This window comes from Talpa occidentalis, unplaced genomic scaffold (genome assembly GCF_014898055.3).
Source record: "Talpa occidentalis isolate TD23 unplaced genomic scaffold, MPIMG_talOcc4v2.1 talOcc4.11, whole genome shotgun sequence".
Taxonomy (NCBI): domain Eukaryota; kingdom Metazoa; phylum Chordata; class Mammalia; order Eulipotyphla; family Talpidae; genus Talpa; species Talpa occidentalis.
Window position 1 is genome coordinate 3,101,436 of NW_023601104.1, and position 120,600 is coordinate 3,222,035.

General features: G+C 55.3%; 2 protein-coding genes across 5 annotated transcripts; one reads left to right on the forward strand and one right to left on the reverse strand.

Moving 5' to 3' along the window:
• The first annotated feature begins 12,145 nt into the window (after positions 1–12,145).
• LOC119238427 (cholesterol side-chain cleavage enzyme, mitochondrial) lies at positions 12,146–23,898 on the forward strand. The gene is made up of 9 exons (XM_037502120.2): positions 12,146–12,609; positions 15,431–15,586; positions 16,906–17,105; positions 18,090–18,293; positions 19,007–19,164; positions 22,027–22,193; positions 22,443–22,521; positions 22,933–23,130; positions 23,528–23,898. The coding sequence occupies exons 1-9, from the start codon at positions 12,338–12,340 to the stop codon at positions 23,657–23,659; spliced, it is 1,566 nt and encodes a 521-aa protein (XP_037358017.1). The 5' UTR covers positions 12,146–12,337; the 3' UTR covers positions 23,660–23,898.
• Positions 23,899–25,295: 1,397 nt separating this feature from the next.
• CCDC33 (coiled-coil domain containing 33) lies at positions 25,296–115,484 on the reverse strand. Of its 4 annotated transcripts, none has more exons than XM_054700197.1 (21): positions 115,066–115,484; positions 112,921–113,076; positions 109,667–109,833; positions 96,808–96,941; positions 93,053–93,162; positions 91,413–91,529; positions 85,564–85,655; positions 84,257–84,377; positions 77,541–77,670; positions 76,833–76,966; positions 75,965–76,036; positions 62,967–63,146; positions 30,532–30,697; positions 30,212–30,300; positions 29,866–29,994; positions 29,668–29,758; positions 28,493–28,659; positions 27,981–28,067; positions 27,115–27,201; positions 26,754–26,867; positions 25,296–25,518 (listed from the first exon to the last, which is right to left on the reverse strand). In XM_054700197.1, the coding sequence occupies exons 1-21, from the start codon at positions 115,084–115,086 to the stop codon at positions 25,411–25,413; spliced, it is 2,472 nt and encodes an 823-aa protein (XP_054556172.1). In that variant the 5' UTR covers positions 115,087–115,484; the 3' UTR covers positions 25,296–25,410. The 4 variants fall into 4 exon arrangements, with proteins under 4 accessions (XP_054556172.1, XP_054556171.1, XP_037358015.1 ...); XM_054700196.1 differs by having other exon boundaries at positions 29,866–29,997; XM_037502118.2 differs by lacking the exon at positions 112,921–113,076 and having other exon boundaries at positions 29,866–29,997.
• Positions 115,485–120,600: the final 5,116 nt, after the last annotated feature.

Below are 120,600 nucleotides of genomic sequence, written 5' to 3' on the forward strand. Positions count from 1 at the left end.
AGAGGTGTGGGGGGTAAGAGGATTCACCAGAGACAGAGTGGGGAGCAGAACAGACGGATCCACTGAAATACACTGCTGAGGGGAGCAACGGACGAGGCAGGAGAGGTCTGCTGTGCCATGTGGGTAGCTCCCTGGCAGGCTGGTAAGGGATCAGACTCATGCTGCAGTGCTGATGGTAGCTTGACAGTGCTGTCTTTAACCCCTACATCACCAGTGAGGCCCCCTCCATGCCCTTTAGATATTATCCCCAGCTCCTCTATCCCCTTGGTCCTAAGGAACCGCCACTCTACTCCCTGATCCTTATGTGTGTATTTTAAATATACCCTTGACAGCAGATTGAAAAAAAAAATGGAGACAAGTCGTACACAAGGTATAGTATGGATTTTTGTCATGAAATGTTTTGTGTGGTGTGTATGGACTTTCTGACACATACACTTTTATCCAGGGGGCTGTGCTTTTGTTGAAATGGTTCAACAACTCTAACTGTGATTGATCTTTGTTGTGTAGAAGGGTGGGGGGGGGCGGGGCGCTGACTTTGGCTGGGATGTCCTGGGGATGTGGTATGGTGGGAGGGTTTGTGGAGGCAGATTAGGAAGGAAAGCAGCAGAAAGCCAGTGGGTGAACTGGGAGGAGGTGACATCCTGGGTTGGGTGGTGACTCGGTTGGCTAAGTTCTTGGAGTAGATTCAGAGTGGCCTGACCACTAGACCTCAGCTCAAGGGATCCAGGGCTCCTTCTGGGTCAGCCATGCTAAGTCCTGGCCCCAGATCAGGACCAGTTGATGGATGATGGGGGCTGGAGCTCAAGGTGAAATTCTTTGGTTTTTTCAAGTTCCTCCAAGACCTGGAGATGAAGAAGACCTTCTCTCATCACCTTCTCTTCCTCCTCTGACCTTCCTCTCTGTCACCAGCCAACAGCCCCCTCTGTGGAAGTCCACTGTGCCTTCTGGGCTGGCTGGGGGAGGGGCCAGGCTTGCCTCTCTGAATGATCACTCTTGACTTGGGTCCCTGTGAATCTTTGGGGAGTATTGGGGGTTCAAGACCTTTTCTCCTGCTTGGCTCTAATTACCTCCTCTGGACCTCTGTCTTCCTATCTGTATAGTGGGAGATCAAAGAACTGACTCCAAAGGACCTTCCCAGATCTTTTAACCTGTGTAACCTAGTTCAGCAATATGGTCATCGAGCTACAGTTCGTTTCCCCTCTTCCTCATCCCAAGCCCTGCTCATTGTTGCTGGACATGGTATGACCCAGAAAGAACTTTCTCTGGAGACAATCTCCTTCCTATCTCCTTCCTCCCCACTGGCCCTGCCACTCCCCCAGCACTCTCTTCTGCCTGGGCTTGGGGCCTGCCTCACCTGTTTCTTCCAGGCCTTACCTTTTACCTGGCCTCTCCTTTTCCATCTGTTGCTCTCTACTTGCATAATCTGCCTCATTTTGCTCCAAGGAAGGAAAATGACAGGCACCCTGACTCAACCTGCCTTCCCCCACCCAGGTACTGTCCAGGTTCTTTCCCCCATTGTCACCCTCCTCCAAGGAAGGTCCACATCCATGGTCATAGAGGATAAAGCCTATGTGGTGGATTCCAAGGACATTACTCTCCAACTCCCAGTGACTCTGTGGGTAACTCACTCAATTGGAAGGTGTGGCTTTGGAGTCAAGCCCGTAGGGAAGACTGACAGAAAAAGCCCCAGTGTCAGTGGCTATAGGACTTTCCACTTAAGCTGACCAATTTCTCTAGGGAAGCATCTCCCCAGCTTTGAGAATGGGGCCCCTCACTTGCCTTTCTGTGACTCCATGTCTCTGGGCCCAGAACCTTCTTGATTCAGTGACTTTAGGGAGCAAACCTCACTGCACAGATCCCAGTGCTCTGTGCACACAGCTATGGTCAGGAGAGGCAGCACTAAAGCCATGAGTGACCCTTGGAAGGATGCCAACCTCCAAGGCAAGAGATGAAGCAGGATGTACAGACTGTTGTATGTTCTCCCCCACAAGTTGCTGGGAAAGGACAAAGGAGAAGCCCTTATGGGAGGCAGAAAAGAACAGCAGGGAGCCAAGAGGACCAAATTTCAAGAGGAGAGCAGATGAGGGGGTCACAGAAAGGCAAGTGAGGGCCCCCCTCACGTCTTCCAACGGATCAACATTTTGGGCTGTGATTTTTTAATTTGGAGTCCAGACAGGACTCCAGATGCACTGCCCCAAACTAGTAGACAGTTGAGGACACTCCTACCATGAAAGGCAGGCACCAAAACAAATAGAAAAAAGGAACTCAGGTGAAAGAGGGACAATACAGAGAGCAAAAGAAAACTGGGGAAAAAAAAAAGAGAAAAAACCCAAGCTAAAAAAACCCCTGTGATTAACATTTAGATAGTTTTGAGAAGCTATTGTGTCCACATGCAGACGCCAGAAAGGGCCTGAGGAAACCAGAAAACAGGCAGTAGAATAAAATACTGCAACAGAGAAAAGTAGGAAGTAGAAACGGAACCTCTCATGAGGTGCAGCACAAAGATGATGACATCAAAAAAACAAATGATGGGGAAAAGAAAGAGACAAATAAAAGCTACATCCAGGAGTTTCATCTTTGAAGAATAGGAGCTCAAGAGAGAGAAAAGACAAAATGGCAGGGGGTGGGGGAGAAATGATAAAGTACATTACGTAAAAAAAAGCACAGAAATTTGAGGATGTGTGTTTCCAGATTAAAAGTGATCACTAAGTACCCAGTCCAAGGATGGACACTGCAAAATGGCATGAGAGTGAAAGTACCAATAAAGAAGAGAAGGTCTTAAGAGTCACCAGAGAGGAATATAAAGGGCAGGTGCAGGGCTCCCAGGTCAGGATGGTCTAGAATTTCTCCAGAGAAATTCCAGAAAGTAAAGGACAGTGGGCTGTGGTTTCAAAACTTATTTTAAATCATTGAAAATTCTTTCCAATCTAGAATTCTATATCCAGCTAAACTTGATCAAACATGAGCACAGAATAAAGACATTGTCCAGTAAGCAAACTCCCAAAATTTTACCTTTTATTTACTCTCTATAAGGAATATATGGAAAACAGGAAAGAACTGGGGCTCAGGAAACAGAAATGAGAAAAAGGAAATTCCCAAGATGTCAATAAAGGAAGGTCTCATGAGTCAAGAGGGTGGAGCACAGAATTGCTCTTCTTTCTTGTAAGCTTAGTAGCACTGTGATGGTCAGTTTTACAGGTTAACTTAGCCAGGCTACAGTTCTCAGTGGTTCAGTCAAACACAAGTCTAGGTGTTGTGAAGGCAGGCTGTAGATGTGATTGAAGTCCATAATCAATTGACTTTAAGTAAAGGAGGTTTTCTAGGCAATTCATGTGGGTCTGATTCCCTCCATTGAAAGGCCTTGTAAGAGCAGAACTGAGATTTTTCTGAAAGAGAAGTAATTCCGTCTGTTGACAGCAACTTCAGTGTAAGCCTGACAAGTACATCCTGTCCTTCCTGATGGTCTGTCCTGTGGATTTCAGACTTGCCCAGCCAGCCCTGCCATCACATAAGCTGACTCCTTTCAACAAATCTCTCAATCCGTATCTCCTCTGGTTTTGCTTCTCTTCTTGAACTTGGACTGATACAAGTGTTACTTGAATTTTTAAACCACCTCATGGATTATTTGGATGAAACTACACATTGATGTATGATTAAGTAAATTCCAACCACTCAGAAAAAGAAAGAAAACAGAATTAATTAGGAAAAGGGTGGAAGGGGACACATAAAAATATTTCTCTCAAGGTGGTGAGATTGCAAGTGTCATTCCCCATAACATTCCTCCCCTCAGCTTCATCAAATGCCATTTTGTTATGAGACTTTCTCTCTTTGGGTCCCAGAATATCCCCTTGGTGAGGTAAAATTAAAAGTAGGATGGTGCAAAATGATTCAACTTATCTGTGTAATGTCGGTGTAAATGATGTTTGATATGCAGGAGTCTGATGGACTTTTAGCAATGAACTTGTAAGAGCAGCCCTGTGGATTCTAGTTTGATGGTGCAGTAGGCCATCCCTGGTTCCACTGTGCCTCAGGAGAGAAGGCCAACCCAGTGCAGGGGAGATTTGGATGTGCTGTTTTGATTTTGAAAATGCACCAATCAAGTGTGAACTCAGGCTGGTGCCAGTGCAGTTTTGGAAATAGCACCAGTTTTGAAAATGCACCAGTCAGTTTTGAAATATGTAGACCTTGAAAGTCATAAAAGGCAGGGTATATGGCCTCACTATGCACCTGTATGTGTAGGGTTTGGAAGAAGCCCTCCTGTCTGACTGCCCTACAAAGACCCACATCACAAGGCAAGTCTGGGGATACCTAGGTAGCCACTGACTGATTGTGTGACCATGGTCTGTGGTGGTCTGGGAATAACTCAGAAATGATATCAAGTAACTGCGTAGGAATGATATCAAGTACCCTCTATATGTGGTCAACATGTCCCCTGCAGTTCCCCATAAAAACTGATCACCCTTTGTCTCCCCGGGACCCTGTTCTTTATGCTCTTGCCACATAATCAAACATACTTGCTTGTTACTGCTAATAAAAAGCTCACTGAGCAGCAGAGTCTTAACTTGCAAACTTGTTCCACGACTCATCTCTTAGTGTGTCCCCAGGAACATTTTGGTGTGTCTCTGATTCAGCGAGGGTAGCAGATGGTTTGGGACACAGTCACCTGAGACTGACTCATCAAGACACTCTCTCTTAGGAAGACCTTTGGTTCCAGCCTTGTTTTGATCCTACTCCCTCCTCACCCCCCACCCCCTGTAGTGTGTCTCTGGTTTATAGTTGCTTGTTGATTTTGATTTTTTTCTTTATTATAATTAGTCTTTTTCCTGGTCCCTTATTTGGGTTTTCTAAATTTCTGCTATAGGTGAAACCATCCAATATTATTCTTTTTCTTTCTGGCTTATTTTGCTGAGCATGATCCCTTCCAGCTCCATCTATGTTGCTGCAAACTGCATGAGTTTATCTTTTTTGAATGCTGAGTAATATTCCATGGTGTATATGGACCACATCTTCTTGATCCAGTCATCTATTTTTGGGCATTTGGGTTGTTGCCATAGCTTACCTATTGTAAATAGTGCTGCCATAAACATAGGGGTGCAGGTGCCCTTTGAATTAATGATTCTGTGTCCTTTGGGTAAATACCTAGGGGTGGAATTGCTGGATCATGTGGAAGTTCCGTCTTTAGCAGATTGAGCAATCTCCACACAGCTCTCCATAATGGTTGGACCATTTTGCACTCCCACCAGCAGTGCAGGAGAGTTCCTTTTTCTCCACATTTCTCCACATCCTGGCCAACATTTGTTGTTGCTAGTTTTTTTTAATATGTGCTATTCTCACTGGTGTGAGATGGTATCTCATTGTAATTTTGATTTGCATTTCCCTGATGACAAGTGATGTTGTACATTCTTTCATATGCCTGTTGGCCATTTGCATTTCTGCCGGGGACCAGCCTCCAGCAAAATGTCGTGTCAGGGGTTCCTGAAAGGATGAGAAGGATGAGACGGCCTCCGAGAAAACGAATGAACTGAAACTTAGGGGCTGAGGGGAAGGGAATGAGGAGACACCGACACTTGGTGAGGTGTTAGTATCTTCTTCTGAGAGGCTCAGCAGATTCTTTATTTATACTTTTTTTGCAAGCATTGAGATGACATTATCAAGTGCATAGAAACAAAGCAGAAACAATTAGTGCATCTCTTTTTCTATGGGCTTTTGGCCACTATGTGCTCTCAGCAAGAAGGCAACCTTCAAGGTTAATAAAAAAACTAAGCCTTACACTAGAACTCATTGTTTCAGCTAAACAATAACCTAGGACAGTTGATAGCCGCCAGTACATCCCTATCAGCTAAAGCCTAAGCAAAAAAAGACTTTTCTTATTCTCAATGGTCTACACAGCAGGGGCCGGCTGCTACTCAGCTATCAGAACTTCCTCTACCTAGAAACTCCTTAACTCAGATAGCTTCATTTAAAAACTTTCCCAAGAAACTTCAAGGGAAGGCAAAAGAAGGACTTACAATAATAGTTGTATTGTGATGCTTGTCAGGCATGTTCAATAACTTGTCTCCCATTGTCAAGTGGGCCAAATTGTTTAATAATTAGTTTTTAAGAGATAATTTTCCGTGCTGTTTATTTGCAGTATACTGATGCATATAATGTAGTGCCTAATGTACTTTTTGGGATATTTTTCTCCTTTTATGACCAAGAACAAAAAGTGAAGGGATGTTATATCTTCAGCCCCACGGTGTGAGGCACAAGGAATCTTCGGCCCCACGGTGTGAGGTCCTTTGAGCTTCGCTGCTTGCCAGTATTTTATCTGGCTGGGGCCACAAGGCCTCCTGCAGCACATTTCCTCTTTGGAGAAGTTTCTTTTTAGCTCTTCTGCCCATTTTTTGACTGGGTTATTTACTTTGTTTTTGTTGAGTCTCATCACTCTTTTTAGATTTTTGTGATCAGTCCTTTATCATTAGTGTTGTGTGCAAAAATGTTCTCCCAGTCGGTGGGGTTTCTCTTTGTTTCAAACCTCTACCATTTCTGTGCTGTCATGGAGGTTGGCTGAGGCTGGCACTGAGACAGAGAAAGAAGGATCTCCTAGTGATGTGGGAGATTCTCTGGCTACAGAAATTCCAGACTAAGCCTTGGTGCTGATGGGGCCTGGGAGTGCCGAGGGACCCAGGAGGTTCTTAACGTCTATGCAGGAAAGAATTCATGCAGGAGTCAGTACAGGTGAGTTAGAAAAGCTTTATTGTAGGTGAAAGTATGCACTCAAGAGTGAGTGTGGGCAGATTCAAAGGAGAACCGCTCCTTGGATCTTCAGGCTGCTGACAGAAATACTTGCTTAGTTCGAGGGGGCTGGGGCTCACAAATGGGATTCTGAAAGCGTTCCAACCAGTTTTACTTAACAAGAGAACTGGGCCTTAACATTTCGTTGGTGAGGTAGGACAAGAAGTTTTATAGCTAGCGGCACCCAGTGTGAGATAAGAGTCAATTTAGATAGAGGGTGTGTGGGTCTATTTGCTTTGAAATGTACACAAATGTTTTCTCAGAATTACTGGATGGGAAAAAGAGAGAATCTGCAACCTTTGTGTTAAATTCCTGTTCTATCTCATCCCCCTCTCAGGTTTCAATCCCTTCCATAATCTTATGGCATTATAGAATGTGGGAAGATAAGTCTTCTGTTGCTACTTCCTCCTGGAGGGTGTTGTTAGCTGGATTGGGGTCAGAATGGGGGGATTGCAATTGTATGGGGAATATAAAAATAAAATTTATTAATTAAAAAAAAAAGTCATATTATAGGAATAAGTTATATTACAGGTACAAGCTGCATTCCCCTTATCAGCATCGTGTTGATAGGGAGTTGTGGTAGTCTAGAGCAAACAAATTTGACAGTGAGATTGCGAATACACGATGCAGAAATAAGACATAAAAGAATATAATCATTTTTACCCCAGTCAGGGATGATAGCCTTGATGGCTTTCCTGAGAACCATGTTGGTGGATCTGGGATACTCTGTTAAGGTCAATTTGCAGGGCTATTATCCTACAGTTTGTCAATATGGCAATAATTATTCTTTCTGGCCAAGAGGTAGGTAATTCAGCGCCACACATTGCAATACTTGGATCGGACTTAGTTTTTTAACTTCAGTTGAACGGCACTGATTATTTTACATATAACATTGATAGTCTTCTTAACAGCAAGTACGTCTTTTTTCATTTTTTATTTTTTTTAAAGATTTATTTATTTATGCATACAAGAATTGGGATACAGGCCAGAGGTGCAGGTGGTGAGAGGATTCACCAGAGAGAGAGTGGGAAACAGAACAGGCAGATTGACCGAAGTACACTGCTGAGGGGAGCAGCGGGCGAGTCAGGAGAGGTCTGCTGCGCCATGTGGGTAGCTCCCTGGCAGGCCCGGGATCAAACTCGTGCTGCAGAGTCTGCGGACAGCTTCATAGTTCGAGTCTTAACCCATTGTGCACCAGGGAGGCCCAGAAATTTTTTCTTAAACTGAGTCTGGAAGTGGATTTTTAAGACTAGGAAAACACAAGGAAATAGAAACAGACCAGAAAAGCAGCTCAAGGTGAACAAAAACCAAACCCTCAGCCATACAATATAAAACAAAAGTCTTGAGAGACAAGCAGGAAAGATGGAAAGTTACATCTTTAGGATGAGAGACCAATATCAAGACAAAAACCCTTCAAAGTCAAAATTACAACACCAATGACCTTAACCTACAAATCTTTTCCTATCCATTTAAAATTTATGAATGATATAATTTCTTACCATTTTGTCTTTACTAGACTTCTGCAAGGAGGGAGGGAGTTCGGGAGTCTGAGATGGCAAAAACCTTCACCTTACACATCAGTATGTCCGGAAGTACTAGAACTCTTCATCCTGCAGCCGTCTTGGGGTGCCAGGCTGTTCACCCATGCTGCTTCAGTCATCATCCCAAATAGCTTAGCTAAGGTGGGGCTTGGGGGAAGGGGAATGGAAGCTGGTTCTCGGGGAGACTGTTTTATGAGTTTCAAGGAGAGATATTGATGGGGGCTTGGGAAGGCAGCATAGCTAGTATAGGAATTTGCACATACACACAGAGGCTATGTGCAAACACCGGGTGATTAATAATCTGTTTTCTTTGAACTGAAACTTTCCTTTTGAACTGGGAGTCTTGCCCCAGTGAAGCCTAAGAAGTGTCGGACATTGATGCCATCAGGAGAACAAAGATATTTCCCAGAACCTGGGTCAAGTTGACCAAGGAGTTGACAACAAACTCTGGGGACATGATGAAGATGAGGACACCAACCGTGATGGGCTGCTGTGGTGGCAGATTTGCTTATGATGAACTGCCTTTGTTTAGCTCACTAGAAAAAGGTCAGCTTGAGATGAGATGTTAGAACCGGTTTTTGGGGTAAAATACCCCCATTCTCTCAGATTGCTGGCTTTCTGACATTAAAGTGTGTGATATAGATTCAACTACTGCCTCTGTTCAATTGGTTTCCGGCAGCGGCAGTGATACCGGAATTGTCAGGCCTAGTCTCCCAGCCAGGAACGGATCCCAGGCTGCAGGGCAGCGCTGAGCCCCAGCCGCTAGACCCCCACGGGTTGGTGTCTCACGAAGCCGCAGCAGGAACTTCGCAGACGCTCAGGCAAGCAAGCGAGAAGAGGCAGGTTTGTCTAGAGAAAGAAAAAGTTTATTGAGGAGAAAAAGAACAGAAATAAAGTGGGACTCGCAGGCCAGGGAACCAGGCCTGGGAGGGGCAAGGAAGCCAAAGTGGAGTCATGTCTCAGGGAATATAGACCTTCTTTCCCTGATTATTCTAAAACTTCACCAGTCTCTTTGTGATTGGTCAGTTCTCGGCTGTCTCACTTAATTTGCTACTGAGTGGGGGATCTTCACATTCCTTATCTAACAGCTTTCTCTTTCCCCATTTGTTACAGCTTTATCTTTATGGCCTAGTCTTCCGGGAGAGCATCTCCACACTTTATCTTTATCACCTGAAGAAAACCAGGACCATCCTGGATATTGTCCGTGGTGCTGGAATGTTTGTTTTTCCCATTTTGTTAACAATGGTCCTGGGATGTTTGTTTTTCCCAGTGGAATTGGTTTCATTTCCTTGCTTGTCCTTATCTCTGAAGCCTCCCTAAATTCTTCAGAGGTCCCCTCCTGCACTGTCCCTAAAACTGCCTAATAACCCTAGCTTGCCCTGTGTCTCAGCAGGAAGCCCAACCCTGGCATTTTCCAGTTACAGTATGACAGAGAAAACGTGTTGTCCTGCAAATTGGAACACAAGAATAAAAATAAGCCATGTAAAGTTTTAGGAGAGGACAGATGTGAAGGAGAGGGAAGAGAGAAAAACAGCCCCCACAGCTGGAAGGTGGCAGAGACATACCAATGGTCTCAACACTGTAACGTAAGTACAGGCAGCTGCTTGCTGAGAACCAAGGCAGCCCCACACCAGCCCGCTGCAGTGCTGCGTCTAACTTTCTGAGGTAGGAAAATCTCTTGCCCTGTGCCCACGTCTTGGCAACACGGGAAAGGATCAGGGTTTTAGGCTCAAAATTGCCCAACCGGTGTCACTTTGAACTGCGATTGAACTTTGAACTGCAATTGACCTTCAGGGAGAGGATTTACCAGTGAGCTAGATGTAGTTGAGCATATCGTGTTTTCCGTTTTTCAATTCATAACTGTTGCCAGGAGCTCACAAAAGAGTATTAGTCCTTTTTACTTAGCCCTTCACCTTGAACTGCTTCCATATTTTCAGTATATAATCCAAAGGAGAGTCGCTGAAATAGAACAGGAATTTAGCACAATGGCTGCTAAATGTTTTGCCCCATCCAGTATTTCTGAAAATCAACCGCGCACATTTCAGAACAAAGTGACTCAAGTTCTACTAGTTTGAATCGAACTCTATTAGTTTATCTCACACATGGGAGCCACTAGTTGTAAAACTTCTATCTAACAGGAATTTAGGGTCTGGTGGTTTTTTAAACCAATTGGCCAAATGTTATTGCCCAACCTGAAAATTCCTGCCCCTATTGTTAGGCAAAAGTTGTGAAACTTTTGGTTCCATCTGTGAGCCTCTGCCCCCTCAAACAAAACAAATAGCAATTCCAGCATCCTGAAGGCCCAAGGCAGGCTTCTCAGAATCTGCCCACGTACTTGCACCTACAGTAAAGCTTCATTTCTCACTCACCTATACTGACTCCTGCAGGAATTGTTTTCTGCATAGAAGAAACTTGGGGTCCCTTGGCACCCCTGGGCCTCATCATCACGAAGGACTGACTGGGTCTCACCCATGGTAGGCAGAGGTCTGGTGGATCAGACACTTCATTCTGTGCAAGAGAGAGAGTTAGAATGCTGGGCATTCTAATGTGGGCAGCAGGAGGAGGACCTGCTTCCTTGCCTCTGGTTACCAAACCCGAGATGGGCGATTCCGATCTCTTTTGGCTTTGGTCCTGAGCTGCCTGGAATTCCTGGGGGCCTGGGCCAGACTGCAGCAGAGGGGAGCTTCAAAAGTCTCTCTGAAGAAGAAACTTTTCTCTTTTCATCCATTTATGGATAAAGACGTGAACTTGACTGTTTCATAACTTCGGAGAGCAGTTTTCAAAGAAAGCAGGTGAAAAAATCACCTTTCCTCCTAATTCTAATTTTTAGGCTGTTTTTCTGAAAACCAAATATGGAAACTTCAGGACTCACTCTGGGTCAGCAGATGAGCAGGGAAGGCAGAAGGAGCAGTGTCTCAAGACAGGCCGAGAGAGACACCCTGGTGGGGTGTCTCCCTGTTAAAATGCACCAAGGCTGTTCCTTGGTTCGAGGTGAGAGACCAATGTGACAACTCCGTCCTGAGGACAGCGTGTGGTTGGGAGTGGGCGTTGAGCACAAGGGAGGAGAGAGAGATTTTCTTGGCGGTAAAAGGGCAAAAGCAGGAAAGAAGGAGGAGGCCAGGTGAATGCCTCCCTTTCACAAGCTCTGCTGCTCCCACATCCCTTCAGGTTCACCCTCAGGTGAAACCCACTGGCCACTGGGACCTGCAGGCCTGGGACAATATCACCACCTGATAAATGGGGAGCTGTGAAGGGCAGACAAGGGAGAGATGATGTTCTGAGCCTCTGGGTAGATGAAGAGGAAAGGCAGAAAAGGAAGAGAGCAAGGGAACGACTCACTGCGGAGAATTCCTCTGGGCTGGCTCACCACCATGCTGAGGCCCCGGGGGCGGGGAGGGACCCAGGAGAGTCTTGACATCTGCTCAGGAAAGAGTTCCTGCAGAAGCCAGCGCAGGTGCATTAGAAATCTTCTTTCGTAGTTGAAAGTACACGCTCACGAGTGAGCGCGGGCGGACGCCAAGGGGAGCTGCTTCCTTGGCCATTAAGGCTGCTGATAGAAATATTTGCGTAGTTCGAGGGGAGGGGCGGGGGCTCACAAATGGGGTCCTGAATGCGTTCCAACCAGTTTTACTTAACAAGACCACTGGGCCTTCGCATTCTGTTGGTGAACTAAGACAAGAAGTTTTATAGCTAGTGGCACCCAGTGTGAGATAAGGGTCTAAACTGACTGGGTGTGTTGATTTGCTTTGAAACGTGTCCAACTGTTTTCTTGGAATTCTGCGATGGGGGCGGGTGGTGGGGGGCGGGCAGGAGTGAGGGACTACTAGCCGCCTTTGTGCTAAATTCCTTTCTATCTCAGTACCCCAAGTCCGGGAGGGGCTGTGAGTGAGCTTCAGCCAGCAGGAGGAGGGAGCTGACTCCTTAGTCAGCTTCTCCCTTAGCCTTGAGCCGGTGGTTATAAGCCGGGACCTGGGGGCCCAGGGCCAGAGTTGCTCGGCTGGCCTTTCTGCCGTGGGGGCAGCATGCTGGCCAGGGGGCTTCCTCTGCGCCCAGTCCTGGTCAAAGGCTGCCAGCCCCTCCTGGGCACCCCTTGGGAGGGCCCTGGCCATCCCAGGGTGCCCCCTGGAGAGGGAGCTGGCCTCGCCACTCACCCCAGCCCTCGCCCCTTCAGTGAGATCCCCTCTCCCGGGGACAACGGCTGGCTAAACCTGTATCATTTCTGGAGGGAGAATGGCCTTCACAAAATGCACTACCACCAAGAGCAGAATTTCCAGAAGTATGGCCCCATATATAGGTAAGTCTGACAGAGGGCAGGGGTAGGGAGGCAGCGAGGCCGGGGAGCCCTCCTGCACCTTCCCTCCCCAAACGGTCCGGTTGCCTGGATCCAGCTCTTGCCCACCTTCTGATTTTATTCCTTCCATGCCTGAGAGGGTGGCAGAAGGGGGGATAAGGTTTTCTAGACGATGCGTACGGTTCCCCGCTCTTGCGCTTCTACTCAAGGGTCCTCTACCTTTTGATACTCTCTGGGGGTCATCCGCAGGGCGCCTTGGGAGGTAAGTTTATCAGTCCCAATGTCACAGGCGATTGAAGGCCAGAGAGGCTAGAATTCTGCAACCGGTCACCCAGCAAAACCCTGTCCTGCTGGGTACTGACGTGTGGCTGCCCGCACGGCTCTGGAGAAGCCGGTTGTGTCCCTCACACTGAGTGTCTTCCCCAAGCGTCTGTCTGGGCCTTCGCCTGAGTGCCCCCACCCCCACCCTGGCTTGTTCTGCTTTAGCAGTTTCTGAGACAGGCAACCTTCAAGCCACAGCGGGTTCTTTGCCTCGGTGAGCGCTTCACGGCGGGGTGCAAGGTGGTGGAGGTGGTGATTGGGGCGAGGAGGCGACACCAGGAGGGACAGGGACTCTCACTTGAAGTGGAAAAGGGTCAAGATGGAGAAAGGGCATGGCTGTGACGCCTCGCTGGCTTGCTGGGCGGGTGGGCGGGAGCGGCTTGTTTGTGTAGGGTACAGCTGCTCACCCCCCACCCCACCCCCTTCCTCTGAGATCTCAGCTGAGGGTGGCCCCGGGCTGAGTACCGGGCTTGGAAGAAGGTTGTTCCTGTGTCTCTCTTCTCTCTCTTAGGCCTGCAGTGCCTCTGTCCCCAGCCTCCCTTTGTGGACTTCTCTCCTTATCCTCTGCCTTCCCCAGTTCCTACCCCCTCAGGGAGGAAGTCCTTATTTTATTAAGCCCCTCTGAGTCCCTTTCATCTGAGCCGCCAGCATGTCCTTCAGGTGGGTGTTACCGTTTCCCTCTTCCGTGGGGAAACTGAGGCCCAGGAGAAGTGTTTCGTGAAGGTCACACAGCTCATCAGAGTCCAGCCAGGGCTGGAACCCAATTGTCTGGCCTGTGTCAGTTCTGTGTGTTTCCATTCTATTCAGTTTACAGCCTGGGAATGATAAACTTCTGCATAAACATGAGGAATTTAAACTACAACTTTCACAGGTTGTTTTCTTTATAGAACAATTTAGACAATAAAGACAATCGCAAATGAAAACTTGGAATAGGGGCCTCTGTGGTGGCCAGGGATTAAGTCTCATTGCTATCACCATGATTACGGTCCCCAGCCAGGGAGCTACCCACATGGCACGGCAGACCTCTCCTGTCTCGCCCGCTGCTCCCCTCAGCAGTGTATTCCAGTACATCTGCCTGTTCTGCTCCCCGCTCTGTCTCTGGTGAATCCTCTCACAGCACCCCCCCCCCACCTCTGGCCTACACCCTAGTTCTTCTACACAAAAATAAAGAAAGAAAAATCTTTAAAAAAGAAAAGAAAAGAAAAGAAAACTTGGAGTCAAATACTATCCCCATTTCAAGATTATGTGTGCACCATCGAGAATGTGGATGCATGGTATGGAAAGTTTGGTATCGCCCACAGCAATGTACGGAGGGTTTCTGGCCGCGTTTTTCTGTCTCCTACAGCTTAAAAGGCAGCCTAGCCGTGCACAGCAGCCACACTCTCTGGCCAGATCATGAAGGTGGACATTTAGTCCACTCTGGGCTTTTTCACGATCAGAAATGAGGGTGCTGGGAGGAATGTGCTCATCCATCAGGCCTTGTTCTGCTGTGTCAGATCATTGCCTTGGGCCGGGTTCCCAGAAGTGGAATTGATAATAATAATGGCAGTTCAAGGATTTGACTGAGCTGGATGGTGGCATGAGGACATGTGGTAGCTGGAAAAACACCAGGGTTTTTTGGGAAGCCATGGACGAAGGTCAAATGTCGAGGAGACTTGGGAAGATACGCTCAGGCCCCATGGGGCAGTGGTTAAAGTGCTGATCCCTTTTCTTTCTCTCTGGAGAGGGCAGAAGGGAAGGGAGAAAAGCAGGAGAGGGAGACAGGGGGGTGAGGGAGGGAGGGAAGGGCGAGAGAGAGAATCTGAAGGAGAGTTACCTCGGCTTGTACCTGTGTGGTTTTGGGACACGTTGCCTTCAAGTGTTTTGCATTCACTTTCTTAGGCAAAAGGCAGATGCAAGTGAGAAACGGAGTTTTCTGCTGTTTTGTGACAGCCCCGTTTTAAGAGACTGTCCACAAAGCTCCTTGGGCGGTGTCTCTGTACTTAGGTCCTGGAGTCACACGTTGGTTATGTTTTAATGGAGACATTGCTTTGTCAGAGGGCTCCAGCTGGAGCCTGGCAGGGATCGAGTGGCAGGTGTCTGACCCGCTAGCAAGGGACCTGCAGTCACTCCGGTTTGGTCGTTTGGTGGTGACATGGAGGGGCGACATTTCTGAGCTCTGTGGTGGCTGACAGGTGTGGCTGAGGAGGGAGCACGGGACAGGGGAATCTGTGGTCCTGGGGACGAGCCGTGACTGGCAGTGGCAGAAAGCTGCACTTGCTGACGCCTGACGGGGTCGTCTGCAGACACAGCCCTGAGAGACAAGGAGGCACTGGTGGGATCGCCACTGACCAGAAGAAGCAGAGGCTGGGGGCCTTGCGGGATCGCATAGCCAGGAGGCTGGGGACATGTTCTGCGGCCAGGCTGTCCTTGGCTCTTAATCACCGGCCATGGTCCTGATCGCCCAGGGTCTGCGGGATCCCCTTAAAATCCTGACATCGCAGCCCCACTCTCCGCCCTCCAGGGAGAAGCTCGGCAGCGTGGAGTCCGTTTACATCATCGACCCTAAAGACGTGGCCCTTCTCTTTAAGTTCGAAGGTCCCAACCCTGAGCGCTATCGAGTCCCGCCCTGGGTGTCCTATCACCAGCACTTCCAGAGGCCCATCGGAGTCCTGCTGAAGTGAGTCCTGGGTGGCTCTGGGGCCTGACGGAGGGGCTGGCCGCTGTGGTGAGGGCAGAGGGCCTCTTGCCCTGCTCTTTCTAGCTGGTGCTCAGGCACCCCCTGAATATTCCTGCCCCTCTGGAATATGCCGATGGCCAACGGCTTGGCCATCTTTCAGGGCTACGGACAGGCGGGAGTCCCCTACTGTCTAAAGGGGCGGAGAGAAACCAGACAAATCACTGGGTTTAAGTGGAGTTTCTACCAAGCTGCTCATCAGAACTGCGAACGTGACCACCTCAGGCGTTGGTGCCAAACAAATGGGTCTCCCGTTCCTCGTTAGCAGGAGTGACAAACCCAGCCGGGCTGGGGAAAAGGCCAGTCCTTATCGCCTGAAGCTCAGTTTTCACAGACCTCCTAGGGATGCTCCCACCACGTCCCCCCCAGTAGCCCCGAGGCACAGGTACAGGCATCACCAAAGCACTCAAATGCCTAACTTGGGAGCGGGGAGGGAGGAGCATGGCCCACGGTGCTGCAGCTGAGGCTCAGAAACATAAAACTGAGCAAACAAGGAAAATCCCTGAGCATGCCAGCTTTTGAAAGAAGTTAAGACCAAGTAAACAGTTTTTCTTAGTATGTTCCAGAAATGCATGCAGATCAGTCAAGCTAGCTACACAGCAAACAAGCAAGTCCCAGGCTCCCCTCAGAGGGGCCGGGCAGAGGTGGGAGGGCCAGGGGGGCGTGTGTAAGTAAGTTTATAATAACCAGACCGACCCCCACCACGACAAAGAGGGCTCTGCATGACAGATCTAGTTCTGAGAATAAGCTATAAAGCTGAGGTTTAACTCAGTTCCGGGCACCTGAGATCCCCCAACAACAGCAGTGGGACATGGCGGGGGTGTGGTGAGGAGAGGCTGGTCCGGGCAGGAGCCAGAACAGTGATGTAGAGAGGCCCTTCAATAGCAGAAGGTGAGCATCCGCCAGGCGACAGGGAGGTGGGAAGGCAGCCTGGGGTGGAGGTGGACGGCGGTGGGGGGGTGGGGGGTGGGGACGTGTCCTAAAGTCCTAAGAGTTTCTGCTGTCTAGTGGCAGCAGCGGGTGCATGAGGAGGGGGTGAGGTTTGTTCTCCCCGCTCTTTCTCCTTGTCTCATCCTAAGGCCAGGCAGAAGCTGCGAGGAGGTGAGGGGCAGAGGGCCTTGGGGGGACTGGAGGGCTGGGATGGACATGAGTGCCGGACTCTGGGCCTGTGCCTTGGCCTCCTGGGCGAGCCACGCCAGCCCTTCTGTGTTTGCCAGGTTGGGTCTGTGACCATGAGGGCCCGAGGGCCCTTGTTTTCTCAGGAATTCCACGGCCTGGAAGAGAGACCGGCTGACCCTGAACCAGGAGGTGATGGCTCCGGAGTCGATAAAGAACTTCATCCCCCTGCTGGACCCGGTGTCTCAGGACTTCGTCAGCCTCCTGCACAGGCGCGTGGAGCAGCAGGACATGGGAAAGTTCTCAGGGGACATCAGCAATGACCTGTTTCGCTTCGCCTTTGAGTGTAAGGGGATGGCACCATGCTGGCCGTGGTCCCGGGGGTGGGAGAGCCCAGAATCCGCCTTGAGACCCAGCACAGACCCCAAAGGGGCACAGGGCTGGCCTTCTGGGAGGAGCTGCTGAGCACATCCTCCACCACCCGCAATCCAGGGCAGGAGCAGGAGGCTTGAGTGACTAATCTGGATGGGGTGTTTGAAGAGGTAGGTAGGTGTGAGCCAGACGGTGTAAGGAGGTCAGGTATTATCGGGGGAGAGCATACCTCAGGCAAAGGCCCTACGGTGGATGGGGATCCTGTGGCCACTGCAGGAGATTTGGGATGTGCAGAGTTTGGTATGAAATCCGCATTCATACCCAGGATGACCCAGTAGGCAAGAAAACTTGGGGTTGCTGTGACTTCTTTGCTCCAGGCAGAGTGTATCCTGGATGGCCAGTCACCTGGGGATTTATGTTCCTCATGTCCTATCTGACTAGTTTCACGTGTGGCCTAACGACTGTTTGGTCAACAGCAGACCGTGTATGACAGTGGTCAAAACAGACTACGCCATCTGGCCGAGATGTGTGGTAGGCATTACCTCCTGCATTTGGGTAGTTACATTTTGGTGTTTACACAGTGGAATTGCACAGCAGGTCATTCTGATGACCTTCTCAGAATGTATCCTGGTCCTTTAGCAATGCAGGACTGTTGAACATCAACTCAGACAATTATAGATAAGAAATCTCTCTTCCCAAGAGGGACACCGAGGGGCTCTTTGGGTTGCTGGCGGAAGGGTGGGCCTCTCCAAGCTCTGCCGAGGACTGCTTCCCACCTATGAGAGCCCTTTCCAAAGGACCTGAGCGGTTGCCCGAAAGGTGATTTCTGAAGCTCTGCCATTTCAGCTCCTCAGGCTTCCGTTTCCTTACTCTGTTGGTGGGGGTGGGGAACCCCTGGGGCGGGGGGCACTCTGGTGGCTGGTTTGGAAGGGGCTCCTCAGCCTGTCTCCTCCTGCAGCCATCACCAACGTCGTATTTGGGGAGCGCCTGGGGATGCTAGAGGAAAGAGTGGACCCCGAGTCTGAGCGCTTCATTGATGCTGTCTACCAGATGTTCCACACCAGCGTGCCCATGCTCCACCTCCCCCCAAACCTGTTCCGTCTGCTCAGGACCAAGACCTGGAAGGACCATGTGGCTGCCTGGGATGTAATTTTTAATAAGGGTGAGGATGCCCCTGGCTGGACCTTGGGCGGCCAAATCTGGGCCAAGGGAGTCCTGGCGATCCAGCGGGTGGGAAACCCAGGCCTGGGGGAGGGAGGAGGAGAGATTGAGACAGGGAACGCACTAGCTGGGAGCACAGGTGTCAGTCTGCCTCCTAGTTAGGGCTCGGGATGCTGGCTTGCCATGTGGGAAACCTCCCCGCAGGTGGGCAGGGATGGGCATCAGGAACTCCCTGGAACCCCTGAGAGGTGGGGTGAGGCCTGGATTTTGGGATGATTAGATTTTCTGGAGAAAGAGGATCAAAGATGTCCATCACAATCTTCCAAGGAGCCCGTGATCCCTACAGGGTTAAAGATCAGTTTCAGACAGGGCAGATAGGAATGGGTGAGGACAGGTGATGCCAATTGGGGTGGAGGATGTCACCAGGCCTGGAGTCAAAACCCACCCCTGCCCCTGACACCCTCACACCTTGGATGAGTCGCCGCCCTCCAAGGGCTGCCGTTTCCTCATTCGCAACGTGGAGACATCGCTTACCCCATAGCGTTGTGGTCAAGAACTCAAGAGGGGGCTTAGCAGAGAGCGTGTGCTCAAAGGGTCCCCTAAAAAGCACAGGTTCCAGAACCTCCCAGACCCTGGCACCAGCTCTCACGGGAGATGCTTCTTCCCTCCAACTTCTGAGGGCCTCGCCCTTTTCTCTCTCCCCCGGCCCCACAGCCGAGATGTACACCCAGAACTTCTCCTGGGACTTGAGACAGAAAAGAGAATTCGACGGTTACCCGGGCGTCCTCTACCGCCTGCTGGAGAGTAATAAGATGCTTTTAGAGGACGTCAAGGCCAATATCACGGAGATGCTGGCCGGGGGCGTGGACACGGTGAGAATGCCAGAGGGCACAGCCTGTCCTTCCTTCGCCTCCTGTGTCCTTCCCCACCAGCCTCCTTGTCTGAGCCCTGCTTCTCCAGGGATTCCACTTCCGAATTGCTCTGCCATGGAGTTCCTGCCTGTGCCAAGGGAGTGACAGGCAGGTGGTGGGCTCAGGGTCCTCGCGAGTCTGTCGGGAAACCCGGCGGGCTCAGGCGGAAGACACGGCTCACTCGGATTCAGGGAAAGACCTGGCAAAGCTGGAAGCCTGTGGAATTTGCCCCGGCCTCAGCCCGCCAGGGTCTTTTTGTTGTCTTCCCTGCTCCGGCTTCCAGAACTCAGTCAGGCAGTTTCCCCTGGTGCCAGAGGGCATCTTCTGAGATGTTTCCCTCAGGTACTGCCTATGGGGACATGATAGCCTAGAAACTTCTCTTGAATGTCAAAACTCATCTGTCCTGTGTCTAATATCTTCAACACTGTGATGCTAACGTGATAGTGAGGGCTAATCATTTACTGTTTATAGTTAGGTGTGATCCAGACACTGAGAGACCAGGAAGATGAATATAATAGACCTCACATGGCCCAACAGCTCGGAGAAGAAATGGGTATCAGCCAGCTAGGTCTTCCATAGGAAAGGACCCAGGCTGGGTGGCTGAAACAGCAGAAAGTTAATTTCTGGAGCCAGGAGTCCAAGGTCAAGGTGTCGGCAGGAGGGTTTCTCCTGAGCCTGCCTTGGCTCCTCTTCTCTCTTGTGTCTGTCCTCACCTCTTCTTCTAAGCCCACTTCTTCTAATCCAGTCTTGTTGGACCAGGGCCCACCCACATGGCCTCGGTTCACACTAATCATCTGCAAACACAGTGGCGCTGTGGGGGCCTGGGGTTTAGGGTTTCCGTGCTTGGGTTTAGAGGGCACGCTGCCCTGCCAGTGACAGGAGGGCAGAACGTGCACAGCGGCTCCCCACTCCACGATGTGGGGCTGGACAACCCGCACGGCCCAGGTACTCACGGCACCCAAGGGAGGGCAGACACTAGCGTGGCCTTGCAGGACCCAGCGAGTGCTCCGAGGAGGAGTTCGAATGGATAACCCGTGTCTTGAAAGCTGTCGCCGGGAGGAGAGGGGGCAGAGAGCGTTTCAGGACTAGGGAATGTCAAGCTCTTGACAAATCCCCCTGGACAAATAATCCTCTTTCCTAGGTATCACATTTACACTGTGCTCCCGTGGCGGCATCTCAGTCCCTGAGACAGGCTGCGGATGACACATTTACGCAGATTTTAAGCACCGTTCATTTGTCAGTTATGTGGACGAGATCTCCAAAAAAATGCTCCCCTGCACCCAGGAAGCTATTATTATTAGGTAACATCTATTCAGCACGGAATTTATGGCAGGCAGTGTCCTGAACTTTTCAAGTGTGTTAACTTGTTTAGTATTCACAGACAACACTGGACGCAGAGAGGTCAAGGAATTTACTCAAGGTCACATAGCTAGTAACTTAGTTAACTCTCTTATTAAACAAGTGTCTCCTGTGTCAGGCCTTGGAGGTAGCCAGACAAATGCAGGCTGAACCTTGAAAGAGTACATACTTGCTCCCTAGGCTGGGGAGGGAAATGTAGGACAAGGAAATAGCATGAGGACACTTTCCGGGATTTGTGTGTAGCTCAGTGGGACTAAAGCATTAGGTGCATGCTGGAGAGAGGTAGGGGTGGGGTTGGGAGCAGCAGACAGCTGAAAGGATTCACCAGAGACAGAGTGGGGAGCAGAACAGGCGGATCTACTGAAATCCACTGCTGAGGGGAGCAGCAGGCGAGACAGGAGAGGTCTGCTGCGCCATGTGGGTCAGCTCCCTGGCCAGGGATCGAACTCAGGCTGCAGTCACTGGCGATAGCTTGATAGTGCTTGAGACTTATCCCCTGCGCCACCAGCGACGCTCCTAATGGATGGCATTTTTTTCACGATTGCTCCTCTTGGGAGGAAGAAGGAGTGTCCAAGCCTCTTGGAGAGACCATAGGCAGTACCTGATTCTTGGCAAGATAATGTGCCACGAACCATGTCCTGGGGTGGTTGCCCAGGTTGGGGTCCCAATACTGTGGAATCTAGCACTGGGCCCCTCAGGAGGGTCACTCACGCCCCAGTGAATGCACACAACCTCTGGTGAATCACGGCGCAGTGGACCCTTGAATGGGGGGCCCTGGGGTGCTGAGAGTCGGCGTGTCACATTTGAAATCTCTGAAACTTCGTTACTGTCATCCCTCGATATCTTTGGGAGATTGGCTTAGGGAGCCTCTAAGGATACCCACATCCTCCGATGCTCCTGTCCCTCAAATCAAGCCCTGACCTGGCTCTCTAAATGCAGAACCCTGGGATCTGGAGGGTCAACTTACTCATTGACAACAGGTGCACAGAAGTGGACGCTTGCAGCTCGAACCCGTGCTGTTCACGCATGCGAATGACGCCGCTGGCTTCTGTTTCAGTGCCGTGAGCCTGACTTTCTGCTGTGCGGCACGAGGCAGATGAGAACTTCGAGGGAGAGGGAGGGTGGTTTATCAGGCGTTCCAAAGGGAGCAGCAGTCATTCAGAAGTCTAGACAATACAGAAGGATTTGGCTTCTGTCAGCATGTGGGGTCCTCTGGCTGTGAGGGGATCCTTCACTGGCTTGGGGGATGGGGTACCCTGGTAACGTGAGGGACAAGTCCAGAGATGGGCTGAGAAAGACATCTGGACATCTGTCTTTGGAATTGTGCTTTGCTTTTGTGGCTGGTGCCTCTGGGTTCCCGGATGAGGGTGGGAAGAGGTTCTTGGAATTGAAAATTTTACGTGGGTCTAGGCGCCTCAGGAGTGACAGTCCCCTGATCTTCCGCACCTCCACACTCCCTGCCAGACGTCCATGACACTGCAGTGGCACATGTACGAGATGGCGCGCAGCCCGCAGCTGCAGGAGACGCTGCGGGAGGAGGTCCTGGCCGCCCGGAGTCAGGCCCAGGGAGACCTGAACAAGATGGTGCAGCTGGTCCCGCTTCTCAAAGCCAGCATCAAGGAGACACTGAGGCAAGCCCGCGCAGCCTGCTCCACGTCACCACAGCCCATGGGCAGTGCAGGGGGACCAGGAGGGGCTAGCAGGGGAGATGGACAGAAGGTGGTGAGAAGCAAGGGAGTTGGCTAGGAATGGGGAGGAGAAAAAGAGTCGGGGTCCTGCCTGCAAATTCCTCAGGTTGCTGTGGCTGGGTCCAGGGGTGCGGTGGGGGCAGGGAGGGACTTTGTCCAGGCCTTGAGGCTGTGAACGCTTTGTTCTGGCAGACTCCACCCCATCTCTGTGACCCTGCAGCGATATGTGGAAAACGACTTTGTCCTTCGAGGTTACTTGATCCCTGCCAAGGTAGGTGTGGCGGGAGTGGTGGGCGCAGGTGGGCAGAGCGCAAAGTGCATGGGGGACCTTTGTCCTGCTGTTCTTTCTGCTGAGGCCCTTGGCAGCTTATGTGCCAATTTGAGTGAAAGGCAGAGGTGGCGGGCACATGGGCCCAGGGTTAGGAGGAAGTCCCCGCGGTTGCTTGGGAGGGGGGTGTGGGCTTGTGGGAGCGACAAGATGGTCCCTCGGGCCATCCCCAGCCTAAGTTCTCCAGTCATGCCCTCCCGATCAGCCATGCTCAGGCGGGGATGGGGCCTCGCCCAAGGTTGCACGGTGGCAACGGCCTGTGTGGGTTGGCCGGACAGGCAGGGGAGCAGGATGCCGGGCTGCACTTAGGACGGTGAGGAGGTGAGGTCAGGCCTTGCTTCACGTCGCCCCCAGACGCTGGTACAGGTGGCCAGCTACGCCATGGGCCGAGACCCCACCTACTTCTTCAAACCGCACAAATTTGATCCCACCCGATGGCTGGGCCAAAACAAGGACCTCATTCACTTCCGGAACCTGGGCTTCGGCTGGGGCGTGCGGCAGTGTGTGGGCCGGCGCATCGCCGAGCTGGAGATGACTCTCTTTCTCATCCACGTGAGTCGGGCCCGGGCCTTCTGGACAACCCTGGTCCCGCATAGGCACCACCCTCCTACCCCCAACTCTGCCAGAGCCAAACATCAAACACTATGGGCTCCCCAATTCTCTGCTGCCTCCTCTTTGGGGCTCATCCACTCATCACCCATGGGTGCGCGCTGGCCGTCTGTCCAGTGCCGGCACTACGGGAGGCGGGCGGGTGGGATGAGACCAAACCAAAGCCTGAACCAAGGCGGTGAGGCGGGGCGGTGTGTCTGTGGGCTCTGCAGAGTTAAATGGGGAGCTGCTGGGAGACTCCTTGAGCTCCTGGCTCTCCTGAGCAGACGCTGCCTAGAGGTGGGGAGCGGCGGGGGGGCGTCCCCTGCCCCGCCATAAGCCCGCCACCCCTCTTGCTCAGCTTCTGGAGAACTTCAGAGTTGAACTCCAGCATCTCGTGGACGTGCACACCACCTTCAACCTCATCCTGATGCCTGACAAGCCCATCTTCTTCACCTTCCGGCCCCTCCACCGGGGCCCTCCCGGCGGGTGATCCCAGGGGGTGCCCCTCCCACCACCCAGGGGGGCTGTGGGGTGGGGCCCGCAGGGCATCTGTGTCTTCACCTGGTCCCCGGCCCCTGCTCCTTTCTGGCACCTCCAACCCGATGGAATCGGCGCTCGGTGGTCACTGTCCCGGCTCAGCTCAGCACCCCTCTCTCCCCTCCTTTCCCGGGCTTCTCCGGCATGTGAGGACAATAAACTGACGAAACTCATGAAGGGCTTTTATTCCATCTGACCCCGAGTTATCATCACCCAGTGGTGATGCTCCCCAGCCGGGTCAGCAGGGGGACTACGGTGTGAATGGGGGGCCTGAGCGGCTGAACTTGAGTCCTTTTCTGTGGGACCCACCCACCTGCAGCAGCTCAGGAACCAGCAGGGTCAAGCTTCCCTACCCTCGGCCCCGGGGGTGGAGGGGCAGACAGAGGGAGCCGAGGGCCATTACTGCCATGTTGGGGCCCTGAAGCCCAGTGGAGGGACACGGCCCGGCGAGCTATACTGAGGAGAGTGTGACCAGGAGCGGTGGGCGATCTGAGCTCCGGCTGGCCCCCCTGAGCAGGAATGAGGCTCTCGTAGGGCTCTGCTAGTTGCACCCTGGGTGGGAGCCCCCTGTGGGGTCACGGAGTCTTCTGGTCAAGGTCCAGCATGGCAAAGGCAGAGGCCAGTGTGTGAGGGCTGGTGTGAGGAGACTGGGCATGGAAAGCCAGGGTGCCTCTTCTGCTCCAGCTCACCCATCTCTGGGCTTCCCTAGGCCTCTACTTCCTGCCCCAGGAGGGATGGGGTCACTTGCTAAGCCCGGGCACCCGGCAGGGAGACTTGGACCGCCTGTCACTGGTCCTGACGTTGGTCCCTGAACCCTCTGTAACTCCTGACCTGGCCAAGGGCCTGATGCCATCCTCAGCTGCGCAAGCCCAAGTCCCACAGGCTGACTGGGGGGCGCGCCCTGCTCAGGACAGCCGCGGAGCAGCGTGGTCTGTCTACCATGGCCGACACAGTCTGAGCCCATTCTCGGAGCCTTTCTGCTTCTCCCCATCACACAGTCCTCTTCTTCGTCTTTCTCCTCCCTGCTTCCTTTCTCTTCCCTCGGCCTGCATCATCTTTGACTCAGAGATATTGGAGCTGGAAAGGACCTTACTGTCAAAAAGGTCAAGCTTTGCATGGGGTAGAAGGGTAGCGAGCTCAGAGTGGCTGCTTGGGTCACCCAAGGTCACCCAGCATGCTTGTGGCTAGAACCTGGGTCTCCTGACCCTCAGTAGAGGTTTCCTTTCCCTGCCTCTGTCTGCTTTCCTGTCCCCAGCTACGTCTGGACAGAGCATTATCAGCTCAGGCTAGTCCCGGTTAATGGGGTGTTTCATACTCACACGAAGCTATGCGGCAGGCAGGCTTGTTCAGTCTCTCCCTTCCCAAGAATTTCAGCTATAATGGATGTTTGGGAGCAGCCTCTGTCCCATCTCCAAACAGACTGCCTCTGGTGGTCTCACTTCTTCCTGAGGTCTGAAGGGGCTTATCTCCCTGGCTCCTGCTTTGGCGGCCTCTTCTCCCCGCTACCTCCAGGGCCCACCAGGGCCTTTGGCTTTCCAAAGATAGTACCTCCTGGGTCAGACAGAGGCTATGGGGCCTGGGAGGAGGCTGCTAGACTTCCCAGGCTGCTCTGCTCCAGGAAAGAGATGAATGCATTTATTAAAATCATTTTTAGGGGGTGGGGATAAGACTCCCCAGCACAGAAAGGGGAGTTTGCTTGAGTGCTCATGTCTCCTGGGGGTTCGAGGGCTTGTCGAGCTTAGCCTCTGAGTTTGACGTCAAGGGGTCCAGCTTCGAGGGTCCTGTCTGGTCCTCAGGATGGGTTGAGGGGTTCTGTGGGGTACAAAAGCAAGGTGAAGTGAGCATGTCCTGCCCTCAGGGGGTGACCTGTTCAAATGCACCTTGCCTAGGAAGCCAGGCTTCAATGGGCCATGATTTCTCAAAGACGTCCAAACCATTTACCCACAGCAGGTCCACCCCGTGTCCCTGAGTCCCCAGGGACCAGCAGGCAAGTTTGCGACCAGAGTCCCGCATTCCCTGCCCGCACCTTCAGGCCACTCCAGGAACCTGTAACATCTGACTAGGGCTACAGCTGGCTCAAGAGCAGGAGCCATGGTGGTCTGCTCTGGGGGGCTTGGTGGCCCCCAGGCTAAGCTTGAGGGGCAGTTGTGAGCAGGTCTATTCTTGGGAAGCAGGTTTCTCCCGGGGCCACAAGCTCCAGTCCCTGGTGACCTGCAGCCATGTAGTCGCCCAGGAAGAGGGTGCTCATGGGAGAAACTTAGGCACTGTGGAATTGGGTGGGGGTCACAGCAAACGCCCATGAGCAAATCCAGTCCTAAAGGACAGGCAGCGTAGGGCGGCTGAGAAATGCCCATGTGGGTAACCTTCATCTACAGCCATGTCCTTGATTCTCAGCACCCCCCTGGGGGGAAGGAGGCAGCTTTGGGAGGGGCGTCTCACCCCTTAGACAAACGGCAGATTGAGAGGACAAAGGCCTCTGGTGGGAACAGGGCAGAAGCGGGAGCCCAGGTCTTTGACATACATTAGGGGAGCGGTTTCCTAGGTTTTCCTCAAGGCCGGGCGACAGGGACGGGGGCGGGTGTGTGTGGCTGCCAGCCCACCACCCGAGCCTCAAGAAGTCCTCTAGATCCGTGTGTGCTTGAGAAAAATGCCCAAAAATAGATGACTGCATCAAGAAGATGTGGTCCATATACACCATGGAATATTACTCAGCATTCAAAAAAGGTAAACACATGCGATTTGCAGCAACATGGATGGAGCTGGAAGGGATCATGCTCAGCGAAAGAAGCCAGAAAGAAAAAGACAAATACCAGATGGTCTCACTCATAGCAGGAATCTAGAAAACCTAAATAAGGGACCAGGAAAAAGAATAACTATAAGAAAGTAAAAATCAAAATCAACAAACAACTATGAACCAGAGACACTCTATGGGGGTTGGGGGGCAGGGAGGGGAGGGATTGGGGTCAAAATAAGGGGGGTGCAATTGTAATGGGAATATAAAAATAAAATTTATTAAAAAAAAAAAATCCTCTAGAGGGCTCACTCACAGGCAGGGCTGTGACACCGGCATTTCCGGGACGCTCCAAGCCATATTCTTGCTCCTGCAGCCGGGTGGCCAGCTCCTGCTTCTCTCGTCCCCAGCGTCGAGCTGAGTCCTCTAGCTGCAGACACAAGAGGGACAGATGGCAACCATGGGAAGTGGGTTCATCCCTGAGGGACAGGGTGACCAGAGCCTGAGCCTGCTCTCAGGGCAGAAAGCAAAACCCGGGGCATTGTGGGCTTGCCACTTTCCTAGGGAGTTCAAGGGTATGGGGGGGAGGTGGGGGTTGGGGGGTGGAGGGGCCGTGGGCCTAGTCATGGCCAGAGGAGTAGTCTGCTTGGCCTCCCCAACCCCCGGGTCTCGCTCACCTGGCTTTCCAGGGAGAGGATTCGGCTCTGGGCTTGTTCCAGTTTGGCCAAGAGGTTAAACTTGTCTGAAGAAGTAGCAAGGAGATCCTATGGGCAAAGCGGAAACTCACACCTGGCCCAGCCAGGAGGCCCAGGAGCGCAGGACACCAGGGAGTAAGTGCCAGGTCTGGGCTGCGAGCTCAGGTCCCCACGCTGAGCTCAGACCAAGGCTGAACTCTGTCTCAAGCCCCTACCTGGCATATACTTTTTGCACGGTCTCTATGAAGTTTTTACACATGTATTTTTTTTTCCTTCTGGCTTATTTCTTTTCTTTTTTTTTTTTTTTTAAAGATTTATTTATTTATTTATACAAGCACTGGGTACAGTCAGAAGTGCAGGAGGGTGAAAGAATTCACCAGAGCCAGAGCGGGGAACAGAACAGGGAGACTGACGAAATACACTGCTGAGGGGAGCAGCGGGCGTGGCAGGAGAGGTCTGTCGCACCATGTGGGCCTCGCCAGGCAGCCAGGGATTGAACTGGCGCTGCAGAGGCTGCAGGCAGCTTCACAGCCCAGTGCTCAACTGTTGTGCCACCAGGGAGGCCCTACACATGAATTTTTTAATGTAAAATGCTAGGGAACATCCTTTAGCGCAGAGCGGAATCATGACCTGGGAGTCTTTTTGTAAAGCGAAGAATGTATGAAGCAAGGGTTCCCTGGCCTGTTCTTACATCCTGTGAGTCCTGGATGAAGGGGAAAGCCGCCCTGTGGCCCCTGGTTCATTCTCTTCTGTAATTCCATGTCTCCCTTTGGGTGAGCACAAGCAGAGGCACCTGTAGCAGCCTCAGAAGTGAAGAGACCAGGACATTCCTGGGCCCGGGCACCCACCTGTGCGGGCGGGCTCTGTGTTGGGCCATCTGTCTCTCGCAGCCTCTCTGCCACATCTCCTCCTGCGCCCAACTCCCCGGGGTCCACCTGGGATGGGGAGAAGGGCTCTCCAAGGCTGCACCAGTCCCAGGAAGTGCACTGGAGGGAGTTCTGAGAGGCTCACGTAGAGTCCAAGTGTGCGCCAGCCAGGTGGCAAAGGGTTGGGGGTCAGCCAGGTGGCAAAGGGTTGGGGGGTCAAGGATCAGGGGCCAATTAGGGCTTGCTTTTTCCCAGGGTGCTAGATGAGGATTAAGGTGAAACTGTCAGACAGGTGTGCTCCCCAGGAGGAAAAGTGCCAGGCCCGAGAGCTGGCGCTCCAGGAAACTCCAAGTCCCCTGGAGACTGGGAGGCCCAGCTCCCAGTCTTGACCTTTCATTTGAATTGTGCTTTGAGTGGCTGCTAGGCACCCAGTGACTCCCCACCCCTGGTCTCTCCAGGATGACCCAGGTTAAGCCTGGGCAGGCAGCTCTTACCGGCAGGGCCTGCTGTTGTAGAATGATGGGGGCCCCCAGCTGCCGGCTCTTATCCAGCTCTGCCCGAAGCCTGGTGTTTTCTGCTAGCAGCGCGGAGTAGAGGTCAGCAGGCAGATTCTCTCCTGTAGTCCCCGGGGGAAGGCCAGAGGCGGCAGGTGTGGGGAAGGCTGTAAATGCGGTCACAGGGGTTCATGCGATAGGATTTCCTGTCTCCTGGGCCCGGGTCCGATCTTCCTTAACATTTTGCTCCATTCTGCCCCTCCTCTGCTCTCAAGCCTTCAAAGGCTCCCCAGGGCCAGTGGGATCAGGCCCACATCCCGCAGCCCATCATTCTAGCTTCTTTAGGGTCTGATGCCAATGCTGGCCCCAAGCACTGTCCCGCAGCCCTTCATCCTGGGTGAGCTCAGGTCTGCACCTCTCTCTTTCCTGCCTCCTCTGTTGCCCGCATTGCCATCCTGGGACCTCTGCCCGGTCTCCTTCCTAGGTTGTCTTCTCTCATCCCACTCCTGGATGGCCTTGGGCTCTTGAAAGGCAGGTCTAGCTTTCATTGTTTTCCAAAGTTCTTCACGACCACCCTGCCTGGCACCAACACATCTCCACAGTGAGGGCTGAGCCCAGGGTTGGGCACACAGATGCCCTGGTGAGGCTGCACCCATAGGCTCAGGGACACCCTCTGTTTGAGCTGGTCCAACACGATGTGATCTGCTTCTTTCCTATCAGCAAAGACCCTCTGACTGGCAGTTCTAGGTGGCTCTGGTTAACACCATTGGGGAAAACAAACCATTGATTTGACTGAGATATTTTTTGTTTTGCAGATTTGGAGAGATGAGGAACTAATTCCAAGCACCCTAGAGTTAAGAAATCAGGAACTGCTGCTCCAGGCAGCCCCCCTCTGCTCTCTCCAGGCTGCAGGCCTCTCTCCAAAGGGTCCAAGCTTCTTTCTAGCCTGAGTCACACAACACACCGTGTCCTTCCTGCTGTGTTCTGAGGGGCTCTCTGGCAGAAGGGAGCCCAGGGGCCCTCTGTAAGATCTGGGTGCCTGAACAAGTAGGGGACCAGTGCCCTTCTGCCCTCTTCCATGGTTCTCTTGCAACTGGGAGGCCCCTGGGCAGGCAGGGCCTCCAGGGAGGGACACGAGCTGGGGAGTAGGCCACCCACAAGGTGTGCAGACTCACCCACGCCGGGCTTTCCCTGCGGCCTATTCAGCAGCGGCTCATTCCTCTCCCGCAGCTTGTCCTCCAGCACCCGCTCCATCTTCTCGATCACCTGGAGGTTGGCGCGTAGAGGTTGTGCTGGCCTGGGGCGCCTTCCCTTCCCATCTGTGCCTGGGCCCTGTGATCTGGCCCCTGGCAGGCAGCTCCCCTGGTACCTGCCTTCTCCTGGTGCCGCACAGTCTCCTCCAGCGCCTTCATCTTCTGCAGCTTGTCCTGGTACCGCATCAGCAGAGCGTTCTGTGGCTGCTGAGCCTGGTACAGAAGGAGTAACTCCTTCTCGCGATCATTCTTCTGAAGGCAGGGGAAGGAGAAGAAGGGGTTGGGTGGGAAGAAAGGGTGTCTGGGCCTTACTCTTGGCCCCGAGAGTCCACCCCAAACCCCTCTGCTGAGCCCTTCACTGCGCTAACCCTTCTCCCTCTGCTCCTGGATACATCTCCTCCCACACTCCCACCCTCGCTCCCCAGCCCCAAGCTCTGCACCCTCTGGCCCTCAAGCCCCCGCTCACTCGAATCAGCTCGTTCTGCAAATATTGCACCTTGTCCCTCAGTTTCTTCATGTCCAGCTTGCTAATTAGCATTTTCTGATTCATGGACACTGGAGGAAGAAGAGGTCTAGCTCAGGAAGGAGGCCTCTCCCAGCACAGTTGGGGGCTGGGGGCAGGCGTCTCCCTGGGGAGGGGTATAGGATGAGATGCTCTGTCTCCTATTCCAGAGATGACCCGGCCAGCTCTGGCCAGACCACATCCAGCAGGTGTTGAGGGCGGCTCCCCATCTAGAGCTGGGGCTCGGGTGGGCTCGGGGGTCCTCTGTGGCCGTGCTCCCTCACCCAGGTTTTGGACCTCGTCAATGTCGTCCTGCTCCTCCTCCAACCTGTCCTGGTCCAGGCGCCTCCGCAGCACACGGTTCTCCGCTTCCAGGGTGCCGACCTGTCTCCGCAGCGACAGGAGGTCCTCTGCCATCTTCTGCATGGCTCGCCGGTAGTTGTTCAGCTCCTGTGGATCCCAGAGCTCAGAGCTGAGCCCCCAGACCCACTGGAGCCTCCTATCCACATCTGCGCCCACATTTGGAAGTCGCCAGCTAACAAGCTGTGCCCCCGAGTCTCAGCCACTCCACGGAGGGGTGCTGATGACTCTGTCTTCACCCCTCCTTGCTCCCCGAGAGCAGCGGTGCTAATGGTCTGCCCCAGGGGCCACGTCTCGTCTGCTGATGCCAACCTGGAGGACCCGGGCTCAGACACCAGCTGGGGAAGCCCACGAGCGACAGAAACGCAAAGGACCCAGGGTCAGGTTTTTAGGACCTGGACAAATCAGAGGTGCTTCTCTGCCTTCTGCCTTCTCCCGATTTCCCTCTTCCTCATGTTACTGAAAACCTAGAAAGGAGCCTCTCGGAAATCCCAATGAACTCCCAGGCTCCAGACTCCAGGAACCAGGAAGGGATGCGGGGTAGGCCCAGGACCCCCAGACAAGGACTTGGGGTCAAGGTTGTGACCCAGGTACCAGATCCAGGGTGCAAGGTGGGGTCAGGATGCCCGGCTGTGATGTTCGGTCAGGAAGAACGAAAACCTCCCGCCTGGTGTTTGTGGAGCAGCTTACGTGTTCCAGTCAGTGGCCTCCCTCCGTTACCCCTCCAACCAGCCCCATTTTACCAACTAGGAAACCAAGACCACAGCTGCAGCAAGATGAGGTGGGGCAGAGCCAGGGTCTGCCATCGGGGCCCCCGGCCCTAGGTCTGCGCTCGCATGCGGCACGGTCCTGCCCCGGTCGCGGCACAGAGCGCGCTCAAAGCAGGTAACGAAAATGAAGCTCAGTGTGAGCTCAACGTGGGGAAGAAATTTATAAATGCCCATATATAAGCATAGAAAACATAATAGACTATATTTACTAGAGAATAGAAATCCTCTGCTATTATGTGTGACAGGTTCAGTGAAGAGAATTTCTTAAATCTAAACAGAGGGATCCAGAAGGGAAGGCAGACAGGACCGTGGAGGGGGTGGGAGGGGAGGCTAAGCCGGGGTTTGCTGAACCCGTTGCCTGCAGCCTTCCTGAGGCTGTGTGGGCTTTGCACATGGGCTGGGGTGGGGGCTCCTGGGCCCGGTCAGGTTCCCAAGGCGCCAGAGGCAGAGCTCCGCTCCCGGCTCCCAGCTGGGCCCCGTGCTGACTGGGCTGTGGCCTGGCTCCCAGCCGCTGCCTCCAACCTGCCGCGTGGTGGGCGGCGGCTTCCTGGGGAGGACTTCCGAGACAGCAGGGGCTCAGCGCTCACCACTTGTCGCCTGCCACGGTCTAGTCTTCTGGCTGGAAGCCCTCTAACTGGCGCCAGTGCTGGGCCATCTCTTCAGCACCTGCCCTAGTCCCGTTCCAGTCTTGGCTCCTCTAGATGTGCCCATCTGGTGCCCCGAGAAACAGCACCGCTCGCGGGGAGACGCCCAGATACCGCAGATACGCACAGGGTTGGTGGTCAGATCAGAAACCCAGTCTGGTCACTATGAGCTCAGACAGGCCCGCTCACCTTGCTGAGCCTCAGATTCCTCATTTGGGATGAGCTGGGTTTGCTGCCAGGCTCTCAGTGTGGGGGCCACAGCGGGCACAGGCCCTACCCAGAGCAGGTATGATTTGGAGATGAAAGTCCTCATCTCCCCCCTCTTCTTTCTTGCTGCCCTCACCCTGAGGACCCTTGCCCCACCCCCACCCTCTGCTGTGCTGTGCATCTTTGATTTACAACATCCCCATGACTGACAGGGGTTTGGGAGGCCCAGGAGACTGTCAAGAGGGAGCACAAGAGGAAATTTGACCTCCTTTTCTTCCCCAGCCTAGTTCCATCTCTTATTGTGTCTGTTCTGGACAACCGCAGCAGGACCCAAATGGGCTTCGTTGCTTCTAGGTTAGCTCCCACACACACACGTCCAAGAAAGCATGGTCCAGGGTGCTTGCTGCAGCGAAGTTTGTGCTCCCACACTAGGGGCACACCCAGTCTCCGGGCTACAGGCAGAACTGCAGAGAATGACCTAGAGTTAATTGTTCTGACACGGAGCGATGACCACGCTCCACTGTTAAATTAAAAAATCATGTGGCAAATACATATGGTCCCATGCAATACTAGTGAGTGTGTACATGTGAGTGTGTACATGTGCGTGTGCGTGCATTTAAGTATGTAGTAACAGTGGCTACTGCTGAGTTGGAAAGGGAAAGGAATATTTGCTTCATTTCTAATTTTTGTATTTTTAACAAGAATGTATTCATGTTTTCATCCTCTAACTAAAAATAATTTGAACGTAAAGACATTAAGGGCCGTGGCATGTTCAATGATTGAAACATGTAAGCAATATTTAAATCTGAGTACATTGAGGGCCATATTATGTTCATGGATTGAAAAATACAATTTTTAAAGAGTCGGTCTTCCTTGGGGCTCCGTGGTGGCTCAGGAGTTAAAGTCTCAGCAGTATCAAGTTATCTCCAGCCACTGCAGCACAAGTTCCATCTGTAGCCAGGGAGCGACCCACATGGCGCGGCAGACCTCTCCTGTCTCGCCCGCTGCTCCCCTCAGCAGTGTATTTCGGTCCATCTGCCTGTTCTGTTCCCCACTCTGTCTCTGGTGAATCCGCTCACCCCTACCCCCCACCCCGGCCACGGCCCCACACCTCTGGCTTACACCCCAGCTCTAGTATGCATAAATAAATAAAATCTTAAAAAAAAGTCAGTCTTCCTTAAATGGATTTATAGATTTAATCAAAACCCACTACTTTGTGTGTCCTGTAAAAATGGATAAACGGTTCCTAGCATGTATGAGAAATAAAAAGGACAAGTTTAGTTATGATTTGTAATGATCACATGATAATGTGATTTGTAGCAAGAAATACATACGTCCCCATTTGTGTTGAGGGTGGTGGGGGTGCCTCCTGTCACTAGGCTTTGGGAAAGCGCCCGGGAAGGGAAGGGAGGGCTGGTCGCCCTGGGACCTTCCTGTGAGTAGAGGGTTTGGAAGTTTCAGCCCCACCCCCTCACTCTCAGGAACTGGCACTTAATTAATTCTTGAAGCTAATTAATCAAGGCTTTGTAATGGTGCTTCCATAAAAAAGCAAAAAAAAAAAAGGAGGAGGAGGGGGTTGGAGAGGTTGAGGTCGGTGGACGCGTGGAGGTGCTGGGAGAATGGCCCGTGTCCAGAGGGCAGGGAGACCTGTGCCGCCCTCCCCACGCTTGCTCCACGCCTCTCGGCCAGCTGGCCGTTCCCGAATGAAATCCCTGGACAATAAGCCAGTGACCTAGGGAGGAAAACGCTTCTGAGGCCTGTGAGCTGCCCCGGCCAACGGATGGAACCCACAGGGGGGGTTGGGCTCGTGGGGCTGTCTGACTTAGAGCCAGTAGGTCAGAAGCGCAGGCGCCAACCTGCACTCGAGCTTGGCATGCTGACTTGGAGGGGTTCAAGGGCACTTCCCGTTTATAGCCTGTCAATCAGAGGCTGCGGTGGTGGTGAAGGCAGCTCGGTGACCCCGAGTCCTTGACCTGTGGTGTCTGATTTGATCTCCGGGCAGGCAGGTCAGACTCAGCTGCGTTCTCAGGTTCTGCCCTATGCTTGCTGGTGTGGGGGGCCCACTCCCGCACATGTTAGGAATTTGGGCTCTTGAACAGCCATTTTATGGTCAAAATATGTTTGAAGGGGAACTGGGTGGGAGGACTTGCTCTGTCAGCTGCCAAAACTGATGAGGAAGCTGCAGTTACTAAGACAGGGTGATATCGGTGCAAAGATTATGAAGTCAGGCAAAGACGCGGACAGAGAACCCTGCCACAGAGCTACACATGCTGGCATTTACGACAGAGGTGGCATTAGAGGGCAGAGGGAAATAAATGGTGATCCATCAACCTCATGCATAGGCCCCATATAAACGGAAATTTGACTCCTATCACAGTGTGATTTATAACATTCCAGATGCATAATTCCAAGCATAAAAGGTAAAACAGGGCCTCCCTGGTGGCGCAAGGGGTTAAGCACCGCATTACGAAGCAATCTGCAGCCTCTGCAGCATGAATTTTATCCCTAGCTAGCCAGGGAGCAACCCACATGGCGCAGCAGACCTCTCCTGCCTCGCCCGCTGCTCCCCTCAGCAGTGTATTTCAGTCAGTCTGCCTGTTCTGTTCCCCACTCTGTCTCTGGTGAATCCTCTCACCCCCCCACATCTCTGGCCTGTACCTCAGATCTTGTATGCATAACTAAATAAATCTTAAAAAAAAATAAAATAAAAGGTAAAACAATAAAGGCACTAGCCGAGAAGCATAAGACCACCTTTATGAATTTGGGCAAGGGAAGGGTTTTAAAAATAGGACAAAAAAAAGCACAAACCAAAATGGAAAGTGTTGATAAATTGGGTACATTTAAATCAATAACTTTATTCATGAACAGGCATCAGGAAGGGGAAGGATGGGTAGAGTGGGAACAGATATTCATAACGCACACAGCAGACAATGGCCATATCGGATATAAAAATCACTCCTACAAATCAGTAGGTAAGAGCAAGGCCTCCTGCTGGAATAATGGACAGGCGATCTTCACCAGCACTTGATAAAGTAAGCCAATAGGCCTATGAATTGTGCTCTGCCTCACTAGTCATTTCAAACCACAATGAATCAACTGTATACCCAAAAGAATCAAAACCCAAAAAAACCCCAAACAATCCTGACCATATCGAATGTTGGTGAAAGAAGCAGGACACATGTATTCACTCAGAGGGAACAGGAAGCACCACCATCACTTTGGGAAACTTCTTGGTGGATACCATCAGAGCTGAACTCACGGATAACCTATGATCTAGCAGCTGTGCTCCTGACTTGATACCCTACCAAAACACAACAGTGAACACATCCAGAAGCGGGTGTGAGAGCATTCCTGGCAGCATTATTTACAATAATCTTAAGCAGGAAATAGTACAAATGCCCTCCACAGTCAAATGTTGGAACAATCACACAGCAGAATACTATACAGCAATAAAAAATATATGAATGGCGGCCACATGAAACCACATGGAACAATCACTAAACATAATAGTGAGCAAAGGATAGAGTGAGCAAAGGAAGCAGACACAAAAGGTCTAGTCTACAGTCTCACATAGATTTCCTTGAAAACTAGGCAAGCTTAAGTAATAGAGGTAGGAGTCGGGGTATTAGATCCATTTGGAGGGTTGGGGAGCGCCTGGGGTCACAAGAGAGATGATGGGGTGCAGGCAATGCTTTGGACCTGTGGGGGTTACGTGTGTGTGTTTACTTTGAGATAATTCATCCAGTGAATAAGTATGTTTTGAGCATTTGTTTGAATTGCTCAGGTACACTCCCAGCCTCCAGCAGTTAGCGGTTCTTCTGGCCCTGAATTTTGGGTGCTCCCAGGGACTGGCTCCTGGGCCCCCATAGTGGCCTCTTCATCCTATTGGGCCTCCTGCAGGGTTATCCTCCAGGGCTGAGCAGATTCTGCTCAGTCTCCCCAGCAGAGCCCTTTAAGAAGGAGCAGACAGTCACATTGAGGGCCTACACTCAAGCCTGACCACAGCCTCTGCTTGCAAATGTGGGGATGGCATTTGAACCAGACTCCCTAAATCTGTGCCTTTGGGCCTACCATACCAAGGAAGGCAGAAGGTTTAATCCAGAGGGGAGAAGGGGAGGTCCTGGCTTGCCTTTGAGCTGGCTCTAACTCCAGACTTGAGGGATGTGGCCAGACTTGGGGGATGTGGCCAGTGTGGGGACCAATATCCACCTGATATCCAAAGGCCCCCTTCTGTCTTTGGTCTCCAAGGCCAAGTTTGCTTTGGGGTAGAGATGGAAGAAAGTTCCACTGCTTGTTCCACAGGGAGCCAGAAGTGTTCTGGCCACCCTGAGTCTGGAGAGGAGGGTGTGTCGCCTCATCTCACTGTCCCCAACCGCACCTTACCCGGATCTCGGAGAAAACCTCGGGTTTGAACGAACCGGTTACATTCCATTGCTGGGTCACCTCCAGGGGGCCTTTCCCAAGCAGGGAGAAGGATCCAGGGCAAGGATGGGTCCTTCTGGATGCTGGAGTCAGGAGCACTCTGATCTGAGTGGGGGTGGAGGGCCAGGGCCTTTGCAGTCATGGCTCAGAGTGAGCTCCTGGCATCAGCTCAGATGCCAAGTCTGAGACCGGCTACTCATGACCCCTTACCAGCCACCCTCAGGCACACGGGTCCAGCCCTTCTCTCCTTCCCTTGTTCTTCTACTTGTGCTCAGCGATCTGAGTGAACCCCCATCCCAGCACCTAAGCTTTGTCTTTTTATAGTGCGTCCAGTGATTTTCACATGGGGTTGGAGGCGTGTGAGTGTGTGTGCGTGCATGAGGGAGTCCTGAGGGAAAGGGTGACAGGTCACTTGGCCTACCCTGGTCTGATCACTCCTCTGCTCACTCAGGAGCTCCTGCTTTCTCGGCTCCTATTGCTCCTCAGCTCAGTGGTCCTCAGGGTGAGCAAAGTTCGGTTTATAACACGACCCCGTACCCCTCCAAAGAGAGCAGGGCTCCTGAGTAAGGCCTGCTGGGAGGGCAGGGGAGCCCTCCCCACCCCCGTGGGCAATAAGACCCTAGTTGTTGTGCAGGCCCCCTGCAGAACCCTCTGTTGTGCAGGCCCCCTGGAGAAGCCTTGGCTTACCCCTCCCTACCCCCAAGCCCCAGTCGCTCCCAGCCAGCAACTTCAGGACCTAGAACCTAGAGAAGTTTCCTCCCCTCAGCTTCTCCTCCCCCACACTGAGCACAGGCCTTGGGGAGGCTATAACCCTGGCTGTGGGGACTCAGGCTATAACCCTGAGTGGGGACTCAGGGCCACACTCTGCGTCACAGACCAGCCAGAGGTCACAACAGACAGTGGCCTCAGATTCCTGCTTTGGTCTCCGCCTGCCCTGCTTCCCTGGTTCCCGGCCCCTCCGGGAGTGGGCAGGTCAGCCCTTCCTCTTTCCTCTTGGGACCTGCACATCCTCTAGGGATCCCGACCCCACCTATGCCTGACCCTTGGTGCCCACTGAGCCCCTCTCATCCCCTGGCACCCCTGCCGGGACCCCAGGTATCAGTCTGCACAGGGAGAAGGGTCAGGTGGCCAGGGGACTGAGTGGCTCCCCTGCTGCTGAGCGCTCGTGGCCTTTGCTGCACCGGCACCTCCCCTCTGGCTCTGGAAGGGGGGAGCTGAGGCCCGGAGCCTCGGTGTCCTTGTCTGTGGGAAGGTCAGGAACCATATTCAAGGGCTGGCCGTGGGTTGAGGAGCGTGAACAGGACCAGCCTGCGGCCTGTGCACAAGGAGACCCAGCTGCCATCAAGGACACCTTTGAGTGCTTAAAAAATCATTCTTACAGTAACCGAGGGCGACGCGCACAGCGGGGAGATCATCTGATTACTACATCTGATTACTACAGAAACCATGGCCCAGTGCCCTCCTCACCTTCCTTACCACGAACCCAGGGAGGGGGCAGTGGTTATCTTTTCTCAAGCCCCAAAGAAGGCACTGCTTCCCCCTCCTCCCCATGGGGAGTCCCTGTGGTGAGAGCTGAGCACCTCATCCAAGAGGGCCGGACAACACCCCTGCGGCCACTGGCAGCCCTGTCAATCAGAAGGGCCTTAGACTTTTATGTACAGATGGGGAAACTGGGGCTAGAAGGCAGCCGTGTGCTCGAGTGTGAAGAGGCTCGGTTAGAGAGCCTAGGCTGGAAGCAGCGCAGCAAACATCCATCAATTAACACTCTTTGAATGCCACATCTGTGCCACACATCTGTGCCACACATCTGTGCCACACGGAAGCCATGGAACTTGGAGGAGCCCAGTGTCCCCGCCTGCAGGGTGTCCTATTTATACTGAGGTGTTGGCCGAATGTGCCGGTGACAGAGGGGAGCACAGAGGAGATTCTCAACCTGGCCTGGGGGTCCCGGAAGGCATCCTGAGGAGGGGGTAACATGAGCTGCCTCTGGAGGATGAGCAGCTGTGGCTCTGGGGGGGAGAGCAGGTTCTCTGGGCAAAGGCGTGATGGGAAGAAAGCAGGGTGAGGGGAGGGGAGAGGAGTGGTTTGGCCCGAGAGCAGTGGGGTACATGCAAGTGCTAGGAGCTTGGCCTTTGTCCTGCTGGGGAGCATGTGACAAGACCACACACGCGCACACCACCGGCTGGTCAGCACCTAGGAGAGATGGGGGTGCAGGTTAAGAGCAGAGTCAGGTGACAGGATGGACCCTGAGCTGGGTGGGAGCAGTGGGCAGGGAGGGGAAGGTGGTACAGGCAGAGGAGGGGGAGGAGAAGGAGGGACAGGTGCAAAGGAGGAAGGAGGAGGACCTGGCTTGGGGAGGGGAGGGTGTATAGTACCCAGGGCCCTGTGCCCTCCAGGAGGAGGTGGTGCTCAAGCTCGCTGGCAAGAGGGGCTGGAAGGACAGCCCACGGAGGTGTAATGAGAGCCTCTGCAGGGAGATTTCCTTGAGTCAGGGAAGTGTAGAGTGAGGAAGAGGGGTAAGGGCAAAGGAAGGGAGTGGTGGTGGGCGGGAATCCCTCAAATCAGGGCGTCCACCACAGAGGCAGGAGCGAAGGGGTGGGAGCAGGCTTGAAAGCCAGGGCCACAGTTCAGAATGTGGCCAGTTCAGAATGTGGGGTGGGGGGGCCTAGATAATCTCTCTATTGTGGCATATCTGATAATGACCCACTGCCTTTCTAGGTAGAGCACCCAACACCTGAGCGCAAAAGGAAACCCCCCTTCTTAAGAATATTAAGGAGCAGGTGAGGGAGGGAGGGCTTACTGGACAGAGCTAAGGGACAGGACGTACCCACGCCGAGGAATAGTACACGGCAATGAAAAAGAGGCCACGGCACCAAACAACCAGGCAGGAGCGCCTCACACACGAAGCTGAGCGGAAGAACCAGACTCAAAACAGTGTGCGTGGTGTGGTGCCCTGGGGACTCCAAAGCAGGACCTACCCGGCCATAAGGCTTTGTATGAGCATGACAGCGAAGGCGCAGGAGTCAAGCCTGGGGAGGCGGGAGGGGCACCAGGGGCTTCTGGGGGTCGGCGATGTTCTGTTTCTTGACCGGGGTGGTGGTTTTACGGACATTTGTTTTATAATCATTGGGTGGTGGTTTGCTTTTTTATGTTCAATGGAATTGTGTCCATGTGGCTTACATTTCGCAATTTACAAGGCCTTTGAGAAAAGGAGAGAAGGCTTAATGGCTTGCGAGTCTGCAGAGGGACCTCTGGCCATGGCGATAAGGTGACCCCTGGTTACCTTGGGCAGTGTTCTGAACTCCAGGGTGCAGGGGGGGCGGTTAGGGGAACAGCGGGGTGGAGAAGGGGTAGAGGGTTAGTTGGTGACACAGGGTGGAGGAGAAGTGTGGGGGTGGGGACAGGCCTTTCTGGAGAACTAGGAGACAGACTGTGTGTCCAGGGGCAGTGCGGGCTGGAGCAGGGGGAGGGCAGGGAGGGTTTGGCTGTCTTAAGGGGAGGCAGGAAGCCCTAGGCCGGGGGCAGGGGAGGCAGGTGTTCAGATCAGAGGCGGTGTGGGTGGCCAGGCTCTGTGGCGGGTAAAGTGGTTGCAAAGGGTGGGCAGCAGCCAGGCTGAGTCAGGGTCTGGGGCGTGCTGGCTTTCCTGGTTAGCCGTCAGCTCCCGGGTCCAAGGACGGTCGCTGGCAGATCTGCCATGGGCTTCGCCTTCACAGCCGCCAGAGGGCAGCCGCCTCCCACGGATGCTCGGCTTCAGCCTGGCGTGGGAATGAAGCCAGCCTGTGGGGGACCCCAGCACGTGGAGGGGGTAGGCGCTATGACTCTCCAGCCTCAGGCCCTGGAGTGACCCCGTGGGAAGTGACACCTGCCTGCAGCAGACACCCGAGGCTGATGCTGGTGCAGAAGGAACAGTGAGAAGCTGAGAAAGTGATCCAGCCTCCTCCCCTCCCAACGCTTACAGCCCCCACCCCTGCCGAGACGTAAATCTTTGAAAATCAGATCAGATTGTCCACTTAGGAAGACACTCGATGGACACTAAGCCCAGGTGGCGCACAGGGGTCCCTGGTGCTTAAGGGCACTGGCCGCCCTTTGTGGGAAGCTCCCCACCGGCCAGGCCCTGAATAAACGTCTCTAACTGCAGAGGGGAGGCTGCAAGGGAGGCTTCTCACACCCCTGTTCCGAGGAAGCTGCCCCAGAGAGGGAAGGGTGGGTGATTGTTCCAGATCCTGCCTCTGGCAGGGGTGGCACTTGTAGAGGGAGTGTGCTTGGGGGCCCAGGAACCAGCCTGGGGGGACAGAACAGTCCCCTCTGAGAGGACCAGGTCAAGTGCTTCCCTGCCCTTGACCTTACTCTTTCACCAGGGATTGGGACTATTTCTCCTGGGCCAGGTCTCTACTGGGGGGGTAGAGGTGTGCACCCCCCACCCCCAAGCGGTGAATCCCATTTAAGCATGCTAGGTGCTCCCAGGGTGTAGAGTGGCTGTTTATGTGGATAAGAGACAGATTCCCATCCACTGGACCCGGCCAGACCTGTCTGCTGTGGACCCTGCACAGGACAAAGAAGGGCCAATTCTACTCCCTCATGGCACCCCTGTACCTCTGAAAAATCAGCTATTGTAGTGTATCTATCCTCCTCACCCCCAACCCCTGCCAAAGATTCCCCCTGCCCAGAGAGGCAGCCCGTCCCTCTGCTCTAGGCTAACTGGTCTGATCCAAGTAGCCTCTTCCTCCAGGAAGTCCTCCTAGTTCTCTACCTCTTTATTTTGGGCTTTGCGTTACCTCAGAACAGTCTTCCTCCCTGAAGGATGAAAGACACTGCAGGTCCTATGCTGCTCCTCTCCTTTTGAGGTGGGGTTTAACTCCCTCTCCTCACAATGGGGAGACAGACACCATCCGGGGACTTCTGAGGCACGCTGGTCAGAAGCCTGGCGGCTTCTGCCCTTCCTCCTGGAATACTGGCTGTCCCCCCCAGGGAAGAATCCTTGTGCTTTGAAGGGGCCATGCTGTTGGGAAGCCCAATCAACAGTGTGGGTGAGAGAGTGTCCCCCAGCCCCAGCTCTGCAGTCCTCTTAGCTGACAAGTCCTCCCTGCTGTGTTGGTGGAGCGAATGACCCACAAAACAGAGAGGAAATAATCAAAGAAGAAACGACTGCCTTAAGTCATCACGTTTTGAGATGGTTGTGCTGCAGTCAGAGATCACTGGAACATTCTGCCTGGCTCCTGGAGCCCTTCAGAGGCTCCCACGAGCCCTCACGATGGATTTCCAGCTCTGGATTTCAAGGCTGTCTGAACCAGCACAGCTAGATCTTCTTTCAAAATGTTGCCCTGGCGGCTCTGCCCCTGGGCCAGACTTCCTGGGCCCCTCTCTGTCTTTTAAGCCTCATTAGCTCTGCCAAGGAGCCGGCCCTGCAGGCCCACTGCGGCCTGACATCCCTCCACCAAGGGCCACACACAGACCACACTTGTCCCCTTGCTCCTGGGAGATCCTAACAGGCACCGTGGACTCTGCCCTCTTCTCAGCAGCCTCTGGTCACCCTCCTGGGGTGGAGAAGTAGGGCAAACACACCCCCCAGGACTGGGAGCCGGGACCTGCCTCTGCCAGACCTGCTGTCACGTATGGGGCAGAGCGACTCAGGATGTCTGAGAGGCCGCTCCTGGCTAATGGAAGCTGTCCAATTCTTTAAACAGGAATTAACCACATTGCTTTCAAATAAAATAGAAGCCCTCACACCTTGCACAAACTGGTGCTGACCTTCCTTGGAGATCCTGAGATCAGGGAGCTCTGAGCACAGGCCTAGTTCTGGGGGGCAGGGGCTAGCTCAGGGAGCAGTGGGAGAGGGGATTTGCTGAAAGAGAACAAAGGGTACTTTTCCAGGGCGCAGGGTACACCATGGCTAAGTCGTCCCTTAGCCCCAGGTACACCGGGCCTAGGCCTCTGGATCCCTCCCTCTGCCCCTGACCACTGCCCACTGAGCCAAGCTCCCTCCCATCCTGTTGGAGGTCAGCGTGACGACAGAACTGTGGCCAAGAGAACAGCCTCTTCCCTTCCTTCAATCTCTCCTGAGCCCCATCACCAGCAGAGGGCCTGTGTGTCCCACTGCTGTGGGATGTGAGGCCCAGGGCTGGTGCCTACTGGAGGTCAGGCAGCAAGGGTGTGGCCTAGGGGGAGAGGATGCACAGCAAGCCCAGGGCTATCTCCCTGACCTTGGCTTTGGAGGTGGGAGCCTGGCCCCGGTGGACCCCTTCTTCACCTGCTACCACTCTTGAGGGAGGCCCAGCCCAGGAGGTCTGCTGCTGCACTGAGGACAGACCCAAGTCACAGGAGGTTCTAGAGCCAAGGCTCTGCTTCTCACCCGCCATCCCTGCTCCCAGTCCCCTTGAATGTAGCTGAGCCTCTCAACTTCAAGCAAAACTGTGCAAATTGCTTTTTAAAGCAGGTTCCCTGAAGGGGAGGCAGTGGCTTCTTTGTTCAGACCAAGGTTACAGCAAAGAAACAAAAGGAGTGAATTTTCCCTTTCTTTTCCTTCCTGCTGCCTGGGAGATGGTGTCTAGAAAGCTTTTGTGCTTAGCACTGTGAAGTGAGGCCTTGGTCAGCCGACCCCAGCTCCTGCCTAATTGGCCTCAGCAGGAGCCAGGCCGTAATTGAACTGGTTGACAATGGAGGTGGGGGTGGGACTGGCTTGGGGGAGGGGCTTCCTGAAAGATGCTGTATCTTTGTTACCAGCTCTCTCAGAATGCCGCCTGCCTTGAAGGCACCACTCTGGGTCCTCCTCCTCCAGGAAGACCCTCTGGGTTAGTCATCCATCACTCCTCCTTATGTTTGTGGCTTAGAGTCCTGCCTTTTCCAAAATCAGCTTGGGGCTGGTCCTTGTCCTCAGCCCAGGGAAGTAAAGGGTCAGGCATGGGGTGGGGGCGGGGGGGGGGTGCGGGAATGGAGAGCTGATGAGGAGACTCCTCATAGCCCCTGATTACATAAAGAATCCCTTCTCCACTGGTCACCTCCTGCCAGAATCCCCCCTGGTTATTAGTGCTTTTCTGCCTCCCCCCTACATGAGATGGGGGGAGCCTGGCTGGAGTAGAATCCTTGGGTTCTAATCCAGCCTCTGCCCACATCTGTCATGGGACCTTCAGCAAGGTCTTCACCCACTCCGTGCAGCCTCAGCTGCCAGCTGGGGTGCTGATCCATGCTGGGGATGAATGTTGGGGTTTTGCCACAATGGGAGAACAAATGCTTTGGCAAATGGTATCCAACAAGGATGGTGTTGTCACTAATCCAGCCAGTGCAGGCCCTCTTGGCCTGGGGCTAATGCACCTACTTTGGGTGACCCTCTGCCTCCACCTCCTCCCTGCTCCCCCAGCCCTGTGTGAGCTCTGCATACCAGTAAGACCTTCCCCGTGACTGCCCCAGGCTGGCCCAGGTCCAGCCTAGTTCTAGGTTGGAGGGCTGGACCTCTACAAGGCCAGAGCCAGGGCCAGGACTGGCAGGAGACAATGGTCACTTTGAAAGGATTTTCCCAGAAGTCCTCTCCTCCTTCTATGGGTTCCTGGGTGAGGGTCAGGAGACTGGGGCTGGGCCTGGGGGCCTTTCAGGGGGCCCTGTGACCCTAGGTATCTAGGGGCCAATGCCCGCTGGCCTGATCTTCTGGTCCTCCCCCAACCTGCCTCCTACTCACACAGCCTCTGGAAACACCTCTGCTGGTTGCCAGGCAACACACCCCAACACACCTGCTTGGTAGGTGACCCAACCCACCCTCCCAGAACCGGCGCGGGTGTGGGGGCAGACTTACAGAGCGGCTGTCATGGAGGCCTGAGATAGCCTTGGGGGCTGCAGGAGGTAGGGGACCTGGCTCCCCCATCTTTCCTGACAGCAGTTCCTTTTCCCCAGGATGGTCCCCAGGGACTGTTGCTACAACAAGTGCCTGCCTAGTGACAGCCCAGCCTGGACCTGGAAGCAGGCAGGCCCTCAAGGCTGCCTCCCCTTTGTTTTGGTGGGAGGCATCTGGGTGGGGCAGCTGAAACCAGGGTAGGCGTACTCCAGCTGCTAGGAGATGGCAGGCCTTGCAGGGCCTGGAGCCCAGGAAAAGGGGGAAGGCCTTGAATGAGTTTGACCTCTCTCCTCCCCAGCTCCATCTCAGCACCCTCCTCTAGCTACAACTCCGTCTCCCCTTAGTCACCCTGCTCCCCTTCCATTTTCTCTCCCTTTCGTGACCCTGCACCCTCAGTTTCCTGCCTCCCCACTCCCTCTGCTCCCTCTGCTCCCCCCACCCCCCACCCCAGCAGCCTAGACTAGACTCACTTCTCTGGAAGCAGCAAGCCTGCCCCTGGGGCCTTCCCATCTCTGCTTTCCTGATGGTCTGGACAAATTCCTTTCCCTTTAGTTCAGCGGAGACAGGGGTGGATGTTTTTAAAAGGAACTCACTGAGAAGCAAAGGGAAAACAAATCCAAACAAGGCGGCCCACCTCCTAGAAACGGCCTTGAACACTAAGGCAGAGCCCTCTGCACTAGTTGCCCTTGGCTTGGGAGGTAGAGACCCCACCTCGGCAAGGGGGGTCTGCCTGGAGTTCTCCAGCTGAGTTGGGCTCATCCTGGCTGTCCCAGGCCAGCTTGGTCCCAAAGCCTTTCCTGAAAGCCCCACCCCCAGCCTGCCCCCCAGATGTCTGCGCTGACACAACCAGGCCTGCATGAATATTCCTTCACCTGTTTAATGAGCAGACAACAGGTGTTGGGGGTCTCTGGGGCCTCGCCGATGGCACAATCCTAATATTCAAGTGGACAGTCCAAGACAGACAGCTCTACCTGTTTCAAAAGCCCCTCCCTTGTCCAAGGCACCCCTTCTGGCTGCCGGGTGCTAGCTCAGGACTGGGCAGGGGTGCGGGCTCTGGCGTCTCAGTGTTGCTGGGAGGCCCTTTTCTTCCTGTTTTGCAGGCCTCATTTTTCACTCCAGTGACTGCGACCCTGGACAGTTGGCTTTTCTAGGGGTCTCCTCCTTTATGTAAGAGGGCTGGAGGGACAGGGCAGGGGAGCTGGACGGCACAAGCCCTCACTGCTCTGTGGCTGGGATCTGAGCTGGCAGGGGTGGTGCAGACAGTGGCTTCAAGTCTTCTCAGTGCCGGGTTCGAGCCTGTGTGAGCGAGGATGGGCAGACCCCAGTTTCCTCCTCTGTAAGACGGGGTGCGTGTCTGTGACCGTCTCTTAGAGCTGTTAGGGGCTTAGCTCTGAGCAGAGTGCCTGGCACCCGAGTGCCTCTAGAAATGTCACTCCCTCCTCTGTGACTCTTGGGGCCCCCAAGTGTCTAATACTCTCTCAGGGAGACGAAAGTGAGGCTCGTGATGGAGCTGGCAGCCTCTCTGGATGGCACCTGTCAGCCCGAGGTGGGCCTGGCTTTCCTGATCTCTCCCCTCAGCCTCCCAGTGTGGGAAATGGGCTGCTGCCTTCCTGGCGTGCCCTCCTGTCACGAGACACCAGGCCTGGAGCCTGGGACCAAGGGAAGGCTAGAGAGACGCCCCCTCCCCGCCCAGACTTGCGCTGCTCCCCCCTGAGAGGGGCCCAGTGCTCCTCGCCCACCAGGCTGCCCATCGATTGGATCTGCTCCCGTCCTCGGGCGTGCCATGAATTTTTCATCAAAGGCCTGTAGACTTTGGGAAACGCACAATTAGAAGCCCCATCAATAATGCACCATGTGGAGGCATTGGCTATGCTCAGCCAGGCCCAGACGTGGCTGCTGTCTAGCCCGGGGAGGCCGGAGCGGCACCGAGCAGACCTTCAGGGGTCCGTCTCTGGACACAGAGCAAGGGGGGAGGAGGAGGGAGGGGGAGTGAGAGCCAGACGGACACTGCTGAGCCTGCCCTGCAGCGCCAGGGGGACTCTTCTGCTCGCAGGTATTTCCTCTATAAGTGGGCGCCACGCGGCCCCCACCCCTTCAAGCATCGTGAGCCGGTGGCTACATGGGGATGCGGTCTTTGTGGCGCTGGGGGTTGTCCTTTTCCTGCTGGGTCCCAGAAGGCTGGCTCTCGTCTGGGGTGCGGAGGAAGCGAGGGGAGCAGGGAGACAGTTGGTGGCACTGGGGGGCTTTACTGACCCAGCTGGGTGACCCTGTGCATCACGGGTGACTCCCTTTCTACCTGTGCTCCCCACGCCACCTGCTTCCTGCAGCCTCAGGGCCTTCGGGAGGCAGACCAGCGGGTCGTCCTGCTCTGTGCCTTTGTCACGTGTTCCTCCACCCACAGTCGCGGGTGCCTCGGGGACCCCAAGTGTCTAATACTCTTTCAGGGAAACGAAAGTGAGGCTCGCGATGGAGCGGGCAGCCCGTCTGCAGACCCAGCTTCAGAGTCCCCTGCTGACAAAAGCCTTTCCCTCGCTCCTTGGCTGGAAGGGAGGTGGCTACCTTTCCTGAGTCCCGAGCCAGAGCAGACAGGCAGTAGCCAGAGCTCACCCCGGTCAGCCATCATTCAAGCCCTTTATGTAGCTCCAACTCCAGCCCCAGCCACCCCACCCAGCCTACCACCCAGGAGGAGGCGAGGCAGGAAGGGGTCAGGGAGCTTGTCCAGGCAGGGAGCTGCTTCAGAGCCTGCACCCCTTACCACCTGCCTGGGCTGCAGGGTGAGCCCTCCTGACCTCAACTGGCTTCAGGGCCCCAGGCAGGCCTCCTGCTCTCCAACGTCTCCCGTACTAGGGCCCACATCTGCCCCCCCAGGCCCGGGACTCTCCTGCCGCAGCTCAGCAGAACTCAGCGGCGCTCAGGGTGAGGAGAACGAGCCCGTGATACCCACAGAGGCTCTGCTGCCCCTCGAGGCTGTGTGTGTGGATCCTACACTCTGAGGCCATCCTTGCTGGGATGGTCACTCCCTGCAGTGGAGCCACGACAGAAGCCACGACGCGATACAGGACGAGCAGGAGCAGGAGATGGGCTGAGGTGGTATGTGCTGATCTCTGGCGCTGCGCTGCACTCCTGGCTGCAGGCCTCTGCTCTGGTCTGGGAGGGGCACCTGGGCCCTGGGGATTCTGTAGCCCCGCACATGGCACCTCCTGGCTGTGCCAAGTTCCCTGTGGCCTGACACGTGCCAAGGGAGACTGGGCCCCGTTTCTAAAACCCTCTCTTGGCAGGAATGCCACCAGTGGGCCAGGAACACATATGGGGCCGTGAATCACACCTCCCTTCCCTCCCACCACCCAGTCAGATCTCAACACCCAGCGGGGCCGAGGCAGGACACAGCTCAGAACTGTCTGCAGGCGAGATCTCACTGTGATGCCAACCACAGGCATGTGGGACTGGTGGGCGGCTGAGGGCTGAGTGTAGGGCCCCCCAGCTTTGTACTTCATTTGCCCTAACAGTTCTCTGGCTGCCTCTGAGGCCTCCATAACTCCATTAATGGGGAGCCGGGTGGCAGGAAGAACATCACCTTCCATTTACAGGGGACAGTCAATACTGCCTCTCCCTCCACCTCGGTTAAGGACACTGGGGCCTGGGTTCCATCCAGTTTGACACACACTCTCCAGCACCCCAGTTGACCAAGGCCTGTCCTGGCACCAGAGGCGCAGATGTGGCCAAGACTTGGTCTCAGCCCCCGAGCAGCTTATGTTCTAGGGATGAGGCAGAAGGCGCCGTGTGATCAATACGATACGCCTATGTGGTAAGCCTATTGGGGACACCCTCACCCAGCCATCTCCCTACCATGGCATAAAAATATATAGGGGTGTAAGATGGAGGCCATCTCAGAGCTGGAATGAGTTTTAAAGGATGAATAGGAGTTTGTCAGATGATAGCAGTGTGCTGGAGGGCATTCCTGGCAGAGGGAGCAGCAGGAGCAAAGGTGTGGTGTGAACAGCAGCCTGGCACACTGCAGGGGCTTGGGAATTAAGGAGTGGAGAGAATAGCTGGCACGGGCACAGTGGCTGTCACGGGCGCTGGTGTGGCTGCAGAGCCCAGTCCTGGGGCCTTGAATGTCAGGCTAAGGCTCAACTCCCGAGCCTACTAGAGTCAGGTGAGATATATATATAGAATCAGGAGCTATATGCTGGCACCACGCATGGCTAAATTTCCAGAACCTTCCCAATACAAGGCCTGGCTGTTCTGCCAACATGCCCCGGATGCTGTGTAGGACACCAGAGTCCAGAGAGGGCAAGAGGTGGCCAGTCCCAACCAGCACCTTTGTGGTTGAGCCAGCTCAGCATCCAGAGCCCTCCAGGGTCAGTAAGGAGAGCGTCCTTGGGAAGTCGGCTGGGGGCAGAGGCAGTCTATTACAGGCAGCAGGGAGCAGCCATCTTGAGGAGAGAATGACCTTGAGAGAAGTGTTGGCTGCCAAGAAGCTTGGGATGCGGAGATGGCCACAGGCAGGCGTTCCTTCTAGGGTATCTAGGTGGCCACCTGCCCCTACAACCTGGAGCCAGTAGCCCATGTCACTGGCCCTGGGGCCATCCGAGTCTAGGTGGCTGTACTGCCCATGACCAGTGCTGCTCACCGGAAACAGCGTGGCGGTGACTTCTCAGTCCCTCCCTACCTGGTGATGCAAGCAAGTCACTGCTCTTGGTGGAGGCCCAGCCTCTCAGTGCCGGGATGGGCAGCCTCCAGGCGAGAGTCTAGCTTGAGGCTTGGGGCTTCCACTGGAGGCCTGGCTCACCAGGGTGAAGGGGGGTGGGGTGGGAAGAGAGATGACGGAAGAGAAAGACTTGGCCTGGCCTTCAAGATGCCTAGACTGAGGGAGGAGGCAGAACTCTCCCCTGAGGAGCCCCAGTCTAAGGGGGCGCCGTGTCCACAAGCAGGCGCACACCAAGGAGGGGGCAGGACCCACACACTCCCGATAAGGACACATGAAAAGCACAGATGGTGCCAACAAGTGCAAATTAATTGAGCGAAGCCTGTGTACATAGGCGCTGCGAACAGGCCAGGCGGCTGACAGGCCTGGGAGGGGCTGGGGAACAGGGCAGGGAGCGGGGAAGCTATAATGAGCACTTATCGATGTCTTGCTGGGTCTGCAGCAGGGACCATGGTTATCGACAAAGCCTGTCTATAAATCTCCCGGTCATGTCTCCAGAAACCTTAATTAGGAGGCCTCATTACCCCTCACACCTCTAGGCACAGGGGACCAGCCTGAACTGGGGTGGCTGCCGACCCTGGGGCTGAGCGGCTGCAGCAAGATGAGTCTGGTGGGGGAGCAGGGGGATACCCCTCAGGGCCCCAGACCTCAGGAACAGCCTCCACCATGGGCCAGGCTGGAGCCGGGAGCTCAAGTTCCACATCCTGCTTTGGAAGTTACTCTCGCTGCTGAGCCTCAGTTCTGCATCTAGACTACGGGCACGGCGGTGAGGGCTAAGTGGGCAGTCTGTCCAGAGTCGAGCACAGTGGCTGGCACGGGTGCGTGTGTATCTCACGCCCCTCCCCTCCCCACGGGCACTCTGCCCAAAGCTGCTGAGAGAGAGAAAAGCCGTCACTACTGGCCGGGAGCTGGCCGTGCCCACAGCTGCCCTGGCTCTCCCTTCGAACGGAACTTCACAGCACCAGGCAAGGCCGCTCTCTGAGGGCTGTGGAGCAAGACACAGACCAGAGCATCCCATTGTTAGGGGGAAAAGGATGTCCCAAAGCTAATTCCATACAGGCTTTGTGGACTCCACCCCCACCCCAGGCCAAAGACACTGGGAACTCCAAATCCCATCACCACCACAGGGAAGGTGGCTGGGACCTGAGGGTGGGGTTAAGCGGCCAGGTTGGTATAAAGACAGACACGTGGGCTTTGGGGGATCCCCATTTTGGCTCTCGGCCAGCTCGCAGCGTCCGGTCAGCTCTGAGAGTGCCTTTGGGTTTCCAGGTCGGCGGATCGGGTAGGACGCATTAAAGACTTTATTTCCCTATTTTCTCCCTGAGTTGTACATTTTCCTTATTTCCTTTTCCCTTGTAAATAAACCTTTTATGAACCTTTTGTGTGTGTCTGTAGTAGAGTATTCATAAGTCCCTTTAAAGGGCGCGGGTGAGGACCCACAGCCAGGAACCCGTTTAATATCGGGGTTGCTCTATAACACCATCATCATGTCGCCACCCAGAGAAATACGTCAACATTGTCCACGCCACAAGATGACCAGCTGGCCGCCGTCAGCCAGGCGGGGTGACTGGCTTCCTTGCCACTTTCTACAGTTTGAGCCTCCTTCCTCCTGCCTCTGGAGCCAATGACTAAACTACTTACTTAGAATTCTCCCCCTCCTCGGGGCACCCACCCAGAATGAAGCCCTGAGTCCTGGCACCTTCCTTCCCCAAATCACCTGCCAGGAGCTGGAGTCCTTCATGTGCCTCCCACGCGCTCTGAGGACTGCTCCCTTTGCCCTTGGGGTGGCCCCTTTGCTGCAACTAGCTCTTAAACCCAAGCACAGCGTGTTCATGGCCCTTGGCAGAGGGAGTGAGACTCCACTGTCAGAGCACTGCCTCTCCCCCTCTCCCCTGAGGGAGCTCTCTGAGGTCCTCATCCCCCTATCTCAGGGGAAGGTATGCCCCTGCCACCTGCTCAGTGCCCCTCCCCAGGCCAGGAGAGAAAACCCCTGGGGCAGGAGTGTGTGTGTGGATGTGGGTGGTGGGGGGTGGAGGGATAGGTCCCAGGGGTACCGGCTAGGTCTCTGGTCGGGGAGGGAGGAAGACCCAGGCCTCCTAGGGGGTCGAAGTGTAACAGGGTGGTCCCCAGGAAAGGGGGAAGTTCCAGGTTCCCTGCCCCACCCAAGGGAGGGTGGAGCTGAGCAGGAAGAGGAGAAGCTGGAAAAGAGACTGAGAAAGGAAGAAAGCAAGATGGAGCCAGGAGACCTGGAGGAGGCGCATGGAGCCTAGAAACATGTGAAAAAACTGCGCTTGTCTTTTGGTCGTGGACTGGGTGACACAAATGTGGGTGAGACCCGTGGGGAGGTGACAATGGCAGCTTTTATCTGGATGTTGATTTTGCTCTTTTCCTTCCGGGCTTGTCCGGTTGTTTGTGACCCTTTTCTGTGGGTCCCCACTGGAAGATGTTTTAGACTTGTGGCAGGCTTTGGGACCTTGCTCTGGGCCGACCCCATATGGATGGACTTTTACCCACGAGGGGACGGGTAACTTTGGGTGCTTCATTTAAAAACTAGACTCTTTGCCTCACCTGTATTGTTTCCTAGTTTTTATTAAAGATCCTTCCCATTAAAGTCTCCTATGTTTTGTGTTGATGCGGCGGATGGCAGAACCCATGTAGAATAGGCAGGTTTGCAGGGTTTGGGCTGCCCCTCTCCCTGTCCTATAACAGAAGGAGGCCTAGACAATGGGTGGAGAGGGGAGCAGGGCCTCAGGGCAGGAGAGTTAGGGGGTGGGGTGTCCCTTCTCTCTTCCCAGGGCTCCACCTTAGCCCTTGCAAAGACAGGGATGGGGTGGGCAGCAGAGCAGGAGGGACCTCTTCTCCTAAGGCCCTGGTACAGGAGATGGAAGCAGCAGACCACAGTGGCTTTCTTGGGAGGCTGGCACCACTGGGCAATACCTGAGGGCACTTCTGGGCCAGACCCAGGCCTATGGGTCCCCATGCCTGGAGCTGGGCCACCTGTCTGCCTCTCCGGCCCAGTGGGGACGCTTGTCCTAAGTAGCAAGACCTCTCCTGGCTGGTTCCCCCTCTTGCCTTCTGCCCAGGTCCAGGTTTCCTCCCCAGCTGTGGCTTGCTGGAAACTGCCCCATATTTTCTCCCTCGCTTGGTAGCTTCACAAAGTGCTTCTGCATTCGGGCTACTGGGCACGGGTGCCAGGAATCCGTGTGTCAAGCTTTGCCTTCAGAACCTGCGCCTCAAGGTAGTGGGTCCCTTCAGAGCCCTCTGGTGTGTCGCTCCAGTGCCCTTTTGGCCCCTTCTAGTCGTGACTGGCCCTCCTGCGTGCCAGGGAAGCCTGCTGGGGGAGGGGGACCAAGTGGGCAGGAGGGGCCGTCTGTACGGTCAGCTCCCGACTCTAAGCCAACTTCCTGAGGGGGCCCCCATAGGATAGGCAGGAGGCGGGACTTCATCGTGGCCTCCCTTTGGAAGTCAGGCTCCCGGGGGCTCCCCACCCCCCAGGGGAGGAAGGAAGATGTCTCCTGTCTCCCAGAGGGTTCAGGGGAGCGGGGCTCCAGCTGCCAGGCCCCTGCCCTTTTTGGCCCTTCCAAATCCCAGAGCCCCAGTTCAGCTCCTCCGGAGGGGACACCACACGAGGTGGATTTGCATATCTGAAGTAAAAAAAAAAACCAACAATCCAGCCGCAGCAGCTTAGCGCCATCAGGGCTGCTGAGCCCCCTTTTGTCTGTTTGAGTAAGAGCTGGCTAAAGGCTGAAGGATAATTAGTCCCCCGAGGCCACGCTGTCCCCCTCCTCGATGATTTAAAGGTACAGCCCACCCACTCACCCCGTGGCTCCTGCCCACCCTCCCCTCTGGTCTGCGGCCCTCCCCAGCCGCAGCCCCTCCCACCCAGGCCTGGGTGCTGGCGGCTCTGGGCGCGGATGTGCCGCTGGCAGGAGCCATGAATGGGGCATTTTATCTGATTAAACTGGGAGTGAACTGGCCCTTCTCTATTATCTTTGGACCTGATTGGATATTTCACACCAAATGCAGTGTGTGTGGGGGGGGGGGGTGGGGGCTCTGCATGGACTGGGGTTTTCTAGTCCACGTCAGGAAGAAATTGGATTGTACTAAAAAGCATTTAATCTGCGCTCAGGAGTACACCCTAAGAGAGTCTCTGGGCTGCCAGTGGGGGCTGGGGACAGTTCTGCTCTTAGCCTCTGACGAGGAGGGTTCCTCCCCTGAGCCCTGGGCATTATCGGCTCCAGTCCCCCTAGGACTACAACCCTCCCCCCAAGCTGAGGAGTTGGGGAGGCGCAGGGCAGGTGCCCACCCAGAGCATGAGCATCCTTCCAGACCACAGCCTGGGCACCTGGGCACCGGGATTCCCTCTTGCTTCCAGGCCCTGTGTCCCTGAAGGCGACAGTGCACCCTTTTGCACTCAAAAGAGCTCATGAGGCTGACACTGAGCCAGGTGGGAAGGAAAAGGGGCAGGTGGTTGAGGGCCGGGTTTGGTGGCCACACAGAATCCTCTGAGGTTGCTCCTAAGGTCTGTTTGTCAAGGCAGAAGAGGAGAGCATACTGACTCTTGTTCACTATGGCTGGATCCCTAACTTTTTCTGGTTTGGAATTTAAACTTGGTGTGTAGATCCGTGTAAAGGTTCTGGTGGGGTTGGGAAGAAACCTGCAGCCACAGGGCTGTTTCGGTGTTCACCAGGAAACTGAGGCAGCCCTCCACGCACATGAGTCAAGCCCCCGGGGCTCTGGACTTCTGAGTCAGGAGGCTTGGCCAAGGCCAGGCCCTGGGCCCTAGACCCCAGCCCGGGTAGGAACAGAGCTTTCTCTCCTCGTCTTGCGCTGAGGCCCTGGAGGGCTACTGCGCTGCCAGCAGTTTCCCCAGCTGTAAAATGGGAAGGTCACGGGGAGTCCTTCATCAGGACCATGCAAGGATGAAATGAGAGTATGATTAAAGTCCTGGGAGCTGCGTGAGAGTGCAGTAAATGTCGATGGAGACAATTAGCATTATTAAAAGCAGGGGAAGCAGGCAGTGTGCAGAAGGGTGAGCCCTGTTTTCCAGGTTAACAAATCTCTCCCAGTCCCGCCCTGGCTCTGCAGTCCCCGCCCACCCTCACCAGTCGATGATCCAAGCCCTCAGCAATTTATGGCCTCATCATCTTGGCTTTATTTACCGAGAGCTGCACTCCCACCGCACCCACCGCCATTTAATCAGGCACGGGATGGACCTTGCCCTGGTCATCTCCACGAGGAGCCGGGGTGCTGGGGGAGTGTGCTGTCCTGCCTCTGCCTGCCTGTTTGGCCAGGATGAAAGAGATTCTCCTCAGGAGCAGAGGGTACTGACACCCCGGAAGGAAGGGGGTCAGCAGAGTAACTGCTCAAGTCAGCAGCCAAGTCAGAACCGGAGCCCCGGTCTCCTGACACCCCTCTCATCCAACTATCTCAGTTGCCCATTTTCTCTCCTTCTAGGGGGGCCTCTGTCCAGTGGATCTCTCCTGCATGTCTCTTCTGAGCCTGATCTTTGGAGGTTCTTGGGGAGAGGCTCTGATTTGGGTGATCAGCGCTGTGCCATCCAGTTCCTCAATTCTCTCCTCCACACACCCTATGACATTCTCACTCTTATTTTACAGATTAAGAAACTGAGGTCCAAGAGGGAAGGGACTAGCCTGGGGACCCCACAGTGCCTCTGGGTGAGACCCAGCTCAGGGGCCCACCGGGGAGAGATGGACACGCATGCACACACGTAATCTCCACCTGCCAGATTCCAGTAACCTTTGCTTTCCTCCACCAGCAAATCAAAGCTCTACGGCAGTTTCCATATTACCCGCCGCTGACAGGTGCCTCCGTGGTCCTCTGCGTGGGGCCAGCTCCACTCCCCTCTCTGCTCCCACACTCTGAGTGGACTGCCCAGTTCCTGATGAACTGGGGCTTCCTGAAGAAGGACATTTGTGGGGAGCCATCTTTGTATCCCTGGCATGTAGCTTGGGTTGGGGCGCAGGGTCTGGGGGTGCGAGGGGAGGGCCTGGACAAGGCGTGTAGTTTGCCCCTTTTCTCCCCAGTTTCCAAGGACCACAGGAACAGTGACTAGTAATCAGCCTCCTGCACTAAATATGCAGGCAGCCCTTTACAGCTTCCTGTGCACTCCTGCCTACCCTCTCGTGAATTCCTTTCTTTTTTTTAGATTTATTTATTTAAGCATACAAGAGGTGGGGTACAAGCCTGAGGTGGGGGGAGGGGTGAGAGGATTCACCAAAGACAGAGTGGGGAGCAGAAAAGGCGGATTGACTGAAATACACTGCTGAGGGGAGCAGCGGACGAGACAGGAGAGGTCTGCTGCGCCATGTGGGTTGCTCCAGGCTGGCGGGGGATCGAACTCGTGTTGCAGAAGCTTTGGATTGTTTTATAGTGCTGTGCTCAACCCCCTATGCCACCAGGGAGGCCCCCCTCTCATTAATTCTCTCAAAAGCCTCAAGTTGGGTTGGGGGGAGTATTCCCTCCACTTAACAGGTGACGAGACAAGCCGAGAGAGGTGGAGTAATTTATCTGAGGTCACACAGCTCTTGAGTGGTGATGACAGGACTCAAATCTGCTAGAGCTGCACACAAGAGCAGAGAGGTCTTCAGGGGGCAATGACAGGGCTTGGTACCTACTGAAGCTCCAAAAACTGCCTAAATGAATAAACGGCCTAAGGGCTGGTCCCAGTTCATTAAGTCAACAGGGAAGAGAGGCAGCTGGGGGTGATGGTGTGGGGGACACTTGACACAGCCCTCCTTTTGCTCCAGCGCCTCTTCTGTGTTCCTCCAGCACTGTTCATACTTAAAGCAGAGCTCCTTCCCCCATCAGCCCCTGGGGTGCTGCCCCCTTCTCACCAGCTTCCCCAGGCTGTTTCACTGCCCTTGGCCTCTGCAGACTTCTCCCTGGTTGGGCTGGGGGGCTTTCTCCATGGAAGTGTGTCCCCCACTCCGTCCACTCCCTGATGTCTGTGGGGCTCAGAACAAGAGCGTAAGTGGAGGCTCCCAGCTTGTGTCTACGTCCCCTGCCCTAAAAGCCACGCCCTGCACTAGGGTGCACCCCCTTGGGAGGATGGGTTTTGGGAAGAGACCCGCTCAGTTCTCAGAAGCGAGCACAGGTCCATCGGGGCAGGGGGTTCTTCAGTCTGGGTCCCCAGAGAGTGATCTTGAGCGGTGGGGCTTGGGCTCCTGTGCATTTATCTGGTCCTGTGCTCTGGGGGAGGGCGGGGGGGGGGGGGCGGAGGGGGGGGGGAGGCAAGGCTGGAAGAGGAGGCTCAGAAAGGGCCCTGGAAATCATCAAAGGAGGCACCCACTCCCATCCTGTCTAACACGGTGGGCCGTGGTGTCCTTCGGGGGGGCGAGGCGGCCTGCCCCTCTGGTCAGGGGGCCAGGAAGAAAGCCAGTTCCAGCGGCCAGAGGCTTCTGGGTGTGGGCTCCACCCCAGTTCCGGCCCCAGTTCCAGGGGTAACGAGGGGTGGGGGGCTGGTGAGCCCACTGTGCAGTGGGGGAGGGGAGCTGGCCTGCAGGGGGCCTTGCTCAGCCGCTCACACGCAGACGCAATCAATCGACAAAACGCTTAATCTCTGCAAATTGAAGCAGAGCCGTAAATATCCGCTGAGTCCCGCAGCTGAGTTATGAGTCTCGTTTATTAATCTCTTTAGTCCCAGGTGATGGATGGAGGGGAGAACGGCCCACCAGGGAGACCGAGGGCTGGGGGAGGGACGCGGGTCAGGGGTCTGGGAGCAGCCCTTCTGGAGAGGGGGTCAGAGGCGAGGCCCTGGGCTCCGTGTTTCCGCCACTTTCACTGGCGCTCTCCAAGGGCCCGAGCAACAAGCCTCCTGCAAAGGGGACAGCCCTTGACAGTTGCCCGCCCGGCCACCACGTGCTCCTCGCCCCACCGCCTTGGAGGAGATTGCTCCTCCCTTAACCCAGAGGCGGCAAGCCCGGAGAGGGGCAGAGATTTAGCCAAGCCTGGCCAGCGCTGTGCAGCTGTGCAGATGACAGGAGGGGAGCACGGGCCTGCGGGCGAGACCCCGGGACACCCTTATTTTTTCCTTCCCACCTTTCCCCTCTCCCTCCCCTCCCTTCCTCAAATGCTGGTAAGTGGGCTCACCGTGCTGCTCTCTCTGCCAAGCCCTGGAGCTGTGATGATCGCACCCTCACAACTCTTTATATTTAGAAACCCCCAGTGTCGGCTTGCAGGGCTCCCAGCCGAGGGGCAGACATGCAGGTGAGGAGCTGAGGAGGTTGGCGCCCCCAGAAGCTTCCTGCCTGGGGAGCTGGGCCTGGGGGGCGGGGAGTGTGATGGCTCTTGCCCTTTGGTGGCCTTGGGGTCAGGTGGGCAGAACTGGGTGCCTGGGGAGGTGACAGGGACAGGAGACTTGTGCCCAGGGGCACAAGCACTGGGCAGGGGAGTTGGGGACTACGGAGATGGAGGAGTTGGAGCAGAAGGGGTGACAGCGGCGCTTGGGGAACACTTTTGGTGGGTGGAGTGGGGTGGTGGGGACACAGTCAGGGTATCTGATTGGAGGCTGTTGAGGTGGTGATGGCTGTACTTTCTTTGTCTCTGTTTCTCTTACCTCTCCTCTAGTATTTTCTGCCTCCTGAGATAGGCCAGTAGGGACCAGCCCCAGGCACCTGGGCTTTGTGATTCCATCACCCAGCTGCTCCCAAGTGGGCAGTGTCCATACTCAGGTGTCTGTGCAGGAGGCTCCTGCTCAGGACTATTACCTGCCACCAGGTGGTGCCAAGGGCTTGAGGCCTCACCGGTCTGCAGCTGCAGCCCTCATCCTGGAGGGAACCGGGGAGCACAGCCAAGACTCCTGTGACAGAGCGAGACTCTGGGGGACTTGGCAACATCTGCTCCAACTTCCTCTCTGAACAGAGGAAGGAGCTGGGGCCCAGCAAGGGAGGTCAAGGTCATTTCAAGGAGCAGGTGTGAGGACAGTGTGGAGCCGGGCCGGGCAGGGGAGGGATCACTCTACATGGCCTGGGACAGCCTCTTCCCAGTTTGCCTGGAACTATTTCAGATTTGGCGCCGCGAGTCCTATGTCCTGGGACCTCTTGGGCCTGGGCAGACAGGGAGGGATGGTCATCCTGGAGCCACGCCAGGCAGACCCGCAGGGCTGGGCTCACAAGAGTCTCTGCTCCACTGCCAGCCTCTTCTAAAGCCCCTCACATTCCAGGTAAGCATATCCTGGGCTGCAGATGGAAAAATCAAGTACTCTGAGCCACGCTGGACAGGAGTGGCAGATCCAGTGCCCATTCACTGCCTGGGAGGGGAGCCCCTGGCTGGGAGGCCTGCCCTTCTGGCGTCTAAGACCCCCCACTTCCGATGCAACTGGGTGACCTCAGAGGAGCCCCAGTTTCTGTGACCTTCCTTTTCTCCTCACCCCTGAAATGTGGCCTTCTTTCTTGGGGAAGGGGTATCCAAAAGGCGGACGTCAACCTCCCACCCTGTTAAATGGGGCGGAGGGCAGTGGCGGGAGCAGGCTGAAGTCACATGCGATCAAAGGAGCATTCTGGGGTCCAGAGACTCCAGAAAGGAGGCGAGAGCAAAGCTTCTGCTCAGAGGGGGGTGGGGACATGGGGATGGGAAGCGGGGAGCTGGAGGGAGGAGGAGAGGCTTTCAAAGAGCAAATGAAAGAAATGAGTTATTCCAGTGTGGCGACGTTGGAAAAACACTGAATCTTTAAACAACCCTTGTCAATTATTCATTTCCTGGTGTGAGGGCCCTCTGGTCTGCCACAGATCTCCTCTGAGCAGAAGAGAGGAGAGAGGGAGGGAAGAAGACAGGGAAGAAGATTGGGGAGCAGGGGAGAAAGAGAGGAATGGAGGGAGCCATCAGAGAGAAGGGGAACAAGCCTGCACTCGAGTGTCTGCACTGGAAACACGAACACACACTTCAGGAGTAGCACTGAGTGCCTCTGCCTCTGTTTATTCAAAGCACAGCCACTACCTCCAGGAAGCCTCCCTTGCTCCCTCTCATGCTCCATCTCTCATTTACTGAGGGCTCCTGGGTGTGCCAGCAATGCTGGCTAAGTGAGGCACTTAAGCAGATAGCTTGTCTCAGTCATGCCCTTTTGTCCCTCATCAAATATTTATTGTGTGCCTTCTCTGTGTCACTCATGGCTCCTGGGCTGTGGCCTGCTCCGCTGGCTGGGGAACTTCCAGAGTTCAGGGCCTTGGGGTCCTCCTTCCCTCGCCCCTGCCCTCTGCACTGATGGGCACCAGGCAGGGGCACGAGGTGGGCTCAGAGGATCTGGGGGATGCGTACAGGATTTTAATGTTTGGAGGGTCTCTGTGTTCAGGATGACTTTTTTAAAAAGATTTTATTTATCTATACAAGAGCTGGGGTACAGGCCAGAGATGCAGGGTAGGGGTGGTAAAAGGATTCACCAGAGACAGAGCAGGGAGCAGAACAGGCAGACTGATGAAATACACTGCTGAGGGGAGCAGCGGGTGAGTCAGGAGAGGTCTGCTGCGCCATGTGGGAATCTCCCTGGCCAGGATTGAACCTGCGCTGCAGAGGCTATGGACAGCTCCCTGGACACCAGGGAGGTCCAGGATGACTCTTAACATCTCACCCTTCACAATTAAAAGCCCACCTCTTCCTAAAAAGACTTCTTGGGCTGCTCAGCAGGGAGGTTAAGGCCTTCTCTTGCTTTGTCCAGGCACTGCACCTGACCCAAGACCACAGCCACGGCCCCTGAGCCCAAGGGTCCTCTCGGGACCAGAGTTTGGCACCACAGTGACAGAGCGGCACTGAGGAGGTCTGTGTCAGTCCTGGTGTCCACACAAAGGGCGGCTGGGATGGGAGAACCTGTAGGACTGAGGCTCAGGGGGGCCCAAGGGCACATGAAGGGGAGGGCGCCCTAAGTGGGGTGGCGGGGGTGGGGCTGGCAGGACTGGCAGCAAGGAGCATCTTGGCATCCTCCCTCAGAGAGGCCACAACCCAGCATCCCCTTCACTCCCCTCTCCATGCCCAAGGCGCTCTTGGAGAGAAACCATTCCATTTCCTATTAAGCCAAAGTAGAGTCTAAAGGGAATCAGAGGCAAATTCTTTCTGGGGCTCTGGGGAGCGTGCCCCAAGACTAGACGGGACACACACTCGGGGCATCAGGGGACATGAGTGTCACAGCTGGACACAGTGGCCAAGAGTGAGGGAGCTGGTTATCGGCTCGTGCCCTACACGACCCGTGTCCCTGGGGCACTGCTGCTCGTCCAGGCTCCGCTGCTGGACAGAGTCTCACACCTTGTGAAGGTGCCATCACCACCCACACGCCCTAGCGCCGGTGAGGGCCTCCCGCCACTTGTGACTCTGCTCGTGGCCAAGCTCCTGGACGCGCCTTACCGCATCCCGGCGTGAGCGACATCACGGCGGAGTCGAGCCCCCGGCCATGCGATCGCGCTCGGCTGCTCCGCGGCCGCCTTCTGCTGCTTGTCACTGTGTCTCCTGGTTGCAGGAGCTCGTCCATTGCTATGTAATTTTGTTTGGTTGCTATGGAGCGGTGACCCACAGCCACCTGGCTGCTGGTGATTGTCAGGGCGCCGGCACTGCTGCCAGCCACCCGCGTTCCGTGGCTGCGACTGCGCTCTGCGGCCACGCGCGGGTCGGTCCTGCTCTGGTCCTTCAGGGCGCCGCTACGGGTGGGAGCTGGAGCCGGGGCCGGGGACTCCACTCGGCAAAGTGTGGGGGGTGGACTAGCTAGCATGACCGCATGACCGTTCCGAGCCAAGAGAAAGGTGTGGGGGAGGTTTGGAAGAGAGGCAGGGAGAGATGAGGGAGGACGGAGGAAAGGTTGTTGGAGGCTGACGGCCGGGGCGGAGGGTAAATGAAATGACGCCAAGAGTCTGGAACAAGGAGGCAGCAGAAAGAGCCTGGCATGGGCTGGGCTGGGCAACAGAGCGGGGCAGGCTCGCTGCCCTGAATACTAAGGGGCCCGGTGCTGTCAAGTTGGCTGAAGGGTGCAGGGCTGGTCTCTGCAGCGGCTGGTGCTCACTTGGCGACGTGCAAGGCAACCTGGGACAGCACGGGCAGGGAGCCTTGGGAAGGGGCCGTCCTAGAGATGGCCTGGAGCCCCGAGATGAGGCCTCCAGGGTGCTCTTAGTTCAAGGACTGGATCATCGTGGCTGGGAGAACCTAACCACCTAACAACAAATGAGGGAGAGCAGGGACTGCCTGTGGCCTTGCCAGGCATCTAGCACGGGGGCAGGTGGAGGGACCAGCCGCTGACGGGAGAGCTGGGGTGGCAGGCTCCAGCTAGAGTTCATGGACACGCAACCAGCAATGTCCCGGATGGCCTGTGTGGGTGAGGCGGCCCTGAGTCCTTGTTCCTCCTCCAGGGGGTCCTGTCTCTGTACCCTCAGCCACTTGTTTCTCCAGGGGCCCTCTGTCACTCACAATGGTTACTCATCCCCTGCTCAAAAACACCGCCTCCTAATGGCTAGCTGCCGGCTCCTCCTCGACGGTTTAATCATTACAAGATCAAGACTAGCTGGCCACCCTCCCTGTGGTCTCAGAACATCCTTTCAGATATCAAGTGCATATATAATATATGGCACTGACATTGACCAACTATCACATCACCCCGTATTCAAGTGGAATGTAGAGGTTGCTCTGAGCTCTCTGCAGGCTGGGGGGGAAGGTCATGACCTTTCTCCTTCCTTCCTGTCTGCCTTTCCCCTTCCGGGGCACCTTCCCTGGCCTTTCGGCCTCCTCCCTTCTTCCCATCACTGCCTCTGCTTAGACCACAGGGTCAGGCTGCGGGGGGCAGCAGGTGCTGATTTATTCATGCTTCCCAAAGTCTCGAAAGCATGTTTGAATCTGAATCTTTATTTTCTATTCAAGTGTTGGCAGAGCTGGGAAGTTCTGCTTCCCCCCGGGCCGAAGGTGAGTGCGGGAGGGTAGAAGGTGGGCTGTGAGTGCCCTGGCCCCTGATGGAGGGCCCTGCTTCAGGGTGGCAGGGGGACCCTCTGGGAGGATCCTGGGCACAGCCAGAAGACAGACCCCTCTCAGTCATCCTGTGGGACGTGTTCCAGGAAAGTGCAGAAGTGCCAGGGGAAGATGAGGAGGCTGTCAGTGTACAGGGGCGGGTTCTGTGAGGAGGAGGCCCCGGGCTTCCTTCTGAGCCAGCGGCGTTGGCTGGGGCCTTTTCTAAGGACCTTCCAGAGCAGCGTTCCCCATGGGATTCGCTGTGGACGAAGGGAGGAAATCACCAGGGTCCCGGGCCAGCACCTCAGTTGGGGACTTTGGCTGGGCTCTCCTTTTGGGGACTGTTCTTTTGCTCTCTGAATCAGGGGGCTTGGACATAGCACTGGCCCCTCACAAATTAAGACGCCACCTTGGTCACCTGCATCAGCCCTGCCCAGCACCCGGTCGTGCGCAAGCAGGAGACCAGCCAACCCCACGGTCAGGGAAAGACTCTGTGGCTAAAGACGGCGCCTCTTCTCCCAGCCCCCCCTCCTCTCGTGGAAGTTAAAGCTGATGTCTCAGGGGGCTCACCCTGACCCCACGGACATGCTCCCTTCTGAGTTGATGACCACCTGAGGCAGGCAACCCCGGCTCACAGGGACGCGGGAGTTTGTTTTGAAAGAACGCGTGCGGAAGTTTCATGCAAGAGGCGAAGAAATTGAAATGAAGAACCTGCACCTTGTACCAGTATAACTTTGGGGTGACTCAGCACCTGAGGGGAGGTCTGCCTGCCACCTGATGAGTGGAGCAGGCCCGCAGGCAGCAGTCAGGCCCCTTGCCCGCGCCCCCCTTGGGCCTGGAGGGAGACACTCACGGTTTCACGGTAGGTCTCCAGCACCTGAGTATCTTCTTCTGTCTCCAGAGAGGATGTGATGGAGTTTGCTGTGGTCTTGGACCAGGACTCACGGATGGTTCCCAGCTTCTCATCTAAGATCTTGGGGTCCAGGATGGGCAGAGCCTTGCTGTTGCTTGGTGTTAAGAAGTTTTCTGGCCTCTGGGAAGAGAAGGTACAGAGAAATGCCTCTGTGCCTGTCTGTCATAAGCACAACTTCCAGAACCCCAGCTTCTCCTCTTCATTCAGGAGAATCATGCCTGGCCTATCTGCCCCCTGCCGCCGGACCCCTTAAACACTGATTCCCAACGATGCTGTCCTTGCTGTTCCTCTAACCAGTGAAACTCCTGCCTGCCCCTGGGCCTTTGCATCTGCTGTTCATGGACCTTTACACAGCTGTCCCCCTCGCTCAGGTGGCAGCCCAGATGTGATCTTCTCAGAGAGCCCCTACACGTTGAGACAGAGGCCCAGCCTATCGAAAGGAACTTCCTCCAATACACTCTCTAGTCACAGTATCCCCTTTGACTGTACCCGTAGTGCTTATTTACTAGAAAACTAACTTTCAAAAAATGTGTTGACTTGTGTACTGGCTGCCTCCCTCCGCCAACACCTGACCCTGACCCCGTAAGTTACATGGAAGCAGGAACCTTGTTTATCCCTCGTTTCTGCCTGTGTGGGTGCTCAACAAATACTTACTGAGAGAAAATGCTGTGTCATCCATGACTCCCACCCTCGGTGTGTGTAACAGCTTCTAAAATCTCCAAGTGCCTTCGATACCCCTGGAGGTGTAGACTCATCTGCCTGCCAGCTTCCCTGGCATTCCCCCACCGCCCATTAAGATTTCCCTTTTCTCGCCTCTGCTGGGCCTCTTTTTCCTTTCATGTCCTTTTTCCTCTTCTCCTCTCCCCTTCTTGGCGTGACCGTCACCCTCGTCTCTGCTTGTCTAGAATTCAGTCCCACTGAAATCCCAGCCCCTCCAGGAAGCCTTGCTGGTCTCCACGGATACTGGCAGCTTTTCCCAGCTCTCCCAGCCGGGCAGCTAATTCTCACTGCTCACTCGCTTCTCCAATTCCAGGCTTCCTTGCCATTTTTGTTTTCTGACCAAGCTTTAAGTTCCTCAGGCTTAGGGATTGTCTTATGCCCCACTGGGGAGAAGTTATGAAAATCCATGGTTAGCCCTAAAATCTGTCCATTGTTCAAAGGATCATGCAGTCTCAGGGCTTGTAAGAACATTAGTGGTGTTTCCCTTCCACCTACATCAGCTATTGGAATCCTTGTTGTGGCTTCATGGCAGACACTTCACTGTCTAGAATGTTGGACTAGGAGCAAACAAAGCAACGGGCCGGTGCCAGCCAGGACAGATGTGCTCAGGGATAGAGGTGCCTGCCTAAACGTCTGCCCTTGAACAGAGCGAGAACACTGCAGGTGGTTCTCTCTTTAAGAGAGCCCTCGGTGTGAAAAGCCACACCTATGAGCCAGAGGAACTGGGGACAAGGACCCTGCACTTTGGGACTGGGATATTTTAAATAATGATTTCTTTATGCTTTTAAAAATAAAATTTGGTGTGTAGGAATTTATTAACATGAAGTTAATACATTGACTCTTGTGTCAAGAGTCATACAAGAACAGAGGTGTCCAGACCAGTCAGCCTCATCCTCCCTTGTCAGATGGACACAGGGATAGAGAATTCAAAGAGGAAGCAGCTCTAGGAGGCCTGTTGGAATGGGAAAAGCACTGGGTGACCCTGAGGCTGACTCTTGCACCAAGACTCCTGGACCTGCTTAGTCAGTGGACATTAGGCCTGGCTGGTCCTCTCGACAGCTCTGGGTCAGGGAGGGCAAAATTCACTTAGAGATTCCTCCCTGAAATGTCCACTGTCTCAGTGCGGTATCTGAGTTAGATGGTTTAGGGTTTTCTGGTTGTCTGGTATTTTAGATAGGAAAAGCACCACATCTGTCTCCTGGTGGAACAGAAGTAAAAAAAAAATTGCATGGGTAGATGGCTGGATGCAGGAGAATGAGAGGAGGAACAACTAGCCGGGGCAAAGACTGATTCCCTGTTGACCAGGTGGCCCCTGGGGCTGGGGTGAGATGCTGATTCAGGACCTGTAATGACATTTCTGCTCATTTCCAGGCAGAAAGCCAATCCCAATGCCCTGGATTTCATAGACTGCCATCTAATCCAGTTAGGGGAGGAAGTAGAAGTAATGAGATCAAGGGAGAGGTCTCCAGAGGTGCCCCCATCAGTTCTGGAAACAGAGACACAGGGCTGAGGGAGCCCCTCCCCTCCCCGGCCTCCGTGGCATGCACCAGGTGTGGGGTGACATTTACTGGACTCCTGGTCAGAGCTGGGCACTCACCAGGTACTTCTATGTGGGTTCTGAAATTTATTGTATAAAATCCATTTAATTTTGTCTTAAAGAAAAAGTAAAAATGAGACTGACCCTGCAGTCCAGACCAGGGCCTTCACCCACAAGCCCCTCAGAGGAGGAGAGGAAAGGCAGAGCATCTGTGGATTTCAGTCTAGTCTGCTCATCCCACCAGTGACTGACCCCTGGCTGCTCTTCCTCTAGCCCTTGCCAGACTCCATGATTCTACTCTGCCCTCTCCTGGCTCTGGCCCTGGTCCCTATCTGCTCCCATAGCTTCTTCATGCCAGTGCTTCCTCACCCTGCCCCCCCATCCCTACAGGTCTCCCCCACATTTCCAATCCCATGCACCAATCAAATTTGTCAGGATCAAAGGAGATGGTGCGCGGGTGCAGTGGTGAAGGAAACTCTATGGGGACGACACCTGAGGGGGTGGGGGGGAAGCACATGCTGTTTAAAAATGAACAATGATGTAAAAAATGAAAAAATAATTTAAAATAAATAAATACAATAAAAATGTAAATGGCTTTAAAAAAATAAGACACTAGAAAAAGAACAATGACAAAAAAAAAAAAAAATTGTCAGCATCCATCCTGGCCTGGGGTTTGGAGGCAAGGTGGATGGGTGAGTTTTGTAGAAAAATCTTTAGACCTCCACAAGAATAGGCCCCCAGGGAAGGTCAGAGGCAGTTGTTTTAGTCACATGCGGTAAGGGAACCGTAGTGCTCATACAGGGCCTAAGTTATCATCCTGTCTTTAAAGCCAATCTGCCTCTCTAGCTTTAATCTACCTGTGTTTTGGAGAGGGGTGTTGGGCCCTCCTCTTGTCACTCTTCATGGGAAGGAGACTTGTCTGAGACTACAGAGGGGCCAGGCTACTGGAAGGGGTGGTCAGGGTGGGTGGGAAGGTCAAAATGGGCCTTGGGGACTAACTCCTCCCTATGCAAGCCCAGCCCTGCCTTGCTGTCCCCCTTTCTTCCAAGCGAAGGGAGGGCGCTGCTGGTTTGCCTCATAAGTCTGCTTATTTGCTTTTCAATCTGAAAGACTCTGTTCTGCCTGCTGAGGCAGCTTGTGCCTGACAAGTGGCCTCTCTCTCGGTGGCTCCGTGGCTGCAGCACGTCCTGCTTCATTAGTCCCATAATTGGAGACCGACTTTGAGAGCTCAAAGCGATGCATGGACATGCACTGGTTCAGACTTGGTGCTCAGTCCACCATTTCTTTTGCTGCCAGAGCTGCCCCAGACAACCCGAGTGCCATAATGGGGAGAAAGAAGACACCCCTCCCTTAAGCCTCTCAGTCCTCACTGTTGCCTGCAGGAAAGTCGGCAGAGACAGAACAGGCCAATAATATCACAGGCTCCAGGTTTTTGAGTCACCTTTCTCCCCTCCCCCACCCAAGATCTTTTGACTCCCCGCTACCCACTCCATGCCTTAGATCCCTAATCATGCCAAGGCAACAGTACCCGTCTTCCCGGGCAATGAAAGGCAGGCCAGGTTGCAGCTGCTGTCCTTGGTGCTGAAAGCGCCCGCCTTCCGGGCCGCCTGTCTCTTGCCCCGCCCTGAGCCTTCGAGCGGGAGCGCACAAGGCCTTAATTCAATTAGCTGGCCCTGAACCCTCCCCAGGGAGCCTGGAGCGGAAACTGACAAATTCTGTTTAACAAAGACATTTGTCCCCCGCCCCGCTGGCTTTGGGCTCTGCCTGCCTGTATCCCGTTCATTAGGTATCTAACAAAGTGCGTCCCAAGAAATCTGCTTCCAATCGCTAGTAATTCGGGAGGCCTGATGCAATTTTCTCCCTGATAAGGGTGTCTCGCCCGCTGGCAAGCGCCATAATGAGCCCTGTGCACTCCCCGATCAGTCACTGCTTTGTCATTTCCTGTAGCCGCAGTTGTAGGTTCTTATCTCTTCAGCTGAAGGCAAGGCTCAGAGAGCTTGCTGCCTCCCCCTGCATATTGCAAACCTCATTTATGGCATCCTGCATGGTCTTGCAGCTGCAATAGGTTTGAAGGTCTGCCTATTGAGTGTCAGCCAGCCAAGAGGGGCCCAAGTGTTAATTCTCACTGGGACCATGATTCATTCTCCAGAAAATGGTGTCAGAAGGTTAATCTCAAAGCAAGTTGTAGGGGTCAGAGGAGGGGAGTCAGTGATAAGGATTTTTAAAAATTCAGGCAGGAATTTTAGTATGAAATGGAGCCCTGTCTATGGCTCAGTGGACAGGCTATAGGCTCACTCTTGTTAGCCCGGCCTTTCTGCACTTAATTTTCCCCCTTAGAGTCCCTCTATTCTAGAGACACTCTTCCAATAGGTCAGATCACATCCTGCTGCTGCTAAAACACCTTATGACAGCACATATCACTTTATGACAGCATCACTTTATGACACTTTATGACAGCACATATCCTGACTCAAATGCATTCCATCTCTTCGGTCTAAATAAACCCTGCATCCCGGTATCCAGGCACCTTACAACCTAGGTCCACCTAACTCCTCATCAGTCTCGCTGTCCACAGCAGCCTCTATGTCCTGTGCACTCCAGACACTGGCATGCCACCAGCTTTGCACTTGTGGTTCCTTCTGCCTGAGGCACCCTTCCCTTGTGATTGCTACACCATTCTTTGAGACAGAGCTCAGACCATGCTCTGCCCCTTCTCCTGACCTTTGCATGGTCAATGTGCCTACCTCAAATAGAACCCTTAGCAAGAGGGGTGGTGGTAATCTCTTGGGCTGGAATGTAATAAATGCTTTCATCATCAGGTTAGGAATCTAATAAATGGTAAATGAGGTCATGCATAAATAACCTTGGCTGGCTCAGAGATGCACCGGATTTGGCTAAAGGGAGGTCTAGGCCACGTTCTCTGGTTTTGAAATGGGGAGAAACCCGAGAGTAGCCTCCACTTTCTGAGAGATTTGGTCTGGATGCTTTTGCCCTATCTGTCTTCTTCTCCACCCCTTTCTTCAATCATCAATTGTGCCATGGACTCAAATGGAGAGCAGAGCAGGCCAGGGGAGGGCCCCACTCACCAGTTTCCTTAGCTCTCTCTGTATCCTGACTCAAATGCATTCCGTCTGTGGCTGGGAGTTGCAGGCTCACATTCTCAAAGCAGACAGTCTCTGGTGGTTCGTGACACATTTGGGATGGGTGGGCATTATGGTTCTTAGTCCAGCCTTATTCACCTGGTCTGGGAATTCATAGGCCAGCAAGCAGGTTTTCACTTGGTCCATCTCCTCCACAGCCCCCAGCAAAGGGCAGAGTGCCCTGGGGTGGGGGGTGGGGGGCTTCAGCAAGTCTGGCCTCTGGAGAGATGTCTGTCTCTTCTCTGTTTCTTCATTCCCTGAATAATTGCCATGAGACCAAATGTGGTGCTGGCGACGTTTATCTTCAGTAGTTGACACGGCCTCCTGATGTCCTTATGGATGTGACTCTGGTGGAGCGGCTGTCATGAGGGGCGAGTGCTGAGTGATGAATTAGCAGGGCTGCATCATTCCCTCCCCCAGGAGCCCTGTCCTCATCCCTGATGAGTTCAGCATGTTTGTCAGCAACCAGGTGAACAATACCAACCACTCCCTTAACCGAGTGCAAGACACTGTGCTCAGCACTTAAATCTGCTCCCTCAATTTTCTTTTTTTTTTAAAGATTTATTTTTATTTATTTTTTTTAAAGATTTATTTATTTATTTATACAAGCACTGGGTACAGTCAGAAGCGCAGGAGAGTGAGAGAATTCACCTGAGCCAGAGTGGGGAACAGAACAGGCAGAGCGACGAAATACACTGCTGAGGGGAGCAGCGGGCGAGACAGGAGAAGTCTGACACACCAAATGGGACCCTCGCTGGGGGCCGGGGATCGAACTGGTGCTGCAGAGGTTGTGGGCAGCTTCGCAGCCCAGTACTCAACCGCTGCGCCACCAGGGGAGGCCCTGCCCCCTCAATTTAAACTACATTCTTGATGAGAGGAATTAAAACCCTCTTTAGCATATGGACACGAAACTGAGGGTAACTAAGATCAAGTGGAAAGTCCAGGATTCAAACCCAGATGTGAGGATACACACTTTCTAGTGTTCAGTGCAGCACTGACAATGTCCTGTGCACAGCCATAGGATGACCCAGAACTGAGGGTGGGGGTGGAGGCAGCAATATGAATATGATGGATGATAAAATCAGGGTTCAGAATGATATCAAGCCCAGACAATGGTCTGTGATGAAAAAGGTGAAGTATCACAGGGAAGAGAAACCTGCCTAAGTTCTAAGTACAGCAGCAGAGATTCCAGAAGATGCATTGCCTGACAGCGGCTCCCAGGCCAGACTGGACTGCCAGGCCAACTGGACCTCCAGGGGGAGAAAGTATCCTTGGTTCATAATAAAGCAAACCCCAGACTTTGGCTGCACCCAGTTTGGAAAAAGGGGCTGATGGTCCTATTCTGCCTACCAATGCCATCTGACACCCATTTTGGCAGACGCATTAAGAGGAGAGTTGTCAAGAGGAAATAAATCAGAAGGGCGAGAAGCACAAACCCAGTGTGAGAAAGAGGAGTCAGCAGCGGAGAGTTGGTTGGCTAGAGACAGTAACACATTTGCCAGCATCAGTAGGGTGATGTGGGCGGGGGCTGACTTCTTTGGAACTACACTCGGGAAGGAAAAGGCAAGGCCAGAGGGAGGCAACTGGAGAGAAACAGGAGGGAGAGGTTTACAAGGGAGCTGATGGAGGCCAGAGAGGGCTTCCTGGGGGGTAGTGAGCTCCCTGTCATGAGAAGTGAGCAAGTAGCATATGTGTGTTGGAGGGAGTGTCCGACTCCCTGAGGAGGGTAACCAGGGGAGTTGCGTTATAACCAGGAGACTATTACTCGGGGAGGAATGTTTGTCCTGGAGGCCCAGAACATGATGGGAGGGAGCTGGGCTCTATGAAAAGCAGGCAGGAACCTCTAATGGTGGATGGTGAGCCTTGCCCCAAGCCTGGGCACTGTGACCTAGGGCCCGGCTTCCCCTGGAAAAGCACAGGCCTGTGCACGGCAGGCCCTCTCATCACTGCCACCACTTCCTTTGGTGGAACTGGGCCTAGAATTGAGCAGGTGAGGGCAAGGCACCTGTGTGCTGGGGAGGGACAGGCTTACTCCTCTGTGTCCTGCCCCTAACCTGGGAGAGTCAGAGGACAGAGGGCTGTGGGCTTTGGGGTGGGAGGGGAGACAGCTAGGGGTGGTGTGAGGTGGCGGGAGGGGAAAGGGTCTCTTTCTCTGGATCCTTCGTTGTCTTTGTGGTAGTGTTTTCAGATCTGGAGTCTTAGGGGCTGGAACCTTCCAGAGGACAGAACCAGCAGAGGAAGCTGCTGTGCCATCCTGGACACTGGGTCTCACGGCCAGTTTTGTTTGGTGAGAAAACAAAATGGAGGCAGATTTGTGTTGGGGCTTCTCTGAGGACCAGTCCAGGGCTGTTATGTGTGGCTTTCAAAGAAATCCATAAAATTCATCAAAAACCGGTATGATTCTGCCTGTCTCTTGCCCTCCCCTCTGGATTCGCTGAAGAGCTACTTGTCCCCACTCTGGGCTGGTCTTCAGAGAGCTTTGTGACTGGTTTGACTAAAGACACCAGGGCAACCCTTGACGTATCATGGAAGACCTACCTGGCCCTTCCCAGGAGGGAGGGAGGGGCAGGGAGGGGGAGGGCCACAGGGGATAGCAGGAGCTGGTCCTTCCCTTGGTGGGTGGCATCAGGGGCCATCTCCTCTCTCCAAATGTACCCTATCTGTCCTCCTGCCCACCAATGGATGTCAAGTCCTCTTGGTCTCTGCCAGACCTGTGGGCTGAGGATCAGATAGCCGCCCACCTGAGGCGCCCTAAGACTGCCCTGTGCTCCCTGGTGCCCTGCCAGGGCAAGACTGGGTCCCAAATCTCAGCCTTAATAGGAGACACGTTGTTGAACCCAGATGACTGCATGACATGTCCCAGCTAATAGAAGACAGCTTTCCAGGCCAAGAAGGCAGGGGCGGGCACTAGGAGCACACACTGTGTACATGCCCGGCTCCGATCCACTTGGGTCAGCCCAGGAACTGGCCGTTTGTAGGCCTCACTTCAAAGAGGCTGCCTGCAAGCTGGAGGGCACCCAGATGCTGTGAGATCACGAAGCCAGTTCATTAGAAGAGGCAGTCTGCTTAGCCTGGAGAGCCTGGACTCCCAGGGGGACCAGATCGCACTTTTCAAAGCGATGAGCCAAGATCAGACGGGGCATGGAGGACACCAAAGGTTTACTCGTGTATGTCTGTGTGGAGCAGCCACAGGCTCACGGATTCTCAGCACTGAATGGACGCTAAGACCCATCCCCACCGATGAGCAGTCCCGGAAGTTTCTGTACATATGAGATGCGTGTGTTTTAGTTTTGGGGTGTTCATGTGTAATGATGTGTGTCATCCACTCACACAACTCTGGCTGAAGGCAGACCACTTGGAGCCACAGATGCCCAAAGAGGAGGCCCACATGGGGGTAGAACCAGCACTAGCAGAACCGGCTTCAAGCACAATGTCCCAAACCTGGAGGCCACGCCTCTTACCGTTCACTGAGCTCTTGGGCTCTGTTGGCTGGTCCGTGTGACTGGCCCATGGCCTTGAGTGACTGATGATGTGCCAGTGTCATAACTAGCTCCTAACACCAGCACAGGAGGCCTGCTGGCATTGCAGGGTCGCTTGAGGGCAGCGCCAGGAGCAGGGCAAAGGAAGGGCTCGGGAGTTCTGGCTCAAGGTGAGGTGAGCATTTCTGTTAGTTGAAGTCACTGCGCCACAGACCAGGCTGATTCTGGAGGGAGTGAGCTCCCCATCACGGCAGAGCAGGACGAGAGGCCGGGACGAGCAGCTATGTGCACGTGATCAAGGAGATGCCTGTCCAGGGCGGGCTGGGGACACTCCGTGGTCTCCGCCTATCTGGAAACCCCACAGGGTCTTGTTCCTGGAGCTCCGAGAATGGGGGAAGTGGAAGCCGAGAGTCGGGGGAGCATGACCACAATGTCAATTCACCAGACTGGCCTGTGCCCAAAGCTCCCATGCATGGAAGCTCACAGGAAGGAGGCTGTCCTCAAACAGGCAGTGCCCAAGCAGAACATGCAGATTCCCTTCTCCAGAAGCATTTCCTCTGGGCGGCATGTCTGGCCCCAGGCAGAGTTGCCCTGTGATGGGGCTGTTGACCATGTGGTCACCAAGGTCCCTGCAGCTGGAGGGTCACAGGACTCAGGTCTCTGGGCTTCAGGCGGTGGCTCCTGGGGCTTTGAGCAGAGTTTGATTTGAATGGTGGAAGGATCCATGGTTTTGGTCCCACGGGGCAGGATGTAGCGGTGAAGGCCAGGAACCTTCTACCAGGAGTTGTCAGACACCTTAGGAGGAACATAAGAGGGAAGGAGCCGGGTCCCTGGTGGGGCAGCTGGGCGTACAGCCTTCCTCAGGGAGCACATCCAGCCTGAATCATCCGTCCAAGCGCACCCGAGCACACCACTCTTCTCAGGAGCTGATATCTGCTCGCGACCTGATTTATTTATTGTCTGGTCCACACTCACTATTCTCTGGGAATGCATCTTTCTTTCTTCCTTTCTTTTTTTGAAGATTTATTTATCTATGCATACAAAAACTGGGGCACAGGCCAGAGGTGCATGGGGTGAGAGGATTCACCAGAGACAGAGTGGGGAGCAGAACAGGGAGACTGACTGAAAGACACTGCTGAGGGGAGCAGCGGGCGAGACAGGAGAGGTCTGCTGCACCATGTGGGTCACCTCCCTGGCCAGGGATCGAACTCATGCCTCAGTGGCTTCAGATAGCTTCACAGTGCTGACACTTAACCCCTTGTTCCACACCAAGGAGGCCCCCTCAAGAATGCAACTTTGATGAAGACAGAGCCTTTTCCTTATTCTCTTCAGTGTGGGACTCCTAAACCATACCTGCTACACAGCAGTCTCAGCAAATGTTCGCTGTTGCTGGGAAGACAATGGTGGCAAGACAGTGAAAGGGACGTGAGAGGAGGAGCAGGGGATGGCCGCTGTAGGTAGCTGCAGTGCCATCTGAGCTGTCCCTCCCTTCTCGACATGAGCCACCCCTAGGGAGATGCTAGCGGAGAGCCCTTTGCAAGCCTGTGGAGGGGGAATTCAAAGCGGATGGCTTCATGGCTGGCAGCCCTCCCTCTCATCACAACGCACGAGGGCGGCCTCAGTTCTAGCCCTCATCAAATGTACGTGGAGTCAAAGAACAAATGGGTGGGCAAGATGGCTGCAAGAATCTTACCCGGCTTGCTCACACGGGCACTGGACCATCAGGCCCCCAAGTTGGACGGCAAGACTAGAAGCAAAGTGAGTCACTGATCGGTCAATTCTCAGGTAGTTTCACCAAGAAACAGCGCAGCCACAAAGAGCTGCAGCCTCCGCGCGTGCCAATTGGAGTGTGAAAGCGTCTGAGTGTCAGTCTGCATGTGTGCGCTTGATTATGTGTATTCAATGTGTGCCCTTCCGAGGGCGTGTGTGTGTGCACACACATGCATGTCTGTGCACACGTACCCCACCCTCCATGTGTGGGAATTCAAATGCAATTGTGCGAGGCAGTGTGTTTGTGCAGAACTGTGTATGAGTCCTTGGCTGCAGAATATGAATTTGCTCTGGTACTATTTTCCTGGTACACGCCCAATCTTGATCCCCTTTCTTCTCGGAAATCCATTACTGAAAGGTTTTTTTTACCCGCCTCCAGGGGGAGGGGTTGGGGGGAAGGGGAAGCTAAAATCACAAGGCCCAGATCAAAACACTCAGCAGCTAAATGAATTCGGCAGCGTTTTCCCGCATGACTTGGAGGGATAATTTAGTGAGGCCGCCAGCTGGAAGGAAAGGGATTAATTCTGCACTTAGCACAGCTCCAGTGAATAATTCATCACTGAGACCTTTGTGCCCAGCCCCTGGGCAAATGCGGAGAGTCCTGCCCACCTGTCTGTTGCCTGCCTGGGTCCTCCGCGCCTTGGCCAGCGGCTCCTGGCACTCCTTGCAGTCCTCAGGACCCACGCCCCCAGTCAGGGTCAGGAGGCAGGGCGAGGTGAGGGCCACTGCCAAGCTGTGCCCACTGGCAGACTCCAAACCACAAGAAAAGGCCCTGGAGAGTTGAATTCCAATCCGTGATATTTGTGACATTTTCCTCTGCTTCCCCTTTCTTGGCATCTTGTGCTACAGGACATTTTCCTCTGCTTCCCCTTTCTTGGGATCTTGTGCTACTCCTGTGTCGTCCCTTCTCAGTACCTTCCTTGGTCTACAGCTAGTTTGGTGATGCCAGGGGAGATGCATCTGCTCTCCCCCAGGAATTACACAGAAGACTCTTTAGCAGGCAGTGCTGATCACTCCACAGCCGGGAGGGCTAATGGAGGTTTTCGGTACCCCCCCGAGGCCTTGAAGCGGGGGAAGGTTTCTAGGCTGGTACCTTCCCAGACGTATCCCTCATCCCCCACACCATGGACTTCCTCGTACTCTTCACAGACAAGGTCGCAGGGCCGAGTATTCCTCCAGACTTGCTGGCTAATTTTTCCTGGCATGGGAAGGTGGCAGGAAGGGCTGACCCTGACATCAGGCCCTGCAGGCATCTCCTGGGTTCACGGCCCCAAACTGCCCACATCCCCCTTCATGCCTTTTCATCACCAGAGGAAGGAAAAAGGAAACATTCCAGCAGGTGCCTGCCTGCCAGGCGCCCTGGAGCTAACGCCTGGGATGCAGACTGGACTCAGAGCCCAGATGTAGAGGAAGCGATTTTCCATCAGGCAGGGCTTGGCCCCTGGTATTTTTCCACTTGAACCAACCCAGTGTGCTAAGAAGGATCCCAAAAATGGGCCCCCGAGATTCCACATGGGAATTCCTGCAACCCCCACCTGTGACAACTGTCACGCCTGTGCTTGTGTGAAATTGCCCCACAGACCACAAGACAGGGCCTATCAGAGTGAGCCTGAGCCAATCACATGGGCTCTGTCCAAGCAGAGTCTGCGCCGGCTGCCAGCAGAGGAGGAAGTCAAAGAGGGTGAGTGTGAGGGTATCCACATCCCGCTGGCTTGGAGATGGAGGAGGCCACGTGAGAAGGGACATGGTGGCTTTCAGGAGCCACGGCTGACAGTCAGCAAGGCAGTGGGGACCTCCTTCCCCCAACTTCAGGGACCTAGATCCTCACAGCAACCTCAATGAGCCAGAAGCACCCCCTTCCTTAGGGCCTCCAGAAAGGCACACCACCCCGTCAACGTTTTGCTTTCAGCCGTGCTGTCGGCTCGCCTGCTTGTAGAAGGGTGAGCTCATACTTGCATGCAGTCTTTAAGCAGCTAAGTGTGTTGTGCAACAACAGAAACTGACAACCTGCTTTGCCCCTCGACCCTCATTCCAGTGCGCCAGGCTCAGCTTGGGGTGGGCTAGAGGCGGATTCCCAGGTGCGGGGCTCTGCCTCGCCCTCCTCTGCCACGGCATTCCCACTGGTTGTCCGGAGCTTCAATCCCACTGAGACATCCCCACCCAACGCAGCAGCCCTCTCCGGCCCCCCGTCTTGAGCGAGGTCAGCAGTGGTAGGAGGTGGAAGCTCACTGGGGCCTGCGGGGGCCGGCACGGGGCTGCTAAGTGCTGGCCCTCCCCTGACCGTAGCCTCACCTCGGAGGAAAGCAGCTGGAAGGAGAGATCCACCGTGGGGGCCTTGCCGTCTATGGTCTTCAGTTTGGTGTCCTGGGGGGAAGAAAGGAGACATGAGGCCACTGGGCAGCTTCTGCCTCTGCTCTGCCTCCTTGCCCTGCCTACTGGGGTCTCTGCCCGGGGAGTTGGGGACAAAGGGGGAGAGGCGGAGTAGCCTCTACCCCCACTGCCTCCACCTCTCCCCCCCAACTGCCTCCCTGACCAGCACCTCCAGACTAGCGTCCAGGCGCAGGCGCGTTTGTTGAGGTCTGTTCTGTCAGGATGGCCGCACATTTTTTAGGGCAAAGGGTGGCATAGAAATAGACAAAAATGACAAGGAGGGAATTAATTCCGAACCTATTGTTCCATGGGCTTTACGGGTGTTTCCTCACAAAAACTCACAGCCGCACTACGAGAAAGGTCTGGTCACAACATCCCCATTTCACACACAAGGAAGCAGAGGCACCGAGGCCTTCGTTTTCCCGAGGTCGTGCAAGTTCAGTGGTGGAGCCACAATTTGGACCTTAACTCATCAACAGGGATTGTGCCCGACATGTTGCTCCTGACTGAGAGCCCTCAGGCTCGGAGAGGTAAAGTAATTTGCCCTGGGATCCACAGCGAGGACCAGGGCACCAGGGCGAGTCAAGCCCAGATTTGCATGGTGAAAGGCCACCGCAAGACCTCCCTGGAAGTTGCTCAACGGCACTTTCATCACAGCCCCTGGGCGAGACTGTTTCATGCTCAGGGGGCTCCTCACACCTGGCGGGGGTGGGGGGGCGCTGGTGCCTGCTCCTGGGGAAGCCTGTGTTGGTGGAGTGGGGTGGGGGCTGGGCCGGGGTGGGGGACTCACAGTGATGGGGAGTCGCTCCACGTGCAGCCCCTTCAGGCCTTCCCCGGCCATCATCTTGCGGTACAGACGGCTCCTTAGTGGCAACACGGAGATGCCCAAGGGCTTGCCGAGGGTCCAAGGCTCACTGCCTCTCACTGCAGGGAAGGACCAGCTGGGGCTCCCGCCAAAGCCCTCAGGCTGGACCTCTCCCACCCCAGCCTCCAGGTCCCCTTGGGGGCCAATGATGTCCTACCCCTGGTTCCCCCTCTGCCACCACCCACCTGTTTGCTGCCTCCTGACCGTCCCCTGAACCAGTAACCCCTTGGCTGCTCTTCAGAGTTTCCCGAGTTCAAGGCCAGTTCTAGACATAGTCTGTGTCGCTGGGTGTTGAAATGGATCTCCCTTGTCTCTGCCATTTCGGGGCTTCAATCTCACAGTGCGGAACTAAGACTCGCCCGCCCCCAGCCCCCAGGCTTGTCCTGTCCTCCCACCTAGCTCATGAAGGTGCATGGGGTGGGGTCGCGGAGCAATAAAAATGCACAGCTCTGGGGTGGGAAAAGGACCCAGGGGCGCAGGCCCAACCCCTGCCCACTGTCTGCACACCCCAGGAGGCCACCTGAGCTTGGGGTCCCCTAGTCTACCCTGGCAGGAGGCAGTGACGGGGGCGCCTGAACACCCTGCTACAGGCGCCCTGATCCGCGGCTGCCCAGGCGAGCAGGGGGCGCGTACGTGAAGGGGAGGAGTAGTACTCCAGCACCACGGCTGTGTCTTCTGAGAAGCTGGTGGCTCCGTCCCGGCCTTGGAAGAGGAAGGACTGATCCCACAGGGGCAGCTCCGGCGGCCCGCCTGGCTTGGCCAGCTGAAGAGAGAAGGTGGGAGCAGGTGGTGGGGCCACCGCTTTCCCCAAATCAAGGGACGTCTGGCTGTTTGGTTGTGTGTATGCTTACACGTGTCACAAATGTTTGTCCCAATTATAGCAGCAGCACACGCTCAACGGATGCATTTTGGAAAAAACAGAAAAGTCAAAAGATTGAAAAAAAAACTTACACTAACGACAACTGTTCGGAAGACTGCGTGTTTATGTTTTCTCCCTGCGCCTGCTTTGCATGGCGTTGTCAGCCTGACTTGCTGCCTTCCTCATTACCACGAAAACCTGGAGTCAAAAGCACCCCCGCGGGCCCTGACTGCAGCAGGCTGGAGAGTCTTCCGTGCCCCAGCGCCCTGGCTTCCCCCACAGCCCTGCACTCAGAGCTCCTTGCACATCTCTGAATCCACATTCTCTCGCCAGGCCTGACACCCAAATGCAATCGCTGAGCTAAAGGATGCATATTTTTAAGTACTGGATCTGCCATGGGTAAACCATTCCCCTAAGGTGTGGCACCAGAGTTCACTGCCATGGCCGGTGGCACCACAGACAAATTAGATGCGACTTCTACCCTCGTCACCAGCCCTTCTCTGCCCACTTCGGTTCCTTGGTCCCTCAGATGCCATGGCAGATTCTCGAGCATGGTACGTGCGGAGGGCAGGCCGCCAGGCCTGTGGGGATGTGATGGCAGACTGGGTCAGCAGTGGGGCACAGGTGTGGGTAATATTTAAACAACAAAATGAGACAAGATTAACTACAGCCTCCAACTATGGGGTTATAGGCAACATTTCCATGGGTGCTAGGAAAAGCCATCTTAAGAAAGATGATGCAGAAGAAAGCTCCACAGGAAGACTTGAAAGTGAAGGGAGGGAAGGTCTTCCAGGTGGCAAAACAGCCCAAGCCGAGTGTGGAGGTGGCACCAAGCACAAGCGGGGAGGATGCCTGTATGGGGACGGTTCCAGGTGGAGGAGGCCCAGCATCTGCAAAGGCTGAAGGCAGGGCATGGGGAATGGGGGGCCACCCAACAAGGTCCCAACCCAGAGAGGTCGGGGGTTATGGGCCAGACTTTCCAAGTGGCTGCCTGGCCTCTGCCCCCAGGGAGGCTGTCAGCAACAGTGGCAGCCGCTCTGCTCCTGCTTCGGCCTCCTGTTCCCCTGCGGGCATTAGTCACTGCTTGAAAAGGTCAGCACAAATGCACCACCAGCTCCACCAGTTATTGATGCGAGATGGGGGAATATCAGAGCGGGGCCACTCCCACCGCAGGGGCAGGCCCTGATGCCTGTCACATTAATGTGCTGCTCTGCGTCTCCCAGGCCCAGTCTGAGGCTCAGCTGTGTTTTCTCTTTACTTTAGGAGGTGGGTGACAGTAACTTTGGGGACAGGGGCTCTCGAACACAGAAGCAGTGACTGGGGTGGTGGGCGTGTTCCTGAGTACAGGCTCTGGGGACCCCCGGGGACAGCTATGGGGCCACCAAGCCAAAGAAGCTGCCTTCAGGTTCTGTGGGCCTGGGAGCAGTCTTATGATGGCTGCCCAAACCCTGCCCACCTCTGAGCCTCCCCATTCTCCTGGGTTCCAGAGGGGAGCCACATGGCCTAGGCCATCTACCAGGCACTGAGGGACTCCAGAAGGACCTGTGTCCCAGTCCCCCGCTGCCCCAGCCCTTGCTCCCACCTGAGATTATTTAAGATTTATTTTATTTATTTGTGCATGTAAGAACGGGGTCTAGTCCAGAGATGCAAGGGGTGAGAGGATTCACCAGAGACAGAGTGGGGAACAGAACAGGCAGACTGACCAAAATACACTGCTGAGAGGAGCAGCGGGTGCGGCAGGAGAAGTCTGCTGCACCATGTGGGTAGCTCCCTGGCTGGGGATCGAACTCGTACTGCAGTGGCTGCCAATAGCTTGATAGTGCTGAGACTTCACCCTTGTGCCACCAGGGAGGCCCAGAAAAGGGCTATGTAATGGCTGCCAGCTGGCCTCTCTAGGGCCTATTAATGGTCTACATGGAATCTACAAAGCAAGAAATGCCCACTAAGGGCAGATCCTTGCCTGAATGGTTTCCCAGGACGAGTGCCCCAGGAAAGATGCCTTCAGATCTAGAATTGGGCAGGACAAAGGGTGTAAGGAGTCAAGTTAAATGACCTGCAGTCTGATGTCAGGCCCTGGTGCAGGTGCTGTAGGTGCGTGTTTGGGGGAGAGGGGCTGTGAGTGGAGGGGCCCGGGGGTGGCCACTGCCTAAAGATGCTAATGGGAAAGGCTGTGGCTGGCTGTGTAATCGGGAACTGTGATAAAACCTCAGCTGTGATCTTCGGCAAGGCCATTAACTCCCCCTACCACTGAGGCGGACCTTCCTTCTCTGGGGACAGAGCCCTCATTCCTCTGGCCCATGGCCCCTCATAGCCCCCCACGGCCCCTCCTCCCATTTCCCCTGGCCCATGGCCCCTCACGGCCCCTCTTCCCATTTCCTCTGGCCCATGGCCTCCCACAGCCCCTTCTCCCGTCCAGGCACAGTGGCGCCATCCTGGAAGGACAGATGCAAGCAGCGGGTGCTGGCGCAGGGCGGCAAGGCTCTAGGACCCCTGGCTCTGCCTTAACCTCGCTCTGTGACCTGTGGCAAATCCCTTCCACTCTCTGGAAACTTGCTTGTCATTGTCCAGGGGGAACACGCCTAATGCCCCGAGCCTTGTGAGGCAGTTGTGAGGGTTGAAAGAGATCGTGGATATTTTGCTGTGAAGATGCAAGTTTAATTCAATTGAACTCAACAAATGTTGATGAGGGTGCGGGGGTGGGGGTGGGGCTTTCTATGCCAGGTGTTTCTGGGATGCTGCCGGGCATCAAGGGGATCTAGAGTCTGATCCTGTCTGTTCTGGAGCTCGTAGTTTCCCAAGGGGATAGAGCATCACGCGTGTGTGAACACACACACACACACACACACACACACACACGATGATCCATGAGAGGCTTTAGCAAGTTGTGGGGTGTGGGAACTAGGATGTCTTAAGAGAAATCTGTGACTTCTGACACGTTGAAGGGAGTATCAGAGGGGTGACAAAGTAGGTAAGCAGGGACAAGGCCACTCAGCTGACAGCACAGCAGAGGCAAAGACTGGGAGCTGCGAGGACGGCCAGTCACCCGGGGGGCCGGGGAATGCCGGAGTCAGGAGGCTGGGGGGAACAAGGCCTGTGCACCTGCTGACCCTGAGGGTTTTGTCCTGTTGGTGACAGGGACACGGGATCCCCAGGAAGGGCCCAGCCCCGGGCAGGGTTGTGTGACTGCTTCTCAGAGGATGGACGGGAGGGGCCAAGGTCAGGCAGGAGAAGGTGAGGCCAGCACTCGGGTGGGTCTGCAGGTAAGAAAGGGCCCCACGAGAACTTGCGGACAGGCTGGCTCTGGGGGCTGAGCCCCAAGATGGCCCTCGGCACACAGCTTTTCCACCATTGCCGTGTCACTGGCCAGGCGCTCTGCCTCTGCTCTGTGGGTGCTGGGCCACAGAAGCAGCCTGAGACAATGGCTGCCCTCAGGGGTTCAGGGAAGGATAACCCTAAGCCCTGTCTTATGTTAGGTCCCCCAGGCTGGGTTGGGTCAAGCCCCACTGTCCACGGACCCCTCAACTCATTCGAGCTCAGATTTTGCCATCATCACCAGTTCCAGGAGGGGTACCCCCCCCAACCAATCCTCTCCCTTCCTCATAGACAGAGAAGCCCACCCGCCTGCCTTAGCGACCCCACAGGGAGTGGCACCTGCCTCCTCGGTGACTGGCAAGAGAAATGCAGGAGACCCAACGAGATGAAAGGGGAGGGCTGCGGGAGGCTGCCAGCGAGGGCTCCAGCTCCTCCTGAAAACCAGGAGGCCCCTCTTGCCCTGGTCTTTGTCATGCGTGGGTCAGGTGCCCAGGACCTGGATCTGGCCTGAATTAGCTGCTCCCATGAGCTGTTGGCCAGGTAAAGGTGGCAATTCAGAGATGCTGGAAAATCCTGAGTCTTGATGACGCCGGGGCAGTGCACCTACCAATCCTGGTAGCACCCAGCCGCGGGACAAAGTGGGATGTGTGACCACAAATATCTTTAGAGTTTAAGTTGATATGAGTTGGGATTCTTTTTTTTTTTTTTTAAGATTTATTTATTTATTTATTTATTTATTTATTTATTTATTTATTTATACAAGCACTGGGTACTGTCAGAAGTGCGGGAGCATAGGAGAATTCACCAGAGCCAGAGCGGGGAAAAGAACAGGCAGACCAACGAAATACACTGCTGAGGGGAGCAGCGGGCGGCAGGAGAGGTCTGCGCACCATGTGGGACCCTCGCCTGCGGCCGGGGATCGAACCCGCGCTGCAGAGGCTGCAGGCAGCTTCACAGACCAGCTCTCAACCGCTGCGCCACCAAGGGAGGCCCTGAGTTGGGATTCTATGACTGTCACTCGGGCAATGGCATGGTGGACCCCAGAGGGGGCATTTGGCAGCAGGGGAGGGCAGCTCTGAAAGGGGTGGGCCTTGGGCTTGGACACTTCTCACAGGTTACCCTTTATGTTCTCCTCACAGCCCAGTGAGGCCGGGACTGGAGAAGTCAGCCTGCCAGAGGTCACACAGCCAGTAAGTCACAGAGCAGAGCCCAAACTCAGTGTGCTGGCTCTCAGATCAAAGGCAATGCTTTGGCCTGCTGAGCAGTTGGTGAGCGATCACTGCACCTCAAGATATTCAAGAGGGGCCCTAGACATGGCGTAATCCAACCATCACCCCCTCAACTGAAGAGATTCAGGGCTGGAGCTCAGAGAGGAGAAGGGCAAAGTTTCTGTGTGAGCTCTGAGCTGAGAGCTGCAAATGGGTCTCCTTCCAAGTAGGACGCCGCCTCATGCCCCTCTTTGTACCACCTCAGCCTGCCCCTGTCCTCCCACTGCTGGTTCCTGGGCACCTCTGTGCCAGCTGCCAGTGAGTTCTCAACCTGGCCCAGCTGCCATAGTGCTGAGAGACCTTAGACAAGTGTCCTGCCATTGTGGTACCTCTGGCCTAGAGCCCCACCCATGTAAGAGGCACTGGGGGCAAGGCTGTGCAGTGAGGCTCCCCCCCACCCCCAGACTGGTTAGGCAGCACAGGCAGCCAGACAGGGCTCGGGGGAGGGGGCCAGTTATTAAAACAGGCAGCGCCTCCTGCCCCTTGGGACTTGCTGCTGATTGGTTCATAATTTTCTGGGCAAATGCAGGGCCATGTATGAGATGACTCTGGGGAAATCAGGCTGAGGATTGGTTTGGGTTTGAAGCCTCTGTCCCCAGGGTCCTCCTTTGTCCCACCCTCCCCTCCACCATTACTCTTGCTCGTGTCTGGGCCTTCTTCAAATGTCTGTGCCTTTGAATGAAGACTGAGACTCCGAAGGGGTCTCTTGCCAGACATGAGTGCTGGTGGGCAGGCAACAGGAAGGACACACAGACATCCCTGTCCTCTTCAAGGCCTCCAGGAATGTTGGGACCATCATGTGGGGCAAGCTCCCACTGAGGTGCAGACTGCGGGAAGGGGGCATCAAAGCCATCCCCTGCACCCAGCCAGATCCCCTGCCCCACAGCCCCAAACACACACTCTCCTCCCCACCCCCACACCTGCGCATTTATTGTTCCAGTCGCCCTGCACCAACATTCCCCTAGGGAGAACTCCCCTAGCGCGCCCCTAGAGCACCATCTGTATCAACCGGACTTCACATCCCTCCTGCCTCTGATTACAAAAAAAAATTTTGGTAAAATATACACAACATGCATTTTACCACGTTAACCAATATAAATTGCAATTCAGTGGCATTAAATACATTCACAGGGCCTCCCCTGGTGGCGCAGGCTGTTGAGCACCATGCTGTGAAGCTGTCCACAGCCTCTGCAGCACCGGTTCGCGATCCCTGCCAGCCTCGGAACAACCCACATGGTGAGCAGACCTCTCTTGTCTCGCCCGCTGCTCCCCTCAGCAGTGTATTTCGTCAGTCTGCCTGTTCTGTTCCCCGCTCTGTCTCTGGTGAATCCTCTCACCCTCCCACGCATCTGGCCTGTACCCTGGTTCTTGGATAAAATAAATAAATAAATCTTTAAACATAAATAAATAAGTATATAAATACGTTCACAGCGCTGTAGAACCTTCACCACTATTTAATTCCAGAGCTTTCTCATCACCCCAGAAACTGAGTACTTGTTGAATAATAACGCCCCATCCTGCCATCCTCCCAGCCCCTGTTCCAGAGCCACTATTAGCCTTTCTGTCTCTGAATTTGCCTCTTCTGGGCACTGCACGTAAGTGGAATCACACTAGAGCAGCCTTTCCTGCCTTCTCTGGTCTTCAGGGCTCTACATTCCCTCCCAGTTTGTCACTGCAGCATATACAGTTTCTTGTTGTTGATGCTTAACGTTGTTATACGACAACTCCCATCTCCACTGACCAGGCGTCCCTGAGGGCGGCTCATCTACAGCAGAGAGCAGGGTCCTGGGTGCACAACCCAGGCCCAGGAAACTTACTGAGCAGCCACATGAACAGCTGAGTGGGTGAGTGGCTGACGGAAGGGTTACTGGGGCGAGGAACCATCAAGTGGGCATGGGGAGGAGCCGTACCTGAGGGTACCCGGTGCTGCTGACCCGAGGCACATCAAAGCTCATCGCTGATGGGAGAGGGAAGTAGAGGGGTGTGATGGGCAGCCCCAAGGAGGCTGGGTCCTGCTTTATCTGACTGACCCTGGGGAGACAAGGAGATGTGTCAGCAGAGGAGGGCTGAGGGGGGCCGGCACTCCAGGTTCTGAGTGCAAGCCTGGCAGCCGAGGGCTCCCACGGGACTTTGGAGCGATGCAGATAGGCAGGAGAGAGCAGTGCCCACCTGGCTCAGGCCTGGACACCTGGACAAGGTGGTGTACCCCGACCTCCTGAGCACTGGCTTTAGGAAAGCTCCTTTTGGTCAGGAGATAATGGCAGGCCCAGGTTCCCTTCCCATAACTCACCGTGGCCTTGGCCACATCTGGATGCTTCAACTGGTCTATCTTTAAAATGGGCCTCTCACATCCCTGGCTCACCTTTGAAAGATCTTGCCAGAATGACCCACCCCCATGGGGTATCCTGGTTTAGGCTTGGGGGACATAGAGGCTGCAGGGGCAGGACTCAGGGTGTGGGGGGTATGTGTGTGAGGGGGTGGATATGAGTGTGTGTGCGGCGGGTGTGTGCACACTCAGCTCCCAGGAGAGCTGGCGGTGAGTGTGTTCGCATCTTCCTTCCTCCAACAAGCAGGGGGAGGTCAAGGTCATCAGCACTTAACAGGTGGAGGGTGAGTCAGGGCAATCTCTCAGGCCATCAGAGTCAGTGGAAGTGACAGAGGCAGACAGCCGAGCCCCAGGAGGCAGTGTTGTCACATGTTCCCTGCACTGTGCGGCCTCCGTGGCCAGGAGCCCCAGTCTGTCCTGAGGCTGAGACTCCAGTGAACCTCAATAGAAGCTGGGGAAGAAGGGGATGAGCCCACATCAGGGCCAGGGAGCCCTCCAGAAGGGCACTCCTAGGCAGGGCTAAGAGTTCTGAGATGTTCTGTGGTGCCCCTTAGGCTGCCTTGTCTGGGGACAACCGCCACTGGGGCCTCCAGCCTGAACTAGAGCGGGAGTGGGGCTGTGAGTGGGGTGGCAGGTTTGGAGGGGCTGAGGGCACCTCCTCCACCTGCTGCTTCCCACAGGCTCCCCTCAGGTCCGGGTACACCACCTGTCCAGGAGTCCAGACCCAAACCAAGCTGCCCCTTTCCAGGGACCACGGGCAGCTTCCTGGGACCTGCACCGATTAGGAGGCGCCACGGACCCTGGAGGAGGGTGGGGCCAGGGCTCCTGGAAGCAGCCCGTGTAGCCGTGTCAGCCTCCCCTCCTCACCCGCGCCCCCTGGGCCCCACTCACTTGAAATCCTTGTAGTTGGGGACCACCCGGGCAACGACCACCATGGGGTTGGAATTGTTGACCAGAGGCTCATTGATTCCCTGGAGAAAGATCTGGGGGAGAAAGGAGGCGGGTGAGCCCGGAGGCCGTCTTTCCGCCCCGACACTGGTCACCCCGGTCACCCCGCCTGCACGCCTCTGCCCAGCTCCGCCTGCTCCTGCCTCGGGCGTCCTTGCTCTGTTCAAGGCTGTCCTCCCCTAGACTTGCTGAGGCAGTTCCCCTGGTCTTCTGTCCTGCACATTCAGCAGCGGGTCCTGCAAGCAGCCAGCCTCGGGGCAGGGGAGGAGAGCAGGGCCCTGGCGGGCGGGCGGGAGCGCTGCATTCTGGCCTTCGCCCCTCAGCTTCGCCTGGGGCATCGAGGTTAGGGTCAGGTGCTCCGGCCTCCCTCAGGTTCTCTCAGTCAAGGGGGCACCCCTTGTCCCAGCCCTCCCGCGACCGCGGGTTATCGCTGAGGAGAATGTCTGTGGGAGGGCGCTTTGTAAACTGAGTGTCCTCACACCCAAGGTCTGCTTCCCCCGACTCTTCCCTCCGGGCTTCCCGAGGTCAGAGGTTACAGTGGAGGCCTCCCTGGACCCCCCCGGAGCCCCTCTAGCACCTGCTCACAGCTGCGTGTTGATAAGGACTGAAATTTGGGAAGGAACCACACACATCAGCACCTCCGGGCTCCTCCTCCTCCCGCATCACATCCGTGGTCTCCCCCCAACCTCCTCCAGTCATCTTCTCAGTCCCCTGTCACCTCCTAAGGACCTTCCTGTGCCCCAGCCCTGACCACCACCTCCCCTCCTCTGGAGTTCTGTTGGCACAGCTTTCAGGAGGCACCAACAATTGGGGGGCTCCCAGAAGGGGCAGCAGAGAGGAAGGTTGAGGGTGGCGCAAAGGCTTGGGCCCAGGCCTTGCCGCCTACCACTGTGTCTAGGCCCAGGCCAGGCATTGGGGAGCCAGGGGGACAAAGACACAGACTGTCCCCACCTCCACCTCCACAGTCATCCCAAGAAGCTCCTGATCTCGCTCCTCGCCTTCACCCCTTGTCCACCAAGGTGTGCCCCTCATTCTCAGCCCTCATCCCTTCTTCTGAAGCTGGACCCCAGCGGTACCTAGAGGTTGCAGGGCATGGCTGGCTTTACCTTGGTCCTACTGCCTCAGTGGTGGGGCATGGCAGCTTTGCTGGGGCTGAGACGCATTGCCCGAGCCAGCCGCCTGTGGGCAAGCCCCTCCCCTGGCCTCAGCTGTGCAGGCTGCCGGCCACCCTAGTGTGAGCAGCCCCACTGGGGCTCTGGCAGCTTGCCCCAGAACATGTTCCCCACAGGGAGCACCCAGACCACTCCAGTGGTGGTGGCAAGGGGGGAGGGGTGCCCCACCCCAGAGCAGGCCAGCTCTGGGGCTTCAGCAGTGGAGGTGACCATAAGCTCCTGGTTCAGGTCTGTGGAGAGTAGTGTTGGGCCCTGCTGGGGCAGCACAGGTGTTGCAGCTCCCTGAAGCTTCAAGGAGAGGCCCGCAGCACACCAGGCCAACATGGCAGGCTCCCAGTAGCAGCCCACCCCACAGTCACTGGGATCCATGTCTGAGTGCTGCTACAGGGTCCCCTGCAATGCTAAAGCCCACCCTGCTGAGGGGAGCTGGGTGCAGTGTGCCTCCGGCTTCACTGAGGCCAGCTCCAACCCACAAATCTTCCCTGATCTCAGTGCAGGTTAGAAAGGGAAAGGGAATCTTTTTGGAAAAGGGGATCTAGTGCCAGGATTATAAATGAGCCAAGCTCAGGTTCAAGCTCTCCAGCTGTCATTCAAACCTTGAGCTCATTTATGGGGCTTGAAAAAGTTGGGGCCTCCCCGGTGGCGCAGCGGTTGAGCGCTGGGTTGCGAAGCTGCCCGCGGCCTCTGCGGCGCCAGTTCGATCCCCGGCTGCTCCCCGGCCACCGGAGGAGGGTCCCACATGGCGCGCAGACCTCTCCTGCCGCCCGCTGCTCCCCTCAGCAGTGTCCTTCGGTCCGTCTGCCTGCTCTGCTCCCCGCTCTGGCTCTGGTGAATTCTCTCACCCTCCTGTGCTTCTGACTGTACCCAGTGCATGTATAAACAAAACAAACAAATAAATAAAGCGTGCCTCTATAAAAAAAAAAATTAAAAAAAAAAAAGTAGAGCAAGCTGATTCATGTTTCACAGGCATCAATCAAACTGTTAGGATTAAAAACAGTCCAATCAGGCTTGTAGGCTGAGAACCCTGAAGAAGATCTACGCAGAGCCAATGGCCAACTTGACTGATTCAGCAGATGGGCTTTGAAGAAGCAGCATTCAGAAGATGACCTCTGTGGGATTCAGCAGACTTCCTCCGACTGTGCAAACCTTTGCTGACTTCCAGACTTTTGCAGGTTTCCAGACCTCTATAGATCTTCACAGAGGCTTGGCCTCTGCACCTGCTTCTGGCCCTGCCTCTGACTGCAGCAAGTAGCACTGTTGGCCTGGGCCTTGTGCCACAAATAGCTGTTGGCTAATGCCAATAGCTTGCAAAGAGCTAAAACACTGGTGTCTCTGACACCACCTCCTGGTGACCAGTGCATACCAGCACTGCTGACAGGTGTCTGGCACTGTGTCTGGTCCCCTTTAAGAGCTCACTGCTTGGGATTGCCCAGCACTACCTCCTGGTGCTGTTGAGCCCAGCACTGTCCGGCCTGGCATCTGGTGCTGTCTAGCCTGGCCTTCACACTGTTGCTGTGGCTGCTGCAGTATCCCCTGAGCAGCCCCACCAGTGATCACCTCCAGCTGCCACCATGAGTTGGATCCTGGTCCACTGCCAAGCAGTGTACCATGGGCTCCAGGCTCTTGTCAAAGAGGCAGTGCCATATTCCATGAGCAGCCTTTGTTTGGAACTACTGGACACTGCAGACACTAGCTGGGGTGACACAGCTGGCCACATGTGGCCTTAAAAACGCTTCTATTTTTCCCAATCCTCTCTTTGTTAATAAACCCTATTGGTGTTGCTCCCTAAGCTTGGTGGTCTTAGAATTGTCAGGGAACTGGTGAGGACCCACAAACGGTGACCTGTTCCCCTCCTCTGGCATTGTGTTAAGTACTGTTTTGTTACCACTCTGACCTCTCACTGGCCTCTGATTTTACTCCTGCCTCCAGCCTTTCCCAAGCAATTTGATACATGGTGGCAAAAGCTGCCTTCTCAAATGAATTGGGTCACGTCATTCCTCTGCCTGAGATCCTGCAATGCTTTCCCTCCCACAGCTGCCCGCAGAATGAATTCCATAATTCTTACCATGACAGCCAGCAGACCAGCTGTGTGTGTTGGCCCGCTTGTCCCCAGTCCTCCTCTTTGGCCTCACCCCTTCCACATGCACCTCTTGTATCTGTCCCAGGGTCTTTGCACATTCCGATCCCTCTGCCTAGTCTCCCCAAGCCTGCCCCGCCCACTCCCCGGGACTGGCCCCTTCTTTTCCTTCGGATCATAAATGCCACCACCTCCGAGAGGCCTTCTGGGAGCGCTCTGACTAAAGTAGGCCACCCTGTTCCCTCTCCTTTATTGCCTCTTCTGATAGCTTGTGTTTATTCCAATTTCTTTCTTGTTGATTTCTGACTAGAATCAGGCCCCACAAGGCAGGGTGTGGTCTAGCTCATTCACTGCTGTAGTCCCAGCTTTTAGCAAAAATGTTGGCACTGAGTAGGAGCTGTGTGTGTCAGTGGGATTAATGAGTGACATTTTCATGAAGGAGAAAAGAGGGTGAAATGGGGTGGGGAAGGCTGACCGTGTTTGTGAGTGTGATAGAGAAACAGATGTGGGAAGGGCTGGGTGGAGCTGGGAAGGGCTGGGAAGGGCTGGGTGGAGCTGCTCTGGGAGGCTGGGCGGGGATCCGGACTGTGTGCCGCAGATGGAGAAGAGCAGAGAGAGGAAGGGGCTCTGGACCAGCGGAGGGCCATGCCTCAGGCACACCTCAGGCTGGGAAAGGCCCCAGCTGCTCACCCCAGCTCAGCCACTCACCCCGGCTGGGTCACTGACTGCGGCCAATCCCTGGGCCACACTGAGACTCAGTTTCCCAACCTGAATGCCGAGGGTTGGGACCACACTCTGTCTGCTCCTTCAGGTGCTGACCTTCCGTGGGAGGAGAGGGTGTGAGAGTGGGGGCTTCCTCTGGATCCCTCTCCCTTCCTCCTCCGCCCACCAGCACCTTTCCTAAACCCCTCTGCCAGCACCTGTCTCAGCTAGTTGCCAGCTACCCCTATACAGGTGTGAGCTGATAGGCTGAGAATAGTCTTCCCGTTCTCTTTGGGGCCTGTGGAGACTGAGCTCCGCATCAGAGTCAAAATACTGCGTCTCTGACTGGGCTTTTCAAACTTTCAGTGGGGTGGGGGTAAGGCCTGAGCCACTTCACTGGAGAGTTGTCGGGTTCTACTGCGCCCAGGATGGGGAGGGGCCTCATTTACACCTGCTCTGTGCTGCTGCTGGTCAGGTGCGAAGGAGACTGCTGCCCAAGCACACCTGCTCACTATAGCCGGGTGCGTAACAGAAGCAATTTCTTCTGCAGTGTTCTCAGGTCCGCCTTCAGGGCAGACAGGGAGGACATCTGTGCTGGGCCGGGTTCTGGAGGGCAGAGAAGCTCATAATCTCTGGGCAAATCAGAGGTCTGGTGTGGGGCTGGGGCAGAGCCATGGGGGTTGAGGAGGAACTGCAGGTCAAGCTGCTGCCTGGGTCTTGGGGCATGTGGCCACCGCCCTGGGGGATGTGGCCCAGGGGACAGCAAGCCCAAGCCGCTATCACTCCTCATTCCATGTGCACATGTGTGTGTGCATGTGCACATGCTGTGGGCTGTCCTCAGAGAAGGACAGAAGATAGAAGATCTATTAGCCTACATGCTAATAGCTAGGGGTGACCGTGAAGAGGCAGAGATGTGGCTCAGGGCTTCGGGGTTGCCATAGTCAACTCCAGTCTCCCCTTGGGCCTCAGTATCCCTGCTGTGAAATAGCGTTAAAGAATTCTCCTACCCCCCACCCCCAGGGCTCTCAGTGATATGGGGTGAATCAGATCAGCCATATTGGGGCCCAGAGCTTGGCTGACTCCACCCTGGTCATTCACAGGTTGTGGTGGGATTTGAATCTGTCACCCCTGGTAGATTTGAAGGCTGGGGGAAGGAGAGCATTGCCGGTTCTCCTGAGGCTTTTGAAAAGGCATCAGATAGCAGGTAATGGGGAGGGGGTGGCACAGGGGGCAGCGTGTCCAAGCTGGGCTCAGCCATGGCTCAGCTAATGAAAGAGGCTGATTGAAAAGTTATGAATGAATGAATGAATGAATGAATGAATACCTAATTGGAAGACCAGCCCAACCTCTCCAGGAACAGGACTCGAGAAAGGACGGGAGGCCTTAAAATTTTTGCTTCAGTTATAAATCAGGGCTGATTGCTATGGAAGGAACAGGATGGGAGAGAAAACTGCCAGGACCAAGGTAAGAGGGGGCTTTTTCTTCCCCCCAAGAGATTCAGGGAGACATAGGCCTTGGGAGCCTCCTCTCCCTGCAGCACAGGGAGGGCCTGGGAGGAGCAGAGAGAGGGAGGACAAGATTCAGGCAGGGGCAAATACCTGGGAAGTGCTGGCAAAGGTTGGGCATCATCGCTAGCCTCTTCATCCCCACCCTCCGCCCCAGGCTTCGTTCCTCACAAACTAGTGCTGCTCGTTTTGAAAGACCTGGCTGCTTTCTCCCTTCTTGATTTCTTCCCCAGACACCCCTGCCCAACGCCATTAGTCCAGTCAGAGGTGGCCAAGTAGCTCTTGGGGCGACTCAAGGGCTGGCCCCTCCCCACCCCTGAGCCCCCTGCCCCGCACCTCCAGAGCCGTGTGCTTGCAGTCGATGTACCGGGGGAGGAAGCTGCCTTTCCGGACCACGGTCGCGTACAGGTGGGCGTTGGCAGTGGCTCCCTTGGCTTTCCCAGACGGGGCGGGCTGAGGACAGGGTCAGGGAGGAAGACACACAAGGAAAGTGGCTAAGGGGCAGGGCCTGGCCATAAATCCAGTCCTCTGCAGACAATCACTTGGCATTGCTCCGCGGGGACTATGAGCTGATAATTAAAGCTCATGGTCCCTGTGAGCCCTTCCAAGGAGATCAATATAATAAATCTTCCCTTTTCTATTTGAATATTTCATCACCCTCACAAGGACCACTGCCTGCCTGCTCCCTCTGTAAAGATGTGATAATGGGGCCTGGGTCGTGAGTGGACAGAGAGCCGGAGGCCGGGGGAATGGTCCCAGAATCGCAGCTGAAGAGCTGAGTCTCCCAGGTAAGTCACCAGGTGCTCCGGGCTTCCCCTTCCCCGCCTGACCCTGGTGCCTCATCCTGAGGCCCTGGGTCTAGGGGTTCTCCTGGGAGTAGGGAAAGTAAAGTCCTCTTGGCCGAGGTTGAGTTATGGAAACAAGGTCGATACCAAGGCGTAGGGGAGGGGCACCAACGCAGACCGAGGAACTAATACGTGCCAGGCAATATGCTGAGTGTTCATGCCTCTCATTGCCTCTGGTCCTGCAAATGGTCGTGCCAGGACGTACCCAGTCTCAGCGGTGAGGAGTGGGGGCGGGGCTGGTCAAGGGGACTCCTATGGCTCTCCAGGTGGTACGTAGCAGACCTGGGAGAGGAACCCAGACGCTCTAACTTGACATGGTTCTTTACACTGATGGGGGAGGGGAGAGTGATGCTCTGTCCCTCTCTGGCCTAGACCCTGATACTTTAAGAGAGTAATTTCTTCTTCGCCAATGAGCACTGGGAGAGGGGGTGAACAGGGAAGGTAACCTGGAAGGTTCAGGTCATGGACTGAGGGGTCCTGAGGTTCCCAGTGCCTGGCTCATGTCTAGTTGACACAAGAGGGGTGCGTTCCTGGGAACACTTTATCGCCCACCTACTCCAGCTCTCCCAGGCCTTCGTCCTGCCGAGGCAGCAAGAGGAAAAGCCCAAAGAACTGGCTGGGGAGAGAGCATGACCTGGGCTCAGCCTGGACCTTGCTGCTCACTCGCTCTGTGACCCAGGATGAGCAGATTCCTTCCTCCGAGTGCCAGCCCCGTGTATGTGAAGTGCAGTTCACCTTGTGGATTAGAGACGGCGTGTCTAGCCAGGGACCTGAAACATAGCAGGTCGTCTAAATACTGTAAATGGTGTACTTCTTGGATTTCTAGAGGCACGCCCACTCTTTTAACAGAGTACATCTTTAATTGGGACATTCATTTCATGTAGTTGATGTTCTCTGCTCGGGCAGTTTTATGGCAATGAAGTTAGAAAATTCCAAATTCTTACAGAAGTCATTCCTTTCTACCCAGCAGGAGCTGTGTTTCTTGGAGCCACATGATCTAAGACTTGGCACACTGTGGCGTGGGCGCAGAAAGCCCAGAGCTGCTGGGGGAACAGGGAACATCAGGGAGGTTCTCATCTGCCCCTCCTGCTGCTGGTCCCAGGCTCACATGGGCCTGGGGCTCCGGCTCACCTTTATCAATTCAAAGTGGTAGGGGTGGAAGACACGCAGGTACTTGATGGGGATTTGGTAGGACATCAGCTCCTCTTTCTTTTTGTTATCCATCACCTTGAGGATCACATCTAGAGAGAGAGAGAGAAAAAAAAAAAGCGTGCAGGGTCAGATAGGGTTTAGCTGACTACCCTTCCTCCCAGTGAGTCAGTGAGAGTGAGAGGCATTGCTGAGAAGGGGGGCGCAGAAGCCAGGGTGAGGAATCCACATGCATGCACACTCCACAAGCCTGGTCTGAGCCCCTGCACATGCGTGGTACTGTTGGAACCCAAAGATGCACTTCTCTCCTATGATCCAGGATCTCCAAGTCCAGGGTTAGATGCACAGAGGTGACCTCAGCCCCCAGAGTGACAGAGTGCATGTACAGAGACACAAGTGAGCAGGAATAGCAGTCATCCCTAAGAAGGGGCCCCTGCCCTGGGTCACACAGTAAGGTCCTCAGGCAAGAAGGGGAAGGGAATGTCCCTTATGTTGCAGATGGGGAAACTGAGGCTAAATAAGGAAAGGTGATTTGCTCAAGAAATCTCTCAGTGCAAATAACGTCTATGTCAAGTACAGGAAAATCAATCTAAGCACTAGGAATAAAGCTTAGAAAACTCTTCAAAGACACTACCTATTGCTGTCAAATGTATGAACTGTGGCACGGATTCCAAAGAGGAAGCCAATGATGTGGAAATAATCCTGGCGGTCCTGCTCTAGCGAGGCCCTACCATGCGGGAGGCCTGAGGACGGGCACCTCTGAGCCATTATTCCAACAAGTCCCGCCACCGTCCCTCAAGTAGGGACCACTATCTTTGTTTTGGAAATGTGGACACTAAAGAGTTTATATAATTTGATCCACTAGCCACTGGTACATGACTGATGGTTTATGATTTGAGGAGGAAGAGAAAAGGAAGAGAGAATACATGGAAGAGGGAGGAAGACAGAACGAGGGAGTTAGGGGAAGGAAGGAGACAAGAGAGAGACCAAAAGAAGCCCGGAGAGGGAGGAGTGGAGTGGACAGGCATCCCCGAAGGAGATTCTTGGCACCCCTGGCTCTTTGCTTTCTTCTTTGAACAAGGACATTTCAGCACCGGGGACAGCTGCCAGCACAGCGGGCCCAGCAGGCTGGGAGCCAAGCGCTGCTGGCTCCTCAGGAGCTGGGTGGGTCACCTGGACTACTAGGAGGAAGCTGCTGCTTCTTCCTCCGCCCCACAGCTACCCTGGATGCCCAGAGAGGGAAGACATTTGCAAAGGTCCCTCAAGGGCTGGCCAAAGGCCCCTCAAGCGACCTGCGCTCAAAGGAAAGGTAAAAATGGGCCGCTCCTGAAGAAAGCAGAGTAAGGCCAGGTATCTAAAGTCAGCAAACCTGGGGTCTAGCACCAGCACACCAACTTGCTCTGTGACCTTTAGTCAGTCCCTCAACCTCTCTGTGCTTCACGTTTCTGCTCTGCAAAATGTTAATACTTTAAAAAACAACACCCTTCTCTTCATATTGTTGTAGGGAGGGGAATATAAAAATCTATGCAAATGTTCCTTGTGGCTGTCACTATTTTCTTCCTCATTAACCATCTGTAGTGCTCCATGTATTCACCCAGCCCTGAGCAGACAAAACACAGAGCTGGAGGAGTCCAGTGCTCAAAGCCAAAAAGCTACAAGAGTAGCTGGGGAGGCTACAGCCCCTCGCGGCCATTCCCTACCGCCAGTCCTTAAACCTGGTGGGAATTTGCTGAGACTGAACAAGGGGTGAGTACCCTGCATTCCTGTCCCCCTGTCTCTAGAGCTCTGTGGGCAGCCAACAGATGAGCTGTAATTGGGGGGAATGAACAGCTTTCCCTCTCTGTTCCTGACTGCATGCTACAAACACACTTTGTCAGCTTTTCCTCTGGGCATTGTGCCCCTCCAGCCTCCTGCTGCTTCCTTTATGTGGCCAACAAGCCATTTCTGCTGCCTGCCTGTTTTGGCCCCGACACAGGTCTGCAACTCCCCTTTGCTTTTCATTAACACATCCTTGAGTTACCTCCTGCCCTCCCCCCACCTCTTGGCCTGGCCTCCATTTCCCCACCCCCTACTGCAGACATCACCACAGCAACCGGTTCCAACCAGGTTCCAATAAGCATCCAGCTACTCCAATCTGCAAAGAGATGCCTGCCAATTTCCCTGCCTGCTTGTGGGGCTACCCTACCCGCCAGTTAGTATTGCTCCCTTCTCTGATGCTCAGATGGGCCCCAAGGCCACTGACTCATCGAGCCCTTTCCTCTAGCCATCCCAGATATGTAGAGCCCAGGCCAGGAACTCCCGCCAGAGTCCACTCACCACAACCCCTGATTTCTGGTCACCGGGTACATGCACACATACACATACACACAAACTACACACACTCATGCACAATGAGGCACACGCCACCACTCAGATCAATCTGCACACATACCACACTGTTGCAGCCAGATGCGTGCACGGACATGCACAAAACACACAGACATGCATGCCTACAGGCACGGTCACAAGCACATATGCACATGCACACATATGCTAATCACACAGGTGAGCCGACATGCAGGCATTCGCATGCACGTGTACACACATGCATCTGCATGAAATCCTGGGTCAGTTTTTCCTCTCCTTTTGCATTGTTTCATGTCACCTCAACAGTCCCAACAATCCCTTTACAGGCAGCAAACAAATCCTCTGGCTTAGCCCAGAACTGGTTTCTTCCCTCTTTGTAGCTGCTCCTCCTTGCCCCTTCCTTTCACAGTCTTTAGCAGCTGGTTTTCTGCTCGTTGTGAGGCAGACAAAGTGTTTAAGTCCCTGGGATGATTTCCAGGGGAGAAGTCAAGCTTGTCCTCTGTGGAAGGACAAGCTGCAAGACAGGAGCCTGAGATGCCTCTAGCTAAATGGGAACAGAGGTATCGTAGACCCAAGTGAGTCTGGGCTGGTGGTGCCCGATGCCAGCACCCACGGCAGTCCTGGCAGCAGACAGTCAATAATGTTGCACACCCAGCTCAAGCTCTTGCCCTGGAGTGGAAGCCAGACCCCTGCATGGAAACACAGGGTGCACATTATGCACACCCACAGGTACCGGCAATTGCCTGCACGGGGCAGAACTGGCCAAAACAGGGACTGGAAAGGATTCGGGGGTAGTGGGGTGAGGGCTGCCCCGTGTCCCCCATGAGGGTGGACCTGACAACCGCGAAGCATAGGGACCCTACTGTCTGACCGGCAGCAGTCCTGGAGGGCCAGCCGGGTAAGGAGTCACTCTAGAGAAGCAGCCAGGCCTCGAGCTACAGCAAGAACACGCAGTGGTGAGGTCTAGATCTTCCGCCTGCTGATCACTTGAGCTTGAGCCAGGCGCGTGAGTTCCCTGAACCTCAGTGTTCTCATCTAAACAGTGGGAGCGGCTTCGCTCCTCCTGAAGCTGCGATGCCAAGGAGCAACGCGTGGGAACGTGCCAGGAAGCTGTAATGTGCCGCTGCAGCGGGAGACGATGGTAATAACAACCATGAAAATAATAACAATGGTCGTAAAAACGATCAGCTTTCATTGTCTGGAAAATTCATTTATGTGGAACAACTCATTTTTTGAACAGGCTGGGAGATGAGGCATGACAGTGTTATGATTTTTTTCCTTTAAAGTGCTTTTAACTGAGCCCAGGGAGTGTTCAGGTGGCTTCCAGCTGAGCTGCAGGAGCTCTGCCTCCCACCCCCTGCACACGCCAGCCCGCCCAGCCCCCTGCTCACCTTCTTGCCCTGCATCCTCAGCTTGGATCTCCACTTGGACTGTGTCCCCCCACGTGGGGGCTTTGGTGGGCTCTGAGGTCACAGATGTCACTGCCTTGGAGTTCAGTTTCTTTGCTTCCTCAGATGTGGTTTTCCTGGGGAGGACAGGGCAGGCAGGGGCAGAGCTAGAGTGAGGGCAGCCCGCCCGCTGCCTATCCCCCTCCCCGACTCCATTGTCCATAAATCTGAGCAGAGAGTGGCCAGAGCATGAAGGGCTTCTTCCCAGGCAGACACTCATGTCATCCCAGGCCCAGGGGACACCAGGCCTCTGTCCTCCGCCGCCCTGCCTTCCCCGCATGACAACACTCTCTCAGGCCACTGCTGAGGGCTTCACATGGACTCTGGCACCAGGGCCGGGGTGGGAGCAGACACCTCGTCTGTGACTCAGCCCCTGCAGGCGCCTGCGTGCATAGGCCCCTGGCTGTCTTCTCTAGGGTCGTGCAGTGGGGGGAAGCCTGGGGCAGGGGGCTGTGTCTTGCTTGCCTGGTGACCGCTCCTTTGACCTGCACCCTCTGAGTTTCTGGGCCAGATTTCCAAGGCTCAGCTCAGCTCCCTTCTCTGTACCCTTGCGGTGGATCTCACACGTTTCTACCTTCTGCGGTACCCACTGTGCAGGGCCCTGGGCCGGGCACCCTCCTCACAAGCGGGGCAGTCCAGGCTGTTCAAGGGAAGGTGGGAGCTTGGGCGCTCTGCACCCCAGAACACCCCACAGGTATCTGATAAGCCACCAAACAGTTCAACGGGAGAGTTAATACTGTTGAGGAAGTTATTGTGTTGGGGCTATAAATGGTGCTGCTGCATTAACTGCGGCAATCATGGGGGAGCAGTCATTGTGAAGAGTCTGCGCAGGGAAGCCACACCACACGCTGGGGTGGGGGGTCAAGGGGGAGGCATTGTACACATGTGCACATTGTACCCCAGAGTGGGAAGCAGAGACGGTGCCCTGGCCAGCCCCTGCTTGCACCCCAGGAGCATTCCCAAAGGAAATATTCACCCAGAAGCTACAGCCAGTCTGCCCATGTTAGCACCAGCCTGTGATCCTTTCCTCCAGGTACCCTTCTCTCCTCCTCCAGGAAGCCTTCTGGCCACCCTCCCCCTCACTGCTCCTCAACATCCCCTGAACTTGAGTGGTCTGGCTCCTTGCTTCCTACTTATCACAGCCCTATTCCTACAGAAAACCATTTTTGTGGGTGTCCTGACCCCAAACTCCAGGGGCCAACTGAGGGGCCCCTCTCCTTCAGCTGGGAGGCTGTGTGGCAGGGTGATGACAACAGGGGCCTCAGAGTCAGACCTTCTGGACTCCAAATCCCAGTCTCCCCCTTGGCTGCTGTGTGGCTTTGGTCAAGGTGGAGAGCCATGCTGAGCCTGCCTGCCTTCGTCTGTCGGAATGGGGATGACGGGGCAGCGCTGCAGTGGGCCGGAGGTGAATGTGTGCAGTGAGTTATGTATAAAGTACCTGACATGCTGTTAAGTGCTATGAAAGTGTGAATAAGAAGTTTAACTGCCCCTGACTTGGGGTCCCCCCCATGTGACCCCCAACTCTGGGTCTGTAACTGAGGGTATCTGTCTGCTGTGATCAAGGTCTGGCATCCTGGAAAGCATACAGGCTTCATGCTTTGTTCAAGCAAACCACACAGAGGCCCTGTCCCCTGCAGGACAGAGAAGGCCGAAGTCTGAAGGCCAAGAAGATCCCTGGTCAACTTTTTAATTCTGAGATATGACATAAATAATAGGATTTGAAAAATTAAAATTAAAATTATATATATATATAAATACAGGCTTCATAGCCACACAGAAGTGGGCTTTGAGCCCACAGTTCTCTCTGGCCTGGTCGCCTTCCCTCTCCGAGCTCCGCTCCCTCCTCTGTAAGCAGTCTCTCCCTCTAAGAGCTACTAATGACTGGAAAGAAAGCATGTTAAGCTCCTGGCACACAGACTCTGATAGCTGCTGACTGAGGGGCCCAACCCGAGCCCCTCCTTGGCTCCTCTGGGTGCTGTGCTCATCCTGACAGCTGACCCAGAGTCGGAGGCCCCGAGCTCTCACAGCCTCTCCCCTTCATACTGCCTGCTCTGCTGGTATCGGTGCTCCCCTCCTCCTGGAACTGTGCTCCACCATGGGCTGCCGGACAAGGTGGGAGTCCCAGGGAGGTGTGTAAGGGGCGGAGGGGTGTCCTTGTACACCCGAACATCAAACCAGGCTGGCAAAACTACTCCAGAGTGGGCCCGAGGATTCTGTCACCTGGGGGCTTGCCAGTGCACAAAGACAGAACCAGGAGAGATGAACTGAAGTCACAAGCAGCGCGGTGCCAGCTTTAAGGCCTGTCCTGCCAGCCTGTCCTCTGCTCTCCTGTGGCTTCTGCCTCTTGTCCCCTCCCCTTCTCTACCCAAGCTTGGGGTGGCTGGCAGTAGGAATTCCAGGTGGAAAAAATGGGGCAAGGCCAAGGGAGACTTCACTCAGGCACAGAAGGAGTTAAGCAAACATGTCTCGTCCTTTCCTCTGACAAGGAAGAGGGCAGTCCGGGCTAGGTGAGGGGAGATGAGATGTCTAGGAGGGGTGAGGCCCCAGGGGATGGAGGAAGGCTTTTAGCAGGTGGAGGGAGGCTGTCAGGGTAATGGATTTTCCTGGCACAGCTGGCTCCTCTGAGCCTTGATGCTCTTCTAGAAACTGGAGAGCTAGAGGGACCTCTGGTTCCTCACAGAACAGGAGAAGGGGACTAGGCCCCATCTGTGGCCCCAGCTGGGCAGGAGGGGTATCCAGGACTCCAAGGCCTTGATGGAGCAGGGCTCCCAGTGTATTTAAGGGCCCAGGGGTCCTCTCCAGGACCTGCCACCCCAGGACCATCGGCAAGACTGACACCCTGCCCTGGCTCTAGCAGTTTTGGTGTGGGACACATCTTGAGGCCTAAACTTAATCCAGACATGGGGAGGGGCAGGCACACCAGCATGGTGTGTGGGTGCCTTCAGAGGCACCTTGCAGCTGTCTTTACCCATGAGCTGCCAGAAAATGTCAACTCCCTCAAGCTGAAGGGGGATGTGCGTGACAAACTCCCACTCACCAGGAGGAGGAGGCCAGGTCCAAGCACAGTTGTAATTGGGAGAGAAGGACTTTACTTTTCTTATGTGAGGTCATCACTTAGGGAAATGTGTTGCTTCGTTCCGGGGACCACAGCTGTGAGCGGAAGTGGCCAGTGGAAAGCACAGGAGGGAGAGAGGGTGTGAGCCAGCTCCTGAGCCGCTCCCCACTCTGCACCAGTCCTCTGAAATGCCCTCTAGGCACACACTCTAAGGTGTGTGAACATCTCCATGGGTAGAGCACATGTCCCTGTCTCCAGGAAGTCTCCCCTGACCAGCACCTCCCCCCAACACAAGCACACACACACACACACACACAGGCTGCCCCACAGAGGTGCTCCCTGGATCCAATCTCTGCATCATCCCTCATCTGACAGCCCTGAGGCTGTCTCTGACGGGTGCCAAGCTCACCTCCTGCTCTATCTGGCCTCTTGGTCTCCACACCCCTCAAAGCATCCGCATATGCACAACAGTCAAGGTCCGGCCCCTCCGGGGTGGGGTTGGAAGCCCAGGACACAGATCACTTGGCTTGTCCTGCGTGCCAGTCCCAGCCAGGGCAGCCTCCAGAAGATCAGGAGAAAGGGGAGGGCCCCAATATGGTCTGTTCTGGGCCCCTATCTGGGCAGGCCCCTGATTCCTGAAAGACTAGAGGGATGTTTCCAGAAGTGCTGGGAGAAGAAATGGTCGGGCAGGATGAGGATGGACAAGGACAGAACCTTAGGTGGATGGCTGGCGGAACAAAATGTGACCTTTGATTGCCCTCCACCTGCACCCTCCGTGCTTCCCACATCCTCCGGGAGACAGTCTCCCAGGCCACAGGCCTAGCACCATCTCCAGAAGGCACAGAAAAAAACAATAACCGGTTCCTAACTCTGGAACCCAGCTTTAGGCCGCAGGCACAGGGCTGGAGATCGGCCTCTGCAGAGATGGTTCTCTGAAGGAGGTGGTCAAAGGCTGGATTCTTGTGTTTCTCTCCCTGCCTGGACTGACCCGGGCAGGGAAGGTTTCCTAGAGGAAGCAGGGCTTGCACGATGAAGAGGGGCCTTCCCAGTAAGAGGACAGAGCTTGAGGCTCTGAGGGGCCATGCGCTGGCTCCTGGGCTAGGCTTGGGAGGAACTGGCTGGCTGATGCCGGGTCGTGGGTTGGGAGCACGGGCTGGTGGTTGGAGAGGGTTGCAAGGCTGCCTTCCTTCCTGACTTCACTCCCTCTCCAGTTCCTTCTCTTCGTGCCCACATGCAGGATCCTCTGAGGTCAGGTAGGCAGAAGGGAAAAGCCCCGGTCCTCACAGCTGTGCCCTTGGCGCGGCCCCCCTGGAATTGGTAGGCAAGAAGATTCGGCCAGAGGCTCTTCAAAGCAAGAGCTGAGGTAGGAGGCCGGGAGTGTCTGGCCTGCATCTTCTTTTTCTCTTCTCCCCCACTTCGTCACTCAGCAGCCCATTAAGGGTGCCCTTGGCCTCCCCCAGCCCCCGGTGCAGCTGGGCCCTCAGGGTCTGGCGCTCCTGGGAGGCTGCTACTTAGGCATGAGCTGGACTTTCCTCGGCAAAGCAGCGGGCTCTCCTCCTGGGTTTTATTTATTAATTGGGCTCTAATGAACCATCACTAATTGCTGATGGCACGACACCACGACAGGTGGGCTGAGTTAAAGAAAAACTGACTTTGGAGCAAAGGGGGTGTAAACTGGAAGCCAGCCCACTCCCATCCACGTGGGCATGGCTCCCCCTGCACTGACCTCGGGGAGGGGGTGCTGCTCTAGAAATAAGGAGTGGCACACTCCAGGAACCCCCGAGGTGAGCACACTGGCAAAGGGGGAAGCTTTCCGTCAAACAGGAATGATGCTCCCCAGTCCCGCAGGTAGAGACCTCCCCTGTGGCCTGGCTTGCTGGGGACCCCAGGAGCATCTTAGGCCGAGGGGGAGGGTCCAGCTGTCAACAGCATGGCCCTGAGGGGAGGTAATGGCAGGCCCCTGGGCCAGGTGTAGCCCTGGGAGGTCTCACTAAGACCTAGCGTCCTTCTTTTTTTTTTTTTTTGTGGGACCCTCGCCGACAGCCAGGGAACGAACCAGCGCTGCAGAGGCTGCAGACAGCCTCGCAGCCCAGCACTCAACCGCTGTGCCACCAGGGGAAGCCCGACCTAGCATCCTTCTTGATGGCTTGCTACGAACGCTTATCCTCTGATTGCCCTTTCTCGTGACTGCAGCCTTAGAGCCGAGGAAGGGGGTGGTCATACAGGGGGGTCCCCCAACGCAGAAGAACTGCCTGAGCTGATTCTGCTTCCTGGTCAAACTGGCAGGCATCCAGCCCAGGTTCTGAGGTCTAGGGCATCTCAGACACTAAGCCAGCCTCCTGCCCCTTCCCGAGACCAGCCTCCTTGATAGCCAAGGCCTGGAGCCTGCCAGCTGCCTTCTTCCCTGGGAGAGTGCGGGCAAAGGATGCGTGCGTGGGGACACACGAGTATTGTGTTTACTCACCCACACCCCAGAGGCAGGGACCTGTCGTGGCACTGTTGCAGTGTTTCCAGCTCCCTGCCCAGGCCCAGCAAGTGTCTCTTAAGTGAACAAGATGTGATAGAAGCCTGGACAATCACGTGGAGAGGGGCAGCCTCTCTTCTCCAGCTCTGCCAGGCCAGCCCAGACTGCCTGGCTTCTGCCCTAAGCTCTGGCAGCCTTGGTGCTGTCCTGGAAGCAGCTCGTGGACTGGGACAAGTGCTTCCCTGGAAGCAGCTCGTGGGCTATTCTAAGAGCAAATCCTCAGAAGCAGGGAAGTAACACCCGACCGTAGAGTGGGCACCCTCCAGGCCGTAGGTCCTGGGAGCCTGGGTTGGCCTGAACTCTGGCCCCTGTCCCAGCCCAGACCCCGGGGCTGGATCCCAGGTCTCCTAGCCCCCTTAACCATCCTGAGAGGCCAACTGCAGTCGGAGGTTGGCCTCTAGGCTTTGTACCTCCAGGGCACCCCAACAGGCACACGGAGGTACCTGGGAAGTCAGCAATAGGGAAAGGAGAGGGTCAGGACCACCAGCCCCTCTTCTCACTCAGGCCCAGCTGGTCTCTGTCCATACCTCTGTGTGGGGCGTGGGGGGCGGTGCACAGCCTGACTCCCCAGGAATGAAACCCAAAGCTTCCCGAGCACTTTCAGGCCAGTCAGGCTGAATGGCAGAGGCTGGATTAGTGCTGGGGCTCATGGGATAAGCCATTATTTTTGGATCTCACAGGTTTCTGGATGGTCGATGAAGCCGAGACGGAAGTGACAAGGCCAGTTTGGAGCAGGCTGAGTCTGAGGTGGAGGGGGTCCTTGGGGCTGGAGCAAGGGAAGAGGCCAAGGACATGTAGAGGTAAGGGGAGAAAGCCCCTCACAGAGGCAAGAGAAAAAGGAGGGAATCAGGAGTAGGGTGTCCTGGAAGCAAAGAACGGGGCCTTCAAGAAGGGGGTGGGGTGTCTCTCACACCTGTGCAAAGAAGTGCGGCCGCCATGCGAGGTCACTGGCCCCTGGGAGACGCCCCAGGCAGGGAGGCCGGATGTGAAGGTTGGGTCTCAGTGGGGTTGAGGGCTCAGGAGGGGAAGACAATGAGGAGAGGCCAAAACCCCTAAGGGAGTGGGGTGTCTGCTCTGCATGTGAACGCTGGCTGGCCTCACACAAAAATCTGGACCTCTGGCGTCTCGGAAACACAGAGAGAGCCGACAGCCAGAGCCGACAGCCAGAGCCGACAGCCAGGGCCTCCGCCGCAGAGTCGGCGGCCGTTGACTGCGGCTGCTCCTCTAAATGAGCCGTTTGCCAGCGGCTTCTCGGCACCATTGCCCCTCACCCCTGGCAGCGCCAGCGCTGCTGTCACTGGCTGGGCCCCGAAGGCGTTGCCTCTGGCGTCCCTGGAGTCACGGTCTCCCTGGTGAAAGCCCCTGCGTGTGTGAGGGGGAGCAGGGAGCCGGGTGATGAACGAGGCACACACAGGGCAGGGCGAGCCGCATAGAGCCCGAGCCTCGGCTCCCTGCCCAGGGGCCTCCTCCCTCTTTGCTGCATGCCAGGCTGCGTGGCAGCCCACCCCGAAGACACGGGGACGCCAGGAGGGGCCTCTGGACAAAGCCTCCCAGGTGCTCATGGAGTCTGGGGCGGGGCGGGGGCGCCCTGCCTGCAGCTCTGCCCATGTGCAGAAATAAGGCCAAGCCAGCCTGGATGGAATGCAGTGAGCACAACGGGGAGCCCCCCCCTTCCCTGCCACCATCGTCTGAAAAGCCCCACTAACGCTTGCTCCTCTCAGGAAGAAGCGGCCTCCGGGGATGCTCCTCTAGCATTCGGTGCCCCTTGGGAAGACCTCATGCTTTTTGGGTTGGATTAAGTGTTTCAGGCATGAGGAGACCTCAAGGGCCCTGGGCAGCTGTGACGGGGGAACATCTGGAAAGAATCCTCATGGCTTCAGTCTGGCGGGGGGGTCTCGGGCCAGCCCTCCCCTTAACCACTGGCGCCAGCTGTGTTTACAGCTCTGGGATACATGACGTTCCCGCTGAGCAAGAATTTGAGCCTCGAGGGAGCGATGTCATTTGGAGCAGGTGTGGGTCGGGGAGGCTGCGGGTCCTGGAGAGGAGATAAGATGCAGATTCCCAGGCCGACCCAGGGCCCTGTGGGGAGGGAAGGCGCTCTGGCCTCTGCCAGGGCCAATGAGGGGGCTGTTACCTTGAACCGCGCCCCTTCTCTGGCCTGCCGTGTGACCTCAGACAAGTCCCAGCATCGCCTGGCCCTTGGCTTCCTCCACTACGCTCAGCTAAAGCAGACTGCCCCTCGGGCGGCGCTCCTAGGGGCCAGAACTTCCAGAGAATTGGGTTCCGAGTGAGCGCTCACAGACATCCTCACAAATGGGGCTGCTCTATTCCCGGTACTGTCCTGCAGCCACTGTCACCGTCACTGTATTGTTTCTGCCAAGCCCAGCCCTGGGCGGCTAAGGCAGGCCCACGGGTCCCCGGTGCGTCACGCGGGTCTCTGCCCACTCTGCCTGAATTCCTGTCTTCTGGGCCTTCGGTCAAAGTCCACAGTCAGACAGTCCAGATACCAAGAGCGTCTACAGACTGGTCACTGGGTCTTCTGTGGAGGTCTGGGCACGACCCTGATGCCAATAGTCCCTTCCAAGCGTGATCCTGCATGAGGGTCAAGGCATAGTGAGGAGGGAAGATCTTGGCAATTCTGGACTCCCGGGCCCTGGCCTGGGACTCACTAGTTGTGCAGCTTTGGGCCATCACAGACATGCTCTGGGCCTCAGTAACGTCCTCTGTAAAATGGGGATGATATTTTACCTAATTCACAGAACTGAGTGATGATGAAATGAGGCGAACCCACTCCTAGCACATCAGCCCCGTATACGGTAGGCGCGTGATGATACAGCCTTCCTCTCTTAACAGGAACTTAGACATCTGTCCTATGTCAACAGCTGCTCTATTCAGTCACCAGGGCCAGGGCTCAGTTTATGACAAGCATCAGGACTCAGTCTTAGTCTGGGGCCAGGGTCAGGGCTGTCAGGCTGATCCAAGAAGACCAGAGACACTCTGAGCATGATTAACTGGCCCTGGTCTCTGCCTGTCCCTCCCCTTGGCCTGGGTCAAGTCTGCCAGTGGGCAGAGGGAGACTGGTCCCTTCCCAGTGTGGGCTTGTCCCTGCTCATTAGCTCTGGGCAGCAGGCAGCCAGAGAAGCAGCTGCCAACTGGCAGCCCTGTCCTCCAGACTTTGGACAAGGGTCAGAGCCTGACAGGCCATCTCCTGGCGGCCGCTGCCCCACATGCCCTCCTGTCAGGGTCATTGTCTCCCTGGTACCTGCTGTGCTCTGACTGGCAGGTTGTGCTATACCAGGCTAGGAGGCAAGTGCTGGTGACAGCTCGGGCCCCAGGGCCTTGAGCCAGGTCTGGACCAGTCAGGGGCACTGGGCACTGGGCCTAAGTGTGGAACGTGTCTTGGGCAGTCCAGTTGGGGCTCTTGCTGTCACCACAGAACTGAAACTGTTTCCCAGGTCAGAACATCAACAAACTCAGCAAGCCTGGAAGAGCCTGGAGGCCCTACTTACACCCTGGCCCTGGGAGGACTGAGACTCAGAGGGGCAGGGCCTGGCCTGAGGTCACACAGGGAGTCAGGGCCAGTGCACTAGACCTCAGATTTCCTTATGGCATTCTGCTTCTGTGTCATGGGATTTCTTCCAGTAGGTCTCACTTGCATACCGTGAGAACTAAGGGTCACCCCTCACCTAAGTCACATGCTTTAGGCCTGTCTGCAGCTCCCCTGTCCACCTTCAACATGTCTACAACCCCTAGAGACAGGTTCCCAGTACCCAGATGAGACACTCAGGCACCAAGAGGGGAAACAACTTTTCCAAAGTCACGGAGCAAGCTAGAATCGGGCCAAATCCACGCATTCATCTCTTTATTCATTCATTCAACAATCATTTATGACCACTTCCTACGTTCCAGCTATGGTGTTGAATAGCAGGGATAGAAGGTTGAGCAAAACCCATCTGGGGGCTGCACATGGAATGAGTAGGGCAGGACGGGGAGGCACTGACCAAGAGAGAGCCAATAATCATAGAGAAGCACACAGGACATGTGAAGTTGCAGCTGCGATGCTGGAGAAACCCAGAGTCCTAGAAAAGTGTGTGATGGGGGTGGGGGAGTGGCAGGGGTTGGGGGGTAGTTGACCTGGTCTGGGAGGTCAGATGATGACTGAACTGAGATCCAGAGAAGGGAAAGTTGGGTATTCTGGGGGAAGGAGCGTGCAAAGGGCTGGGGTGGGAGGAAACAGGGTGTGCTCAGAGAACTGAGCAGTGCCCAGTGTGGCTGGAGCAAGAGGGAGGTGGGGGTATGTAGCTGGGAGCCGAAGGCACTAGCAGAGACCTCAGGGTGTTGCTCCTAGATTCCCTCCTCCCTGGGAGGCACAAGAAGCCACCAGAGGGTTCAAAGAATGGGTTCCTTTAGTACCTTTGAAAGGGGTTTGAGGAAGGGCAAGATTAGTTATACCAAGAGCAGAAAAATAGTGAAGTAGCCTAAGGGAGTGAAGCTGACAGAACGGAGCAGCCAAATTCAAGAGAGAGGAGAAAAGTGGGCACACCTTGGGGTGAAAGAGCATGATTACCGACACCAGGCCGGGCATGAGAGCACATGGAGAGAATACAGAGAAAAAAGAGTGACCCCATGGAGACCTGACCCTGGTGGTAACCTCTGAGGTAACCCGAGGCAACCTCGGTGGTAACCTGAGGCAGGCCAACGTTTAATGCCAGGGAGAGGAGACAAAGGGAAGAAAAGGCTTCCACCAGGACAAGTGGTCATGAGGGGCTAATGCCACTAGCAGGTCACATGAGGCCCCACTGGCCACACATAGGCGATCCCTGGTGGCTTTCAAGCAAGCTCTCAGTGGAGAGCGGGGTCAGGTTGGAAGGTCAGTGGCTCAGATGGAAAGCAGCACAACCACAAGGTGAGGGAACAGACCTGTCAGTCTGGGATAGATGACTCGAGGACACGCCCTGTTACTAGATAGGCTCAAGGCTGCAAACTAGGGAGGCTCCATCTTTGGACCCTCTTCAGCTCCCCACTAAGAGGCTGAATGTGCGCGAATGCCTTTGGGGGCACTGCTTGAGGTTCAGGCTTCAAAACCCCCCAACCCTAGCACCACAAGCCTGCAACACACCCAAAGAGGAGGGTGGAACTGGACAGACAGGAACCCCCCCCCAAGATCCCACCTCCAATTTAGGGTCAGGCATTATGTGATGGCAGAAAGCAGGCGCAGCCTAGAGACCAAGCAGGGACACCAGAAAACAGGGACAACAAAACGGTGACAACATTTTTGAGAGTTTAAGTACATGTGTATGTCTGTACTTACATCTAGACATATATATATATATATTTAATACATCTCTTAAGCATCGAAAACACTCATCGTAAGAAAAAGAACAACTTCAGGGGACTCTGTTACTGTGTATTTGGAATTAGACATATGGGGGACATCATATTCTTTTCCAGGGTTTAGCTTCTGAGAGTCCCGTCCTCCCTCTGGGATTCCTGCCTGGGGCTGGGGGACGGCACCGAAAGCCCCTTTCGGGTCCTGACAGCTGGGCCTTCTTTCCCGGAAGCCCTGCCTTCTGCTTTCATTTGCATCTTATTAGCACCCCCCTCCCCACCCCCCCAGCAGCTCGGCCTCCAGGAGCCCAGGAACGCAGACTGCAGGCACCGGGTCTGGCTCCCTGCCCCCTCCCTGGGTGGATCAGGGTGCAGTCCCAAGCTCCCTGCCCGCCACCCCCTCTGCTCGCCCCTCCCCAGCTGGGCTCCCCACCCCTGTGTTTCCATGGCAACCGATGCCTGAGCCGGACCCAGTGCCTGCAGAGGAGCAAAGCAGCCACCCAGCTCCCTACCCTGCCGCCCAGACTGCATTGGTGATAGGCAGGGCCTCAATCTCCCGAGATGATTGGTGATAATTGGTTTATGGAAATAGCTGAGGGGAGAAGGCAGCTCCCGGCTAGATACCATCCTCCCTGCCAAGCCTGCTCTCTGCCACCTGTCCCTCGTCACCACAAAATAGAGTTGGGGGAGGGGAGAGAGGAGGCTGGGCTGGTACTAATGGGCTTTTGAGACAAGCAAGTGTTTCACCTGTTGGTCTCCAGCACACTATCTCCCTTCCTCCACGTGGCCTGTGGGGGCCGTTGTCATAGTAACGGTGCTTGCCTGACCCCTAAGTCTGTGCTCAGGCCTGTGTTGGCTGCATTGTTGGGGAAATGGAGGAGACCTGGCTCCGTACTCCTGGAGCTCCAGGTTGGGGGAACGGAGGGATAGAATATAACTTAATTTCTGGAAGTATTTGAGACAGGTGCTCTGGAGCTCCGGAGTCGGGAGAGCTCAGCTCTGGTGGTTGTCTGGAGCACAGCTTTGAAGGTGGGATTTCAGTCAGCGTTGGGGAGACAAGGCTGGTGTGGGGCACTCTCCAAAAGGAAATGTGAGCAAAAGCCTGGAGACGGGCACTGACTGTACTCAGTGCTGGTCGGTGGAGGGGGGCGGTGTCCGTTAGCCTGGGGGGGGCCTAGCTCCCAGTGTCTACCCAGGAGCCAAGCGATGGCCAGCTTGCGGGAGGAGCGCTTTATGACCAAGACCGAGAAGATGTCCAACATCCACATGGAAAGCTGGCTGCACCAACGCTGATGCCCTTCTGGGAGACGTGAGGCCTGTGAGGTGGGCAGCCGGCATGGCACGGCAGCTTCACTTAGACGTGCAGCTATGAGATGTGTGTACCTGACTGCGATTGACTGGAAGGGACGCGGGGTGCAGTAGAAGACTAGAACGAGGGCAGCCCCATTAGAGCAATAACCAGAGAAACGGTGGGACCAAGGAGGAGGACAGTCATGCGGCCCCCACCCCAGGACTGGGCGTGGTGGGACAACCAGGAGAGGCAGACCCCAGCTCTTCTCCTCCCTTTGACCATGCCCCCACCCCTGAGCCCAGACCAGGCCTCTGCATCCAGGGGTTCGGCCCCCTGAGGCTGAGGTATGGGCAAGCCCTGCCCAGCTGGTTGTGTCTCGCAGAGAGGCTCTTCCCTCCTTCCTCAGCTCAGGAGAGCAGCTTCCAGGCAGCAGGGAAGATGCCAGAGCTCACATCTCCGGGGCCCACAGGTCCTTGTGATTCCCTCTTGGCTTCCCCTCGGGGTGTCACAGCTCCGATCCTAAACATTTGGGTGCTCAGATTCTATCCACAGTCTGGCTTCTGCTCTAGCCCACGCCAGCCCTGCCCCACTCCCAGGTACTTACACTATCACGTAGGGCCACGGCTCGGAGCCATCTGTGCAGGCGGGGAGGTTGGTGGCCCCGTGGAGTGTGACCATGACGGTCTCCTTACCGGAGGGAGACAGGTGGCCAGTGTTAAGGTCTGTGCTCTGCTGGGGGGTGTCTGAGAGGGCCTCGGGGCTCTCGATGACCTGTGGAGGGAGTCGAGTTGAGTGACTTTTCCAGCGTGGTCCCCTCCTCCACTGCCTTGCCCCTCTGGACCCTTCCCAGCTCCCTCCAAGTGCTGTTCCTCTATCATCCCCCCACCCTACCTGGAACTACAGGGACACTCACCTTTCACCCCATTTTCTCCCTACTTTTGTCCCACACCCTCCATCTCTTCATCCCTCTCTTGCCTCTCCTGCAGTTCTGGAGCCATCCATTCCTGCAGAATGACGCGGGCCACCCCACCTTCCAGGCTCGGCCCTACCTCTCAGCCTTGCTTTTACAGGCACTCTTGCCTGTAAGTCCTAAATCCCACTTGTTTGTGGGGTCCCAGCAACTGACCCTCCTCCATTTCTCCTGTAGCCTCGTCTCAGTCCACCTGTCACCTCAGGTCCCTCCTGGGCACAGCCCTTTACAGTTTGCAAAGCTTATGCACACCCACGGGTCCTCAAGTACAATACATGGAGGGGAATTAAAGCATCTGTCTAGATGCCTCGTCCACCTTCTACCCAGAGAGCCCTGGGCTAGGCAGGAGAGGGGCCTGCTGCCCAACGTGTTTCCCAAGTTGGTTGCCACAAACACACACATGTAAGGGCACGACAACCCTACAGCTTATGGATTCGTGGCCCAAAGGACCCCAGGGCAGAGAGCTGCACGGGAGACAGAAGCCAGGCTAGGGCAGTCAGGAAGGCACTTGGGAAGAGGAAGCTCTAAAGGGTTTGGAGAACATGCCCAGGTGGAGCCTGGAGGACCGGCCAGAACGCAGAATGCTGGAGTAAGCACAAAGGGGGGAGGGGACAGACTGGCTGATTCTGGAGGCCCTTTGTGGTGAACAAATACATAGGGGAGTGTGGACATGGGGCTGCTGGGTCTTGGGGTACTCTGGGACTCACTCTGCTCCATCCGTAGTACCTGGAGCTGGTAGATGACCCAGATGGACCCTTGCTTGCTGATAGGAGGACACGCCCTCTTGTCTCCCCTGCTAACTAACTGGCACGAGCTGATGGGGAGCCCCCACCCTCCTTCAGCCTAGGCAGGGTGCATGGAGACCAGCAAGAACCACGTCCTGTTAAACAGAGGGGAGGCTGAGGGGCTTGGGCTGACCTGGACCTCGCTGGAGGTCCTGTCTGGTCCTCGCTCTGCTTCTCGTGTGAGGGCCAGGTTCCCTACACTCTCTCTGCTCCCACCTTAGGGTCCCTGCATGGTGGCTCTTGGAAGCCTCAGCTACCGGAAAAGGGAAGGATCTGGGCACTGCAGGGCAGGTACTTCATTCAATTCTCAGGACAAGGTGGGTGACCTCGAACGCGAGCCCTGTGCAGTTCTGACCCATCAGCACGGCCGCCAGCTCTGCCTCCAAAGCACATCCAGAATCGGACCCCATCACGGTGTCCACTTCGAGCTCTCAAGTTTCACTCAGACCAGATCGATCGCTTGGCTCAAAACCCGCGCGGCTCCCTGTCTCACTCGGAGGCCGCCACTGCCTGTGAGGACAGATGCTCACCGGCCCAGGAAGCCGACTCACCTCTTCCTTGGCCCCGCTCACTTCTCCAGGGTGGCCTCCCACTGTTTCCCTACACACACCAGGCGGCCCCCGCCACTCAGCCGTGGCCCTGGCGTCCCCTCCACCTGGACAGCTCTTCCCCACGCCCCCATGTCCATCCCTGTGACTTGCTCCTTCACTTCCTGGAGGTCTGAGCCCCTATCTGACAGGCCTTCCTGGTACAGGCTGTGGTCGGGCTGTCTGACAGTAATAACTCATTAGGAGGTGAGAACACCTCAGAGTGCCAGCCCTACAGAGACCCTGCCCCGCCTCAGGATGCAATCCCCCTCCCCCAGCAAGGACCCAGCAGGGCCTAGCATCCTCTTCAGAGGTGTTGAGAGTTACCCCTCACCCCTATTCCCCTGCCAGGCCCCCGTGGGAGGAGGCAGAGGGAGGTCAACTCTCAGTTACACTGTGAGTGGACGACACCCTCCCCCATAGGCCAGAATGCCGCCTTCCCGGTGTCCCACCCTGGCTGCACACCCCCATAATACACCTCACTCCCCAGCAGGCTTGGCTCCTGGCTCAGTGATAGGGGAACAGGAGCAGCAGTCGGGCTCAAGAGACCCGGGTCAGTCCCATTCTGGCCCCAGCTCTCTGTGGGCCTCTCTGAACCTGCATTTCCCCACCTGGTGAGCGGAGCTCTCTGGAATAGCTTGTAATTCAGTCTTCTCAGTAATTGGATAAAGGTTCCTGCAGGGAGTTAGGAGAGGTGACGAGAGTCTCTCTCACCACAGATTCCCAGCAACTGCCTGAAACGGTGTCCCCTCATAGGTGTGAGGGCACAGGGCCTGCTATGAGCTCCTCAGTGGCCCAGACGTGTGGGCCTGAGAGCTCACACTGACTCCCTGGCAGCCCTGGAGTGACCCAGGCACTGTGCAGACCAAACCATGAGTCGTCCCCCTCAATGGCCTCTGTCCTCTACCCCCCGTGTGCCTCTCCATCTAAAACAATCTTCCCGGAAATAAAACTTGCTGGGGGGTTGGCGAGAACCTTCCAGTTTCACTTCTGGGCATGAGGCCAGCTGCCAGGTTGGCGCCTCCTTGCAAAGCCCACAGGCATGTGCCCGCTGGGCAGGCCGGGCCCAGGGCCAGGGAGGCCTGGGGCCAAGGGGGAGGGGAGGCGTTGGGCCAGGGTCTCCAACTGGCCTGCCTTCCCTCCCGCCATCTGGATGGGAATCTGCAGGCTTCCCTCGGAAACGCACTGCATTGAACCAACATGTCCACCCTCACCCCCACCCCATCGGAACAGAACATGCACATGGTGGGATACATACGGGTGACGGCAAACCCCTCCTAAGTCTCAGGCCCCACAAACCCAGCTGTGGGGGTGTGATGGGTCCCCAGGAGGAATTTACTTCCCTTAAATGTCTCCCTATAGACTGGGAGCCAGACTGATACTAGCTCAACTTTGGCTTTTCAGGCTTACGCTGGGCTAACCCCTAACACCATGAGGGTGCAGAGATCAGTGGGCAATGTTTGCAGACAGGACGTTGCTGGTGGCCGGCAGGGCTAGGAGGTGAGCTGAAGCCTACCTGGTTCCTGAGCACAGCATGCTCAGCTGCTCTCCTGGGCTGGCAGATGGCAGGCTCAGAGGTTGCTAATTCCAGTGCCTTACCCATCCTGACAGTTCGCCTTGCCCTCAACAAGGCAGGATTAGCCAGCAGATGTCCCGAGGGATCTGTGACTACCTACCAGGACAGGGATGTGTGTGATGGGGGCAGGAAGACTGGAGTAACAGTGAAGGGGTTAAGGGCCCATGTGTTTGAGCTCTCAGGGGTGGGGGATTAAAGTGGCTTTGGTAGGGAGAAAGATAAAAAGAGACAAACTCCTCTACCTTTCCAGAGCTCTCTCTTCTGGCACCGTGGGAAGCTGTGGGAAGTGCATCCTCCAGAGTCAGGTGCCAGGGGAGCAGGGGCTGAGCTGGGAGGCACAGGGTCTGGCTGCCTCTGTGCAGTCATTTGGGGACACTGTTAGACTCCAGTGGGCCTCAGTTTCCCCAACTATAATGTAAAGGCTTTGAGTTAAAAATGGTCCCTCAAGTTCCTTCTAGATTCTGAGGTTGCCTGAGAGTCGTGATGGCCACAGTAAGGCCCTTTTCTAGGCAAGAAAACAGGTTCAGATGTGTTAGGTCCTTGCACGAAAGTGCACAGCTCAGCCAGCAGGGGCAGAGCTAGAAAGGGTCCACATGTGTCTACCCCGCCTTCTGTCTCTGCTCCAACCAGAGTTCTTTGCAATGAGGTGCTTTTTCTGGGCTACAATGTGTATCTCCTTGGGCGCATGACCAAATTCTGCAGCATTTATTGGTACGAGCAACAGGAAGTTTTCATGTGTGGTATTTGGAGAAGGAGAAGCTTTTCAAATGATGATGTAAAAGTCAGAAATCATGAAGGAAAGGATTGATAGATTGTGATTACATTTAAAAATCCATTATCAATTTCTTGAGTGGTCCAAAATTCACCACAATGCAAAGAGAAGACAAACAGGAGAAAATATTTGCAATGCATCAAAAAGGATTAATAGCACCAGTCCACAAAGAACACTGACACCTATAAACATCACCGTGATGAAAGACCTGAGTGGAGAATTGCAGAAGAAGAAATACAAATAGGTAATACTATATAAACTTTATGAACACCCTTTAGGAGAGTTTTACCCAGCTATTCCTAAAGCTAAAATCAAATGAAACAAATGTGGTTCCTCCTCAGGGTTCCCAGGGACACTCCCTGGGTCCCCAGTCCACTTTGGGTGGGCAAGTGGGAGCTTCAGGAACTGGCTGGTAATGGAGGTCCCCCAGGTCAGGCCAGCCCAGCACCCAGTCTTGGCATCCCAGGAGGCTTACAGGGGGTGGGGGAGTTAAGTTATAGGTAAAGGACACCGGAACCAGACACCAAGGTCAGGGGAGTAAAAGAAGAAACTGGGGCCTGGGCAGCCTAGCTACTTGTTTATTTAACCTGGAAGCTGTTCCCAAGTTGGCCAGTCCTGTGTGCCTTGGCCTTATCTCTTTCCACCATCCCTGACACCAAGCGACACCACAGAGGGCCGGGGCTCAGAAGGGCCGGGAGCAGAAGGCAAGGGAGCCCCAACACCGAGCTGGTGATGTCTCACTGCACTGAGCTTCTAGTCCTCCTGGCAGGGTTGTGCTGCCGGGTCACAGCTCTTCATGACGCCCTACTACAGGGCACATGCCATTCTGAGCGCTAAGGATACAGCAGCGATCAAACAGACCAAACCCACTTCTCCCCAGGGGCTGGGGCACTTGTGGCCCAGGGCAGAGGGCTGGGCCAGGACTGGGAGATGTAACAAGGCCTCTTCCTGGCTAGTGAGGCAGCCAGCTAGAAGGAGGGTACCGGTGGGCCATGTCACTGGGCTCCCTGAGCCTCTGATCTGAGCCACAAATTCCAGGCAGGGGCGTGCTACACTCACTTTCTGCCACATTTCTCTCCAGGTCACGGGGTCGGGCAGAAACAATCAGCAAAGGTAGTAGGCAGAGTGACTGGGCCGCATTTCAGACCCCACGTGGCCCAGCCACCCAGGACACCCCACCTGGAGGAGCCACAGAGACCACTTCACTCCCCACGTCGCCGCTGTGAGGCTACGTCAGGATAGAAGAGGCACAGGAAAGGGCTGTGAAGAAGAGACAGTTAAGGCAGGGGCGTGGCCACGCCTCCAGGCCTCACCTTTTTCTGCTTCAGTCCCATTCTCTCCAGGGCAGGGGAGTCCTTGCTGAGAGTCTCGGGGACCCACGCCTGGTGCTGGGCGGGGATCTTGTATCAGTCTTGCCCAGACAGAAAACCTGGACGCCTCGGAGTCTTTGGGGGTGGTGAACAGTAGAGTGTCAGTATGGTCTGGGGGGCCCACACATCAGCCTTGGGAGCCAGAGAGGAGGGAGGACGGTGGGCCAGGGAGCCGGGGTCTAGAGTTGTCTTAGCAGCCAGACATCCTGCGGATGGAGGTGCCATGGGGGTTCTGGGCCATGGCGAGCTGAGCAGGGGTCAGCAGCTGGACAACTGGCTCCTGGCACCCCCGGGAAGGTAGAGACAGGGGTGGCCCTCCTTCTGCCCAGACCTGGGGAAACTGCACTTTTCACCCGGCTGGATCACCTAGGCAACGCTGTGTGACGTCACAGGGCAGGGCAGGGGCCGCAGAGTCCTTCCCAGGTTCCGGGAGCTGCATCCTGCCTGCCTCTGCTTTCAGCCCTCCTTGCCACTCCTCGCGAGGGGGCGGAGGATGTCCTGGGCAAACTCCATGCAGGCTTTGTGGACGCCACCCCCACGACACCGGGAACTACAAATCCCAGGATCCCCAAAGGGAAGGTTGCGAGGACCTGAGGGTGGAGTTAAGCAACTAGGCTCTCGGTTTGGGTATTTAACTGGCCATGTTGGGGTGGTGGGGGACAGCCGCTGGCTTGGCCAGGAGGCGTGCTAGGTTTTGGCCAGCTCGGCGGGTCAGCTGAACAGGTAGGACGCATTTACGAACTTATCTCCCTGAGTTATTCATTTCCCCAGTTCCCCTTCCCTTGTCAATAAACCTGTCATCGACCTTTTGCGTGTGTCTGCAGTTTAGCATTCACAAGGCCCCTTAAAGCACGTGGGTGAGGACCCACAGTCAGGCAACCCCATTTTATATCGGGGTTTGCCCTGTAACACTCGCACCCCAAACAGTCCATCACCCAAGATCACCAACCACCCCGTGTGCTCAGACCTGTGCTGGTCACACCACAGAGAGGGAGGCGGGCCAGACACTGCCCCAAGCGGAGCTGCAACTTGCCCGCCTTCTGCCTCCTTGGCTGCCAGTAGTCCTTCATTTGGTTAATAATGATAAACACAAAATGCAAGAGGGAGAGTTCTTCTTGGGGGTGGGTGGGAAGATGGAGAGAATGGAGAAAGAACACACAAGCACCCACATTACCGGTAACTTTGTCTCTGAGATCGGGTGGTCCATTATTTTATATTCGATTACGGTCTTACATTATTTGACGTAAATTGCAAACAAAGTGCCATTTATGGGTCAACATGGCTCTAGGGTATGGACCAAAGATGATGATGAATCCAATCCTGAATTCTGCAAGACATTGCTACAAGGATAACAGCTCTATTTAATGAGCTTGTCCCCCATGCCAGGCACAGTTTTAAGTGCTTTTCTCTACAGTGACATCGCCCTTGGCCTGGAGGGGAGGCGGGGTGGTCTGGACTGGGCCTTACAGGATGACCTGAAGTCCTGGGCTAGCAAAGGTGAGATTTGGGGTACTGGGTGGGGTTGAAAGGTGTCTGGGAGACCCCTGTGACGTTCCTCATTTTTCTGCCAGCTGCTTTTCAGCTCCATTTCAGGATTCCTCCCCTCTCCCTTGACTTGGGGATCAGCAGCAGGTCCATCTGGCAGCAGAAGACAGGAGCTTTGCAGAGGCCCCGTAGCTTCCTATCCATCCTCTACCCCAGAGAGATAGGGAAGAAGGGTTTCTCCCCAATTTTAAGACAGGCAAAAAACAAGCCCTCACCTTTGATTAGAACTGAAGGGAGAAGCCAAAGTCACCCAGAGAGTTGGGAATGAAGCCACGAATCCATTCCTGCTGGGCCAACACTGTCAACAGTATAAAGAGGGTCTCAGGGGATGGCCCCCCAGTTTCCCCAGAGTGTGCCCCCTTCTTAGTCCTGGAGGCTGACACACAAGGTGGGATGAGGACCAGTGCCGTCCCAGTGCCGACAGGCCCTCTAGGCCCAGTTCAGGGCTGAGAGGCTGGCCAGGAGCTTAGAGAGCAAACGCGAAGGAGGCTTTCAGGGTGCCAGAGTGCCTCCACCACCCCATGCCTCCTGAGATTCTGCACCCTAGGTCCCCTGCCTCCCTTGAGGTGGCCCCAGTCACCTGCTGGCCCTGGGCTCCAGGCTCTCACCCAGAGGCCCACCTAACATCTCAGCTTTCTGCTGCTACAGCCCTCAGCCGTATACCTTCCTGCCTGGGAGAAAGTTAATGCAATTGAGAGCCAGTTGCAGCCGTCTGGCCCCAGGGTCCTGCACTCAGCAGTCAGGGAAGGAGGGCCTTCCCTCTACCTCCCTGGCTGCCCAGATCCTTAGGTCAAGGGCCCCTGGGATACTCACTCCTGGGCCACAAGAACCTCCCCAGAGCAGCTTCCTTACCAGTGAGAGGGCCATCAACCTAGGGCTTGGGTGTGGCTGTCCTACTTATTTATTAGCAGTATAAATCCCAACTATTCTATGTGCCTCCCAGCTACCCTTTCTGCCTCCAGCTACTTTACCTGCTTCCTAGATATCCAATCTACCCCTGAGCTACTCTACCTGTCTCCAGCTACTCTACCTGCCTCCTAGCAAGCCTACCTGTCCCCCCAGCTACTCTACCTCCCTCCCAGCTACCTTAGCCGTCTCCAGCTACTTTACCTGCTTCCTAGCTATCCTACCTGCCCCCAGCTACTTGACCTGCTGCAAGCTACTCTACTCCAGATATTCTACCTTTCAAGTAAGGGGAGTTCTACCTCCCCAGCCAAAGGAAGTGAGCCTGTTCCCCCAAATGCCCAGGGAAATCTTCTGCTCCTTTGTCCAGGAGCCAGCTCCAAGTTTTGGTGACTCCAATTCTAGAGTGAGAAGTAGGTTATGATTGATCTCACAGCTAGTGAGATCTTCCTTTGATCTTCCTTATGATCTTCCTTTCCACCACCAACCCCCCCAACACAGAGGACACTTGGAGCTGCATCATTTGGGGCCAGAGGTTTAACACAGCCATGAGGAACCCACAGCTGCAGAGGGCAAGCCACTGGGCCGGACATGGGGCTGGCTCTGGGGGAAAGTAGGGGTCTGCTTCCTCTCTGGCTTTGTGCTGGGCAGCAGGGAGAGTCTGGACAGATATGAGGCTCATAGCTGTCCACACTCCCTCAGGCCATGACTCGGGGCCTAGCTTCTGGGGAGACAGCCCTTTGGGCCTAACTATCCATGCACTACGTACCAGGTAAGTGTGTGTCCCACACTCCCCATACTTGGCCTTCCTTCCCCCTTTGATGTGCCTCCCACTACCCCTCCCTCCCTGCATCCTTTGGGCATCTGAATTGGGCTGCTGGATAAGGAAAGAGATGGACAAGGTGAGAAACTTAGTGTGATTTTGTAGCCAATGGAAGTTCAGAGCTGTGTGGTCTTGGGTAAAATACTAACCCTCTCAAATAATTGAACTGGAGCATTTTCTTCTTCCTACCAGGCCCCTATCTGATGCACAGCTGCGCGAGGCCCTCTGTGCTCTCCCCTGACACAGCCTGCCATTGCCACCGGCATCCCCGCCGCCAGCACCGTCATTCCACTGACATTTAGTGAGCACTTACTCCATGCCAGTGCTGCGTGCTGCCCAGAGCATTCCTGCACTTCCTGTGTAACCCTCACATGCATGCTCCCCAGCTGTCACTGTCGCTGCCCCAGTTTTTAAGATGAGGCTGTAAATGGTCTGAGAAATAAAGGCACTTGCCCACACTGCTTCAAAACAGCAGAGCAGGGGGCCTCCCCGGTGGCGCAGCGGTTGAGCGCTGGCTTGCAAAGCTGCCGGCGACCTCTGCGGCGCCGGTTCGATCCCCGGCTGCTCCCCGGCCACCGGAGGAGGGTCCCACATGGCGCTCAGACCTCTCCTGCCGCCCGCTGCTCCCCTCAGCAGTGTACTTCGGTCCTTCTGCCTGCTCTGCTCCCTGCTCTGGCTCTGGTGAATTCTCTCACCCTCCCGCGCTTCTGACTGTACCCAGTGCATGTATAAACAAAACGAACAAACAAACAAACAAATAAATAAATAAAAACATGCCTCTATTTAAAAAAAAAAAAAAAATACTCATAAAAAAAAAAAAAAACAGCAGAGCAGGGATTTGAGTCCAGCCCTGCTGGCTCTGCAGCCTGAGGTCACAAGCACAGAAATGTACTGCTTTTTCCTAGAACTCCAGAGAAAGGGTTCACTTCTCTCCTTCCTTTGCTCCCAAAACTGGGCAACATGAAAAAGGTCAAGCACAGACACAGAACACCTGGCCCTTTGAAAGAGGCTAGACAGACGCTCCGTGACAGCGCAGGCCATAGATTTGGACTAATGTTGAAGGAGAGAGAGGTAGCGCATCCTGAAGGCACAGCTGGGCCCGTGAAGCCGGGCAGGGCAGTGTCTAGAGGACACTTCCGTCCGGCACAACAGGTGGCAGGGTTGTGACCACCGAGGCTGGTGGGTTCACAGTGCCCTCGGCTGTGACTGGGATTAGCAATAGGAGCTTGCTGGAGTTCAGCTCATCCCCTTGGATGCCGGCTGCCTGCTGGCCGAGTGGGCCTCAGTGGGGCCCTGGAGCCAATGGAGGCTGCCCTCTGACCTTCCCCTAGCTTCTTACTCACAGAGGTGACCTGGGTCAGCTCACTCAGTGGCTCCTGGGCTGAAGGTGTGCACCTACACATTTTGTCACAACTTCACTTGATATCCCGACCCAGTCACTGTGCCTGTTCTGGTGGATTCTGGTGCCTGGAACTGACCTTCCTGGCTCAGCACCACCACGGTGCAAAAGGAGTTGCAAGGCAAAAAAGCATGATGACTTGGAGTCCTCCAGGTCCTGCTTTAACCCCAGCTCGCGGGGCCCTGCAGGGAGCAGTCAGTAAGTCCCTTGACAACTTGGGCCTCAGTTCTCATCTGCAAAGCAGGAGCGGCGAGGATCAGGTGAGGGTATGGATTCCCAGCATATGGAAAGCTGCCCCAAAGTGAGCCTGCCCCCACATTCGTGCCAGCTGATGCCTATATAGAATCTCCGTGACTCCAGCTTTGGCAAAAGGAGACTTGGGGTCTCACCACATCCATCTGCTCAGCAGGCATGCTACTGACACACGGTACTGCAGGGGCCTCTCGGTGTTTGGTAAGCAGAGCTCTGGCGTGGGGCGGTCTGGGTCCCAATGTCACGTCATGAATCACTGCTAAAGATACAGCGGGACTTACGAGCGCTTTTCTTTTGAAAAATCAATAACTCGCTAACAAGGGTCTGAATAAAGGGGTAAGCAGTGAAGGCCACTGGCCATTCCCTTCCATCAGGAGGGGACTGAATTGGGAGACCTCCAGGGAGGAGTGTGAGGGGTCCACGCATAGGGCAGAGGGGCCTGGAGGGGGCGGTAGGCGCAACCAATTCCCTCACCCCAATTCTTCTAACCCATAAATCTGACCAAATCCTTCCTCTGCTTCAATGAGCCCTTTGGCAGGAGGAGCCCATGGGTCTT

Coding starts and splice junctions, on each gene's coding strand:
- CCDC33 (XM_054700196.1), bottom strand. CDS start 115,086: ATGGGACTGAAGCAGAAAAAG. Junction 30,301..30,531: donor TGACGAGGTCCAAAACCTGG/GTGAGGGAGCAC, acceptor TTCTTCCTCCAG/TGTCCATGAATCAGAAAATG. Junction 25,519..26,753: donor CCGGTGTCACAGCCCTGCCT/GTGAGTGAGCCC, acceptor TGTACCCCACAG/AACCCCTCAACCCATCCTGA.
- LOC119238427 (XM_037502120.2), top strand. CDS start 12,338: ATGCTGGCCAGGGGGCTTCCTCTGCGCCCAGTCCTGGTCAAAGGCTGC. Junction 17,106..18,089: donor GTTTCGCTTCGCCTTTGAGT/GTAAGGGGATGG, acceptor CTCCTCCTGCAG/CCATCACCAACGTCGTATTT. Junction 18,294..19,006: donor GGATGTAATTTTTAATAAGG/GTGAGGATGCCC, acceptor CCGGCCCCACAG/CCGAGATGTACACCCAGAAC.